This window comes from Theropithecus gelada, chromosome 12 (genome assembly GCF_003255815.1).
Source record: "Theropithecus gelada isolate Dixy chromosome 12, Tgel_1.0, whole genome shotgun sequence".
NCBI classification, from domain to species: domain Eukaryota; kingdom Metazoa; phylum Chordata; class Mammalia; order Primates; family Cercopithecidae; genus Theropithecus; species Theropithecus gelada.
The window spans coordinates 42152507-42261679 of record NC_037680.1 but is presented as its reverse complement, the minus strand read 5'-3'; the positions used below and the strand labels follow the sequence as shown (position 1 = coordinate 42261679).

The 109173-nt window shown below is 36.9% G+C and overlaps 1 protein-coding gene across 1 annotated transcript; it reads left to right on the top strand.

The window, feature by feature from the left end:
• The first annotated feature begins 3457 nt into the window (after nucleotides 1-3457).
• On the top strand, nucleotides 3458-102426 carry GALNT3 (polypeptide N-acetylgalactosaminyltransferase 3). Its single transcript, XM_025405426.1, has 13 exons — nucleotides 3458-3597; nucleotides 54589-55666; nucleotides 79285-79406; nucleotides 79843-80463; nucleotides 85040-85212; nucleotides 88046-88195; nucleotides 90529-90763; nucleotides 91240-91357; nucleotides 92850-93050; nucleotides 95111-95242; nucleotides 95447-95548; nucleotides 100332-100484; nucleotides 101320-102426. Exons 4-13 carry the CDS (start codon nucleotides 79949-79951, stop codon nucleotides 101440-101442), a joined length of 1902 nt encoding a protein of 633 aa, XP_025261211.1. The 5' UTR covers nucleotides 3458-3597; nucleotides 54589-55666; nucleotides 79285-79406; nucleotides 79843-79948; the 3' UTR covers nucleotides 101443-102426.
• Nucleotides 102427-109173: the final 6747 nt, after the last annotated feature.

The following is a 109173-nucleotide window of genomic DNA, read 5'->3' as shown; positions in this document are numbered from 1 at the left end:
CCCATGTCTAAAAAACAAAACAAAACAAAATAGCCAGGCATGTGGTCGGCTTCTGTAATCTCAGCTGCTTGGGAGATTGAGGCAGGAGGATCGCTTGGGCCCAGGAGGTTGAGGCTGCAGTGAAACATGATTGTGTGATGGAGCAAAACTGTCTCAAAAACCAAAAACAAACAAAAAAACAAAAAGTAGAGAACCCAGAAATAAACCCACATTTTTATAGCCAACTGATTTTCAACAAAGCCTCCAAGAACACACATTGGGGAAAAGATATCCACTCCAGTACGTGGCGAAGGTAAAACTGGATATTCATATGCAGAAGAATAAAACTAGATAGCTATCTCTCATCATATAAAAATATCAATTCCAAATGGATTAAAGTCCTAAAAATAAGACCCAAAACTATAAAACTACTAAGAGAAAACATAAGGGAAACACCACAGGATATTGGACTAGGCAAAGATTTTATGGCTACGATCTCAAAAGTGCAGGCAACAAAAACAAGAATAGACTGTGTTAAACTAAAAATCTTCTGCACAGCAAAGGAGATAATCAATAGAGTGAAAAGACAACCTGTTGAATGGGAGAAAATATTTGCAAATTATTCATCTGATAGAGACTAATATCCATAATATGCAAGGAACTCAAACAGCTCAGTCAAAAAACACTAATAATCCTATTAAAATATGGGCAAAGTACATGAATAGACATTTCTCTAAAGAAGACATACAAATGGCCAACAGTCATATTTTTAAAATGCTCAGTGTTTCTAAGCATCAGTGAAATGCAAATCAAAACCACAATGAGATATCATCTTACCCCAGTTAGGACTATTAGTAATTTAAAAAAACAAAAAACCAAAAAAAAACAGATGTTGTTGAGGATGCAGAGAAAAAGGAGCTCTTATACACTGTTGATGGGAATGTAAATTAGTACAGCCACTATGAAAAATAGCATTTAGATTTCTCAAAAATCATACTATCCAGCAATCCCATTGCTGTGTATTTATCCATAAGAAAGGAAATCGTATCACAAGGATACCTGCACTCACATGTTTATTGCAGCACTGTTCACAAAAGCAAAGCTATAGAATCAACCTGAGTGTCTACTATTGGATGATTGGATAAAGAAAATTTGTATATATACACAATGTAATACTATTCACCTTTCGTTAAGAAAGAATGAAATCTGGTCATTTGCAGCAACATGGATGGAACTGGAGGTCACCATATTAAGTGAAATAAACAAAGCACAGAAAGACAAATATTGCATGTTCTCACTTGTATGTGGGAGCTAAAAAAGTGGATCTCATAGGGGTACAGAGTGAAATATTAGATTGGTACAAAAGTAATTGCAGTTTTTGACATTTAAAAGTGACATTAAAAGTAGTAGTTACCAATTGGCAAGAATGTGTGTGGGTGGGTGGGTAGAGGAATGGATGGGCATAAATTGGTACAAACATACAGTTAAGTAGAAGGAATAAGTTCTAATGTTTGATAGCAGAGTAGGATGTCTATAGTTAGCAACAATGTATTGTATATATATCAAAATAACTGGAAGAGAGGACTAGAAATGTTCTCAACACATTGAAATGACAAATACTCAAGGTGCTGGACACCCTAAATACCCTGACTTGATCTTACACATTCTATGCATGTAACAAAATACCACATGTACTGCATAAAAATCTACAAATAGTATGTATCAATTTTATATATATATATATATATATATATATATATATATATATATAAATAACACTATGGCTACCAAAACTCATTATTTCAGGTGCTAGCGAATGTAGTCACAACCAAGACTAGGCTTGAACTCTTCCTTTCAGCTTCCCGACGGCCAAGTAACAGAGTGAAAGGTCAGATAATTTACTTAGACCTCAGGCTGTCATTAATATTGTCAACGAATTGCTTTGATCTCATTAGCTTTGGTTAGAATTGCTAAGCAAATAAGCCGAAGTGAAATTTTATTCTATCCCATGGCCTATCTAGTACCTTAACCCCAGACAACCTTTTTACATGATGATCACAACCAAGCTGGTGGATGGGCATGAACCTTTTATTGCTATCAGAAAAAAAAAATCAAAGTGCAAGCTCTTTCGAATGTGAGTGAGTGAATGCCCATGGTGTATCTAGCATCTATATACTGTGTTCTAGAAGTGTGTTAGTTTGGCTTAAAGAAAAACTATAAATTCTTTGTCTTCATTCGGAAATCAGTAATTCTCAAAAGAGAAAGTAGTTTGTAACCCCTAGGAAGATCAGTGATTCTCAAAAGTGGTTACGGTTTATAACCTCTAGGGGGACACATCAGAATCTCCTGAGGAAAATACTGAACTATGCAATCCCTTCTCAACTTTCCCCTAGAGAGAGATTCTGACAACATTGTCTCCTATCTAAGATTTCATGATGACTGTCATGAATCCCCATTATTGATGGGAGAAAAAGTTTACATCAGGTGTACTGAGATGCAAAAGGAAAAGAATTGTTGTTATAAGCTGAAATTGTTAATAGAAGTGCACACAAAACAAAACAGCAGCAAGATATTATGCAATTAGCTGACATGCGTAGTGACATGTTTGCCACATTATACAGAAAAAAATAACTAGTTTTTTCATGAGCCAAATTTCAATAACAACTATTAAGTGGTACTTTAAATGCACCATTTATAGAAAGAACCTTTTTCAGAAGCACTGGAAAATTTTAACTCATATATACTAGTTGAAAGAAAAAAGGTACTTGCTTATATTTCAATAAGCCCTCTCTGCACTGAGAAAACAACGTTGTTGACTACCTTTTGTTTCTTGCCTCGATACTGGTTCTCTAGCTTTCTCTTTTTTGTGTGTGGTTTTCTTTTGTTTTTTTTTTTTTGTTTTTTTTTTTGTTAGTACACAATTCTTACTATTTCAAACCTCACATTGACTCAGATGAAGGAGGCAACAGAATTTCTGGACACCGTGTACCCTTTAGATAATGTACCTCAACAATGATTCAGTTTCTTTTTCTAATTTTGCAGATCATTTAACAAAGTGTACAGCTGAAAATGGTTTGTGTAAGTGGTTTTTCATCTGTGAGCTTATTATATTTCCTTTGAAAATTGTTCTTTGTGATTTCAACATCTTCTGGGGGTAGGGTGGTGACATTTTATATATATATATGTATTTTTTTTCTCTGTCTCTCTCTGTATGCTTTTTAAATCCAACAGTCACTTCCCTTTCCTCGTGATAATCACTTCTTTTATAGACTGAAAGCACTTTGTGCTTTTTCCTCTGTAATCCTAGTTGATTATACAGTATCTTCATTGTTGCTCGGTGTATAAGTCTTCGAGGTTTCAGCTGCACTCTCCAAATCATGATGAGCTTCAACCATGGCCACTGACGAAACCTCAGGCATTTCAGCTGGTATTTTGAACAAATTTATTTACTGCCTTTATTATAATGTTGTCGGACAGTTGTGCATCTAGATGATCTGATGGAGTTTACACTTCAGAGTCACTGGGAATGCCAAAGATTTATTTGTCTCTCATTCATTAAGAAGGAAAAAAGAAAGAAAATGTAACTAATTGAAGAGTCTGGATGACAATTATCTTTTTGTGAGTATTTTCTCCTCGATCTTCTCCTAATTTAAACCAATATAATGCTTAACCAATGCCCATTCACATTTCACAGGTATTTGTTCTGTTTTTTTAAGACAACTAACTCCTCCTATACATAAAGGGGAAGAAAATAGAAATATTTTTTAAAACCCAGGAAGAACTTTTAAGTCCTAGAATATTAAAGGAAAGTTGCAGATAAGTTAACCTCGCAAGGATACTACTAAAAGGAATTATTATAACATAGATTCACTTCTGACCTTTAAGGTGGAAAGTATAAGAATGATATTCTTAAGTTTCATGAATTGTACATGTTTTAATTATTGTTGTATTATGCTTTAAAAGTATCTTTCCACTGGACATTCTTAAATCAAGGTAAAAATTACATTAAAATTGTAGTTGCCATTATATTTCTTCTAATTTATATGTATATGTATATCAGAAAAAATTGTATGTATGCATATATTTCTTTTTACATTTGCCATCATTGACAAGAAAAGTTTTTAAAATGTCACAGAATACATCAAGAGTAGACTATTTTATTTTCACCACTAATGGTAAACTTGATTATTTTCAATAATTTTCTACATTGAATATTGCCACCTATCACTTGTTGGTGATCTTTCTCTGAATGTTACTGCTCAGAAATATAGCTACAGCTGTGTCACTTTTTAAGGAATGAAATTATTTTGGGGGAAACTATTACATGTAAATTTGTGATATAATGTTATTTGTGGCTTGAGAGTATATTGAAGATGTTAGATTTACACAGAAATATTTTCTTAGTATGACATCAGGGTTGATAGTACATTATTACTTAATAATATTAAAGAAATACAGGCACAAATTACAAGATAATTTTCTCATTTTAAAAATTCTTCTCATGAAAATAACCTGTGAACCCTTGAAAAAAAATTTGTTTTAATGTTGATTTAAGACATTATTGGATTATGTGTGATTATAGAAGCCCAGCATATTGCAATTCATGCTTTTTCGAGCTTTTAAGTGTTGCTATCCTTGTGTGCCCTCTGTGCTTACATGTTGAAAATTTTTCATGTGACATTCAGGCTGTTCTGAGGGTCATTTGATGAAACTGTTTGTGCATCCCATGGTGCAGGGCCCAGACCACCCAATGTTTCTTTAACAGTTGCACTTCTGCAAAGAGGCATGATGGTCGATGCTGGGAGGCTCTTAAATTGAGAAAATACAGACCAATTCAGAAATAGTTTTGCCACTGAGCTTGTGTAACCAGCTTGGATGGCCAGATACATCTTCTTTTATAGTGACCAAATGGGACCAAGAGGTTATTTATTTATTTATTTTTCTTAAAAATGAGATAACAATATTTACTAGTTAAGGTTATTTTAAGGATTAAGGGAAGGGAAACGGTGATCTGCTATTTATAGAGTATCGACTATGAATAGGGCATTTTGTTTGGTGTTTGAAAGGCTTTGTTTGCAGGTCACACTTTAGGTACTGTTGGTTATGTTAATAGCTCAACTTCAGAGAACTTCTAACAAAAAGGTGGTTACTGTAATTTTATTACAATTCCACTGCTAAGTGTGGAGATATAGCCCCATTCACAAGGTTTACTCTTTGCAGCTGGAGAGTAGCATTCTAATGAGAAAAAAGGCTGAGAAGTTATTCATACCTCTTCAGATGAAGTAATGTTTGTACCTTCCAATGCTAAATTTTGTTGTTGCTATAACAAGAACTAAATAAGATTTAGATTTTGTTAGCCTCTGAATATTCTGGAGTTAGCCGAAGAGGAAAAAAAAAATAAACACCTTTTTTTAACTCATTGGTAAAATTCAGGAGCTGCAAAATAAAATAGGTACTACTAAATTCTATCTGTTCCTTTTGGTTGATCACCTTATAGAAAGAAATGAACTACGAACCCTAAATGGAACACATATATCTATTAGTAGGCAGAGAAATCCAAATAAAAACCTTGACAATTTATTTAAAATAATTTTGAACAGAAAGGATTCCCTACTCTGGGTACCACAAAGTTTTTATAACTTCCCCTGGATAATTGAGGTTGGTACATATACCCTAAAGTAAACAGCAAGTAACTTCTCTACATGGTTGTCACAAAACCCATGGACCTTTATATATATATATATATGTATTCATATTATATATATATAAGCATACATTTTAGATAGATTAGATAGGTAGATACATAGAGAGATAGATAGATAGACAGATAGATAAATAGATAGATAGATAGATAGATAGATAGATAGATAGATAGATAGATAGATAGATAGATAGATAGATAGATAGATAGACAGACAGATAGATGCACACACACAAACACAGACACAGGAAAGGATATGACCATGATAGGCATAAGGATGGCCAAGGGAGGGTATAACATCTGAAAAAAAATCATGGTAAAAAGAAGTAAAAGAAAACAGAAAACAGAGAGAAAATGTACCAAGAAAAGGCAAATTGAATTTGTAAACACGTGGAAGTTCAAGACTATTCGCATCAGGCCAAGTCCTAACATTCCAGTGACACTTGCAGACATTACTGTTATAGCACATTAATTGTTATGGGTACTTGGATATTCTATGCTATAAGTCTATAGTTAATTTCTAATCACTGCAAACAATCAATAATTCTACTGAAAACATTTAGATTTTTTTAAAAAGGGAAGTGAACTAACAAAAAGTAGTCATTAGGTTAAGTGATGAATCACATAAAATAAACCGTAATTCTCAAAAAGTGTAGATAAATGAAGTTATTTCTTATTTACCCTATATTTATCCTTCATCTATCTTATCAAAATGGATAAAATCACTTTCAGCCAAATTATAACATTTATTGTAGGGCATATTACCTCAAATTTATAGCCAAGGGTAAATACTGTATTTAAGGTAAGGACTTGTATCTTAGGTTTTCTGTTTTGTTTCACTTGTTTTCATTTTTTGGTTTACTTATTCACTCATTTATTAATGTATCATTTCCAACTTCCTGAAACACTGGATTGAAAATATATTCTTGACCCTATGTCTAAAAATGTTAAAGTTGTGTGATTATTTGGAGAAGGATTATGTTAGCTTTTCCTAGTATTTCCTTCCTTATGAAATCAGGTTGACCAGGACAAAAGAACAATTCCATTGGCGCATTCTGCCTTGCAGAGCAAGTTGTCCACAGGAACCTGTGTGTGCAGGTTCCATAGCCCTTGATTGGTGAGTGAATGAGAGGGACTGACAGTGGAACTCAGGCTGAAAGGCTCTTTTTGCTGTTTATACATAGAGTAATGATCTACCACGAGACTGTTCTGCTCAAAGGCAATGATTTTGTCGAACAGATTCTCTTCCATTAAGATAAGACTAATGAACAAATTCTAACAATGGCCAAAATATTTGCCATCGTGTTTTCTCCAAGTACAAATCTAAGAAATTAATTATTTTATCTTTAGAAAAAATTTTCCTCTGCTCCCCACAGCATTCAAACCACATTTTCCTGATGTGGCTTCCTTTCCCAATAAAATGTTGGGTACATAGTTTTGTAAATTCAAATATCCAAGGTCAGCATAAGCTCTTAGCCAATAACAATAGAGCTTCATTCCACAGCAGTTTTAGTTGTCTTTGGGGATACCTCAACTGCTGAGAGATGAGTTAGTCACACTCTGTAGTTAATAATGTTCAATCATTAGCTGTCTGGTCAGGCCTGTCTCTTTTTTCCCTCCATATTTTTTCAGTTCATTCTTGACCTCATTTCCATTTTCCCTTCCCCCACAAGCAGCCATTCCAATGAGTTTGATATATGTCATTGAGTATATAAATATCTTTGAAAAATACATAAACTCATTATATGCATGCATGTTTTAATTTAAGTAAGTGGTATTGTGCAATAGATTTCATTCTCTGCCATATTTTTTATTCACTCAAACATGCTGTTTTTGAGATGATGCTATAAGTACTCATTCATTGCTACCAACTACTGCATGTTATTCCATAGTGTGCATTGAATATATTTTATTTATCTGTTCCCTAATAATAGAACTTGTTTGACACCAGCTCCTAGCTCCCACAAAATACGTGGGAGACCCTATCATTGGATCTAGGGTACACCCACAAATTTCTTCAAACATTACTAACTGACCTCATCAGTCCTAGATTCCCACTAACCTTGTACAAAGGCTGCAAGTCTCACTGTTCCCTCAACACCTAGTATTATGGAAAATTATAATTTTTACAAACCTGATGGGTATAAAAGGATATCTCATTTTAATTTGTGTTTTTCTGGTTATTAGTGAGGGTGACCATTTTACCAAACATTGTTAGCCATTTGAAGTTCTCTTCTATTAATTGTGTTTTCAAATCTTTCCAAATATTTAAATTTGTCTTACCTTATAGCATATTCACAGTTTTTTAAATGTAAAATGATTGAAAAAAATTAGGATGGCTACCTATCTAGCATCTTTTGGCTTAGAAGATGGCATAGAAGTTGGAAATTAGATTACTTGGGAAATTTTTCAGATCGTGAGGACTATTAAACATGTGTTTGAATCACAGTTTTACAATTAAATTGCTGGGTGAATTAGAGCAAGATACTTTTTCTTCGTGTGTTTCTGGCTGGCTGTGCGTGTGTAAAATGGGGGAAATAATTGTGACTTATTGTATGGATTTGCTATTTTCTGTAAGATGACATATAAAGTTTGCAGTATAGCGCATGGACAACTGCAGGTGTTTCATAAAAATTAGTTTCTTCCTATTCTATATGATATATATATATATATATATATGAGGAACTCAATAAATAAAAGCTCAAAGTACTGATGTCATCATCATCATTATCATTGTTTGGAAGTATTTAGGAAAAGCCTAACCTGAAGATGAGTATAGACCATCTGTCTTCTTAAGATTTTGTCCAGTCCTGTGTATTCATAGAATTCACTCACACAAATTTGCCTTAGTGGTGATAAGTTATCAGATTTCTTATGTTCCCTTGCAGGCCTGGTAAATTGCTGATGTTTGTCATTTTCTTAAAATCTTGTAATTTCTTCAGATGTTTTCTATACTGATTTGAAAATCACCAAATTAAACCTAAAAAAATCCATACAATTTAACTAAGGCCATATTCCTTCCATCTTTTCCTTCTCCCTCCTTCTTTCTTTGTCTCCCTTTCTTCTTTTCTTTTCCTTTCTTTTCTTTGCCTTTCTTTCTTTTCTTTCTTTCTTTCTTTTTCTTTCTTTCTTTCTTTCTTTCCTTTCTTTCTTCCTTTCTTTCTTTCATTCTTTCTTTCTTTCTTTTTCTTTCTTTCTTTTCTCTCTTTCTCTTTCTTTTGGCTATTTTATAGTTTATTTATAACCAAACACCTTATATTACTTACTTTTGCTGTTTAATAAATTACCCCCAAACTTATTATCTTAAAACCAAACACTTTTATTATCTCACACTTTCTGTGAGTCAGGAGACTGGGCATGGCTTAGTTGAGTCCTTTACTTACTGTCTCACCAGTCTTTAAGCAAGGTGTCAACTGGGCTGTATTCTCATCTGGAGGCTTAACTAAGGAGGAATCTGCTTCTAAGCTCATTCACATTGTTGGCAGAATTCACTTCCTTGCAATTGTAGCACTGAGGGCTCTGGCTTCTTGCTGGGTGTTGACTGGAGGTTACCCTCAGCTCCTAGAGGCCACCCTCAGTGCCCAAAGGCCACCTGCAGTTCCTCATCACCCACGCTTTCCTAACATGGCTGCTATTGTAACTTCATCAAGCCAGGAAGGAGAGTCTCTAGAAGAGTCTGCTAGCAAGACAGAATCTTATATAAATGTAACATAATCACAGAGTGACACCTGATGACCTTTGCCATATTTCATTGGTTAGAAGCAAGTCACAGTAGCTTCTGGCCACATTCAGTGGGAAGGAATTATCCAAAGATGTGAACACCAGGAGGCAGAAATCTTGGAGCATTTCTGCCACATGACTCAAACACCACCATCTGCAGGTAGACAAACAAAGACAAAGACCAGAGACTCTGCTGAATAGTGTTATGCTCTGTCCTACTTATTTAGAAATCTTAAAATCTGTGAATTAGGTAACTCTTCAATACTTTACATTTAGTTCTGCTTCTATCTCTTATTCCTTAACGTTCGTTTGCTATTCCATTTTTCATATCAATTTCTGTATGAGTCCCTCTCTCCATCTCTGCTTCCTTCCTTCTTCCTTTTCCTGCAAATGCTTATTTATCCCCCTTTATATTTGCAAACACTATTTTAAGTACTGCGGATACAATGATGAAAAAAATGCCCAGTCAGTCTTAATCTTCACAGAGCTTATAAGTAACTAGGGAATCAAAATTATATAGACAATCCCAAGATACTGTCACAAACAGGATCACAGAGAAAGCCCAAAGTGATGATCGGGCTACCCCACCTGGGAGGGAACCCAACCCATTCTGGAGGGGAAAAAAGACTTCTCAGCAGATGTGACCTCACAAATCTAGTTAAAAACATAGTATAGTAGTGAAGTGGTAGAATGTGGAAATCTATATTGAGGACTAAACATTTTTGATCTAAAGAGCAAGAAGAATTGCCTTTATTTCACATGCTTGAAATTGTAGCTTATACTTCAATCGATAAGTACATATAGTTCTACTGATGCATTAGTAAAAAGAATCTATAAACAAACCCAATGAAGATTATATTTTAATATCATTTAATAAAAATTACGATTATCTAAACTTGGGCAAACTCTTTACTTTTTGTATTACACCATTCTTGTGCTGTTATGAAGAAATATCTGAGAGTGGGTAATTTATAAAATAAGAAGTTTGGCTCACAGTTCTGCAAACTGTGCAAGAAGAGTAGCAGCATCTGCTTCTGGGGTGGCCTCAGGAAGCTTCCAATCATGGCAGAAGGCAAGGCCAGGTGTGGTGGTAGCTCATGCCTGTAATCCCAGCACATCGAGAGGCCAAGTGGGGGCAGATCGCTTGGCACAAAATATAGAGACCAGCCTGGGAAACATGGCAAAACCCCATCTCTACAAAAAAATACAAAAATCACCTGGGCATGGTGGTGCATGCCTATGGTCTCATCTATTTGGGAGGCTAAGGTGAGAGAATTGCTTGAGCCTGGAAGCTTGAGGCTACAGTGAGCTATGATTACACTATTGCATAAAAACCTGAGTGACAGAGTGAGACCCTTTCTCGAAAGAAGTCAAGGGGGAGTACGCACATCATGAGGCAAAAACAGGAGCAAAAGAAAGGAAGTTGGGGTGGGAGGGAGGTGCCACACACTTTTAAACCACGTGATCTCAGTGTTGACTCAGAGCTCACTTATCACCAAGGGGATGGCCCAAGCCATTCATGAGGAATCTGCCCCCATGATCCAAATACCTTCCACCAGGCTTCACCTCTAACACTGGGGATTACAGTTCAACATGAGATTTGGGTAGGGACAAATATTCAAACTACCTCACTTCTCTATGCTTCAGGTCCCTTATCAACAAAATGGGTGGGTACTGGTCATTTCTAAAGCATTTTACTAGTTCAAAACTCCATAAATCTATGAGTGTGTAGGGGGTGAGAATGGCATGTTATGTCAACAAGAATGTTGCTCTTGGAAGACACTTTAGCCGAGATCCAAACTTAGGTCTCTCATCCAGTCAAGGTAAGACCTCCCTCTACTAGCAAAGCCTCCCTCTACTTTGTGTGAATTATCAAAAGGCGCCACCTCCTCGCGGATGCACTGAAAGGCATCCCTTCTGCAAGGCACAGGGCTTTTCAAGAGCTGTGAGGGATGGATTTTAGGCACCCCTGATGCTCCCATGCAGAGCGGAAAAAAAGTACATCATGGTTCTGAGATCAATGTTATTTCTGATCTAGTTGTGACATTTAAAGTTCTGGCTTCATGAGAAATGAGAGACGTTCTGGCAGAGGTGTAGGCAATGATTTGTCCGTGGTCACTACCAACCTTATAATACATATAAATTCCTGAACACTGCAGTTTAGGAAAGGAGGTCCTCTTGGATTTTAACAGTATTTTTCTTGGCACTTAACATTTTTGTAGGCAGAATTGTGTGTTTGCATTTAAAAAAATCTATTTTAGTTTTCTCTTTAGCCAGTCTTTTTTCAGACTTTGGTATAATTATACTTAAGATGTTTTGGGAACAGCAAAATGATCAGCTTTACAATGCACAGCCCACTGTCTATTGAGGTAGATTTACCATTCACCCCTTCTGGGTGAGGGCTCCTGTCGCAGCCCCTCCTCTGCTGCGGAGCTGACAGACTGCATTTCTTGCTCTTCCTGGGATCCCAGACACCCCTCTTCCCTTCTCCGAGGGACTTGCTACTACCCACGGCTCAGCCTGTGACTCATCTCTCCAGAGTAGGCTGCACCACTGGCTGCCTGGTGGCTATTCAAGAGTCATTATTTATACCTGTTTAAATCCCCACTGGTTTCAAAGCCTCAGAGGAGGTGAGTCCCATCCAGCAGATGTCTTTCTTTTAGATAGAATTAACTTAGGCTTGTAAATGCCCTAGAAGCTAAATACCTTCTTTGCTGCCTCACTAGCTGACAGATGGATGGATTGTATTTTTTAATTCAATTTTGGCACTGTACTAGGTCGCCATGGGCTGGGCAGATCCTGAAGAGAACCAACTTGAGTCTGACAGTCCTTCCAGAACATGGCACCCACCTCCACCATATGACACAGCCAAGTACGGCCTTAAAATGAAAATATAAGATGGGAATATTATATACAAATGTACATATTGGGCAATTAAATAAAATAAGCCACTTCTCTGACAACAGAAATTTACTGAGAGTGAGCTTAGAGAGAGAGTCATCTTTAATCCTCACTATCATCAATATCATAATGGCTAATATTTATTCATCAATCATTTACAATCTGCCAAACTTTTGCTAAGCATTTTTCTGAATTACCTTATTTAATCCTAGCTAAGTTGCTATTTTATTTTAAGGGCAGTCTCCTTTATTTTACAAACAACTTTCCAATAATTAATTAGTAAAATGTTTAAATGACTCCGTATATGGTGTTAAATATGGGATTGATGAATATGTATTTACATGGAAAGATGCCCATGAGACATTTTAAGTTGGGAAATGAACAAAACAAAAAAGCTGTTGCAAAAGATTTTCTTTTCAACAACTTTGAACTTTATGCAAAAAAAGGATTTTTTTTTTCGTTTGGAAATAGAAAATGTATATTATACATGTGTATATCCCATTATATAAAAACGATATTTACATACAAGGAATAATTGGTTACATTGTAATATGGTTAATTCCAAAGAATGGGATGGAAGTGAAGGAAGGGGGTGAACTCTCTTCTTTCACTTTACTCACGTCCTTATAATTTATTTTAACTACAAACACTATATTGATTTTTGTAATAGAGAACTTTTTAAGGTAAAAGTAAATGAATGAAAGATGTCATAGACTCATCAAGTTCTAAGCATTTTCTTTATACCACCCAAATGAGTGTTTCATCTAAGTTCTGAAGCATCAATGTAATGGCAAGCCTATAAACATTCACAATTGACTAAAGTTAAGTAAACCTAACAAAAACAAAGAAGTCTGTATCTATTTTTCAATTGACCTAAATAGAGATTGTTCATAGTAGAGCATGCTGGCAGTTAGCCAGTTCCTTGTAATAATTTAATGGCGGTGATGATAATTATAACCAACATTTATACAGTGATTCTCAGATTTACAGATTAAAAAAGCAAGCTCACTTATAGGTTTCATCTGACCCTTATAGTGACGCTTTTAAGGAGATATTTTATGCTAGCAATAAAAGCAGTGCTATATTAAGCACCTGCATTCCCAGGTGCCAAGCACTGTACAAAGTGGACTACATATGCCATCCCATTTAATCCTCAAAAAGATCCTATGGATTAAGCATGTGTTGGGTTCAGCAGCAAGTTAGAGAAAATAAGTAACAACAATGGTTAAAAAAAAAATAGAAATGCATTTCTTTCTTCTCTAAAACCCTGGGCTTTGGTGGTGATTCCATGGTCAGGAGGGATCCAGGGCTCTGCTCTTGTTCTACTGTTCTCAACACAGTTTACATTTCATGGTTCAAGATGACTTCTCTAGCTCCACCCATCATGTCTGAATTCTAGCCATAAGGAAGAAAATGGCATTCTCCCTCCTTTTTAAAACTTTTAAAACTTCTTGGAAGTTACAGCCACCACTTTTATTTAGACCTCCGTGTCCAGAATTTAACCACATAAACACATCTAGCTGCAAGAACGGGCTGACAACATGGACTTCTTTCTGGCATCTGTGTCTAGCTAACTTTTGGGGGTATTTACTGATGAAGAAGGGGAGAATGGATATTGAGGTAAAACTAGCAGTCTCAGACATAATATATTATTATTCTCATTCTACAAGTGAGAAGCTAATGAATATATCCAGTGTTACAAAGCCAGTAAGTGATAGGGTTAAGTTTGTTTGACTGTGAAGTTTATGCTCTTTCCACCACAGTAGACTGTCTCTTATACTCTTAATCTATTTCCTAAGATAGATAAGTTAGAATTCAGCTAATCAGATATAAAACACTTTTTATTTTTTTTTCTTTCTTAAAGTTTCTTTATTATTTATAACTTTTACACTAAATTTGTTCAAAGCTGGATTTATTAGAACAACAAATGTCACCTGTTACATTTGCTTATTTGCACCCATATATTCAGCATAACCAATCACCTCTCACATGAGCAATTAGAAAACTCATTACACTTCTAAAGTCAAGGTTATTAAATTTTTCAATACATTACAATTGTGACTTGCTGGAAGAACAGTGACGACTGTTTCTTTTTTCGTCTCATGTTATGAAATCTCAAGAAATCAATCAGTTTTTTTGATTACAAAAAGGTCCTTTATTTGGACATAATATTGAAATAACTTGTCGGCCGGGCGCGGTGGCTCACGCCTGTAATCCCAGCACTTTGGGAGGCCGAGGCGGGCGGATCACAAGGTCAGGAGATCGAGACCATGGTGAAACCCCGTCTCTACTAAAAATACAAAAAAAATTAGCCGGGCGCGGTGGCAGGTGCCTGTAGTCCCAGCTACTTGGGAGGCTGAGGCAGGAGAATGGCAGGAACCCGGGAGGCGGAGCTTGCAGTGAGCCGAGATCGCGCCACTGCACTCCAGCCAGGGGGACAGAGCAAGACTCCGTCTCAAAAAAAAAAAAAAAAAAAAAAAAGAAATAACTTGTCAGAATGTTAAGAGCTCAATACTCATTTCTCCTAATTGCTTTGAATAGTAGTACAGAATCTCATTACAAACTTTGTTCTCTACTGTAATGTAGTTTGAAAATCATACCCCAGCCAAGTTAATATTTGCTCATTCAATTTTTCTAGTAATTACAGTCGTTTTGGAAAAATGGCATGAGTAGAAACCAACCCAAGGGCATAGATGTGAGACCAATGGAGACATACAGTTAGAACTACAGAACTTGATGAGGTCCTGCTGGCTGTCTCATGTTGAAAACTTAAATGGCCATTTCTGAGACAGTGTAATAATGCATATGAAAACTTCACAGAGTCCACAAAGTCAGTTTTTAAACAAAAGGCCAGCTATCAAAGTTTTGCTTTTGGCCTGGATACCTATTTGCTACATCAGCTAGTGGGCTTACCAGAAATAAGCAGGTACCCCATACATGTGTACTTTTGGTTAATACATAGTTTAAAAATAGAAGTTTCTAGAATAAATTATAATATTCCCATCTAATAGCTGTAAAAGTGACATTCAGTAAAGAATAATAAGGAAATCTTTGGATAAAGAGAAATGACATCTCTATAGCCATCAAGACTGGCTTATATCTCAATACAAGAAACTGTTTCATGTAAGATTGCATTAAATCAGATACGGGGTTGGAATGACACTTGTTTAATGATGATTGCAATAACAATGTAATACAGTTACGTAATTAATTAGATGCTAAACACTATGTGTCTAAGAGTTTTATGCTGTAACAGAAGTAAAGGAGATTCATGTGTGGCTACAACCCTGCTGTCTATTGAGCACTTGAAATGTGGCTGGTCCAAATTGCGATGTGCTCTAAGTGCAAAATACACACAGGATTTTGAAGACATAGTATAAAAATAAGAATGTAGGCCGGGTGCGGTGGCTCATGCCTGTAATCCCAGCACTTTGGGAGGCCAAGGTGGGTGGATCATGAGGTCAGGAGATCGAGACCATCCTGGCTAACACAGTGAAACCCCGTCTCTACTAAAAATACAAAAATTAGCCGGGTGCGGTGGCGGGCACCTGTAGTCCCAGCTACTCCAGAGGCTGAGGCAGGAGAATGACGTGAACCCGGGAGATGCAGCTTGCAGTGAGCTGAGATGGTGCCACTGCACTCCAGCCTGGGCAACAGAGCGAGACTCCATCTCAAAAAAAAAAAAAAAAAAAAAAAAAGAAGAGAGAGAATGTAAAATAACTCTATAGTTTTTATGTTAATTACATGTTGAAGTGATATTTTAGATATATTGGGTTAAATAAAACATAATATTAACTTTATTTTCACCTATTTCTTTTTACTTTTTAAATGTAACTGCTAGAAAAATTTAAACTACATATATGTAGCTTGCATGAGAAGCTCATGTGAGATATACTTTTTGAACAATGATGGTCTACACAAAGAGAAGCAAAGGAGAAAACAAGGACAGAGGGTCTTCACCATTGTTTACGAAGAAAAAAAAGTTCTCACTGTGAAGTGTCTTGAATCTCCCAGTCACTAGAGAGGGGATCTTGTTTCTGGGTTGCAGTACTTCAACAGGATTTCTAAAGATTTATTTCAAGCTCTCTGAAAATTCATCCCATTCCCTTTTAAAGAACTCACCTTCAGGAGGGAAGGGAGGAGTTGAGGCAGAGAAATTTCCAATAACTAATTTGGTTTCCCAGATCTTCCAATAGAGGAAGGAGTGTCTAGGGGAAGCAACTAATGCCTTGTGGTTATTGGAAAGAATATGCCCCACTGGAAGTAAATGCACTGATCTTGAATCAATTATAGCACTTTTCACTGCAAATAATAGAAAAACTGGCTTAAGCAATGAGGAAACATATTGTCTCAACACCAAGTCCAGAGATAAAGCAGGCTTCTGCTCCATTTTTCTGCAGTTTCTCAGGCTCTGCTTTTCTGGGTATGTTGGTTTTCTTTTCAAATTATTTTTAATAACATAATGAATTCGTGGCTTCATTTCTTCTTATTATTCTATTTATTTTTTACCACACTATCATTAAAACTTTCCAAAAATTTTGCAGGCTTTTTTTGGCCTTTATTTATTTATTTATTTATTTATGTAGTGAATATATTTATTGAGCACCTACAATGTGCCAGACATAACACAATTCTTGTTCTTATGGAGTTCGCCATCTCTCTCTTATTAGATAAAACAGACAAGTACACACAAATCATCTCTCAAGTTTGTCAAAACAATAAGGTTCTTCAATAGACTTAAAGTTACCTAAATTCAAGTCCAAAACTGTCTTTGAAATCCAGTGGCCAAATTTGGTGGAAGAACCAGCCTGGTCAGTCCAAGCCATTCCTGAGAAGGGACTTGTATCAGCAGGTTTTTCTGTTCTTCAGTCCGTGCTTTGGATCCATCAATGACTAATGCTTGTGGAACTGTGTGATGAATCTTGCCAAATATCTTTGTCAAAGAAAGAGAGTGAAGCTTTAATTTTCTGTGAAATTCTGTTTTTCTTTTTGCCCAGGTGAAACACTAGGGAGGCTCCGTAAGGCATGACTCTTTGAAGAAGGCCACTATCTTTTACTGCCACGACACCATTTCTCAGAACGCATCACATGGCCCCTGAGTGGTCAGAAGTCCAGAGAAAAACAAAACAAGCCCTCGTTTAATAGTAAAATTGTTGTCTGACCCTCTCAAATGGCTTTTTAGATCTCTTGCAAACTGAACCAGAAGATCTTTGGTTCAAGTTCCTGACTTAGCAATTTTGGATATGTTATCTCACATGCAATGATCAGGTTCTTTGTGGAAGTTCTCTTTAATTCTTTGTGAAATAGGTTGTGCTTTGTTTTATTTTTCAATGCCTATTTGAAATCTGAGGAAACAAAAGCTCGGAAAGTGACTGGGTCCTTGACTTCCCAGCTCTTTGCTACAGTTATTGGGGAACACAGTGACCCCATCCCTAATCGCTTCTTCAAGAGGTGCAAGTGACCCAGGAATTCCCCGGCCATTGCACAATGAACTTTCCATACCTTTATTGGGAATTCAATTGTGGGGAGGAAATCAAAACTTCCAAAAACATTATCAGGAGACAAAAATGAAACCCCATCTGCATTTCAATTTTCCAGTTTCTCAGTGTCAGTCACTTTGTCATGGTTTGGCTCCCACTCGTTTTCTGCTTCAACGCTCAACAAGAAGACACAGAAGTGCAGCACCACCTAGAAGTCACTTGGTAAATCCTGTTGAAAGAAAGAAAGAATGAACGAATGAGCCCAGGTTTTCTCATCCTAGAGATTGCTATGAACTTCTGTCTTTAAAGATTGGTTTAATTTCAGGCCCATCTCAGAAAGAATAACCAGTTGGTGTGATGAAGAGTTTTTACATATGGGGTTTCCTTCTAGAGCTTTTATTACATTTCATTACCATTCTCCAGAGCAGACATTTTTTTTTGTTTTTGTTTTTGTTTGTTTGCTTGTTTTGTTTTGTTGTTTGAGACGGAGTCTCGCTTTGTCGCCCAGGAGTGGAGCGATCTCGGCTCACTGCAAGCTTTGCCTCCCAGGTTCACGCCATTCTCCTGCCTCAGCAGAGCAGCAGAGCAGACAATTTTAACCAAGGATTAGGAGAGCTCAAAATATCTTTAGCACGCCTCGGTTTTCCCACATTTTTGACCAAGATACAGGAAAGAGAACAAAAAGTAGGGAGAATGACTAGCCAACTCTTAATTCTTCAGGTTGGAAAGAAATGCATTTCCTGTGAGTTGGAAAAGTCCTTCCGTTCTTTACAGGTGAGTGGACAGCAGAAGTATTTTTCTTGGTATTCTAAGTAGAAGTGGCCCTGGAAGCTGCTGAATCTTGGTTTTAATCAGTCAACTGAATTTGGCTGTGTTATGGGAAGTGGACCGCTAATCATGAGTGCCTCTTCCGGTATTCCATAAAATCCTCCCACTCCATTTCTTGGCACTATAGGCCCCTTGTTTTGACAGATAGCTCTTACCTAATGATACAGATAGTTGTTCCAATTTATGCATAATGTTTTTAGTGCTAAATTCATAACACACCATGTACTGTTTACAGCAGTGTATTGATAACACACACATACGTATGTGTAGCTAAAGACTAATAACTTTCTATTTTGTCACTTACAACAATTTGCACTTGTTAATGATTTTTTCCCAATACTTACAATCCAGAGGTAGAGTCATTACAAATAAAGTGAGGGACCTATGGCAAGAGAGGGTTTGCTTTTCCCCAAACTACTCTCTACCATACCCCCGACATCCTATCTCTATCTCTCTTCCCTCATCTAAAAAAAAGAAAACCACAAAATCTCTCCTAAGGATGTTTGTCAATGATTAAAATTCTACCTTCAATGGCATATATTCCTTTGATAGACTGCATCTCTTAATGGTATATAAATTACTCTGGAGAAAGGTTAACGTTGTGATTTTGCTATTTAGCCTTTGATGTTGATGGCGAAGAATGCATAGATCATGAAGCTGCTAAATAAATCCTCACAGTGGTATTGGTGGTAGGTGAGATTGCACCAGGCAATTTTGAGTATCAAGGGAAATTTTTGTCTACTGAACACTGTGGGCAGGGTTGGCATTCAGATTGTGCTTCTTTCTTCTTGCTTGTGGCTATAGAAGGCTAGAAAAGTATTATATAATCATGAAAAGCACTTGGAACGACTCCTGGTACTATCAGCTTTGTTGAAATTTGTACTGACTTGAGTTATGTTAACTAAAGTCTAATTGTTAAAACATTTATTATCAGAATGTATTTCTGATAATGTTTATACAATTAAGAAGTGGCAAAGTTGGCCTAAGAAGCCGAATGTATCTGATTCTGGATACAAACCTTACTGTTTTGGAATCATATACATTAGGCTTCTTAGGCCAACTTTGCCACTTCTTGATCATATAAACTTCAACTATCAGAGCCTCATTTTCAGTTAAAGTTTATTTAAGTCAAGAGTAGTCTCCCTTTATCCATGGTTTCAATTTTTGCAGTTTCAGTTAGCCCTGGTCAACCTGAAAATATTAAATGGAAAATTCCAGAATTAAACAATTCTTAAGTTTTAAATTTTGTGCCCTTCTGAGTAGCGTGATGAAATCTCATGCTGTCCCGCTCTGTCCTCCTCGAGACATGAATCCTCACCTGCACGCTGTACACACTACTTGCCTATTAGTCACTTAGTATCCGTCTTGGTTATCAGATTGACTGTCCTGGCAGCCCAGTGCTTGGACTCAAATAACCTTTATTTTACTTACTAATGGCTCCAAAGTGCAAGAGGAGGGATACTAGCAATTTGAATATGCCAAAAAGAAGGCGTCAGTTGCTTCCTTTAAGTGAAAAGATAAAAGTCGTCAATTTTAGGGAGGAAAAAAATCATATGCTGAGATTGCTAAGATGTTCTGTCTGTGAAATTGTGAAGAAGGAAAAGAAATTTCTGCCAGTTTGGTTGTCACATCACAAATTGCAGAAATTACAGCCACAGTGCATGCTAAGTGCTTGGTTAGATGGAAAAGGCATTAAACTTGTGAGTAGAAGACATGAACAGATACGTATTCCAACTGATGGCCATCAGGTGTGGTACTCTTCTAGGTTTCAGCTATCCACTGGGGTCTTGGAACTTATCCCCCATGGATTAGTGGGGGACTGTTGTACTTATTTTATAGTATTAGTATAGTATATTGTATAGTACTTTATAGTATTACATATTAAGTAAGATAATGTGAGGTGGTTATTTAACACAGTGTAGATTTACTTAAATAATAAAGGTAACAATGATGATAATGATGATGATAGATGAGACTTTAACAGATGCATGTCAAGGTTTTACTCTTTTCAGTTGCTATATTAGTATTAAAATAAAACCTCTTAGGTTCCTAAGTAAAGACGTTTTTGACGACATGGTAATAGAATTTTTGAACATTAATGTCTTTTGACATGATAAGTCCAAATCTATACCTATTCCCAAGGCCCAACCTAGATCTATTATTACTAAAGATATTAATACATGCTTTGAGTTCTTTGCAATATAAGTAAGTCAAACGCTACATATCATCTTACCTCTTTCCTTGACAGTCTGTGAGCTCCTTGAGTTCCATCCTGCATACTTTTTAGACCGTGCTTCCGTTTTGACTTCAATCATTTTCATAGAATCAACCTACAGTGATTCCTTACCCTGTATGCATCCATATACCCAACCACCTATGGTTGTCTCCATCTGAATGCCCCTCCCCAGCCCACCCTTACCTTCTTGGAGCCTTTAGAATTTGGTTTAGGTATCACCTCTTCTAGAAACCTTCCCTTTCATATATAGTTCAAGAGTTCCTCTTCTGAATACTTACAAGTTACATTATATACTTTGTGTAACGTGACTAGTTGGCAACACACATGCTTGATATATAATTAGTATATCATGAATAAAGTCACTTGGTCCTTTCAACCACTTCTATTTTCACACACATATGCTTCACTCATTTATATTGCACATGTCTTATAGATTACTAATTTATTTATCTATGCTTAATGCATCTTCTGAGCTTCACGCATCCTGTTTATTTTCTTGCCTTCTACAGCCGAATTGATTACTTGCAAATACGCATTACAGATTATGTATTTTTATCATTCAGTACCACCAATTTGAAATACTATCTCTTCTTGAAATTTACCCTTGACAGTTTACCCTTTGAACCTAATCCAGGTATTAAAGATTACTAATTTAAAGGAAAAACAATTTGTTCCTTTAAGTCTCAAGGTGATTTACAGAAGTCAAGTTAAATGGCACCTTGGTTAACTACTTTAACCTCTCTAAGCTTTAGCTTCCTCTATCATAAAAGTAAGACTTTATATCAGATACATGTGAATGCTGCCATTTCAGCTTCATAGGGGCACGGGGGCATGTTCACTTTTGAATGGTTTAGCAGATCATATAGAGTGAGTATCTCTCAGGTCTAAGGATAGGTGGAGAGGGTTGAATATCTAAATCAGTACAAGGAAAAATACCCTATAAGGCTGGGCATGGCAACTCAGACCTGTAATCCCAGCACTTTGGGAAGGTGAGGAAGCAGGATCGCCTGAGTCCAGGAGTTTGAGATCACCCTGGAAACACAGTGAGACCCCAAATTTTAAAATTTTTTAAATTAAAAATTAAACTAGCCGAGCAAGGTGGCGGGTACCTGTAGTCCCAGCTACTAGGAGGCTGAGGCAGGAGAATGGCATAAACCCAGGAGGTGGAGCTTGCAGTGAGCTGAGATCATGCCACTGCACTGCAGCCTGGGTGACAGAGCGAGACTCCATCTCAAAAAAAAAAAAAAAATAAAATAAAAATAAAATAAAATTTAAAAAAAATTAGCCAGACATGGTGGCAGGCACCTGTCATCCTAGCTACTTGGGAGGCTAAGGTGGGAGGATCCTTTGAGCCCAGGAGTTCGAGGCTGCAGTGAGCTATGGTTGTATCACTGCACTCCAGCCTGGGTGACACAGCAAGGCTCATAACACAGAAAGAAATGCTTGCTGCCATGTGGAGTTGCTTTCAAACCTTTAGTGCAGTAGGCCTACCCATGCCTTTTCCATGACCAGTTAGTAAGTAAGTGGCCTGCTGCTGAATAAGGTGACCAACCATTCTGGTTTGCCCAGGAGTCTCCTGGTGTTAAGAGTGAAAATTCTGCAACCTGGGAAACCTCTCAGTCTCGGGCAAATCAGGATGGTTGTTGAACCTATTGCTTAGTCTCTGTTTCCTCAAATATAGAGGGGGAGATATAGACATATCCATCACAGCAGTTACAAGGGCTAAAAGAGGTAATGAGAGTAGAGTGTTTAACAACAATGCCTTCACTATGAAGGCCATGAACATCATGTTTCTCAACCACCAATCTAGTTTGGGGTTTCATCATCTCTGAGTAAACTTGTGCTTATTTTTATTTTATTTTACTTTATCTCATTTTTCATGAAACACATGTAAACTGTCAGAGAATGGCAGATGGTTCCTCCTAAAAGTGCTGGTTTGTAACAAACTTAAAGGATAGAGTTTCCTCCTCTGCATATTATTATATGCAGCATTTGACTGCTAAGGGTTAAGGTTCCTCCTGTGTGTGGTGTTCATAGTTCAAATCTTTGGTGCAGTAGGCTTAGCCATGCCTTTCCCACAACCAGTTAGTAACTAAGTGACCTATGCAGATCATAGTTTCAGTCAATATCTTCCAGGCAACTGATTAACTTCCCATAGTTCACTGTAAATCAGAATAGGCAAAATTTTCCCTACTAGCCAAATATGATGTTCAACCTAAACTTAGAGTTTCAAAACATTTCAAACAAATGCAGAGTAAAATGTTCGGTAAGTGTAGCCAGATTTGACAATTACATTTTGAATGGCTGATTACATGTTTTACAGCTGTTTAAATTTAAGTGTTTCAATTTGGATGCTTAGTTACCTTCTCCCCTGTGAGAGCACCTTGACTACTCTCAGCTTTTATACCCTTCCTTGTAGCAATGACTTCTTTGGAGGAAGTCAAATCTCATTCTCGGTGGCAGAAATAAAGTGAGCAGTGAAATGTAAACAAGGTCTCTTGACTTGACAAGATGTTCAAAATCCAAAATCCCTCTTCGCAGTGTAATAGCTATTGACAAAGTTTAAACATATATACTCTTAGCAATCAGGTTGCACCTCATTTAACGCTGAATTATCTGCCTCTGTAAATCAAGCTGCAACATTTGTGGGCATCTATTTTCAAAGATTGTTTTAGCTTTGGAGAAGGTTTCACTGGCACTCTCATCTCCCTTTCTTTTCCCTAAATTTGAGACACTTTTGAATTTGCAAAGTAATCTATTTTCTGAAATTCTGTTTCTGGCATAGGAATGTATTTAGATAAGAGAGGGAACTGATGAAATGTGAAGAGAAAAAGAGGATTATTAATCCAGGTAACAGTTATATTGTGTTTGTCATAGGTAATTTATCATTATGTGTCATCTCGACTCTTAGAAAACAAGGGATTGCTATGCCTCAGAGGGGCATCCTCTCCAACACTCCAACTTACCTTCAGCTGGGATTGGATGACCTGTCTTAAACTTCAAGGAAAGATTAACACTTTAAAATGTCTATAGAGAATCAAACAAGGATATTGTCTAGTAGATTTTAAAGGAATAGAGATTGAGAGGCTGTTCCTAGATGGGAAGGGAAACTTACAAGTCACAAGGTCTGATACTAGGTGGGGCTCTTGCTCATTCTAGGGCCTATTCTTCTCTGCATAATTTGTCTATTGTACATGACTTGATGGCACAAATCAACAGCAATCACTTCTTGTTATTATGACGTCTCATGGTTTTGGGTGCTTACTGGACTCAGTGAGGCGGTTCTTATTGGGGTGTCTCATATGGCCGCAGGCAGTGATTGCAACATCTGGTGCTCCTTGATCACCACTCTCTATCATGAGGTCTTTCTAGCATTGCAGCTCTGGGGTGTTAGATTCCCACATGGCTCTTCAGGAGTTCAAAGGCACACAGTTTCCAGTCTACTTCTTAGTTCTTCATTATTAAACATGAACACACAGCCAAGGATCATCAGGCATTTGAGGAAACTGTCTAACACAAATGATAGACTAAAATAAAACAGGAAAAAAAGGAACTTAGAGGAAATGGATATAATAACATATCATATAGGCTTCCTCTTTTCCAGCTACTGTTCTGAGTGCCAGGTACATTTTGCTCTCGTTTGTACCTCACAATAATGCCATGTGTTATTGTGTACTCTTATTGTTTCTATTTTACTGAGACAACTGATGAGCAGAGGTTAGATAACTTGCCCAAAGTCATAGGCACAGTCAATGGCAGTACTGATTGGCATTTAAGCTGGATGCAGAGTCTAAATTTCCAGCCAGTACACTATATACTAGAAACCATTCATGGAGTAACAGGAAAAGTTTCTGTAAGTCATATCCCCAGAAACAAAAGTGATTTTGCACCCATGAAAAAGAACAGAATGCTGTCTAAAAGGAATAAATTTTTTAAAAACTCTTTAAATTTAAAAAAACAATACAGTAACACAAATAAGAACAGAAGAATTTAAACACAAATTTTAAGAAAGTCAGAAACTAAAATAAAAATCAAAGAGATGAAAAACAGTATAGAAAAGACAAGAATCAGAGGTTTCACATCCAATTAACCCATTTATGCAGGAGGTTGCAAATTTCTTTTGTGTGAAAAATCAGACCTTGGCGATGACCTTGAGCAGTAAGATATAAATAACTCTCACAAGCTTAGTGTTCCAATAATGGAACACTAGGCATAAATGGATTAATAGGAGTTCCACAAACAGAGAAGAGATATAACAGAGGGCATAGCATTATCAAGGAAATCATAGAATAAACATTTCTGGTACTGAAGGGCACATTCTCAGATTGAAAACGCTGATTAAGAACCTAACACAATGAATGAAGAAAGACCCACATCCAGCAAGGCTTATCATCAGGAAGCCAGAGATAAAGAAAAGACCTTAAAAGTCTCCCAGAGACAAAAATCAGTTCTCATTACAAGGATTCAGAATCCAGATCAGATTCCACTGAACCTCTCAACAGCAGCATGGGCCCCGTTCCAGTCGGAGCACTGCCTTTAACATTCTGAGGGAAAATGATTTCCAACCTTGAATTTGGTACTGTGCCAAGCCACAATCAAGCATGAGAACAGAATAAAGATATTTTTGACATGCAGTACCTCAATATATTTACCTCTCAAATCCTACTTCTCAAGAGGCTGCTGAACGATTTGCTTCTTCACAATGAGAGGGTCAACAAAAAAAGAGGAGGACATGAAATCTAAACTATACCGGGCTGGTTAAAAATGAGAAAGAATGGGAATACTCAGAAAAAAGCAGATGACATTTCTAGTACCACAGCAGTTCAGGCTACAAAATCATTTTTGGTAAAGACTTGCAAGGGGAATAAAATTAGCCATTTGAGAGTAGGATGAACTAAGGAATCTCTGGAAAAGTTCTTGTAGAGAGACACTCTTGGGAATCTGTGTCTATTTTATAGGCAAAACACAGCAACATTTGCTCTTTCCTGGTTATCCCTCACTCACACAAGAAACCTTATTTGAGACATAGGAAAAATAATCAAAATGAAAATAAAGTTGTATCTTCAGGTCACAGGTCAAGACTGCTCTTCACTAAATATTGAGTTTTATTGTCATTTGAATGAAGAGATACAATTAGGAATAATAGAGTATCTGCCTTGGACCAGAGAAGCAAAAGGACAGACAGCCCCAGGAAGACTGTCTCCATGAAAGGAAAAGTACTACCGATAGTTCACCTAATGTGTCTTAATTTTACTGAGAGTTTAGCAGCAGTATCAGAAGATTTGAGATTGCATGAATGATAGGCACATAGGAAACAAGAAAACAAAACAGTGCATGGCTATTTTAAAGGCTAGGAATAATGGAAATTAATATGAGAAAAGAAATGTAAATTACAAAACATGGCATTTTTCAGCTGTGATTGATAGGCACAGTGACATCAATGGAAATATTAAATATTAATTTAACCCCAAAGTCTGCTATAGAGTAAGAAGATGGAAGGAGGGACATGTATTTGTGGTGTGTGGTGAGAAGCGTGCATCAGACTGCTTAATCTTAATTTCTCATACAGGGAAATCATTCAATAATGATATCTAAAATTGAAAAGTCAGTAAAGTGGGCAGGTAGTTTAGAAATTTGGAAATACATATAAACAAATCAAGTGTTGAAGATTCTGCTTTTGAAGTGAGGCGATGTAGCAGGCAAGCTACTTTTATTAAAAGCTCTCTAAGTGCTATTTTACTTTGTAAAAGCATGCATCTGTATATTACTCTGATAAAATTAAAAATTAAATAGAATTGAAGCGCCAATGAAATAATATTTATCAGTAGCTCCTATCTGTATCTATGATTGTGACTAGAAACTAAGAGCTGTTGCCCCGCTTGGTATGACTATGGATTTAACAGAAAACATCCTGTTGCAAGAAGCCTGAATTCCCTTGATAGAACAGACTTCTTTCCACTCAAGCACTGAAGGACACTTTTAAATTGCTCTTGTTACCTGGAGTAGTAACACACTGGTCTACCGTCAGTCATTAATTTTCAAAATAGTTCATCAGTTAAAAGAGCATCATTTTGGAGTGCCTTGAGGAAACAAAGCCAAAGGCTAAAGCATTCAGAGGGTATAGAGTGAGGTAAATCTGGTCCTTGGGGCCCCACCTAGAAGTTCCGTCTGCAAGGACAGAGCTGAATGAGATGGGGAGAGGCTTCAGGCTGAGGTGTAGCAGTGTCAGCTGAAAAGGTTGGGCACTAGAGAAAGCGTGGGGGAAGATTGGACGGCAGTATTCAAAATAATACATTTTTCTATTTCATAGGTTTGCCGTAGGCTTGTTTTGCAAAATTAAAGACCTCTATGGTTTTATCCATTTAACAGACACATTTGGATTTAAATATCTGTAGAAGTATAAGAATTATTTTTATTCACTTTGGAAAGATTTCAAAACAGTAACTTCTTTTTCTAAATGTAGTGTCTCCTAAAGGTATTTGTTAACCTGATCTAAAAAAGAACGTCCTGGTACAAACAGACGTGTGGGGGGGAAAAGGACAATGCAGTTTTTTAACTCTAGTAAGAAAGGGAGACTGGTTTTTTTTTTAGCCTACTGAAAAAATTATTAACATTATATTTGAAAACAGATTTAAGCAAGGTCTCTTGTTATCTTTCTAACCTCCTGAGTGAAACAGTAACCTTCCAGCTCATTCATACTAAAACTTCTGGGTTTCTCTCCTATAGTTAACTTGTAGGTTCACAAGATTGTTCTCTCAGCAACTTCTTTGGATTGGTGCCCAACTTCATGTAACACATACCTTTTCTATTGTTAGGATATTTCAGCATCTCTAAGCTGTATTCATTTTTCTATAATCTCATAGACTTTTTTCTTAAGAAATATATCCAGTATCATCCTCATCTCTTAATCCTCTATCCCTCCTAATCACTTCCTTTACCCAAAATCTCCTTCCAAATAACCTTTGTGTAAAGTAGAAACTACCTTTAAGGATATTAAAACCATTGGTTTTAACATTGTTGAGGGAGAAGTTAAGAATACATTTCAAACATTTTAAATATCCATAGTCAGTAATCTTTGGGAATAAAACCTAAAGAGATAATTAGAGAAACACACATTGGTATTTGCTATAGTGTTATTTAAAATTGAATTGAAATTACTTAAATATCCATCAATAGTGGATTGGTAAAATATGTAAAATGAAATCTAATATGATGCAGCACTTTAAGTGGTGAGTTGGAGATCTCTCTGTCTAATCATCTACTTATTTTATAAATTTTAAAGAGTATATTGTTACTTTTAAAAGAGTATGGTATTTTAGAGGAAATAAAATGTGTCTTCTACATTCTTGGGGTCTCTGACTAGACCTAAAAGTCAAATTGACGTAAGATAGATGAATAGGAGAAAAGCACATAGGTTTTATTAGAATGGTACATGTACATGGGAATCCTCACAGGAAAATGAAACCATGAAGAAGTGACCAGAGTAGAAAGCACATGTACCTTTTGGACAAAGAAATGATGAATTTGTGAAGAAATGACAAGACAAAGTGGTTTGGGTTATGGGGCAGTTAATTGTGGGGAAGTAACTAAAAGATAAAGTGGGGAAAACTAGTGGACAGTAAGAGTTATTTCAGTAAATGTGTGTATATGGATTTATTTTAGTGTTGATTCCCAGTCTCTGCTGATAAGGATGTTCTTCAATTTTTGATACAAGGAAGGCATCTTTTTCATATGAAATTTTATGGCCTGTTTTTAAATAGAAAGGGGGTGGTCAGAAAGTCCTTCTAATACCTACTGTCTCCTAAATGTCTTTTTTTATTATTATTATTTGAGACAGGATCTCACTCTGTCACCCAGGCTGGAGTGCAGAGGTGTAATCTTAGCTCACTGGAGCCTCCACTTCCTGAGTTCAAGCAATTCTCCAGCCTCAGCCTCCTGAGTAGCTGGGACTACAGGTGAGTACCACCACTTCCAGCTAATTTTTGTATTTTTTTGGTAGAGATGGGGTTTTGCCATGTTAGACAGACTGGTCTCAAACTCCTGACCTCAAGTCATCACCTATGTTGGCCTCCCAGAGTGCTGAGATTAAAGGCGTGAGCCACCATGCCCAACCCCAAGTGTCTTTAAATCAAAATAATCAGTACGCCAAAGGGACATATTTTGGGGTGGCAGGTCCTGAACTCCTCCAGTATTATCCCATTTGTTTTAAAAAATGTGTATGCCTAATGTCTATCCATATAAATATCTGAAAGAATGTTCATGAACATTTTCATAGTGATATTCTTTGGGTACCTAGAAATATAGGTGAGTTGCATTGGGTTTAAACAATTTTTTAATGAATTCCCCTATATTGTTTTGCTATAAGTAGGCATTATTTTTAATCAGAAAGAAAGAATAAGTTATTTTCATTTAAAAATACATATGGAAAATGAATTACTCTTTAGTTTAAGTTCTCTACAAATCATTTCAATAAAGAGTTTATCCTATTCTTTATATATCTGAATTAATTATTTGGTAAAAATAGCTAAACAGCTTTCAAATCATAAAGCAATGGTCTTGGAAGCAGCTCCAAGATATTGCCCTGATCTTTGAGCAAGATAATAATTAAGTTAAATACTTTCATATATTTTTCCATGGGAATATATTTAGGGGCAGTGTTGGGAGTATAATTAAAAGGCCAACCATAAATCTTAAATGGAACGAGCAATGCCTTTTGGGCCGAGGCAGTAACTGCTTTCATATACTGAGTGAATATCACTAATGAGAACATTTTATTACATGTGCACAATGGAAGTCAAAATCTCACTGTTCCATGAACACATTGTAAAACAAAGTATGCCGACTTGTCAGAAACCCTAGGAATACAAATGTGAGTTTTAAGTTTCTTAAGTAAGACAAAAGTGCAAAAGTTTTGACTGTACCATACACATACTTTCTGCTCACCAGCAGAAATTAGCACAACTTGATTAGAAAAATTGACCAGAGAGAAACTGGAATATCTAGAACCTAAAGAAAGGTTGTATTCACCTGCAAGGCTCAAACTCATTGAAATAGAAATGAAGTGGATTTCTCAGAGCTTTCAGAGTCCCTCATGTTAGTTCCTAGTTTTATCCAATTTCCTTGCCCGACAGTAAATATGGATTGCTTTTGTAAAATTTTTTACTTTTATACTAATTGCTATTGCTCTTATTAGTGAGGACAAGTAGCTTGGATTAGGTCCAATTTAAGGTCTGTGGAAATTAGTTTGGCTTCCTTCCAGACTAAGCCAATGAAAATAACTGGTTCCATTCATTTATTAGCCCAGATAAACAGAGCCAGTTTTATTCTGGGCATAATGCTTATCTGTGTGACTGACCTGCACTGAAGCAGAGGGGAAGACAGAAACCATGAAAGGCAGAAACTGAAAAGTTGGCCTCTTTTCCCAAGAGCTAATTGTGTTCCAGAGCAAAGAGAAATATTACGCAGAGGAGCTGATGTTAAGAGCAATAGGCTCTCTGGTGTTTTGACCTTTGATAGGGAAAGGTCAAATTAATTACTGATTAAAGTAATTTTACAGTGTATTCTGCAAGAACAGTTTTTCTTAGTTTGTACTCAGCTTAAAGATACACAGGAATGCAAATGAAATTACTCACTAAGGTACCGCTCCCTATTTGAAAACAATACTTCTCTCTTCCCAAACTGTGTGAAACATATTTCCTTTCAAAATTAGATTACCACTTACTTTTTATTTTGAGATCTTTAAAATAATTCTACAAGTTCTTGAACTATTCAGAAATGATCTTGTAATAAAACCAGGACTGGGAAATACTGGTTTATTAATTTGGGCATTAATTTCATGATTGCATATCACATAGCCTCTAACTAGCCACTATGGAACTGACCAAAAATGGCTTATCTCCAGTAGTTATTCTTTCTTTAATTAAATAATTTTTAATAAAAATATATTAGCATGGTAAAAATCACATAATACAAAGGACAGACAATGAAAAGTGTGCCTGCTGCTTTGTCCAGATTCCCATCCAGAAATAATCACTATATGTACTTTCTTGCTGATCTTTTCAGAAATGTTCCATGCATACATAGCATTCACGTGTACTAAATGAATATATAAAGCACAGAAAAATATTTATGTCTCACCAATGGAAATCTTCCTTGTACCTATTCTGTACTTTTCTTTCTCTCTTTATTTTGTTTGTATTTGTGTTTTAATTTAAAAACATGTCCTGGAGATCATTCCAAATAAGCTCATATAGATCTATATTATTCTTTTTAATGACTGAATAATATTAATTATATGGATATATCATAATTTAACTAGTTCTCTACTGAAGGATAGTTCGGCTGTTATCTGCTTTTTTTCCCTGCAAACAATGCTTCAAAAAACAATAAACATTCAGATATATAAGTCTTTGCACATATGTATAAGTATGCACACATAGAATAAAATTCTAGAAGTGAAATTGCTCAGTCAAAGTTTCTCTGCTTCATTTTAAAAGCTCCCTGCGTAATAAACTTTACAAAATTTTGTCTTCATTGGAATAACTTCACAATGAAAACATTAAAAAGCCAAAAAGCTAACTATATAAGATAGAAACAGTGATGGGCATTGATTTAAGGTCAATAATATACTCATTTTTGCATATTCGGTGTATTTTTAAAAATCAGCATATTGATGCAGCTAAACCAAAGAGAAAGGCTCTCCACAAGCTTATGCCCCTTTAAAACATGTGCAACTTTCAGTTCCTGAAAGAATTTGCCACCAAGTTGTGAAGAAGATACCTTCTAGAGCATTTAAAATTAAATTCTCTAGTAATTCAGTTGAGATCTGCAAGTCTCTATTGCCTGCCCACTCTTTACTAAGCCCACATAAACTGAAAAAAAAAAAAAAAAAGGATTCTCTACTATTCATGTATTGTAGGGACATGGGAGTGAGAGAAAGCAACTCAACAAAGAGTTTAATGAAAGAACCCTATTTGGGGCCTATTTTCACTGTAACTTGGAAAATTATTTATCATATTTCTCATATAACATAATTTTGATATGAGGTGATTTCTATTATATCACTTATCATGGGACAAAGCTACGTTATATAACAGGTGATATAAGGAAAGTCATATTTTTCTAGCACATTGTAGATATCAACAAATGTATTTTGAAGGAAAAAAGGAAGGAGAAAGGTAAGGACAAAACGACACTAAAAACAAAAACAGTCTCTAGCACGCATCATCCAAAAATATTTCCTTCATGTCTTATTCATTTTTGTGTCTCCATTGCTCATGTGATGTACCCAAGTACACATCTTATAATCCCATCTCTCTTGACTTCTTTGTCTTTTTCTGTAACATGTACACACACAGACACACACAGAAACACAGACACACACACACACACCTTTTGCCTTTTCACCCTTCTATGCCTTTGCAACCATTGTTGGTTTCATCAGGAATGCCTTCCCTGCACTAATCCACCTAGCAATAGTCTACCTAATCTTGCATTGCTGACTCAAGGATCATTACCTCTCCTTTGAATCTGGAAGGTACACCCATGTCTTCCTCTAGGATCACATGCTCCTGGGGGATATCTCTTCATTTTTTTAAGAGATGGGGTCTTGCTATCATGCCCAGGCCATGATGAGGAGGCCATGTCTCAATTATAGCTTTTTTTTTCTTCCTGATCCCTTATTCTTCTGAACTATCAATTGGACATATCTGATCTTTCTTGCAATATTTATTACATACCATCTTTATTATGATCACTTGTGAATGTCACTTATGACTAGGCTATAATTTCTTTCATGTCTTCCCTAAAAATACAAGGAACATTCATATTTCTTACATTGTTTAACACAGTGCACTATAATTAAAAGAATGGCATCTACTATCCGGGTAATATGGCAATGTAATGGCTTATATTGCATCACTAAACACTTGGTAATAATAGCAAATGGTTATAGGGCTTACCATGTGTAGTCACTTATTAAAGTACTTTATATCATTAACCTATCTGTTTAACTTACAACTACTGAGAGGTCAGTTTGCTATTATCATTTCTATTTTCAGATGTGGAAACTGAGGCACTGATAAATTCAATAATTTGCCTAAGTTTAATAGCTAAGTGTTAGCACCAGTCTTCAAACTGAGGCAGTTTGGCTTCAGAGTCCATGCTCTAAGTTGTTATACAAGACTGCCTTGAGGCTTGAGGAGATGTATACCTCAACGCTTTGGGCTAAACATCACAATTCCTATTTTAGAGTGGAGGCTTAGAGAAGCAAAATAACTTATTCACAGTCACCACAGCTCATTGGTGAAGATGGGTTCAAAATTATTTTTAACTCTCAAATCCATACATTTTCTACTGCCTATGCTTCAACTGGAATCAAAGTTCTACTTCTCCCTCGGGCATGACTCACGTCTCAATTTGTATTTTTCAGCAGAAGTTTTTGCCTGCCCAGCATGTTTCCCCCAGACACACTGTTATTTCTTCAAGGATCTATCCCCTCTCACTCTCAGTCCACAGAGGCAGCACAAGATTTCTATTGCCCTTATGTTTACATGTCTTCTCCCTGGCAGGATTTGAAGCTCCTGAGAACAAGGATTCCTCCCAAATTCTTCCTTGTCCTCCTTCCTTCCTTCTCCTCCTCCTTCTTCTCCTTCATTAAGTTGAATCTTATGCATGACACATAGTAGGAGTTGAAAATATTCATTGAATGAATTGCTTGCATATGGTACTTGCTTACTCAATGTTTGTGGGATCGAGCTATTTGTCAAATTCCATAGCAAATAAAATGGGGTTCACCAAAATGTTAGAATGTCAGTAGGCAGAGAGAGATTAAGTATCATAGATGCCCCAGGAATCCTCTACTTCTTTGTACCGTTCAAGGACAAGAGTATTTGAGGCACTGGAGATTTCCGAGGCAGTTTTTATGGGAGGGACCATGTAGAATACTTAAGCATAATTAACCTGTTAGTCATAAGGGAGTGACCATACTGACAGATTCCACTTCTTAAAAGGGGGAAAAACACAACATTCTCCGGATAGGGCAGTAAAGGGATTATGATACCTACAAAATGGCAAAAGTCAAGTAATTCCTATGCAGTCTTGGACTAAATCAGATTAAGACATTTAGAGTTTCTAAATAGTAAAGAAGATTACAATGTCCATCCACCTTCTATTCTTCCAAAAATATAGTTAAAAACAAACAAACAAACCAAACAAAATGAACTCTAAGTCAAAAATAAATATAACAAAGTCCTGTGAAATTCCAAATTTTTCCACTGATAACTGTTTAAAGAAGCATCAAATATCTATTTTTTCCCCCAAAAAAATGTTTATAGGAACCTTCCCTGCTGTGTCCTAAATATGTTCTTGATTTTTCTTTTGCATAGTTTTGTGCTGACTCTAAGATGAAAAGCAATGGTGATGTAAGTGCTGACACAGTCGTGAAAGGTGGCCTCTCAGATTATGTCCTCTGTTGCTGCACAGAGACCCCGACTTCAGACTTACTGGTCTACATGGATTCTCTGTTTCTAGAATTCTATTCTATTCTATTCTATTCTATTCTATTCTATTCTATTCTATTCTATTCTATTCTATTCTATTCTATAACAGACATTCACTTTCCTTGTTCGAAAACCACCATTTATTTCCCATTATCCACAACAATATTGCCCTGAGTATTTTCTGAAGAAAGCAGTCGTAATCTTCCTAATATTCCTAATTTTACACTGCATCTGCAGTACAGAAAAAGTGCTTTGAGGTCACTCATATATGGGCCACTCTATCTCATTAATTGGGGATATCAGATTACACTTATTATCATATAAAGGCCCTAATGGGTAAAGAAGGTGAACACAATGATAATATTGGAGTCCCAATCATTTGGCTTTGAGATACCATATTTATCAGGGAATGAGACAGAAATGAAGAAGGGCAGTGTAAATGAGGAAGTTAGAAAAGATGCAAATAATTATATTACCATTCTTCTTAGTACCACACTCTAGTTCCTGCTTCTAATTAAAGAACCTGATATTTCAATCAGTTACTGTCTACACTGCTGAGCCTAGTTTAGGATGATTATATTTTTGACTCTGCATAACATAAAATTGTAGGAGTGGAGGTGAAAAAGTTCAAGGGAGAGGGGTATGAAAAAGGAAGTGTTTACCAAGAGAAGATTTAGCGTAGGTCTACATTACTTCCTTGCGCAGCCATTGATACTTCTCGTTTTGCTGGTTTTAGTCTAAGTTTTCCACTTTATGTCTCTATTTGCTGAAAGACAACAAGAGGAAAGCTGCGCCTGGAAAGGAATTGGCCCACAAGATAGTTTTAATAGTGGCTAATATTTTGAGTGCTTACAATTTGCAATCACAGTGCTAAGACTTTGATGATCTGACTAAACCCGGTGCCCATGATATAGGTACTATTGTTAACCTAAGTTTACAAATGAGGAAATGGAAGCTTAGATTGGTTAAGAAAAAATAAAACTTACTAAGGCACAGTTGTGCTTTAATCACTACTCTAAAATGACGAATGATGTGAGTATAATAACCTGAGATGAGACAATGGCTGAGTAAAAAGGGTTTTGGTCTAGGAATAAAAGGACTGTTTTTCAAATGCCTCGATTATGGGGTTATTGTGAAAAATCAGCTAAGATACTGTCTCTTTTAAGGCCTCTGTAAATGTATGCAAAAACAAACACAATGCGTTACTCTATTACACATAAGACAGAATGGTTTGAGAGTTAGCAAATTCCCATCGAAGAACTAAAATTGAGGGAGTTCACACTTGATATTAGAGGGAGAAAGATGGCTATATGACTATGTGATTAGGTATTCTGATGCTTGGGAAGTTGGGGCAGACAGAGGAGGATGGGCCCAAGATTCTTTCTAGGAAAGCAAAAGAGGAAATACCAAATGATGAGTAGGTGTTGGCTAGCATGGCATGGAGATGTTTACATCAAAATAATAATAATAATAATAGTAATAATAATAAAGAAGCAGAAGGAGACAGAGACATCCAAAGCCCAATTCCAAACTAGAGTAACAAGGAAGTGGATTTTTCTCTGGCTGTTGGATTATCTATGTTTGCTACTGTGGCTGCTGAAACAAATGCTAACCTGCTCTGAAGAAGAGGAAACTGGGTCCTTGGTCTTCTGCATATTTGTTCTGTGGATGCATGGGCCATCTAGGTTCTGTCTACGGGCTTCGCTTGCTTTGCTTTTTCCTTCCTTCCTTCCTTCCTTCCTTCCTTCCTTCCTTCCTTCCTTCCTTCCTTCCTTCCTTCCTTCCTTTTCTTCCTCTCCTCCCCTTCCTCCCTCCTTCTCTCCTTGCCCCCTCCTTTCCCTCCCTCCCTCTGCCTCCCTCCCTCCATCCCTCCCTTCTTTTCCTCCCTCCCTCCTTCCCTCCTTCCCTCCTTGGAAGCTCATGAAGTTGAATTTGAGATTTTTGCCAAATATCTTAAACTAGTGGTCTTCAAATTTAGTAAGCATTGGAATCCCAGGGATCTGCTTGCCAGATTTAGCAATTAAAAGTACAGGATACTCCATTTAATTTGAATTTCAGATAAACAATAAATAATTTTTTAGTATATGTATGTTCCCAATATTGCATGGGACAGACATACTTATACTAAAAATTATTCATTGTTTATCTGAATTTCAAATTTAACTGGATGTCCTATAATTTATCTGGCTCCCCCAGCTAGGGGGAGCTTGTTATATGCAGACTTACTAGTTTCATTTTCTAACTCTGTCAGTCTGAAATGGGGACACATGGGCCTCCAGGTGATTCCAGTGCAGCTTGTTCTTGGACAACACCTTGAAAGATATTGGTCAAGCTTGGATGATGCTGACTCGAGGATGAAACATTTCAGGAGGAGAGAAGGACATCTGGGAGCAAGGAGGGAGCTATGCATAACCATGGTAAACCCAGGGATGCTAGAGGACCTAGTCCTTGAGTAAGACCAGAAATAGCTCTGAGTGCTAGGACCCCAGTATGGTAACAAAAGAAGACATTGATTGAGTCCCACTGTTGTCATTTAGTCCTCTCAACAACCACATGAGAAAGATAACTATTATTATCTGTATCTCATTAGATGAGGAAATAAGAGCTCAGGATTAATTAACTTGTCAAACGTCCTATAGGTAGTACTGAGTGGAATCAGGGTTTGATCCTAGACTGGTTATTTCCAAAGTCCACATTCTGAGCCAGTCCTATGAAAAAATAGTAGGTTTGAGGAGTTTTGTCAATACAACTATGTATGTATATTGCTAAGTTACCTAAAGAATAGTCAGGGATGTGACATTTGCCCTCTGGAAGTGCTCAAACATCTCTACATTCTAATATATAACAGGCAAAGTGCCTGCGCATTTGTGAAAAGCCTAACGATTTAAGCTACTAAAAAATTTGGAGACTGATTAGATGAGATATTGTTTAAGGAAAGCTTTTTTTTTTTGTCTAGAAGGCTCAGCCACATACCCAAACCCATCATCCTAAAGAAAAGTATGTCAAGGGACCACTTCCTTTGGAGAATAGACCAACAATTCTCTCACCAGTTGACTCAAGACAGCTTAAAAGGCTCTGAAGAGAATGTCATGTAAGATCACTAGATACAGGGAACAGGTCAGTGGAGGAATTGGAGCCAATTAGACTAGAAGAAAGACAGCTTGAAGAAAACATGGCTAAGGATTCCTAACATTTGTGGAGCTGGTAAAGAGAAAAGGCAATGGGGAAGGAGGGATATTAGTTGAAAAAGGATTTGACTCAATAACTATGTGGTACATTGCACTGTTATTCCAGATATTTACTGCTGTTCTCTGGGTTGTCTTGCTCTTGTCCTTCTCTCTAATGGGCAGTAAACGATTCTCCAGGACCTCTTTTCCTCTGCCATGAGATCAGAAATGTCCCAGAGAGGGGCTTCTCCCTCAGCCAGGATCCCATATGGATATCAATATATACCGGAGCCAAGCTGATTTGATAGGCACATATTAGCAAAAAAAAAAAAAAAAAGCCTCTGTTGTATTAGAGTTGACATTTTAGGGCTATTTGTTACTGCAGAACAGCTTAGCTATCCTGACTGGTGAAATAAGAAAGCATGCTCTAAAGTCGCAGTTGTTTAAGCATGGAAAGGACTACTTGAGGAAGTATTAGGTTCCATGGACTGGAAGTATTCGATATAGCTATATGACCAGTTTGAATGGAGAATGTTAAAAGAAAGGACAAAAAAAAAAAAAAAAAAAACCGTCCTGGAGAGAGGTGGATTGAAATCTTGCGGGGAGTAGTTGGATCTTAATCTATTTTCCATACCTGAGAGTCTATACTATGTTAATGGAAGATAAAAGTAGATACAAACTGAACAAGACAAATTGTGTGGATCCATGCTTTCAACTCACTTGAAGAAGAGGAACACAGAGACATTAGGGTAGATTAATATCAATTTGTGGTTACTGAAACATATCATTGTTTGAGAACAGGCTTCTGCAATGTAACTAAAAGGAGAGTTAAATATTTATATGGTTTGAGATTAACCATAAAAGACCTTCAGTGGAGGATTAGAACACAAGAATAGCTAGGGAAAGTGCAATCTGGTCACTACCATGATGAGTCTCTCCTCAGAACGCTGCTGTTAGTTGTGCAGTGCCAAGCCACACGCTTCGCCAGAGATCAGAGAAGACAGGGTCACGGGGTGGGATACCACTATTCCATCACATCCACAGTGCCCAGAGAAATATCTGGGTAGTGTTCACTCTTCTTCTCTCTCCTCTTTCCTATTTATTGCCTTCATAATCCTGAGCTTTCACCCCTTCTTCCCTTTTATTCACCTCTCACTCTTAACTTCATCTCTCTTAATAATCTAATGTCTCATTATTTTCTCATCTGTCAATGATCTGACCTTATTTCCATCGATTCATCTACATAAGTCACCAGTGAGAAAGCTAGGAATGAAAAAGCGTAAAAACAAAGCAGAATTATAAAAGAAGGGAAGATTTTATTCACAAAATGAATTAATCAGCATGTAGTGGTATGTGTACTATGTGCCAGCATGACTTGGGGAGAAAAAGAGATCTTGTCCAAACTTCAGCTCCACTGCTTATGCCCTGGGTGGCCTTGAATGAATTACTTAGCCTCTAAATGTTCACAGTTTTCTAACACTTAAGATGAGGCTAATAACTACCTAGCAGCGTTGTTGTGAAGATTAAAGTATGTTATACCATTATTACATAATAGGCACCAGATAAAAGGTTTCTATTATAGATTATATAACATTTTAGTTCAATTTGATCTGTATTCACCACTTCTTATTTCAGTTTAAATGCATTAAAAGCTGAGACCATTTTCTGTTGTTTTTTTTCAGTGTCTACAATTTTGCGGGGCATAGGAAGGTTTAATACGTATTCTAATACATGGAGCAAAAATTGACTTCTGGGAATATTCTATATTATTTTTAACATAGAAATAAATAATGGTCTAAACGTTTATGTTCCCCCAAATTTATATGTTGAAGCCCTAACCTCTAGTGTGATGGTATTTGAATGTGGAACCTTTGCGGGGGGTGCTCAGGTTTAGATCAGGACATGAGGATGAAGTCCCCATGATGGGATTAGTGTCCTTATAAGAGAAGAGAGGCCAGAGAACTCTCTCTCCACCATGCAAGGACACTAAGAGGAGATCATTTAAACCACCTAGTTCATCATATTTTGCTATAGTAGCCTAAGATGAGCATGAATATGTATATTTATCATCTCTCTCTAGTTTTGTGCTCAAATAGCACCCCTCATATTAAAAAAATTGAGTGAAATTTGGGGATACTGCCTTAGTGTATAGAATTTGTAGTGTCGAATATTTTTCTTAAGGTCTGAGTTCTATATACAAAGAAGAGAACAGGCACAATCCCAGCCTTTAAGAATTTTACAGTCAAATGAACTAGGGCATTTAGGCAGATCCTTTCTGTCCCCTACCAAATATTCATTCCTCTGTGTCCTTTGCTACTAGAATTTAAGATTTTGTTTGAATTGTCAATATGCCTTTTCCTAGGCAATGTCTCACAATGGTGCCAAAAATGAAAATCTTGTTTTCTGCTTTTCTACTCTTTGAAATTTGTGGCCTTGAGATGTAAGGAGGAGTCGCTAAGAGAGCTTCTGGGAAAGCTTTTGCTTTTCTGACAAAAGAGACAAAGATAGAGCTGGCAGCCCCTCCCTCCAACCTGCCCTCGCTCGAGCACTCAAGTATTAGTGGGCAATAGCAGCCATTTTGTGACCCTGATATTACACCTACCAGGAAGGAAACCCAACATGTTGAAGATAGTGAACAGAAATATAAAAAGACAAGACAGTTATTGATTATATTGTTGAATAGCTGAAAGAAAGGCAGCAACCACCTACTTCTTGACTTGTTACATGAGAAAATAAACCTATATTTAAGTCACTATGTTATATATTTAAAATCATAACCAAATACATTTTCAATAAATACCAGATAAAAGGAAAATGTATAGCAGAATTTCTGCTGCTGTGAATTCAGGACAAGTAAACAATAGGGCGAAATATCATTTGCATGGAACTAATGAAAAAGGGGAACATTTTTCTGAGATGCTTTTTCTTTTGTTGTTGTTTGCTTGTTTTTGAGATGCAGCCTCACTGTGCCACCCAGTTTAGAGTGCAGTGGTGCCATCTTGGTTCACTGCAGTCTCCACCTCTCAGGTTCAAGCAATTCTCCTGCCTCAGCCTCCAAAGTAGCTGGGATTACAGGCATGCACTACCATGCTTGTCTAATTTTTGTATTTTTAGTGGAGACAGGGTTTCACTATGTTGGCCAGGCTGGTCTAGAACTCCTGACCTCAAGTGATGGTGCTTGCCTCCTCCTCCCAAAGTGCTGGGATTACAGGAATGAGCCACCGCACCAGCCCTGAGAAGCTTTTTATATTATAAAGACCCCATTTATGTGAGCAAATATAATCTTCACCGTGCTAAGAAATGATAAGTAGAGAACAGCTGTCAGTGGTATTTTATTTAAAAAAAAATTGATTTTCAATATTTAGAATATTCTTAAAGTAGATATATTAGGGAACATAAAACTTTATATTTTAATCTTAAAAGGAGAAGAAAAAATATGTATAATACATACATTTCAAAACATAAATAGGGAATGCTAGATGGATATGGCTATCTGATGATGAAAGAAAGTTATTTTAGGGAAACTTTTTATAGTAAATATTAGTTATGTGATGTTGGCAATTAACACAGTTTTTACCAGCTGTCGCCACATTTGTCAATATCATGTGATGCAATGCTTAAAGGAAACTAAGCATCAATATATTATATTTAAATTTTTTTAAAATTTGGCTGTAGTCTGATTTCTTATTTCTAACTAGTCACCCCCTTACCCTCATATCAGTTTATGTCCCCATGTGAATTTGATTGTTTTGGAGTGCTTACCTTACTGCTAATTTCTACTGGGACATTATTTACCTCAGGATTAATTCAGTAATCTTCCATACTTTTTTAGTTTCATACATCTCTGAGTTTTATGTTTCTGTGAAAAACCTTTAATACAAGCAGGTCTTACCTACAATTTTTTTTTTTAATGCAAGTGTTTGATTATAGTTGGGCAGTTTGTATACCTTTCTTGTTGACTTCTTTTAAAATTGGCCTTCCTATATTCATAATACTTCTTTGGTCATTACAAAGTTTTCCAACTCAACACTTTGTGACTTGCTATGCTCAGAGGGATCAGAGCCAAGTACAGATGTACCAAAGACATTTCTTTAACATGTTTATCTAGTTACAGTAGCAGTTTAGATTGTGCAACTAACTGATGTTTAGAGTTGCATAGTATAGTAAGCACATCACCTTATTAGAGTTGCATAGTATAGTAAGCACATCACCTTATTAGAGTTGCATAGTATAGTAAGCACATAGCTTCTACATCAGCTGGCATGAGCTGAATCCTCACTTTGCTGCTCACTAGCTTTGTTGCATTGGTTAATGCACACAAATCTTCTAAAACTCAGTCTCCTCATCTGCAACATGATAGTAATATTACCTACCTGAAAAAACTTTTGTACAAAATAGAGTACGTAAAGTTATTGGTACATATAATATCATTAATATTCCATTGATATTTTTATTATTATTTGATGTATGATTTTTGATTTTTTTAAGGGTGGATGCTTGCTTTGTGATATTGGATTGAAGATTAGAAAAGCATCTCTGTGCTGAGTATTTCTCCACCAACAAAGCAATAACAATAGCCAAATAATTTAGGGCCCAATGTATTTTGCTTAGAAAATTTTTGCAGTTCTCTATTTAATTTGCAATATAAACCTATGATGTTTCTTATCATAGTACTTAGTGTCCAATAATTTCTCATTATTAATATCAATGATTGCTCATACATACACTGGATTACTCATTTAGTACTGATAAAGCATATTAGTGAGTGCACTACACCACTGAAATGAACACATAATGAAGTACCTAAACCACTTTATCTTAACTGCAAGATAGAGTCTTACAGATTTCTGGTTCTCATCGAAGAGACTATCAGGGGCCCACACATTAAAAACAGCAGAGTGCAAGAGCTGGGAGGGTACCAGTCTACGAACATTTTAAAATAATATTACCATTTGCTTGATTCTAATTTAATTAATTTGGAATTCTTATAACATTGGGAAATTTTGAAAAGTAGGATATTTACACAAAGAGAGTATAAAAGAAATAATTTTTTGGAATTGCGCAATGCATTTCTTTTAAGAGATATCACATTCTAATAGGCCTTCACTGATTAAATTTATTAGATATAAATTTATCTCATTTATTAGATATATATGAGAAGCATGTGCTTCTGGTAGTATTGTACCCAGAGGATTTTAGTTAAGTCAAGTCTGTACTTTTACAGCATTTGAAATATACTTAGTTGGGCAATTAATGGATCCTCTTCAACTTAAAGTAGATGATTGTTATAAGAGAAAAAATGTACAAAAAGAGTTACAGAGTAGACAAAAATAAATTCTTTTCCAGTGTTCCAATTCTGATGATTTTTAGGAGTTATAGCTGAGGAAGTATCCTCCATCCCTAAAATTGGTTTCCTGCATAACACATTATTTTGAATGTTACCAGTTAGCCCTTGGGCTTCTTTAAAAGACCGAATAGTAAGATTGAAAATAAAGTGAATGCATATTTTGGTCCTATAAATGAAGACATCAGAAGTGTAACAGAAGGCAAATGAAAGATAAATACATTTGTTTTTCCATCTGTTAAGATACAAGTGGCAGGGCGCGGTGGCTCACGCCTGTAATCTCAGCACTTTGGGAGGCCGAGAAGGGCGGATCACGAGGTCAGGAGATTGAGACCATCCTGGCTAACATGGTGAAACCCCGTCTCTACTAAAAATACAAAAAACTTAGCCGGGCGTGGTGGTGGGCGCCTGTAGTCCCAGCTACTCAGGAGGCTGAGGCAGGAGAATGGCGTGAACCGGGGAGGGTGAGCGGAGATCACGCCACTACACTCCAGCCTGGGCGACAGAGCGAGACTGTCTCAAAAAAAAAAAAAAAAAAAAAGAAGATACAACTAAAACATTCTTCCCATTTTTTCCTTAATATTTTGTTTCCTGGCAACAAATGACAAAAATTCCCAATCAACCACATCTTTCAAAATTCTAGGTTTTCTGAAATGCCAGCACTAACATTATTATTTAGATTTTTAGTATATAAAATCATTTTCAGAAAAGGTGAGTGCACTACATTAAAATGATATATTGTGTATGTGTGTGTGCCTGTGTGTGTGTGAGAAAGAGAGATAAATTAATAACGAAGCATGCCATTAAAACCATAAGTGTGTTATATAAGCACCTTGGAAAATAATTGGCATTATCTGGTAAATTTGCTACTACCCAGCAATTTTACTCTTAGTTATTTTTCCAAAAGAAGCTCTTTCACATGCTCTTTAACCAGAAGGAGAGTATAAAAATGTTCTTAGCAGCACTATTTGTAATCTCTCTCACACATACACATGCAGCTGGAGATTTTTCAAATGTTCATCAAGAGCAGAATGGATTAACGTAATACAGTGTGAAGGTTAATTAATTACAGCTACATGCAACAACATGTACAAATCTCATGTATCCAATTTTGGGCAAAAAAAATCAGGTAGCAAAATAATATCTATACACTTCATTAATATACAAAGCTGTAAAAAGTGTGAAATTAACCAGTATTTTGTTTAGGCATATGCAGTGAACCTCTAAAGAAAAACAAGGAAGTGATTGAAAAAATTCAGAATTAGGAGGGGACAGGATCTGAGAGGGTTCCATGATAGATACAAAAATATTTTTCTTTAAGTAAGTAGTAGGTACATAGTTGTTTATTGTATTATGATTCCTTATGCATTGCATGTATTTAGTAAGTGTTCCTTTGAAACTACTCAATATTTTGTAAAAGTATAAAACAAAGGGTGCTAATATTTATTGCCATTATTCTATCTAAGCAAAATATTTTAAAAGTAATATAATCCTTCAGTCCTTCATAACTCATCCACTTGTGTGTGGTCTGGAACATTATTTCATGATTTTGTGGCAGTGTTTAATTGCTGTTTTAAAAAAAAAGATAAGATGGCAAAACGGGTAATACCAGTTCATCGTGGTTTGTGAGGCTGCAAAAAGTCAAATTCCATAAAGCAAATTGACAGGCTGTCTCAGGTCTATTGTGCTTCACAATATGTAGAAAGGAAAAGTTACTGTGGAATAATGGTTATAATCGAGATATTATAAAATATTTTTATTTATGAGTATTCTCTTCTTATTTTGGTCGACCTTTTCATGAAATAATTTCATATACATTTGGAATGACTCTTTAAATGCCTCTGAAATTCCACATATCTAGGGCTTTGTATGTATTTCAATAAAATTAAATGATAAAACTTACAGTTCTAGTTTTGATGTTAAATTCATTGTATCTTCTCATTTCACATTTTTGCTTCTGTCAAGAAATTGCTTTAGTTAAGAATTATTGGTCCAAAAGTCTTTCACTCTCAACTAAAGTTTATGGAGAGACCTAAAGGAGAGACCCTTATTTTTACATCAGGATATCAATTTGGAAGAATTTTATTTATTTTTTTCTAGTTATAATTTAATGGACCAAATTATACTATTAAATATTATAAAGTATTACTTTGGATCATTTTATGTTTTAAAAATAACACATACAGCTGGGTTTGATAAGCTCAAGCATGTAATTCCAGCACTTTGGGAGGCCAAGGCCAGCAGATTGCTTGAGGTCAGGAGTTTGAGACCAGCTTGGGCAACATTTAGTAGAAACACTGTCTGTATTAAAAATACAAAAATTAACTGGGCATGGTGGCCACTTAGGAGGCAGGAGAATTGCTTGAACCCAGAAGGCAGAGGTTGCTATGAGCCAAGATCACACCACTGCACTCCAGCCTGGGCAACAGAGTGAGACTCTATCTCAAAATTACTAACTAACTAACTAAATAAATAAAAATAAAAATACCACATACCAAGTTATTATACAATTATACCAAAATTGTTACAATCAATTTTTTAAAGAAACCTCATTATACTTAAAGTTATACAGTACCCAAATGAACAATGTTCTTATTCTTAAATAAAGCATTGTGTCAACCCAATTTTGTACTCCCTTTTCCCTCTGAGTTATCTAGAGTTTCCTGTGTTCCTCAATGTTTTGATTATAGAATTAAGTGTGTTTGCTTTTTGGTATGACCCTGTTTCATAGCATCTTATATTTGAAGGAATCTCTATGTGAAGTGAAATTAACAATTTTGGCTTTATTACATTTGAAAATGTTGTAAAATTTATACATGAAAACAAAGCCTTCTATTGCTTAATATTTCCACATATTACTCCTGTATGAATGGAACAAAAACTGGGAAAGTAGAAATTGTTTATGAATGCCAAAGGGCAAGCTAATGATGACAAATTATTTACCCTTGGATTCCAGGTAAAATTATTTTACAACTTCTATGATATAGTTTATAGAGCATGGGTTTTGAGTCTGGCAGACCTGCTTTTACATTTCAGCTCTTTAGCTATACATCTTTGAGTTTGTCACTGAGGTCTTCTCACCTGTTACGTAGGGTTTTCTGGAGACTGAATGAGATAATGTAGGAATAATTCCTGGCACAGAGTTAATACTCAGTAAATGAACTCCCAGCTCCCACATCCCAGCTCAAAGTGGGGAGTAAGATTTTTCTCAGTGTAAGAATGTCAGGCCATTGCAAAGGACAACAAGCTACTTCCTTATCATCCAAAGCACTTTCCAGTGTTTTATGTGCAATAAATCACAGACCTCTGGAACCCTGCCCTGTTGTCTCCTCCCACACACTTCATAGATGTTTTCCTATGCACCTCTTGTATCCTTGGGGCTTAGGGCAAGGGAGAGAAATAGTTGTCTCAGGGAATAGAAAAACTTACAATAAAGGAAGGAGATGAAAATTAACAAGCATCATCATCATCATCAGAAAAAGATTTTATAATACATAAGTTGTGAATAACATGCTTCCTACGTGCAATGGCAAAATAATAGAAAAATGATAGAAAAATGCTATCATGCAGTTTTCTAAGGTAAAAGACCAAGGGAAAATCTACTGAGGCAGAACATTCAGCAGGCATTTCCTTTTTATCGATTTTCTGTGATAATTATCACTATGGAAGGCTTTATAGTGCGTGCCAGTTTCTGAAGACAGAACCAGGTATATAAGAAACTTAATCTAACATTATTTTCCTATGTCTATGCCTAAGGTTATTTTTTTCTCTTAAATCTCTATTACACCATGTGACAATAGCTAAATCTCAGTAAAATTGGGGACTTCTCCTGTTTCACTAGAGATGCAGCTAACTCCATGGATCCTATCTAGCATAAGATATATAGGATGGGAGTGGTAGGATGCATTTGTATAAGAAAATTAGGCCATCGCAGGTATCAGGCTTTCATGCTCTGACACTACACCCTGGTCCCAATGTCAGCAGCTGAAGACAATGGGCCTTTCGATTATGGTTTATTTGTGTTTTGTATTATTACACAAGGCTTAAGTTTTACCAGTTCTTTGTGTTTCATCTAATATAAGGACTTTTTAAAAATAAAGGACCAGATAGTAAATGTTTTAGGCTTTGTGTACCATATGATCTCTGTCACAACTACCTAACTCTGCTATTGTAGTGTCAAAGCAGTCATAGGCAACAGGTAATGTATGGGTTTGCCTCTCTTCCAATAAAAACTAATTTACAAAAACATGTGGATCTAAACCATTCTCATCTGCACTGAAAAACCACTTTTGGGCTCTCTGCATCTTCCTGGGACATATGAGGGCTGTGGGACTGCCTAAGGCCTGTCTGCCTCAGGATCCTCTTTAGAAATGTTTTCTGTTCTTACTTAACATTGGGCAAGGAATAACTCTGGGGTCTTACCAATCTCCATCGTAGGGGCTATGAGCCTAGCTTCACTTTCATTGGTGAGCCCTCTCACCAGTCTGGTTTCAAAGGTCAAGATGCATTACTAAACATCTTACTCTATCTAAATGGCAGTCCATGAGGTTGTGCAATATGGTATTCTAGCATGGTGAGAGGCTACAGGGCTTTTTCTCAGGTGCATTGTCAATATCCACCTCTGACCCACCATCTTACCCCCGACTCTCTTCTTTCTCCAGTCTGCACCAATATAATCAAGATTTGAGGTGGAAATAGAAAACTGGCTCAGACTGAGAACATATTCTTCAAAATATATGTTTTTTTGGCATGGTTTTGTACAGAGTCCTTCAACGCTTAGACTTCTAAATTCCAATACATTCAAGCTTTTGCATCTCAAAAGCTTTATCTGTATGAACAGGAAGAGTACAAAGGATGTACAAATGCAAAAAGAAAGTGCTTATGTTCATGTTAAGAGACCGAACTTAGGTGAAACAGTTAAAACACTCTCTCAAAACTTACTGGCTTAAGACAACAACAATTTAATATTTCTCATGATTCTGTGGGTTGACCAGGTGATTCTTCTGCTGGTATTTGCCTGGGGTCCATCACCAGGTTGCATTGAGCTGGCAGGTGGCTGGGGGCTGTGCTCAGTGAGAGCATCTGGGAAGCTGAGCCTCTCACTCCACATGGCCTTTCACCCCAGACTTCATGGTGTGGTGATCTCAGGGCAACATTCCAAGGGAGTGAAAGCAGAAAGTGAAAAATCTCTTTTAAGACTTAGACCTGAAAGTCATGCAACATGACTTTCACCATATTTGATTGGTCAAATAAAGTTGCACAGCTACTCTAGATTAAAAGGTGAAGAAACGGACTTTACCCTTGATAAGAAGAGCAGCAAGACACGTTCCAAAATAACATGCCTATTGGAGAGGGAGAAATTCATAGCCGTGTTTTACAATTCAATACCAACTTTCTGTGAATCAAATACATAATGGATCTTCATGAAGGCTATGATTTTTATGAGAAAGTTCAGGTAATTATGCCAAATCTGTACAGAGTTTGCAGTGGGAAGAGAAGGAGAGACAAAGAAATTGGATGTTGCTCCTGGTTTAGCTTCTGTGCTCCCTGTACATTCTTCTCAGGAGTGAAGTTACTTCCTTAAATCTTGGGGGGAATGTATCCCCAAAGATTCTCCTTGGGTGTTCAGAAGATGTCCCACATGGGTGACTTTTTCTTTGCCTTCTACTCTTCCCCTGTCCACCTTTAAAAAAACCATTTTCTAAGCCCTTTAAACCTTTCCATACTACAATATCCCCATCCTCACTCCCTTTTTATATGTTATACACTAACTCTTCCAATAGAAACAAACTTCCTTCTCTTGCAGTGACTTGACTTTTTTGTATGCAACCCCAAATGTCAGCTGCCTGTCAGGGACTCCTGTCCTTGAAGTTTTGCAGAGGGGAGAAAGGGAATGTGATCTCAGGGTCTGTTGACTTACTTGGGAATGGAGAATTGGCACATTCTGATTTTGTGATTAGATGTAGGAAAGGACTATGGTGATGGGATTCTACCTTGGGCAGCAAATGCCTTTTCTTCTGGTAAATAAAAAGTAAAATATGTAAGTATACAGAAAAAGTATAATTTCCTTCAAAATTCCCCTTCTAATATGCATAAAAATTATTTCTCTTTTGAATTTAATAACAATAATGCTATTTCTTTTGACCTGTTACTTCAAACCTAACATGCTAAAACAGCATCCTCATCCTCTATGGCTTGAATTCCTTAACAAATTATTATAATTTACCTGGCAACAAATTACATTAAACCCAGGTAGCATCTCTCTGCAACTCTCCCTTTGTGTTACTGGAATCAAGAGAGAGGTGAGGGCCAAGGGAGGAAGGAAATTTACTTTATGCCAATGCATTGCAATTACAAAATATCAAGGTGATTTGAACTGATCCAGGAGGCTTGTATTAGTCTTGTTCTTATGCTGCTAATAAAGACATACCCAAGACTGGCTAACTTATAAAGGAAAGAGGTTTGACTCACAGTTCCACATGCCTGGGGAGGCCTCACAATCATGGCAGAAGGCAAATGAGCAAAGTCACATCTTACATGGTGGCAGGTCAGACGAGCTTGTGCAGGGGAACTCCCATTTATAAAACCATCAGATCTCATGAGACTTACTCACTACCACAAGAGCAGTATGAGGGAAAGCACCCCAATGATTCAGTTATCTCCACCTGGTCCAGTCTCTGAGATGTGGGGACTATTATAATTCAAGGTGAGATTTGGATGGGGACACAGCCAAACCATGTCAAGGCTCCATGGGAGACTAGGGTCTTCAGTTGGGCTGGAGGGGATTTGGAAAGGGGGAAGACAATCATATTAGAAGATACAAAGATTTTCACAGGTGGGAAACTGACTGTGGTATGATCAGAGGAAAATAAGAGATCTGAGTTTTTAAAAATAAGTGGGGTATTCTATTTCCTTATTTCTAAAATTATAAGGTTTTCATTGAAAAGAACATTCTGTATGAAGGTCTGGTAGCTAGAATTAATATTCTTATTATTTTTCATACCAATAGAAAATGGTAAATTGTTAATATGTATTCTACCTCTTGTTTTTGTGATATGATGCCTCTAATAATATTGTCATGGTTTAGGATCTGGATAATTGACACAAAGTGGCTTAATAAAAGTCAGGGCTGGGCATGGTGACTCCTGCCTATAAGCCCAGCACTACAGGAGGCTGAAGAGGGATGACTGCTTGAGTCTAGGAGTTCAAGAACAGCCTGGGCAACACAGTAAGACCTCATCTCTCCAAAAAAAAAAAAAAAAAAAGCCAGACATGAGGTAACATGCCTGTAGTCCCAGCTATTCAGGAGGCTGAGGTGGGAGGATCACTTGAGCCTGGGAGGTTGAGGATGCAGTGAGCCATGATTACACCACTGTGATCCAGCCTGGGCAACAGAAGAAGACCCTGTCTCAAAAGACAAAAATATCCCTGGCCTGGTGGCTCATGCGTGTAATCCCAGCACTTTGGGAGGCCAAAACAGGAGGATTGCTTGAGTTCAGGAGTTCAATTGCAGCCTGGGCAACACAGTGAGACCCCATCTCTGTATAAAACAAAAACAAGGCCGGGCGCGGTGGCTCAAGCCTGTAATCCCAGCACTTTGGGAGGCTGAGACGGGCAGATCACGAGGTCAGGAGATCGAGACCATCCTGGCTAACATGGTGAAACCCCGTCTCTACTAAAAAATACAAAAAACTAGCCGGGCGAGGTGGCGGGCGCCTGTAGTCCCAGCTACTCGGGAGGCTGAGGCAGGAGAATGGCGTGAACCCAGGAGGCGGAGCTTGCAGTGAGCTGAGATCCAGCCACCGCACTCCAGCCTGGGCAAGAGAGCCAGACTCCGCCTCAAAAAAAAAAAAACAAAAAAACAAAAACAAAAACAAAATAAAAGTCAATTACAAGAAAATCATCATAAATGTTTCAACAGATGAAGCATATGACCATTATAGCACTGCTTGCAATAGCAAAATTTGGGAGCAATCTTCATTGTCCAACAGTAAGTGACAGATTAAATAAATCCTTACAAAGGGATATCAGGCAGTCATTAAAATAACACTGTAAAATAAATTTGTTGACATTTAATTATATGTTAAGTAGAAAACTTTGGCTACAAAACAAGTCCCCAGAATGATCTATTCTGGTTTATTCTACAAACCTGTCTCTGTATCCCTCTATGTTCCCCATTCCATGCCGCACCTCTGGCTAATTTTTTCAATAAAAAAAATCTGGAAAGATACATGATAGAAAGGGTCTGAGAGCACTGATTCATCTCAGTATAAGGAATTCTGAGTATTTCAAAGCTAATTTCTTTGCATTATGTGTATTTTCTGATTTTTCTGTAAAGAATATTAATTTCTTTTCAATTTAAAGAAGCATGTTACAGAAAAAGAGAAATCAATTTAGGAAAGGAGTCAGTGAGGGATACCCGAGTACATCACTGAGGTCAACATCATGCAAGACTATCACCATGGTTTCCCACAAAATATTCTTTCTTGCCACTGTCAGAATTTAGAGCCAGTTAGATTGAATATTATTCTGACTCAGCATGACATTTCTTTTTGCTCTTAGGCTAATGCTTAAAAGCTTGAAACAATGCACTCTATTCAATACATTTCATCAAATATTTACTGAGTGCCTACTATGTGCCAAGTACTAAGAATACAAGATTAGCAAGACATAGTTTTGTTGTAATCTAAGTCAACCCCTCATAATATGTGTACCACTTTGAAAATCTGAGATGATTGTTCTGAGATTCTTCAGGGGGAAGGATCATAGAAAACAATGTCCAAAAAAGTTCATACTAAAATAACCTATTTATATTTTCACTGTTTTAACTCTTGCAATATTTTAAACACAATGTAGAATTATGTTGCATCATTATTTTAAAAATACCCACATATTTGTGGCTCTTCACTGTGATACTACCTCTACTCTCTGCTTGAAACAGTAACATTTCTATGCTTATTACTGCTTTGAGAAGAAATTATTCCAATCTGTTCAGTCTTCGAGCAAAATCTCTCAGTCTGACTTTGAGATCCTCTCTAAAAACTCTAGTTCCCTCATGAGGCAAAACTCTTTCTACAGTATGTTTCAAAGCAAAGTTGTGTAACCAACAATTAAACAATTAACAAACTGAAATAGTTTAAAGTTGGGCTTAGTAACTTTACACATTTACTTATTACATTATATATTACAACTATTATTTATGAATTAAAATTTTGATCTCAGTTAAATAATTTCAGTTTCTTCATCTTTGTTGTCCCATTAATTATTATTGCTATATCCAGAAGGTTTTATTTATTTGTTTATTTATTTGCCCAATTCTCTTGGCATGGAGTTTATTTGAATCAGAATGTAAAGAAGCCTGGAGATCATCTTCTACCACTATTTTGTTTTGTGGAAGAGAATATTGAAGCCAGACATAAAGTAACTTGTAGGAGTGTAAATTGTTTTGCATAGTATCTTTTGAAATGTAGATACGTGAAAGCTGGTATCTATTGTTCTTAGAATTTTGTAATTCAGATTACCAGTCTAGTGTTCTCACCCCGCCTTGGATTATTTCTCCTTACTGTTGGGTAAAACCATTCTTTAGACCTGTAAATTGCTCAAGACACTAGGTATATTTTTTTATGGTACTTGATGGGTCAATTTATTCATTTAACACATATTTATTAAGTACCTACTAAGTGCCAGGTGCTGATGATCTTGGCATTAAATGTTAACAGAAAGTATTAAGGAGTAAGTATTGTTTCAAATCCATACAAATGACCATTTTGTGGCTAGTCGTGTGTGTGTGTGTGTGTGTGTGTGTGTGTGTGTGTGTAATAAGTGTGTGTGTGTGTGAGAGAGATAGAGAATGTTTGTTTCCTTCCTGTGTAAAATCTGCCCAATTTTCTATCTTAACTGTCATTATATGTCAAACATATGCTATTAAAATTAGCTTATTTCTGAGAAGCATGTCTACATTAAGGTTCCTGGGTTTTATTTTATGATGAAATGCTAACTTCTGTTTATGAAATAAATTATTTATTTCATAATTTTGAATAGGATGGTACTTTCAAAAACCTGCCTCTGATTAGATTTGGGGCATTAAACATTTCAATATGATAATTTTTTTTCTTGGGCCTGTGGCATCATTTTATTGTGACAGAAAAATTTTTATTAATAATAAGGCTTTGCTTTCAGAATGCTATGAAATAGTACAAGTAATGTTGTGTAAAATAGTACAGATGCAGCATCCCTAATCCACAGATCCAAAATCTGAAATGTTTCAAAATTCAAAACTTTTTGAGCACCAACATGACACCACAAGTTGAAAATTCCACACATAAGTATTTTACACAAACTTTGTTTCGTGCATCAAACTATTTACAATGTTTTATAAAATTACCTTAAGGCTATGTGTATAAGGTGTATATGAAACATAAATGAATTTTGTGTTTAGACTTGGGTCTCATCCCCAAGATCTCTCTCTCTCTCTCTCTCTCTATATATATATATATATGTATATATATGTGACACTCAACATGCACAAGTAATGCCACACTCAGAAAAACTGCTTCCTTCTTTAAATTGTTCGTCTCCATTGTAAAACTGACAGTCAAATTTTAGTAACTCCTGATCATTTTTATGTTTCTTCTGTTCTTTTTATACTCCTCATCCAGCATTTTGGTCCTGTTTGTTGGCTCTCTCTTTTTATAGGTCTGCCCTATCTTCTCTTTTCAGTTGTTATTTGACGTTACTAGTCTTGCTGTCAATGCGTCTCAGTCTTTGGATTCCAGATTGCTATTTTATATCCATCTGCTCTGTCCTGATTGTCAGTGAAAAGTGTTGCTCTTCGTTTGGTGGGACATCAAAACTCTCACAATCTTTGACTCCTGCTTCATTCAGAGATGGGTGGTGTGTGAAAAAGGATACAGGTTTCTTGGTTATACATTTAGGATACCTTACAAATTTTCCCAAGACTGACATTAACCACCAGTTAGGGGTAAACGACAAAGTGGCACGAAGAAGAAGAAGAAGGAGAAGGAGAATTTCAGTAGTTAGTATTTTCAGTTCTGGACCTGGACCTAAGGAAAAACACTACCAAGTTAGTATATCAATACACACAAGTATCTCCTGAACTATTTTTTGTTTGTTTTTGGAGGGAAAGGGAGCTTGGCAACTGCTTGTAGGTACTGATACTAAAATGTTGCAAATAGATGAAGGTTCCTTGGTGCTTGCAAAATAAGCACAACATGTAAAACAAGCATAGAACTACCTAGTTTACTAATGTCTTAAACCTAACTCATAGTATAAAATAGTACTATGGATGCTAAAACCAATGTCTCAGACTAGTCAAGTACTAAAGATACACTTGTTGATATTACACTAACCTGTATTTTAAACCTTATTTTTAGGTCACGCGTAGCACTAATAAAACAGTAAATAAGCACCATAAGAGCATGTCAAAATGTAGGAGGAAGACCACAACTAAACTTCATAGTAAAACCTGCCACCATATGATTAAACATGCCACCAAAGAGTTTTTAGCTAGTTTTCGATTTATATCCCTACATATCTTTGGGATAGAGCCAAAGAAATGAGTTCACGGAAAGGTATAAAGGTCATTTTAAGTCCTGGTTTTGGGAGTGTCAATGTTTGTTACAGCAGCAGAAGGAAGGCTGAAACAGAAAGTTGTGTCATAAACGGAACAAACACTGTTTAACAATTTTTTTTTTTTTTTTGTCTTAAAAACAGCAAACCCCACCATCTTCCTGGAGTCTGCGTTGTCCCCTTCCAGAATAGATGTGGAGTTTTTAAACGAACCTACAATAGAAGCAAGCCTTCTCCAGGAAATCCCAATCTTTTTCCAAACAGGAACAGCAAGGGTTCTCTCTGTTGTGGCTGTTTTTCCCTCTGGGAATTGGTTTGCCTTCTGAGAGCATCCCAGGGAGGGGAGGTGCGCCCCAAATTGGCGAGGCTCTGCCAAATACCAAAGGCTCTTCTTTGGGAGGACACTCCTCCTTTGGACGTGAGGCGCCCCTACCAGAGCGCCCGCGTACAGAAACGGAAACCACTAGCTGCGCTGAAGTGAGTCAAGTGATGAAATCAAGACTACACGGGAAGGAAGCTCACGAAACCTAACTGGTGACAGAAGCTGCTGAACCCTGCCCGAGGAAACCACATGAGCCAGCAGTTGCTGCCCTCCCGAAGTGGTCCTCGGAGGCAGCGCACCCCTTCATTTTGGCGAACCGAGGAGGAAGGGAGGAAGCGTGTGGGGGAAATCTAGAACTTCTGTTTCCCCAAGGACCCAGCAGACTGCTCTGGCTACAAGGTGATCACTGCCACCAGGTCAGTGCAGGATTCCTTCAATGTAGACGGGCCGGAAGCCACAACTTGCGCGGAGCAGCAGCCTCGCCGACCGCGCAGAGAGAAGCCGCGCAACAGCCAGGCTTGGCTCGGACGGCGCCCCCACCCCGCGCGCGCGGTCAACGGTTCTCACCTGGAGCGCTCAGGTAGTGCTGGGGCGGGGCGGGAGGCTGGCGCGCAGGCGCGGGAGCGGGGCCTCGCCCCTGCCGACGTCGCAGACCGGAGCTCACCTGGGAGACTCCAAGAGGAAGCCGAGCCGCGGTTCTGCCTCTCCAGGCAACGCGGGAGGCCCAGCGGAAAGGCAGGAGGCGGCGGCGGAGGAGGAGCTCTACTTAGCCGCAACTGTAGCGACAGCAACCGGAGTCGCAGCGGCAGCCACCTGCACCTGGAGCCCAGCCCACGTCCAGCGCCCGCCCGGCCGCCGCTTCCCGCCGCCCTGCCCTGCCCTGCCCAGCCCACCCGTCAGGTAAGGCGGCGACAGGCGGAGGGAGATGCGGTACCCTCTCCCGCATCTGCGTTACAGCAGGCGGGAGGACAGCCGCGGGGGTTCACGTGTTGGGGACAGGGCTACGGTCCAGGTGGTCGGTTGGAGTCGGTCTCGAGAGCAGTGTTTCGGTTGCCCGTGGAGAGACCCCGAAAGGGGCTCCCCGGGCCAAGGGGCAGGTGGCGCCCCGGGGGGAGCCCAGTCACACCCTCTCGCCCACGGTGCCCCGCCAGTCCTTATGGGGCGGCCCCAGAGGAGCTGGACCGAGATCAAAGACCTAGTGGCCCCGGACTTGCCCCTGGGAGGGTCGCAGCGTGGGGACCCTGAGAGGGAGGGCCCGGCGGGAGGCGGGCGCGCTTCCACTGCGGCTAACAGGTTGCCTGTCTCCTCCAGCCTCTCTGCCCGAGAGGGCATCCCGCGACGGCGAAGGGCATGGCTTTGCCAGGCAACTTTCCCAGCCGGGGACCCCAAACGTTCTAGGCAGCAAACCGTGGCCGCCGAGCCATTTAAATGGTTTCCGAGTGGTTTGGAAAGGGCTCTGTGGCCGGGACGCAGACACCCCTCTCTCTCTGTTTCGACTCTGCACTTTTCCGGGTGCGCTCTCCAAGCCAGAGTTGGGCCCACTTTCCTGTCCAATGGAGAAGAGTTCTTTTCTTCCGTGGCGGGAGGAAATCCAACTGCCACGCACCAACCACACACCATCTCTTTAGAGGACCTGTTGACTTAAGGACCTGTATATCGCGGTTATGGTTTGCCTGTGGCATATGACTCAAAGGTTCAAAAAAAAATTGTTTCAGGATCCTGCCACGTCTAAGCTTGGGTGTGCCAGGCCCAAATTCCTTTCCCTGCCTAATTAGGCTTTTCTGAAGCCTAAGAATTGAGGGTGAAACTGGCGCTTACCTTAGACTTTTATTTCCTTCTCTTTCCAACACATCAAAGAAACTATTTCTGTTTTAAGAATCCCATCGAGTTACCAATATTTCCGATTCTGAAAACGTTATTAAGTTAACATAACTTGCTAGAGAAGTTACAGTACATAATGAAGACATTTACACTCAAATTCTATAGCTAAAAAATATTAAAGTGACAGCATTTTAATTAGAAAAATCTCTGCTTGTGGGAAAATCTGTTGCTTCTTTTATTGTATATATTTTTTCTTTGAGTTTGTGGCTAAAATCCATGAGGTTAAAGTCACACCCTGCCATCAGATTTTTTTAAATGTAACTTTTAATATTTGAAGTCTAGCGCATGTTAAACTTTCCGAGCAGTTTGTACCGAGAATCTTTCTTTATGTATTGCTTTAGCCAATATTTTTACAGAGGAGTTTCTAATAATAATAACAATTCCACTAGATTTGTTTTGTTCTATCTCTGCATATTTTAAAAATATATTTTAAGTTGCACGTTTATCTTAAAATGCCTTATGCAACATATAGTGGGTTTTTTCTTCTTTTTAAGATTAGATGGAAAGCTAAAAAGCCAACCACAGCATAACAGGACGTAATTATTAATTCAACCAGGAATTTTCTACATTTCTTGAAAGACTGTCACCTGATCTCTTAATCTCGTCTCCATACAGAGAAATAAATGTGCTAAATACTGTTTAAATATTAGATATAGGAGTTGTTCCCTGAATTTTGAATATTAATCTTCATTACTTACTGGGCAGATGTTATCAGACTGTCTTTCCTCTTAACCTCTAGTGAGAAATGTAACATGTTTTCATTAGCCAGAGTAACCGTGTGACTTAATCTATCTGTTAAATAGGAAAAATAATACTTTCCTAGATTAAGATAACAAAGCCTTAAAAACAATCAGGAATATCTTCCAGCCCTAGCCTTCTCGGGATCCCTTTCTCACTTTGGAGATTCACTAGTGAAACCATTCATTTGTGAAAAATTGAAGGCAAGAGAGGTATTCTAACTTCATTTCACCCAGAGATGGCATGATCATTCCAGTGGCTTGACTCATGACTCCTGTATCTTACTTTTCACCACCCACATCCTCACTTATCATAAGATGTTTATCTTTTTTCTTTCATATACTTTGTAAGGCCTTTGTAATTACAGAATAGTCTATTGCTTTTTCTTCGGCTCTGATTTACCCTCATTTCTACTTTTTCCAAATGATGCCTGACTTCATGGAGACTACCCAGTGAAGGCATCATGCTCCTCTCATTGTGAAATAGCATGCATATTGACGATGCTATGTCAATTGAGATTTTTTGTTCCTTCTTGGTATTTCCAAGCCACAGTTAATTTTTTAAGTCAATGTGGATAACATTATTTAGTCTTCTGATCTTTTTATTATATTGGCTTAAAATATATTTTATGAGGCAGCTACCCAGTGCCTTTCATCCGTTTGCAACACTCCAGATTTTTGGTTTCAAGCACACATCCTTAACACTAAGTTTCTTTAAACTTTTTTTTCTTTTACTGCAATCCTCAATAACTAATTTATTCTCTGCCTCAACTCCATAAACTCCAGTGTGAGTGTATATAAATGAAACAAGTTTTATTAATATAAAACAGTGCTTAACCTTACAACTTGGACGTTCTTTATTATTTTATTTTTAAAAATATTGGTTTAAACACATTAGACCTCTTTATGACCACGAATGTGCTGGAGCCTACAATGTGAAAATAGCACTATTCTGTTGAATTTTTGTTTTTTTAAAGGCTGATTTTTCTACCAGCTTTCTTTTTCTCTGTGTCATACATGCACATGCACACACACATACACACACACATACACACAGGCACATCCCCACTCACATGAAAGAAAATAAATTATTTCTTAAAAACTGTGCTGTAACCCTAATTAAACATGTATTGTAGGGCTTGAGGCTCCAGGACCTTGGTGCTAGATTAAGCCTTTAAAATCTTAAGAACGTATGAAGCCTTGTTCATTATACATATTTTGTGTTGAATGGGTTCTTATCATGCTGTAGTGTATTTGAGAACAGGAAAAACTAGAAATATTTTTTTCTGAGGGGATTTTGATGGTAAGAATTAAGTGAAATTTTGAGGGAGAAACATTCTGTCCAGCTCTATTCTGAACTCTTAAAGTTTTATGACTGAGTTAGAGTCCTGGGTGGAGTCTAAAAAATTTATTAGAGAAAACATAGCCAGTTTATTATTTGGTTTATATTCTGTTAATATTTAATACTTTTCTCTTTTACTATGAAACAAGTATAAGAGACAAATTATAGGAATTATACTTCCCCTCTCCACCAAAAGACTACATTGGGAGATTAAAATAGATCCCTAAATGATTTGTAGGAATGTAGTCTTGGAAGCTCTGATTGGATAATTAAGCCTTCTGTAGACACTTTCAATTTTAACCTGCCTTTACATTCTTGGTGAGTGAAATATTTCTCCTAAGGAAAATATTATCATATTTAGGATTTTGGAAACGATCAGTGCCAGAATCATCTTCACATGTATTCAGTTCTCTAGTCCATCAAGTGTAAAAATACATTTGGAATGATGGATACTTTATGGATATAAAATACTATTGAATAGGAAGGTATTTTCAATTACCTGTTCAATTATGCATCTAGTTAGTATCAAAATAATTCATACTATGTAATTTGGGTAAAATTTAACACAACTCATGTACACTCAGGGGGAAAACTGAATTCAAATCAATTCCAGCAGTGGCAGGAGACGAAAGTACATTCACTTATTGAAAAGCAAAGACAAGTAGGACTCTGAATTCTAGGTCATTAGAGACTGCTGACAATTATATGACATTTCCTTGGGTCATTCTCAGAGTTGGGCTCTTATTTTTGGCACTGAATAGAGAATATTCCCCCAAGTAAACCTTTTCCCTATAATTGTTTCAGTTTCAAACTATCCAAACTAATTTTCTTTTCTATATGATTGTCTCTTGGACATCTTTAACATTTCTTCATCACCAGAGATTATATATGTTCAAACCAGAACCTTCATCTCATCAAAAAACAAACAAATGAACAAACAACCTGCTCACTTTCTGTATTCTATCTATAGATAGCAGTACATTGTACCATTTCTTATCTGTAATTCCAAAATCAGCCTCTGAAAACAAAGCAAAACAAAATTTACCTCATTTGTTAGCAAAACCTGAACTCAATTGGGGCAAAGCCTGAGTGAACTGTCAGGAGGCTATTGTGATTGTGTATCCAACTTAGTGGATTATGTCCAGCTGCAGAAATAGTGCTGTTTGATTACATAATACTTCCCCAGGCCCTGCTGCGGTACACTCTTACATTGGGTATGGAAACCATATCACCTTTCTAATATCCAAAAAAATCTGATTTTTTAATGAGACAAAGTTTCACTATGTTGCCCAGGCTGATCTTGAACTCCTGGGCTCAAGTGATCCTTCCATGTCAGCCTTCCAAGTAGCTGAGACTACAGGCTGTCAAATCCTGAATTTTGAAACACATTTTGCTGCAGGGATTTGGGGGAGTGAATCATAGATGTGTACCACCATCCAGGTGCCATACCAAAAATCCAGAGGTAATTTTAAACTCTTTTTCTTAGCCTCTACAACTGCTATGGTCTGAATGTTTGTGTTTTCCAAAATTCATATGTTGAAATCAAATCCAGTGTATTGGTATTAGGAGTAGGGTCTTCGGGAGGTGATTAGGTCATGAGGGCCTTGGCCCCTTTTGTTTTTATAAAAGATAATGTTCTTATAAAAGAGGACTGAGAAAGCTTGTTAGCCTTTTGCCCTTCCTCCATGTGAAGTGACATAGGAGGCCATCTATGAGGGATGTGCCCTCGCCAGAAATTGAATCTGCGAGCAGCTTGATCTTGGACTTCCCAGCTTTCAGGCTGTGAGTGGTATATTTGTGTTGTTTAAATTACCCAGTCTAAGGTATTTTGTTATAGCATGAACTAAGACAACAACCATTAGAACACTGAATCCACTTAGCATTTACACCTTTCTCCAAGCCATAAATTCTTCTTTTACTTCTACTGCTCTAGTTAAGGGTCTTAACATCTCTTAACTAGGGTATCATAGCTGCTTCCTACCTGGTATCTCAGCAGATAGTGTTGTCATCCTTAAGTCCATCATCTGGAGGATGAGGATGATCTTTTTAGAAATGTAAATTCTCCCTGTCACTTAAAATCCTTCAACAATTTTCTGTTGCTTACAGGATATCCCTTAAAATGGTCCCATGGGACCTGACACTTGCTTAACTCTGGATTGATACTCCATAAGCTGAAATTTTATTTCCCAGCAATAGACTTCTTGTTTGTGTGTGTGTGTGTGTGTGTGTGCGCTTTTCTTTTGCACTTCTCACTGCAGAGAGTGTCTTTCCTTCTACCTTTACCTCTATCTATAGCTCTTAATGACTCTTAAGACTCAAGAAGGTCTTGCCTCATTTGGGAAACTGTGTCCCCTCACCCACGTCTCCACATATACCTGAGCAGTGTGAGGTGTCCTGTGTATACTTCTATTATTTGCTTGACATGATATAAATATACTCTGCTTTTGCTCTTGTCTGTGACACACACACACACACACACACACACACACACACACACACACCCCTTTTGGATTATTTGCAAAACATGCAAAATTTCCCTTTCCATTAAGACTTTTGTGGAATAAAAATTTTGGAGTAGCAGTGTCACAGAGAGGGGAGAGGCATCAGCAGGCAGTATAAGTCAATCCGCTTTTTTTTTTTTTTTTTGAGATGAAGTCTCGCTCTGTCGCCCAGGCTGGAGTGCAGTGGCATGATCTCGGCTCACTGCAAGCTCCACCTCCTGGGTTCAGGCCATTCTTCTGCCTCAATCTCCCAAGTAGCTGAGACTACAGGCGCCCGCCACCACACCCGGCTAATTTTTTTGTATTTTTAGTAGAAACGGGGTTTCACCATGTTAGCCAGGATGGTCTTGATCTCCTGACCTCATGAATTGCCTGCTTCGGCCTCCCAAAGTGTTGGGATTATAGGCGTGAGCCACCGCGCCCAACCCAATCTGCCTTTTTAATGGGAAGTAACCAAAGAAACTGGGGAGTAGCGAACTTGTTTCACTGACTTAATTAGTCTTTAATTTGGTTTGCTGTTACTTCCATCTCATTACTTTGAATTCTATTTTATTTTGGGGCCTTTTGGTTCTGTTCCAAGATCTGGGGGTTTTATCATTTAAAAGTGAAAAGTTAACTTTGTAATTGAAATGTCTTGCAGCTTTTGCTTATACATATTCCACAATTGAGTATATTATTATTGTTGAGGAGCTTAAAGGGAGCAGCCTTTACTTAAAAAATATAATTGAGTTAGACTAGACTGAAACCCTCTCCCAAACAAAGAAAAATAAAAATGAGGCAAAAGATTTCTTGGAATTAGCAGTCCTCCTTTCATCTCTTCCTAGCTAGTCCTATGCCAAGTTCTGTCAGTTTTACTTTCTAAATGTTTCTCAAATCCATCTACTTTTATTCATTCCTATCTCTATCATCATCTCTTGCCTGGACTTTTGCCATGGCCTCCCTGTTTGTCTATCTGAGCTAATTCTGGCTTCTTGCTTCTTGGTTCCTCACCTTGCACCCAGAGTGATCTTTTCAAAATATGTGGTTATGTTATATCCTGCATAAAGCCCTTCATGGCCCTTAAGATAAGGCAAACTCCTTAACATGCCCAAAGGCCTGGCATGATTTGGCTCCCATCAAACACATAGCACACTCATCATTGTTCCAGCTCCACCACTCTTTTTATATTGCTATGTTCCTTTTGCCTCTAGGTCTTTGCAAGTGGTCTTCGCTGCCTGGAAGGCTCTTCCTCCCCTTTTGGCCTAACTACTTAACGTGCAGTCTTCAAATTCCAGTTTGAGCTCCCACTTTTTCATCCCTAACTGTACCTTGGAATTTTTCAACAATCTCACCACATCCTTCCCCCTAACTATGGGTTAGAGGGAAGACTGTAGCCTAAAGAAATAAAGTCCTATTTAGTACCTGAGAACATTAACTTATAAAAACAAAAGTTTCCCCACAAAGGAGGCAGACATTAATATATGGCCCATATTTTTAAAAATAGATTTTAGTTGTTAATGCCTTTATATTTTTATCAAGTAATAATAGTTTGTATTTATTCTCATAATAAGTATTGGTCCTTATTTACTATTGAACACTTACATGGCAGGCATATTTTAAGCAATTTACATGAGTTTACTTATTTAATCTTCAAAGCAACCCTATGAGGTGCATGCTATTTTCCTCCCTATTTTAAAGATAGGAAAATTGAGAGATTAAGTAGTTTGCCTCTATTTACAAGGTTAGTGAAAGATTAGAGCCAAGACTCAAGTCCAAGCAATACAATTCCAAATCCTGCACAGTTCGCCTTCTATTTCCATGAATTCTGTGTCTATAGATTCAAACAACCTTAGATTGAAAATATTCAGGAAAAAAGTAATACAGCAATAAAAAATAATATAAAAAAGCACAGTATAACAACTATTTACGCAATATTTACATTGAATTAGGCATTATAAGTAATCTAGAGATGATTTAATGTAATTGGGATGATGTGCTTAGGTTAAATCCAAATACTACATCATTTTATAAAAGCGACTTAAACATCTGCAGATGCTGGTATCCACAGGGGTTATGGAACCAATCTCCTGCAGATACCAGGACATGACTGTACATTTGTCCTACTTACATGTAAATAAAATAAAATAGGGTTATTAAAAGACTTCCAACAACAATAAAAATCCAGTCAACTCTGCCCCTCCTTTCTCATCTCCCCAGTCCTGTTGCCTAAAAGCAACTACTTTCATTTATTTAAATGTTTCTTCCAGCACTTACCTTTTCAAATAATATACTTATACTGCTGTTTCTTAATGTATCAATATTTGGCAATATCTACTGACTTCCCATTATGGTAGATAAATATTTAGATCTTTCATACACAGCCACCTCTACTCTCCCTCCTTGACCTCCCAATATAATTCTCACATTGTTTTGTTTGCATTTTAGTATTTATTTAGTGTGATTACATAGATATTGTTTACTACTGAGTCAAGCAAGCATATTACGAGTAGGATTCTTTACTTGTAGAATTTTTTTTTTAAATCCTAGGAGTAATAATGAACTCATTTAAGAAAACACTTGGCTTAGTGTTTCCATATGTCAGTTAGAGTGCAATTTCTGTGTACTCTAACATCTTTTCAGCTTGGTTTTACATGTAGTCTAACGTAACAGATTTATTGGTCCCTTACTGGAGCAATCTGTGCTCTTGTCCCCGTTTTGACTGTTGCTCTCTAGGCCTGTTCCATGGTGGTTGTTTGGAATTTCTTTTTGTTGACATCTCTGATAGAGCCTCTATTCCTTAGGTACTATGACTTTTGTTTTTTATTCACACCCTCATTTGGATGAAACACATATCCACCACTAGCTTCCTGAAAAATGGTGCATGGAATTAAGAAATGTGAGATATTGCATGCCTAAAACTCTTTATTCTACCTTTACACATTTTCCTTTCTGTTTTATTTAATTCTTAAACATGTGTTAGTAGTTGCAGTTGTTTGTGAACTCCAGTTGTTTGAAGTTCGCAATTTTCAAAAGTTAGGAAGGGTATATGATAAATCTTCCTTTCACTGTTGTCCTCTGACACCAGTTTTCTTCTCCAGAGGTAACCAATGCTATTTTTTAAAAATATAAAAACAATACATATGTATTTTCCTTCTTTTTAAAATACAAATCTTGCTTTTTTTTGTTCCCATTTAACTACATTGTGGGGATCATTTCATATGAGGATATAAATTAGCTTTGCTTTTTATTTTGCATAATATTTAATCATATTACTCCATCATAATTTATCTCTTTCCCTATTGGTAGAGTTCTAGGTTGTTTCAACCCTTTGTTATTAGAACAGTGCTTTAATGTGCAAGTTACAGGTGTGCCATTTCACTAGTGCATTAGCATATCTATGGGATTTCTAGAAGTCATCCTCACATCTGATTTATGCTTTGATAGAGACTAGAGTAGTAAGCAGCCCTGCAAGTTTGATAATTCTAAGTCAAATGAGATAAGAAGAAAGGGGGAAAAACATCTGATAGTAAATACTTAATGGCAGAGTGGGCTTATTTCTAGAGGACAATTAATAAAGCAGACAGGGTTTCTAATAGAAATTATTGTTTTCTTTGAGCTTTTTGAACATGACCTTTGTTTTTTCAGATGTGACCCATCATTTTGAACTGGATAAAACTTATTTCTATTGTGACCTCAGTCTCCTTCTTGTACTCTACCCTCTATCATTGCCTCCGTTAGTTTCACTGGCCTCTGGTCTCATATTTTTGAGTTCTAGGTCTACCACTGAAGATAATGCAGAAGAGAAAGCACTCCATTAGCTAGCACCTTTCTTTTTTGGGATGGGATCTTGATGTGTTTCCTAGGCTGGTCTTGATCTCGGGGGCTCAAGCAATCCTCTTGCCTCAGCCTCCCGAGTAGCTGGGATTACAAGCACCTAGCTAGCTAGCACCTTTCAACAAGTCCAGAACACATCTTTTTTTTTTTTTTTTTTTTGAGACGGAGTCTCGCTTTGTCGCCCTTGCTGGAGTGCAATGGGGCGATCTCGGCTCACTGCAAGCTCCGCCTCCCAGGTTCACACCATTCTCCTGCCTCAGCCTCCGAGTAGCTGGGACTACAGGCGCGCACCACGACGCCCGTCTAATTTTTTGTATTTTTAGTAGAGACGGGGTTTCACCGTGTTAGCCAGGATGGTCTCGATCTCCTGACCTCGTGATCCGCCTGCCTCGGCCTCCCAAAGTGCTGGGATTACAGGCGTGAGCCACCGTGCCTGGCCCAGAACACATCTTTAACACCCATCACAACTTAACAACCTCCGTAGCCTCCACATTGACTCATTTGCTGAGTTCAGCTAACTCTACTTCCAAAATCTGTTTCCAAGCTTCCATGCCCCTTATATTTATCTCTTGCCTGGATTGCTTTTAAGGGTATCCTAAATGCCTTTAGCCTCCTATCAGGTTTTTCTGCCTCCCCAAAAACTCCATGTTTAGCGCAACTTCAAGGATAATCATTCTAAATTTCAGTTCTCATTAGGTCATGACCTTGCTTAAAACTCATCAGGGGCTCTCCCTTTGCCTAAATAATTAAGTATGAATCCCGTGGAATTAAGCACCCCACCCTCCCTTATTTGGAACTTGGCATTCAGTGTGTGTTTAGTAGGCCTCACTGTATACGGTAATTGACTATGCATGGTTCTGGGTAAAATTACCCTACTTGAGGCCATCTGTTGATAGAAGAATTAAAGTTTAGGCTGAGACTGGTTTATTTCCAACCCAAATTTTATATTAAAGGAATTTTTCTTGTACCTTAACCATGAAGAGTGGATAATGCAGGAATTTCAGATGGTAGTTGGAGAAGTGGAAGGATATTGTTTACTTCAAATTAGGCACATATATAGCGTAATCTTATAGGTAGACACAGATTTTATGTATAATAAAAAATGATGTTATGGAAGACTTGAAAAGAATTCTGTTTTACATCTGGGGAGGTGGCAGCTAATGGGGAAGCGGTAAATGTGGGGAGACTTATAAATATTGAGATTGAAGTCTTTTAGAATTTCTACAGCAGGGGTTAGCAAACTATAGTTCTTAGATCAAATTTGACGCACTACCTGTTTTTGAAAACAAGTTTAATTGGAATGCAGCTATGCTCATTCATCTACAAACTGTCTTTTTTGTACTACAACGGAATTGAATAGTTGCAGTAGAGACAATATGGCCAGCAAAGCAAAAAAAATGTCTGTTATCTAGTCCTTTACAAAAAGTTTGTTGACACTTTTTCTATAGGGTAATGGAAGCTGAGAGGTGGAGGAGGAGTCTCTATCACATCAGCATTGGTAAACCTGTAGAAAGTTAAATGCAAAATGATAACAATTGAGCAAGCAATCTTCTTTATTCCTTCACTCCCTACTCCTTAATATTCTTGGGGCCTCAAAGGAAGAATGAATGGAGAGAAATTGCCTACTGCTTGTATGTGTTTGGACTCCTTCAGAATAGGAATGTTTGGTTGAATTAATTGAATGCAATCTATCCATCCTCCAAACACATGCCATAAAAAGGCCCAGTACTTCTTTCACTAAAGTATTAAGTAGTACATTAGTGAAGGGATTCCCTTTTTCCATGAAAAAAATCTGTGGCTGCTCTCCTTTGTAGACCATTGAAATTGGCTCTCTGATTTCACTGGAGATGATGAAATTCCATAGCAGCAAAAGCCAAGTGGCAGTAAGCCCTTATCCACCAAATATATGTACATCCACAAGTATATACATATTATCCACCAAGTATGTACATCTCCCACAATGAAAAGCTGGGAAGTAGAGGTATCAGAAAACATTGGCTTGCAGATGTTTTTGAGAGCTGAGATACTGTCTTTGGTATATGCCTAGTGGTAGCTAATGAATGATTTACGTAAGTAGTACTATAGCATCCCTTCACTATATAATAGGAAAAACTCTAGCTCTGGTAGCAAAAAAATTAACTTTAGTTGCTACAATCAAGAGTCACAGTATCTTACTCAGTTTTCAGGCCTAAGTCAATTCACCCTCCCAGAGCTTTTCCCCAAAGGGAACTGTAGCCATTTACCAGAGAGTATGCTTTGGGGAAAAGGAAATAACCAGACCTTTCATACTAATTCCTAGGGGGGCCCAAAAGTGTTGTGGCCAGCTGTTCAAAGTGGAGACTTACAGTGCTCAGGTAACACATGGAGTCTTAGCTCCAGCTGTACTCATAGTGGGTCCAGGGGGTCAGCAGATCTAGCCTGTGCTTATTTCCCCAGTTCTTTAGTGAATAATTGGAGTAGACACACTGGGTACCTGGCAGAATCTCCATATTGACTCTCTAAACCAAGCTTGTTTAACCTGTGGCCCATGGGCCACATGCCACCCTGGATGGCTTTGAATGTGGCCTAATACAAATTTGTAAACTTTCTTAAAACATTATGAGATTTTTTTTTTTGTAATTCTTGTTTTTTTTTTCCCCTCCAGCTCATCAGCTATTGTGTTAGTGTGTTTTATGTGTGGCCCAAGACAATCCTTCTTCTAATGTGGCCCAGGGAAACCAAAAGATTGGACACCCCTGCTAACCCATAGAGGGAGGACCATGTGATAGGAGAGCTAAGTAGAAGACTTTAGAATTTCCCTTTTCTTCAAAGATAGTAAATCAAAAGTAATAACATATCCCTGAGGAAACTGTCAAGATTGATATCACTATCAAAGATTTAAAATAAGACTTGTGATATCTATCACATCCCCATTTAGCTCACTTATTTTGCCTAGGCAGAAGTTAAATGGATCTTAGAGAATGGCTGTAGACTACCCTCAACTTAATTATTGGGTGACTCCAAATGTAGTTGCTGACCCAGATGTAATATCCTTATCAAACCACATAGCCCCTGGCATTTGGTATGTAGCTATTGACTTAGTTAGTATCTTTTTCTGCCAATTTACAAGGACCACCAAAAACAATTTGTTTTTATCTAGCAGGGCCAACAATATGGCTTCACAGTCTTGCCTCAGGGCTAGATCAATTCTTAATCTTAGTCATCGTAATATTTCACAAGACATCACACTGATCCACTGCATTGATGATATTACGCTGATTGTCTCTGATGAGAAGAAAGTAGCAAATACTTTAGATATCCTTGTAGAGCATATAAGAATTAGAGGGTGACAAATCAGCCCAGAGAAATTCAGCAAAATTTCTGGGCATTCAGTAGCCACTATGCTCGATAGACTTTTTTTTTTTTTTTCTTTTTTGAGAGGGAGTCTCATTCTGTTGCCCAGGTTGGAATGCAGTGGTGGGATCTGGGGTCACTGCAACCTCCGCCTCCTGGGCTCAAGCAATCCTCTCACCTCAGCCTCTTGAGTAGCTGGGACCATAGGTGAGCAGCACACCCAGCTAATTTTTGTGTTTTTTTGTAGAGATGCGGTTTTGCCATATTACCCAGACTGGTCTTGCACTCCTGGGCTCAAGCAATTTGCCTACCTCAGCCTCCCAAAGTTCTGTAATTACAGGCATGAGCCACTGCACCCAGCCTCAATAGTCATTTTGGAATTTAGGGGCAACATTTACAACATTTGAATATGCTACCTCAACCTGTTTACAGAGTAACTCATAAGGCTACCAGTTTTTAATGATGATCAAAGTAGAAGATGGCTCTGCAGCAAGCCCAGCGGTACAGGCTATGCTACCACTTCAGCTTTATGATCTAGCAAACTCAATGACTCTCTTAGTATCTGTGCCAAAGAGAAATGCTCTATGGAGCCTCTGGAAAGTGCCGATGGCAAAATCACAATGCAGACATCTAGGATTTTGAAATAAATATTTTCTTCAGATAACTGTTTACTTTTTGGTAAACAGCTTCTAACTTGCTACTAGGTAGATATTGAATGTATAATTATGGGTTACCATGTGGACCAAGTTTCCCATCATTAGGTAGAATCTGACCTATCGTGCCATAAGGTTGGCAATATACAACAGCAATATATCACTGAGTGGAAATAGTACATGAGACAGAACTAGAGCAGATCTGGATAGTACAAATAAGTTGTATGAACCAGGGACTCAGACTTCTTTGGTAGCAACTCTAATGGCATTGCCTTGTCCCCTTCAACTCATGCCTGTGGCTTCTTGGCGATTCCCTTAGTCCAGTTGTTAGAAGAAAAAAAAAAAAAAAAGCACCTCAAATCTGATTTACAGATGAATCTGAATCTGAACAATACACTAGGACTACCCAAGATTAGACTGTATAGCACTACAGCTCTACCCATGAGTAACTGTGAATAATACTCGATAAGGGACATTCTTTCTGTAGGCAGAAATTTGAACAGTCAATATGGTTGTCCACTATGTTGGGAATGAGACATACCTACAAATACAGATCTATATTGGTCGTCGATAGGTAGTCGTTAAGGGTGTGTATGGTCAGAGTTGGAAGGAACAGGATTGGAAGATTGGTGACAAGGTCATTAGTTTGAGGAAGAAGTATGTGAACGAATCTTTCAAAATGAAAAGACCCTGAAAAAATGTGTATCCCATCTGAGTGCCCACAAAAGCACATCCATTGCAGAGGAGGTTGTTAATAATCAAGTGGACAAAATGACACATTTTGCACATCAGTCAGCCTCTCTCTCCAGCTGTCTCAGTGCTTGTTCAGTGGGCCCATAAACAGGGTCTTTGTGGCAGGACTGGAGCTGTGTATGCATGGGCTCAGCAACATGGCTTCCCCTTTCTAAAGTTGACTGGGATAGCACTGCTGCTGAGTTCCTAATCTGCAGAGACCAACATTGAGCCCCTGCGGGGATCAGCCAGCCTCTGGGTGGCAGGTTCATTGTACTGGATTTCTTCCTTCATTAAGGGGGCAGAGACTTCTTCCCACTAGAAGAGACAAATATTCTAGATACGGATTTGCCCTTCCTTGACATCACCAACATCTGTGGACTCCTAGAATGCTTAAGGGCATGGTGAATACAGAGTAGTAGTTAGTGTAAGAAAGAAGCCATAGATACTCATTGTGACTTCGCAGCCAATTAGGTAAGTGAGGATTATCGTAGGTTTGCATATTTTTTTAAAAAAATTTTTTCCATCAGCTTTCCCAGGTTCAATGCGCATTTTTTCTTTGCTTCTTATATCTAGGTTTTTTTTTTTTTATATATTAACAATTTTATTCTCTCTCATTTTCATTTTAAAAAAAGTTAAATAGAAGCCGTTGGAGATCAACTTTACAAAATAGTAAAATATTAGGTAACAGAATATTTAGTGAGACTGTGATACAATTTAAGGAGTAACTTAGAGTCACAGCAGTGGCTACAATGGCTGTTAGGACTCTATGTCTCTCATTTTTGAGGCAATAGAACATCTTCACTTATAAAGAACGACAGTTAGACTTTGTTAGGTGAAATATAGAATTGCGTTGTTATTGTACAGGAGTTTAAGTGTGTGGAAGAGGGTGCATGTGGAAGCTGAGTAGTCAAAAGTTCAGACTTTGCTGCTTATCAGTTTATTGTCTCTTAGTTCCAAATTTACTGTATTAGCCTGCTCTGTAATAATGGAGCTGGGCCTTGTAAATATTTCTTTTTTGCTGGCTCGTTCAATGTTAAGCCTTGTCAGTAGAGGGCACTGGAGGGACACTGAAGTGGCTGAGGCTTCTCTTTCTGGTTTCTGTGATGCTCACTGGCTAAGCTCCTTTGGAGCATGGTTTTCCTCTACTGCTCACTCCCCAATATGATTTTCTCCAGTACTAGGTACCTGCAGAACACAGCTTTTTCTAGAGTTGGTGTCCCCCACACACTCCACTTTCTTTAGAGCTTGATTTGGGCAGCAGTGGTGTACCCTTGAGCCACAGACACCATGGACCTGCTCTGTCACCCAAGTCACTGCTCCCCAAACTCTCACCTCAGATCCACACATGCCAACTGGGAGACCACAAGACTGGGTGTCTAGGGAGCCGGCTGCCCACCTTTGTCCCAGGCAGCCAGCCCAGAGCTGTTGTTGCCTGTGTGGCACATGAAAGTGCACTAAACTCCTGCAGGGGACAACCTCTGTGATTCCAGATTCCCTCAGCAGCCGGCAGTTTTCCTCAGCACTTAGCTAGTTCTAGGGTTCTGTCCCCAGCTGTGAACAGCCTCTTCTGGAACTTCAGGGGCAGATTTCTGGTAAGTCCCATGAATGAAGTACTTCTGTGACTTTTCTAGCAGGTAGTCAAAACTAGGGCATCTCCATAGACATCTCTGGATCTCAGCCCTGGTGAGAGGAGAGCTCTTCCTTGAACACTTATTTCAGCCTTAGGGGGAATGGTTGCCCCTTATACTGTATTTACAACTCCTATATTCTTTAGAATTCTCCTTAACTCCCACTAGGCAATTTCCTGTTACTCCAAACCTCTTTTAATACTAGATTGTATTAAACTCTCTCTGTTCAAATTACTATGTGGTTTCTATCTCCTTACTAATCCAAAAGCCACCAACTATGTTTACAAGGTAAATAGATGGACAAATGTTTTGTTTTGTTTTGTTTTGTTTTCTTGAGACGGAGTCTCGCTGTGTCACCCAGGCTGGAGTGCTGTGGCACAATCTCGGCTCACTGCAAACTCCGCCTTCTGGGTTCACGCCATTCTCCTGCCTTAGCTTCCTGAGTAGCTGGGACTACAGGCACCCGCCACCACGCCCGGCTAATTTTTTGTATTTTTAGTAGAGACAGGGTTTCACCATGTTAGCCAGGATGGTCTTGGTCTCCTGACCTCGTGATCCTCCTGCCTCAGCCTCCCAAACTGCTGGGATTATAGGCGTGAGCCACCGCGCCCGGCTGATGGACAATGTTTTAAAATGCAGTGCCTCTGCCTGAGGGGGAGGGAATACCAGTTACATGAATAATCTCTGGATCCACCTAAATCACTCCTCAAAATTCCTCTACTCCGTAGTATGCCATAAGTAATCAATGCATATCTTTCATCCGTAATGTAAAAGTCATTCACAGGTGCAGATGTGGCATGAAAGAGCATGTGAGACCCTGAGTTTGTGATTCCCTTGGCAGGTAATGTAGTATCATAATTACTGGTTTGTGTCAAACTGTCGAGGTAGAGAGTTGACTATCTCACAAATCCATATTCTATCAGCAACCTTTCACATTCAGAGATGACGACAAGGGAGATGTCTAGGGGTAGCTGAGAAGTTGGATGTCTCACCCTGTCCTTGTCAGTATTGAAACCTGTGCCTCACAGTTGCTGATGGTTAACTCTGTCACTCAGCTTTTTGTCTCACAACCTGCAGATATCTTTGTTCAGAAAGCTGTTCTTAGTTTACAAAAATTGCATGTAGTTTAGTTATCCGCTGGTGGCGTTGTCCAGCCACCCAGTGTAACTCTACTTTGCCTTTAGCTGAGATCTTTGAGGTGTGTCTACTGCTACCCGCTCTGAGACAGAATGTGGCTGTCTCCATGCAGTTTGATTTGCATTAGTGTTTGTCTCTTGTCATACATCCACATGCCACTTCCTGCTCAGAAGAAATGCTGCCAAGGGTGTAAACATGAACTTAAACATAATCAAAACTAACAAACTACAGCAGCAAAACACCATGAGATTTGATCCACCAATAAATGCAAGCAGAAATGACTTTCTGCCACTCCTCTGTTTCGTAACACTTTAACCAGTAGATGAGGGGCACATAATACAACTTCTACTCAAGCACTTAAAGGTTTGTTATCAGGGCAAGATCTTTAAATTTTGTTTTTCTTTGTTTTGTTTTGAATTCAGTTAGGAAATACAGATGATAGGTAATGTGTGGCAAAGATCCAGTGAGTTTTACAATAATTCACAATAGTGTACTTTTCTTAATCTATAATCTGTATTAGGATATTGGGATGTAATTTTGTGTTTTTTTCCTGCTTAGTGTGGTTACCCCTAACTCGTTACAGCATGCTTTAACTCAGTAGTAAGGAAGTTTTATATACCAAATTAGACATCATGGCAGTTAAATTCATCAGGAACCAGACTTTAAACCTCTGGAGTTGTAATGGTTTACTTTAAACCTCTGGAGTTGTAAGGGTCACAAACATGGAAACAAGAAGTGAAAGGAAACACTATCTTATTTCATTAAATGTTACTTTCATGTAAAATTATAATGTTCTGCTTTCCACCACTTCAGAAAATTGCTTCAGTTGGAATTTTTAGGTTAAATGAACAACTAGTATTTCTGCAACCTATGCTTCTCCATCTAGAGGGACAATCATGATGGATATTACCTTGATATTTTCCCTTCTCAATTTGTGTTTAAACAAGATCCCCAGGTAATTCATAGTCACTTTAACGTTTGAGAAGCTGTAGTCTATCTAACTGGAAGCCACCACTTTTTAATTAGGTTATTTTAAATTTGTAAGATTTCAGATGGAAGCATATTTTTACCCCTGAGAATAATCCATTGATTTTAACACAGTGTCACAACCAGTTAAAATTGTGTGTATTGCTTTAGCTTTTCACTTTATGAATATTTTTATTAATGACTTTTTTAAATGTCTACATATATACCAGGATACAGATTAATACTTTTTAAAACCAGGTCTCTGAATTTGACTCTTAGAAATTCATAAGAATTTAGAATTTAGAAGATCTCTGAAATTTTTTTTTTTTAATTTTTAAAAACTATTTTATGATTTTTGACTTCTCTTCCTCTGTGAATCTGATCTTTGGTAATTAGCAAATAGCCGTATTGGACATAGCATTTAAAGGTTTTAGAAAGTGTACAAGAAGAACAAACCCTTTATCTGCTAATCATTTCTAATGTGCAAATATGACACGTTATATCCTGAGTTTGCTGTTGTGCTGGTTTTTTTCTTATCAATTCTCAAACTTCGGAGTCCAACTGGAAGTTGACTGTAGGAGAGATTTGTTTTGTTTCATGAGCTGTTTTTACATAGGTCTTCCAATTTGGCAGGTAGTACTGACAAGGAACATGGCATTATTCCCAGAAAAAGGAATTAAGAATCCTGGTTTCATTTTACTCATTCATTTATTGTGTGTCTTTTGGCTTATGCCTTTCATTGTTCAGGTATCAATTTTCCCATTTTTATGATTGGAATAAGATATTTATAAAATGATTTTACAGAATCATAATTTGCAATAAAACCTCAGTGCCTCATGTATATCAGCATAAGTCCCTGTGTCCTTTTGGAAAACTGTGGGTCATTCCTGCTTTGGATTTTATCATATATCTCCAAGTCTAAATAACTTCTATTCATTTACATCAAGAGTCTATTTTGAAACACTCATCTTTGGCATATTAGAAATTAGTAATGCGATTGCCTTTGGACAGATATAACCCTTATCAGATGCTAGTTTTGATTTGCCCAAATCTTGTGATCTAGACAAGTAATTCTTAACCTTCGCTGCTTGTTAGAATTATCTGGAGAGCTTAAAGTAACAACAAAAGCAGAGTATATGCCCTGCTCCCACACCGATTAAATCAGAGGTGAAGTCTAAGGCACTTTATTTTTTAAGAGCTTTCCACTAATGTATATCCAGAATTGAAGACAACTGATAGAGATGCTTAGTGTTGAGTGGCATTCAGCATTAATGGAAGCCTGATATTGCACATTAACAGCAAAGTACAGAAAAGTCATAATGGAAATCCCATCGATGTTGGAATCTTTAAGTGATCAGGGTTGATAAGAGAAGATTCAGAAATAGTCTGAAAAGATCAAAACATCATCTTCCTATTTCTAGGCTCTGCCTCTGTAAGGTTCTCAACTTCTTAATCTTCCATTTTAAGATCTACAACCTTATTTTCAATCTTTATTTCTGAAAAGGTGCTTTGAAAAGTTTTAAAATCATTTATTTGTAAAACATTACCCAATGATAGGAAGCTATTTATAGTTTTTATGGTTTTTCCTCAGTTTTTTTTTCTTATCCCTTCTATTTAGGATATTAGTTCTTGACTCTCAAACATTTTATTTTAGATAATTTCAGTTAAAAACTCAGGATTTTACATTGAACCTGAGTTTGAACACAGTTAGAAAAATGCTGGTCTTAAACTGAACTGGCATGGCCAAGCCACCTAATCTCTTTGACTCTCCATATCAGTCAGTAAAATTGGAATAACAAGGGCTAGATGCAGTAGCTCATGCCTGTAATCCCAGCACTTTGGGAGGCTGAGATAGGAGGATTGGGGAGGTCAAGATCAGTCTGCCTGGGCAACATAGCAAGGTCTTATCTCTACAAAAAAAAAAAAAAAAATAGTAATAATACTTCACAATATTGCTGAAACAGTGAGAACTTATGTATTAAATGTCATTTAATACCAGGGACCTAGTCAACATTTAACACAAGTTAAGAATTGTTTTTGTTGTTGTTTCTGATAAAATCTTGGTCCTCTTTCTTCCTTTTTCCAGTGAACAAATTTTTCTGGGTGCCTACTGTATTACCAACATTGTGGTTAAGTGCCAGAAAAACAACCATGAATAGGATGCTATCCATGTCTTTCGTAAGCTTTCCTCGACGACTCTGTTAGAAGCATCCCAAACTAAAACCTACTGAGTGGGTCCTTACATAGATACACATGCACTCACAATGATACGATTATTGTCCTTCTGATGAAGAATTCCTCTACTTTATGTTTTATTCCTAAAAAGAACTCTCTTCTATCTGCATCATTAATTCTATCCTTCTTTTCAATTCCCACCCTACCCACAGATATGATTTCTGACATAAAATGTTTTGGGAAAACTATCACTACTGTGGAAGAATCTAGTTCTGTCATATCCTCCTATTCTGTGCTTTCTCTGAACTCTTTTTTCCATGTTCTGTCAAAATATCTCAGGGAAACCAGCTCAATTCTTCTCAAATTCCTAATTTAGCCTACCTCTAGCTACAGAAAAATTGAGTATCACTAGATAGCCCTGGGGAAGGCTATCTATTTTTGCCTTTTTTTTTTTTTTTTTTTGGCGGGGCGGGGAGGGGTAGTCCTCTCAGGAACAGAAAGGAGGTGAACACAGGTTGATGAATGTCTACCTTTCATCAAGATACAGTTAGAGGGGATGAGGTTGTAGTTCATCAACTGGGAACCACTTTCCTGTGAGACCCCAACATTTTGCCCATTCTTACCTTCCTGGAACCCCATAGATGAGGTTACTGCCCTATGATTCTGGAAGTGCCCTGAATCCTAAGCCTTAGGATCTTGAAGGCATGACTACAACTACTCTCTCTGCCAAGGTTCTCTTCTCATTTTTCACTAAAGCCCATTAGACCAGGTCTAATGAAGTTCAGTTTTAAAGGTCAACCAACTGTTACACATTTAACATCTCTCAAGTGTGAAATAAGATTGTAAAATTACCTCCACTTGACATGGATAATTTATCTGTGTTTTCATTTGTGTTTTTTATTTTTTTGCCCGCCCCTCACTCTTCATAGGATTGGAAAAATTGGACTTTCTTTCCAGTCAGTCTCTTTTTTTCTACCCTTAAATGTAGGTATTTCTCTGTCCTATTTGTTTTACATTACATTTACCCCAAGACTGACTCAAATTTTCATCTCTACTGCAGAGCTTTTTCATAATTTCCTGTCCCATATATCTTTTTGCTCATCCAAACTCACTTTGGAAGTTCCATTAGCATATTACATTTGCTACGTCCAAAACTGAACAAAGTATCTTGTTAATTCCTACCCTGAATCTGTGCTGCTTCCTGTATTTCTTGTCTTTGTTAATGTTATCACTTTACTTATTTGTATTAGTTTGTTCTCATGCTGCTAATAAAGACTTACCAGAGACTGGATAATTTACAAAGAAAAAAAGGTTTAATGGTCTCACAATTTGACATGGCTGGGGAGACCTCACAATAATGGCAGAAGGTGAAAGAGGAGCAAAGGCACGTCTTACATGATGGCAGGCAAGACAGCATGTTCAGGGGAACTCCTTTTTATAAAACCATCAGGTCTCGTGAGACTTATCCATGACCACGAAAACAGTATGGGGGAAACCACTCCCATGATTCATTTATCTCCATCTGCCCTGCTCTTGACACATGGGGATTTTTACAATTTAAGGTGAGAGTTGGGTGGGGACACAGCCAAACCATATCACCATTCATCTCCCATTCTTCCCTTTCTCTCACCAAGACTGTTGTTTGATTCCACTTCCTGGACTTTCTTGAAATCATTTCACTCCATCCTTTGGCTCCCCTCATCTCATTAACATCCATCACCTTTACGGGGGCTTAAAAACTTGTAATTTTTCTAAAACAGAAATTTGATTATGATCTTTCCTTTTTTCTTGTTTTTGTTTGAGACAGAGTCTCGCTCTGTGGCCCAGGCTGGAGTGCAGTGGCTCAATCTCACCTCACTGCAAGCTCTGCCTACTGGGTTCACGCCATTCTCCTGCCTCAGTCTCCCAAGTAGCTGGGACTACAGGCACCTGCCACCACACCCGGCTAATTTTTTGTATTTTTAGTAGAGACCGGGTTTCACCATGTTAGCCAGGATGATCTTGATCTCCTGACCTCGTGATCCTCCTGCCTCAGCCTCCCAAAGTGCTGGGATTACAGGCGTGAGGATTATGATCTTTTCTTAAAAACAGTTTTCTCCATTCCATCTATTTTGGAAAAAAATTGATAATTTCCAAATTCACTGAAAGATGTACAAGACTTCATGAACTGATCTTTAACTGACCTTCGAGTCACATCAGTTGTCATTCTCTCCCTGTGCCTTCCGCTTATGCTGTACTGAAGGACTGATCATGCTTTTTCTTACTTTTATGGTTTTGCATCTGACATTCCCTCTCTGTTTTCCCTCCTGTCTACCTGCCTAAAATGTACTTGTATTTCAAGATTTTGCTCAACAGTGTCATCTCTAAGAAAATTTCCCTAACATTTCTCCTGACCCTCTACGCTGTTTACTTTTTCTTTTTTTTCGAGACAGAGTATTGTCCTGCTACCCAGGCTGGAGTGCAGTGGCACAATCACAGCCCAGTGCAGCCTTAACCTCTTGAGCTCAAGCCATCCTCCCACCTCAGCCACCTGAGTAGCTGGGACTACAGGCGTGTGCCACCACATTTGACTAATTTTTGTATTTTTTTGTAGGATGGGGTCTTGCTATGTTGCCCAGGTTGGTCTCAAACTCCTGGTCTCAAGTCATCCTCTGGCCTCAGCTTCCTAAAGTGCTGGGATTATAGGCATGAGCCACTGTTCCAAGCCTGTGTAGCTTTCTTTGTCTCCTGTCATAACACATATCACACTGCTTTGTGACTGGCCTCTGACTTCTTATATTTCAATTTTACTTCTTGAAGGTAAGGGCTATCTTTAATTTTGTAACCACAGCCTAGCACAACATTTGACACATAATTAATTACACAACTGTCATTGTGTGGTTCTGTAACTTCTTATATTCTTTTCAAAAGCTTAAGCGGTCATTTCGTTTTTTACATGAAGTTCTTAAAGCAACCAAAGCTCAGAAATATTGGAATCTCACTTTTATGAGCAATATATGCCAGAATTGGGGTTATCTTTTGGAGCAGAAGTGTCCACTCCATACTGAAAAGAATATAGAATTAGAAATAGTATATAGAACTAAGTTCTGCCTATTTTGTTTATTCCGCTTAAAATTTCCTGCCAAAAACCAGAGAATCCATCTTGGAACCTGGTTTTCTTATTTTAAATTTGGTGAGAACTTTGGAAGAGAAGTTAAAGAAAGTGTCAAAAGTTAATTTTCATTGCTATAAATGATATTTTCTTTAAAATGTATTTAGACCATAGGAGGAACAGGCATTTTTCCTCCCCTTTGTCCTTGCAAATTTCTTGACTGGCTATCATGGCTCATAGTATGTAATCGTTTCCTGAAAAGTCCTATTTTTCTTTTCCTTTGTTCCTGTTGTCCTATATTAGGATTTAATAAACTTGCTGTCCCTTCTTAGGGTCAATTGCAAGCAATATTTTATCAAACCAAATTCTGCATTTTTAACTTAATGACCTCTATAGGCTCCCTAGAGACACTGCAAGTAAAGCTAATGAATTCTCTTTTTACTATTAGATCTTGTATTTCTGTGAGCTATTAAAACTAGCTGTTATAAAACAACAAATTAAATGCCACCGATTTTCTTGTTTTTAGGGGTTCCTTCAGGATTCACAAGTACTATTGGGTCAGAAAATCTGGGAGAATGATAGTTTACTTACTGATGAAACTGCTATATTACCATCATTGGTTAAGCTGGAGTACACCTTAGTTTGAGAGTAAACTATATAAAATGAAGGCCACTATTTTAGGTGGATGCCTGGTAGTACCTATCAGTATACCCTTGCTTCCTTATGGAGCTCTCCTTTTTGTAATTCATTTAATGAGGTTCTTTGATTCCTTGGTTATCAAGTGAAGATATTCTTTTTTAACTCAAAATATATTTATAAAATTAATTTTATAAATAGTGGATATTAGAGTTTAAAAAGAATGTATTTTTGAATGGAGACGAATATCAATATTTTGCAACAATTAAATCGTAACAATTATTTTCTTCTAAAAGTGTAATTTTCTTGAGGATGAGATACCTTTGTTTTCTTGTTAACCATAAGAGTACATTGGTAGCTTGTGTTCGGTTGTTGGTTAAATGAATGAGTTGAGCCATGCCTGTAGGACTGAATAACTGCTAATACCATCTACCATTTCTGTTTATAGGTACTACCATTTAAAGATACCTTCTTCTCAGCAAATCTATGATAAAAAATATAAGTAACAGAAGAAATAACTGTTATTTGTCAAGTGACAAGCTTTTAATGTCAGAATGGCTCACCTAAAGCGACTAGTCAAATTACACATTAAAAGACATTACCATAAAAAGTTCTGGAAGCTTGGTGCAGTAGTTTTTTTCTTTATTATAGTTTTGGTGTTAATGCAAAGAGAAGTAAGTGTTCAATATTCCAAAGAGGAATCAAGGATGGAAAGAAACATGAAAAACAAAAACAAGATGTTAGATTTAATGCTAGAAGCTGTAAACAATATTAAGGATGCAATGCCAAAAATGCAAATAGGAGCACCTGTCAGGCAAAACATTGATGTTGGTGAGAGACCTTGTTTGCAAGGATATTATACAGCAGCAGAATTGAAGCCTGTTCTTGACCGTCCACCTCAGGATTCAAATGCACCTGGTGCTTCTGGTAAAGCATTCAAGACAACCAATTTAAGTGTTGAAGAGCAAAAGGAAAAGGAACGTGGGGAAGCTAAACACTGTTTTAATGCTTTCGCAAGTGACAGGATTTCTTTGCACCGAGATCTTGGACCAGACACTCGACCTCCTGAGTATGTTGAAGAATATTTATTGTTTATTCTTTATCATCAGGCTTTGCAGGGGACAGAGGGGTGAGCTAAGGAAGTTGCCTGTTCTTTAGCTACTCTAAGGTAGAAAATCAGCAAATACTGTTTATTTAACCTGTTGTATTTATTTTTTGCTTATAATGATTGAGGCTACATATCCCTATTTATGCTTGGTGAGGCAGTACAGATATGAAAATTATTAGCTTGGAAATTAGAAAACTGAATTCTAGATCTGACTGCTATCCACAAGGAAATCCTTTATTCCTAAATACTGTAGCTTTCTCATCTATTTAGGGGGAATTATTGGACAATTTTTATGGGAAATATAGAAGGTAGAGGAATTGTTTCCATTTCTCTGTGTATTTCTTTAGAATAAAAATGTTTAAAAATATGCCAAGATTTTGGAACTGATGGATAATATTTTATAGATTTGTAAACCAATTCACAGTCTTTGTGATTACTTTGACTCAAAGTCTTTGAGTACCTAATTATATTTCAGAATGCCCTATTTTTTGTGAACAATCCCGAGTAGCTGGGATTACAGGCACTTGCCACCGCAGCTGGCTAATTTTTTGTATTTTTAGTAGAAACGGGGTTTCACCATGTTGCCCAGGGTGGTCTTGAACTCCTGACCTCAGGTGATCCGCCTGCCTCGGCCTCCCAAAGTGCTGGAAATACAGGCGTGAGCCACTGCGCCCGGCCCACCCTCAGCAGATTATTCATTATTATTATTATTATTGCTATCATTATTTTGAGATGGAGTCTTTCTCTGTCACTGAGGCTGGAGTGCAGTGGTGTGATCTCGGCTCACTGCAACCTCTGCCTCCCGGGTTCAAGCGATTCTCCAGTGTCAGCTCCCAAGTAGCTAGGACTACAGGCATGCGGCACCACTTCTGGCTAATTTTTGTATTTTTAATAGAGATGGGGTTTCACCATGTTGGCCAGGCTGGAGTGCAATGGCACGGGTCTCCGCTCACTGCAACCTCTGCCTCCCAGGTTCAAGCAATTCTCCAGTGTCAGGCTCCCGAGTAGCTGGGACCACAGGCACACAGCACCCTGTCCGGCTAATTTTTATATTTTTGAAAGAGACAGGGTTTCACCATGTTGGCCAGGCTGGTCTCGAACTCCTGACCTCAAGTGATCCTCCCACCTCAGCCTCCCGAAGTGCTGGGATTATAGGCGTGAGCCACTGCACCCAGCCCCTCAGTAGATTTTTAATTGTACAAGATAGGCCAGGTTTGGTGGCTCACACCTGTAATCCCAGCACTTTGGGAGGTCGAGGAGGGCAGATCACCTGAGGTCAGGAGTTCAAAACCAGCCTGGCCAACATGGTGAAACCCCGTCTCTTTTAAAAATACAAAAATTAGCCGGACAGGGTGCCATGTGCCTGTGGTCCCAGCTACTCAAGAGCCTGATGCTGGAGAATTGCTTGAACCTGGGAGGCGGAGGTTGCCGTGAGCGGAGATCCGTGCCATTGCACTCCAGCCTGGGCGACAAGAACGAAACTCCATCTCCAAAATAAAAAAAAAAAAAAGTACAAGATAAACTGGAAGCAAACAATGCCTATGTATTTAGCTTTGCTTTCTGGATATTAGAGAATTACATTTGGCGGTGAACTTGAAGATAACTTTTGGTCTATTGTTTCACTCAGGTTTTTCTAGATTTAGGATTATCAATACCGGATCCAACTATATGAGTCCCTTAACGTTGAAACTGTGTAACTTAGATTTCTGTTGAGCTATTCTAGTCTGATTGATTCAAGTTTAAGTTGCTTATAATTTTTAGATGAATGTGTAAAGAAACTAATATCTATAAAATATTCTAGCTGTTATAACAAGGCACATTATAGTTCCTTTTATATAGTAATAGATTAGAATGCAGTAGTGCACTTTACTGATTTGAGGAGAGTTTTTGACTGAAAGTCATCTACATTAAAAATCAATAATCATGATTTTTATTCTTTTGACATGACAATCAGTGACAGTGACAGCTCAAAATGAACTTTTTTCTCCCAATATAGCATTAAGAAGCTGCAATAATTTTCAATAGTGTTAGTCACTAAGTAAGTGAAAAACAAGTAAGCACATTAACAACATTTTTTGGTTGGAGTTGAAGATTTAATTATTTCTTACTTTGGACAGGGTTTGTACAGGTGGTAAAGATTTGTTTTTTGACTTCATGATCCACCCGCCTTGGCCTCCTGAAGTGCTGGGATTAAAGGCATGAGCTACCGCGCCTGGCCTGGCCAACATGGTGAAACCTCATCTCTACTAAAAATACATAAATTAGCTGGGCGTGGTGATGCGCGCCTGTAGTCCCAGCTACTTGGGAGGCTGAGGCAGGAGAATCGCTTGAACCCGGGAGGCGGAGGTTGCAGTGAGGCAAGCTTGCACCATTGTACTCCAGCCTGGTGACAGAGCAAGACTCTGTCTCAAAAAAAAAAAAATTTTGTTTTGTACTTCGAATGTAGCCAGTATCAGCAAATAACACGTTTTCTGAAGAACTGCTAATGTTTTCCATGCTCATTAGAAATATAGATCTAGTTTCTTCCAAAGCCAGATGGTCATGTGACTGATAATTTAGGCATGTTTCTATGTGCCAGGTTTTTCAAATGGTTTGACTGGGATGATACAGTTGCTTTGGCAAGTTATTTTAATTGCACTATTTTAAATGTGTAAAACAATTTTCAAAGCATACATTTAACATGTTAATTGTTTCAAAAGGAATGGAGTTTATGAAAGTATATTGTGAAATTTTATTAATTATGTTAATGATATAACATGACATTTTTACTTGATATTGGTAATTATCAGTTAAGCAAATAAATCCTAGTTTAAACTGATGGAAAATTTTGCAAGATTAAAGTGATAACATTTTACTAGTATGAATTTTTGTGAAATTTTATACTTTAAATCTTCAAAATCATTTTATAATTATCGATTAATACTATATTAATTAACCACACAGCAAATAAAGGTAGGAAAAAAATCTTAAACTAGAATTTCACTTTCTCCTCAAAATGCTTATAACAAATCATGAGTTTCCTCTTTTTTTCTTTAAAAATAAAATACCATAGTATGGAATTTTTCGTAATTTTTCCTTCTAGTTTATGTTGGTTATAAACTTCTATGGGTTCAAAATATAAGCTTATATTTAGTTATTTATTTCTGTGTAATTGTGGTTCAAGTGTGTATATGAATAGTTTGTGTTTGAGCTTTTTTTTAATTGGCAGTTTATCCAAAATTCAATTTAGAATAAATAATTTTATTTATGAATGATGAAGGTGCCCGTGCACCTGTATCACGCTTTGAAATCATGAAGAAACTGAAGAGCAGTGCCACTTTCACTCAGAACCCATCCTCTCCTTTTTCTAATCTGTTGTTGACATCTTCTCTTGATATTTTGCTCCAATCCAACTCCTTTTTTATCACTACAAATACTCCATTTGAAAGACTTGCTGTTAGAAAAGGGTATCAGAGACATTCCTATTGAGGTATGACTAAGAAAGTAATTAATGGGATAATTTGTGTATCTTTTTTTAGGATGGTTTTCTCAGGCCCCTAGTATCACACTGGAAGCTACAGTTTCCCCATTGGCCCTGGCAGAGCAACTGAAGGGTGTTGGGCTCTTATCTCCATGAGTAAATTTAAATAATATTAAGAAGAACATAGGTTTTACAGTAAAGCTATTTTTTCCCCTTTTGATTCTGTATACAGATTAAGTAAATTGATTCAATAAGTCTAGGAAATAAGAAACCTATATTACATACTTAGGTAAATATGTAATTAAAGATGATCTTTATAAAAATGATTTAATAGGCTGGGCACAGTGGCTCACGCCTGTAATCCCAGCACTTTAGGAGGCCGAGGCGGGCAGATCACAAGGTCAGGAGATTGAGACCATCCTGGCTAACATGATAAAACCCCATCTCTACTAAAAATACAAAAAATTAATTGGGTGTGGTAGTGGGCGCCTGTAGTCCCAGCTACTTGGGAGGCTGAGGCAGGAGAATTGCGTGAACCTGGGAGGTGAAGCTTGCAGTGAGCTGAGATCACACCGCTGCACTCCAGCCTGGGCAACAGAGCAAGGCTCCATTAAAAAAAAAAAAAAAAAAAAAAAATTTAATAAGGTGGTACAATTTTTAAAGTTGCAAATATGAAAAATGGATGATTTCTGCATGAAATAAGAAAAATTTGGTTTTTATTTGAGCAATTATAAGGATTTGTCATTTTTACATGCTGTCTCATCGTAGGTTATTTTCATTATTTAAGATGTTATTTGTATTTTAAATTATATTGTTGAGAATGCTATAATAACGTGTTGTAATTCTTGACATGTTGCCATCTCTGTTGGTGGACATCATCTCTGGGTGAGTGATTTGCTTGTAAAAAATTTGTTTTGATTTATTTACATTTTATATAGCATTGAGATTATATTACATAGAAGAAAACTATCATTTTTCAGTGATAAATATTCAGTAATGATAATGTTAGCAATGGTATAGCTGTGAAATAAAATAATAAAATTTATAACTGTTTTCTACTTCTGTGACTTCTTCTAGATGTATTGAACAAAAATTTAAGCGCTGCCCTCCCCTGCCCACCACCAGTGTCATAATAGTTTTTCATAATGAAGCGTGGTCCACGTTGCTTAGAACTGTCCACAGTGTGCTCTATTCTTCACCTGCAATACTGCTGAAGGAAATCATTTTGGTGGATGATGCTAGTGTAGATGGTAAGAAAGCACATGCAAATTAAATTGTTTCCCAAATCCATATGGTGGTATCCCAAGTCTACTTGATTTTATGGTGCTCTCTCTATGCCATCTCAGAGCTTGAATATAATAGTTTGGATAGTGGGTATGCTGAATGAAATTAGAATCCAAGGATGGACATATTCAAATATTTTCAAATGCAGAAATATATGAAACACCATTATTCATAACTGTATAGTCCTCAATGCGAGACTGTTATTGTAAGACATAGAGGTTAAGAGCACAGACTTGAGCCTTTGAGTCAGGCTGCCTTGATTTGAATCCCAGCTCTTTTCCTAACCAACTATATGACTTGGGCAAGTTACTAAACCTCTCTGCCGTGATTTATCAGTAAAATGGGAATAATGCCATATTTCATCAAATGTATTATATATCATTAATTTATAAATTACTAGAGAAAACCCACAGCTAATTAAACTTAGCATGCCATTGATTATAAGAAATTGATTATAAGAAGAATCCAATTATGTAGCTTAAAATTGAGGAAATACAGAACTGGTACATAACTTCTAGAGTTGTTTTAAAGTCTAAATGAGTTAATATAAATAATATATCAATAAATAATATAAATGAATAGTTAAAAATCACTAAAGAGTCACCGTGTTCTATTTTATTTCATTGTTCTTAAATATTCCAATATTACTTACCAGGTTAGCCAAATTCTTTAGTACATTTACACTTAAAATTGGAAGTCAAATACTAAATTACACATTTTAAATTGGAATCACAAGGTGAATTTAACAAATACTCTAACTTGTAAATTTTCAAACATCACAAGTATTTTAAATATTGTATCAAACAGATACATATTATTTCAATGATTACAAAATTTATTCCTTAATAAATCCAAGTTTGGAATCAGATTCCTGAAGGTCAGATGTCTCATTTTATCCTTCCAGCAATGTCTTGTGATGGTAAGTCCTACTATCCTCATCTTAAATAAACTGAGATGCAGAAAAGGTAAAATTCCTTGCCCGAGATCACATAGCTAAAAGTAATTGTGCTATAAAGTGAAATCAGGGCATCTGATTTCATGTAGCTTTCTGTTCTCAACCTCCCAAATAAAGGGTGTGCATGGGAGCTAAATTTAGGGTGCAGATATAAATTTACAGGAAGTTCTTGTGTTGTGGGTAAAAGTTTTTTTTTAAACAAATTCCAACAGTGAGAAGGTATATTGAAGGAATCTGTAGTAACTCCATTTAAAATAATTCTAATCAAGAATGTTGAAATTTTTACAAGTCTCTTAAAACAGAAAATGTTTATGATTATGTATTTAAGATGAGTTAAAATTCTGCTTGTCTTTCTGAGAATTATATCCGAGGTAGTTAGAAGGTGTTAAAAGCTTAATCTGAGAATTATTTTGAGGTAGTTAGAAGGTGTTAAAAAGTTAATCTATCACTCTGAGACAACAGTGTTTAGATAGATTTATTTTTCCACAAGGGTTGTTCCTGCACTTACTCTCTTATGAATGTTTAAGGTTTAAATAAGCAGCTCTCTTAACTGAACTACTGGAGAATTGAAAAAAAGGTTATATTATCACAGATAAAGTCAAAGTCATCTGCATTTGCTTCTAAAATCTGGCAGAAGAAAACTTTTACCCCAGGATATTTATTGATTTTCTTAACATTCCCAAATCTTTTTGAGGCTATGTTTTGGGCCCATGAAGGCTGCTTGAAGAACTGCATTTTGTACTCAATAAGAAATCAAAAATGTAATTGTGAAAAGCAGGCTTAAGAAGTTGTTTCAGAATACGAACAGCTCGGCGAGTGGCTCAACCTATAATCCGAGCATTTTGGGAGGCTGAGGCTTGCAGATAGCTTGAGTTCAGGAGTTCCAGACCGGCCTGGGCAACATGATGAAACCCCGTCTCCAAAAAAAAAAAAGAAAAGAAAAATTAGCTGGGCGTGTTGGCACATGCCTGTGGTCCCAGCTACTTGGGAAGCTGAGGAGAACTGCTTGCGGCCCAGAGGCAGAGGTTGCAGTGAGTTGTGCCACTGCACTCCACCCTGGACGACAGAGCACGACCTTGTCTCAAAACCAAACCAAACAAACAAAAAACAACACTTGATTGACATTTATTAATAACTTTTAAAAAACCTATTATCTCAATTTTTGCTTATTACAAACCTTATCCAATTTGGGATATTGAATATCTTAAAGTATATACCCAATACTAAAATTTGTCTGGTTCATATTTTACTAAATAAAACTCCGTCAGGAGACTCCAAAGCTTTCGCAAATTTTTCTGCTGATTCTGTGTAGGAGTCGTCCGAAAATGCTGTAGCCGTGGACTTTCTGACTTGTCTCAACATTTTGATCTTAAATTATGTTGATCCTTAGTTAAATATGAGAGGTCTTTTGATATTTGACATTTTTCTTTAAGATTTCTAGATTTAAATACTAACGTCAAAGCATTGAATATCTTTTTGACCAAATTCCATATCTTTCACTCTGATAGTCTTCTCAGACCTCTAAATGAGTCTTCTGAACAGCTAGGGTTGACTCCATTTGAACGTTCTCACTTCCCTCCCAACACATTATATTTATTGATAGGAAGTGTACAGAATAAGTATGTGTTACAGTGTTATGTGTTACAGTAGTGATCATTTGCATAGCTAGCCTTTTTCCCCAGTAAGGAGTTAAAGATAAAATTTTCATTTTACTGGAAGGACACATGCAACTGTTAAGATTATGAATTTGGAAGGATCATTACTCTGTGGTTTCATTAGCTTTCATAAGCTATATATGAAAATAAATTTAGAAAGAATTAATCCTGATTTGTTTTTCCTTACAGAGTACTTACATGATAAACTAGATGAATATGTAAAACAATTTTCTATAGTAAAAATAGTCAGACAAAGAGAAAGAAAAGGTCTGATCACTGCTCGGTTGCTAGGAGCAACAGTCGCAACAGCTGAAACGCTCACATTTTTAGATGCTCACTGTAAGTATATATGTATGGATATGGTTGTAACATTTTCCCTCCCTCTGTCTCTAATTTAAAAAGTAAGGAAGGCTTTTCTTTTCTAAATGCCTAATTGCATTTTCTTTAACAGCGTTTTCAACTGGTGATTATAGCAATGACAGCCCAAGCAGATAACAGCTCAGCGGAGAAAATTCCTTTCACTTATGCAGAATTCTTACCTCCTTTGTGTTTAAGTTTCCTCAACTTTAATGTTCTCCAGTTACTAGCTGTTCCAGCCAGTTATCCATGCCTAATTTTTTTTTTCATGTTTCTTTTCTGTTTAAAAAAAAAAAAAAGTTGTTTTTTTTTCTTTGTTGTTGTTTTTTTTGATTCCCACACTTTGAGTGAAAGCTTATTTACTACTTAAATGTGGCGGGGCACAGTGGCTCATGCTTGTAATCCTGGCACTTTGGGAGGCCGCAATGGGTGAATCACTTGAGGTCAGGAGTTCATGACGAGCCTCGCCAGTAAGGTAGAACTCCATCTCTACTAAAAATACAAAAATTAGCCAGGCATGGTGACGTGTGCCTATAATTCCAGCTCTTAGGGAGACTGAGGAATGGGAATCACTTGAACCTGGGAGGCAGAGGTTGCATTGAGCTGAGATTGTGCCACTGCTCTCTAGCCTGAGCGGCAGAGTGACACTCCATTTCAAAATGAATGAATGAATGAATGGATGGATGAGTGAATGAATGAATGTAATCCACCCTATCATTAAACTTTGTCCTAGTACTGCTGCTTTTTTATATTTTAGTTTTTTTTTTTTTTTATTTGCAGACTCCTTGGCATAAAAAGGAGTCTGCGAATTTTCAAAAAAACCCACAAAACCAAAATATATTTATATATATAGTTTTTATGCCGGGTTAGGGGTGCCCCATCCCATCTTCTTTGGTATCCCTTACATAAACATTGTCAATTTTTGTTTGACTTTGTTGCTGTTGGTTTTTCTTTGTCCTTTAATTTTTTTCAGAGTCAAATTTTTTAAAGTATTTAGAAAGCATTTTTAGAGTCAATGTGTCATATGCATGCTAGTTATTACTAAAATGTCATTTAGTCCCTTGAGCTTTGAGTTTAGTGGGCTGTACTCTATGAATGTCTAGCTTTGAATTGGCCAGTGCTTAGGTTATGTTTCACCCAATTACTGGTTTTGAGCACACACTGATTATTACAGAAGGGCTTTTGCATGTGCTTGGGTTGCTTAGAGCCATCACATTCAATTCTCTTTTAATACCAGACATTTAGAAAATGAAGAGAAGACTAAAGGTAATCCTAGAGAGGTGTTTTAAAAAGGAAAATACCATCCTCTGGTATTTCTTCTCGTTGTTCAAAATTACAATAAGATCATACTGGACATTCTTACCCACTACCCACTGGGTGAATGTGTCTGATGGTCCTCCTGGACCATGACTGCCAAATACTGCTTTGTGGGGAGCCCAGAATAGGACAGCACTTCATTGGCTGAACTTGCTGTGTGTTATCTAAAACAACCTAGCCTGTGAGCAGGGCCCAGACCTATCTCAGCATGAAATTCCTTGGCCCTCCCTTTATATTAGGTCTGGGGCAGCTTTGAATGGTCCTTCTCTAGTTGCTAAAATCGGAATTTATACTGACTCCTTATTTTCTCCTAAGACCCAGTCAGATAAATGAAAATTTCAATTACTGTACCTTACTCAGGGAGACACAAGTTTAAATAAATCAGAACACGTTTAGGGCCAGGTGACGTGGAACAGCAAAAAGCTACCTTTGATTCATAGGTCATTTTAACACATCATCTAAACTTTAAATACACTAATGTTATTTTGCATCTTTTGTAGAAGAAAGAAGGTCATCATCTGTAGGGGAGTTTTTCTAACTGTACTGAATCTTGTTTCACCTTTTTCATCCTACCTTAATCTCATCACAAGAAACCTTTAAGAAATCTCACCTTCTGGGGATCAATTGTACAATGTGGTGATTGTAATTCATAATAATGTAGTGTCTACTCAAAAATTGCTAAGAGTAGATCTTAAATGTTCCTAACCACCCACTCCATAAGCCAATAAGGTGATGGATATGTTAATTAGCTTGATTGTAATAATCATTTTACAATGTATACATATATAAACACTATGATACACACTGTAAATATGTAGAATTTTTATTTTGTCTGTTATATCTCAATAAATCTGAGGGAGAAAGAAGTCTCTATTATATACATGTTCAAAACACAAATTGACTCTGTTATTCTCATTTCTCTGTAAACCTTCACCTAAATAACTAAATAACAAACTTCATTGTTTTTATTGAATTAGTTAAAATTCTGTTCCCTCCAGGTGAGTGTTTCTATGGTTGGTTAGAACCTCTGTTGGCCAGAATAGCTGAGAACTACACAGCTGTCGTGAGTCCAGATATTGCATCCATAGATCTGAACACGTTTGAATTCAACAAACCTTCTCCTTATGGAAGTAACCATAACCGTGGAAATTTTGACTGGAGTCTTTCATTTGGCTGGGAGTCACTTCCTGATCATGAGAAGCAAAGAAGGAAAGATGAAACCTACCCAATTAAGTAAGATGATTGCTCTCAGAGTTTTATATTTACACCCTGTACCATACATTGAATACGTACACACTGTTTGCTTTATAGCGATTGCCTCTGAGGTAATTGATAAAGAACACACATATTCTATATAAAGAGAATCTAAAAGTCATGAATTTGTGTACTCACTTACTCATAATGTTGCTGAGTAAGAGGTAGCAGTAAGTGAGCTCTTATGTCCTCCTCATCAATCATTACTTAAAAATCTTAAAGCATGATTAGGATAAGACATTTAAGTTTGTTCCAATGGGAGCAGACACGAGGTACTCCCCCCAACCCCAAAAATCTTGACTTTGAAGATAGCATTTCTAGTTTTTATTAATCTGAATAAAAGCTTTGAAAACGTGATATGGCTTTAATTTTTTAAATTTGATTCAGTTCTTAAAATATGCTGTTTTATCTTGTTTAGTTTTTATAACAAAATTTGACAATGGATTATTTTTCAGAACACCCACTTTTGCAGGAGGACTTTTTTCCATATCAAAAGAATATTTTGAGTATATTGGAAGTTACGATGAAGAAATGGAAATCTGGGGAGGTGAAAATATAGAAATGTCTTTCAGAGTAAGTTTATGGGAATTAAATATTGCAGATATATTAAACAATGAAATATATTGTGTTCTAATTGGCTGGTACAGATGATTACAGATGTGCGCACTCTACTTTTTGTGCTTTCTAAAACTTAATTGCTGGAAATTTTGGAATAAGAATATTTTCTTTTAATATGTAACTTAATATATTTGTTCATTGTTGCCAATGCAACAAGAGGAATCAGTTAAACTCCTGTGTCCAGGCAATAACACCAATTAATGCACTTGTAGCTACTGAATTCCAGCCAAGATAAATATAATTAAATCTAGTGCTTCAGGAAATGAGTTGATCATCAAGGGAGTTAGAATGGAAAAACATTTATGAATAATTTTAAAGGACATTGGACTTAACTGTTTGGATTGAATGAGCTGGATTTTTTCTATACATAAGTTAATATAAAAAAAGGCTTTGGGTAGACTCCGTATGTACCTTATGTATTTGATTTCATGAGTTTCATTTTCTGCAGTAACTTTATCATTCATTTTTCATCTCTTAGGCTGGAATGTAGTGGAAAAAGAACTGAACTAGGAGTTAGAAGATTTAAGTTTTGGCTCTGGCTCCATCACATACTGGCAGTGATGATCTCAGCCAAGTTTGAACTGCTTATGGCGGGGTCTTGTTTATTTATTTCAGTATTTCCAACCCCTAGCACATGTTGGGTCACAAGCACAGTTTGTTGAATTGAACGTATCACTGAGTCTTCTCATTTGTTCAAGAAAGAAAGGAGAGAAAGAGATTGTAATCACTTGCTCTACTACTAGCACATAGTATTAAATATGACTTATTTTCTGATTCTTTGCTTGGTAACTATGGCAGAGTCAATTATTAAGATATTTAAGTGAAAAGGCATTGATTTCATGATTTGCCATTTTATTTAACATTAATGCAAATCAGGGTTTTTTTTGACATTTTATCTCTAAATTGGCATGAATTTTTAAATAATCATCCACTACTTTGCAAGTTCAATAGAATGGTCATTGGTAATAATAGCCATCTGGAATTGTTTTCTTAGTTACAAAATTGAATATACAAGAGGTAAATAGGGTCTGAGTCCACTTCTACCCAAGCTTAGAAGAGAAACTCTAGTTTAAGTGAAGGGACTATGTTGGTAGTTCAGACGAAGTCAAATGCGTAAGAGCCTTTAGTTTTCTGTGCATATTAGAGAACTTACATAATTATTTGCAAAAACAAAAGCCTGGAATTCATTTTTATGAAAAATCTGAAATCACCATTTTGTTAACTTACTGAAAATGCACTTCTGTTGTCTTTAGTGTCTATGCCATTTAATGAAATAATTCCTTACATTTAAGAACTTAAGTTGAAATGGCAGGGGACAGAGACTATTTGTAATATTGTAATCTCTTCTTTAATTTTGTTTTTCATAATATCTTAAAGGTGAACTTAAAAGCAACAATTTGATTTTTCTAAAATACTGTAAATTTAAACAAATATCATTAATTATCAGGTATGGCAATGTGGTGGGCAGTTGGAGATTATGCCTTGCTCTGTTGTTGGACATGTTTTTCGCAGCAAAAGCCCTCATAGCTTTCCAAAAGGCACTCAGGTGATTGCTAGAAACCAAGTTCGCCTTGCAGAAGTCTGGATGGATGAATACAAGGAAATATTTTATAGGAGAAATACAGATGCAGCAAAAATTGTTAAACAAGTAAGTTAAAGCTAAGTAGTTAAACTGCAATAAAACCTATAACAAGTTCACATATCCTTTTGCTTCAATTCATCTCAAGTACAAAACATCAAAAAATTTGAAAGTAGATTTTTAATTTTAACTCTTAAAGTACATAACTTAGGAATCCGAGTTTCCATTTTTAAGAAAAAAGCTAAATAAACTGCTTTTTAAAAATCAGGAATTCTACTTGATGTTTTTAATATGAAAGATATTTCTTTTCTTTTCTTTTTTTTTTTTTTTTTTACTCAAAGAAAATTAAGTGGAACTGTTTTTACTGGTTTTAGGAGATATAACACCTAAATAAAAACACCTAAATAAAGGTTCTAAGTGACTTTTTGCACTGGAGATATAGTGTCTTAATGTGGCGTGAGAATAAACCAGGAGTGCCAAGCCTTTTTTTTTTTTTTTTTTCCAAGCTCTAGTTTCACTACTTACTGGAGATGTTACTTTGGCAAAGTCTTTGAGAATGTAAAATAGGGAAGACACTTCATAGAGTGGCTGCAAGGTGGCTGGACATGGAGTGCATGCTTAACATGTTTCTTTTCTCTCCTGTGTTTTAAGAGATGAAATACACATCCTGCCTCTCTCCCAGAGTAGCTGTGAAATAAGAAAGTGATAAGTGCTAACAAATATATGGTACTCTTGTTATTAACCTACCATAAATAGATTCTGTTCTGCAGAATCATGAAACTTAATATGTGCTAACAAATATATGGTACTCTTGTTATTAACCTGCCATAAATAGATTCTTTTCTGCAGAATCATGAAACTTAATATATTAGAAGTAAGTTCTAATAGTCTTACTAATACTAGATACGGTAAATTAACTAGATAGTTTAAGACCATGCTTCAGTGAATAGTACTCGTCTCTTTATAGGAAATAGTGCTAATTTGCAGGGCGAGGGAAGGTGGAGTATTTATTGGGAGTCAAGGGTATCAATATTTTGGCTGTTGTGGTAAAGAACGATTTGGTTACCTCTTTCGCCTTTTCTTTGGTCTCCAGTATCTCCCTGTTAGGATGCAAATTCAGAGCACTATTGAGTTAGATTGCTATCTTTTTACCCAAGGCGGTGAAGACAAAGTGATAGCACTTGGCTAAGCAGGCAAGGGGCACTAAATGAAGCTTCTGCTCTGCTTGTCCCCCACAAAGGGGCACACGAGTCAGCAAATACCTGTTTGTTACCACAGGACACATAGATCTACATGGTAAATGTAATAAGCTAGCCAGAAGTCCTAAAGACTCATACTTTTTGCTGAAATGCCTGGGTTCAAGACATCGAAGTTGGCATAAGAAAATATTTTCTTTAGTTGAACTGATAAGGTTGAGTATTTACTTTTGCATACATTTAGATATTACATGTACTTTTTCTCTAATATTTTGCCTGTAGGTCAGATACCTTGAAGTTTAATAATAGTTTTTTTTTTTTTAATTATTTTCTTAGTCCCTTAAAATAAAGGAAAATAAAATTCATTTAACTTGAAAATTGCCTTTTTATACTAAAGGTTCAGTTGGGGATATTGTTAACAACAAGCAACATCCTGAAACTAGAAAAGTTACTCCCAGTGGGTTATTTCTTGCTGGTGGTTTTCTGTGATCTCGATGGAGAAGAGATAGAAGTTGCATTGTGTATTGGCACAGTTTGTCTTTACCTGATTTCTCACACCTCACTTTGCAGATCACTTTTAGGTATAAAGTTGGGACCAATTTTGGATGCGCCTACCACCATTACTTTGCCCACAACATTTTACTAGAAATCTTTGTCTTGTAGGGAATGTTTGTGGCACAAATGAAGAATAAAATAGCATCGTTTTAGTATTTTAATCAGCACTGAAGTGGTCTTGACTGTCTGTTAAAGCCAGAAATGAACAGGCAGACATACTTTTTACTTGAATGAATGATGAAGGCTGTTGAATTGCCTCTTGAATTTTTAGCATGGATTTTTTTAAATACCTAAATAGAAATAAAAATAGTAGCATTTTAAGTACTTTCTCAATGTTGTTTTAATTAAGCATTCCCTTCATTTCTCATCTTTCTACAGAAAGCATTTGGTGATCTTTCAAAAAGATTTGAAATAAAACACCGCCTTCAGTGTAAAAATTTTACATGGTATCTGAACAATATTTATCCAGAGGTGTATGTGCCAGACCTTAATCCTGTTATATCTGGATATGTGAGTATTTTCCTGTTCCTTTTTTACTTAATATACTCTTTGCCACTAACCTTTATGGTTCTAAGAAAATTGCTGAAATACTTTCTGGTTTATTGCTTTTGAGATTTTACATTATAATCATTAACATTACTTTCTAAGTTATTTTAAAAATATATAAACCACATGGATTAAAAAACTTTTCATAACTTGAAAATTTTCCTTTAGATTAAAAGCGTTGGTCAGCCTCTATGTCTGGATGTTGGAGAAAACAATCAAGGAGGCAAACCATTAATTATGTATACATGTCATGGACTTGGGGGAAACCAGGTGAGCACTCACTGCATTAAAAATCCTTCACTTGTAAAGCATTTACCAGCACAAGTGAGATGTTGCCTATATTTCAGAAGTCCCAAAGCAGCTTTACACTTGGGTAAGCTGGTGTGTGAAATGTTTTTGGACTGAGTTTGGCAATTGATATTGATGAGTATTTTTTTGGTTTTTATTCTGGCTCTGAAAACAATTTGAGTAGCTTAACCATTCTAAGAAAAAAAAAAAAAAAAAAAAGGAGGCTGGGCAGAGTGGCTCACACCTGTAATCCCAGCAGTTTGGGAGGCTGAGGTGGGTGGATCACTTGAGGCCAGGAGTTCGAGACCAGCCTGGAGAATATGGTGAAACCTCATCTCTACTAAAAGTACAAAAATTAGCCAGGTGTGGTGGTGCATGCCTGTGTTCCCAGCTACTCAGGAGGCTGAGGCTGGAGAATTGCTTGAACCACGGAGGTGGAGGTTGCAGTGAGCCAAGATCACGCAATTGCACACCAGCCTGGGTGACAGAGTGAGACTCTGTCTCAAAAACAAACAAACACACAAACCAAAAAAAAAAAAAAAAAAGAAGAAAAACGAAAATGAGAAAATAATAGAATAAGCCATTTGAATTTTTTTAAAAAAGAAACTTCTATTTAGCTCTTTGGTGCTTTGACTTTTGCATGACTATTGGCATGATAATTTTGCAAGTTTACACATAAAGGCCACATATAACTGTATTGAATCACAAATTACTTCAAGTGTTAATAACAAAATAGAGCATTATAAATTAATTTTGTGGGCCACAATATTATTTCAATATGTTCCTCCTTCTCCCACAAAAGAGGACGATTCTCCTTGATTAGTGACATCCCTGCTTTACTACCTTTTGACGATTTTACTGATTAAGATTCAAATGTCAAATATTACTATTTAACGTGCCTATGGGTAGAGAACATGTTATATACAAAGTTTCTGTTTTTTTAAGCTTCCTTTCCTTACCTTTTGCAAATTAACTCCTGGAAAGATTAGACTATTTCTCTCATTTGTTCATTCAACAAATTAATTGAGTGAGCCCTGTATGCCAGATACTCTGAGGAGTTCAAGCTATTTAGACTCTAACTCCTTTAGGAAACCGGTAAACTAGCAGTTCCTGAGGATAAAGCATTCAGAGTGTTCTCGGGGTATAGAAAAGGGCATCTGAATGAGAGTGGGTGCCACACATTTTCCTGAGAAAGATGACATTTGAAAACATTAAAAAAAAAAAAAAAGTAGGTAGGAGCTAGTGAAGTGGCTGTTGGGAATGGCAACAGAATAAGAAGAGTGTGAAGGAAAGTGAACTGAAGAGAAGAGCCTGGAGTATCTCTTATGGGCATTGCAGTTATTTTGATGTAGAGTCCAAGATGTATGTGGAGGAGTTTTGCAATAATTAATATCCATGATGTCCTATTTTAATGGGATGAAACTTTGAGATGTCAGTTTTAGGAAAAAAGAACCAGTTTATCTCCTGGTCCATCCTCTTCTGTATTTCTTCCTACCCATTAGGCTCAGCTTAATCTAGTTCTAATCCTTATTCACCTAAACCAATCTTTCTACTGAGGGCAGACGATACAGATGCCCAGAAACCAGAGCTGGTGAACTGGATCTATTGCTGGATGGTTAAGGTGTAATTCTGAAATAGGATGGAGATATATATGGACACATATAGACATACATACATCTATACCTATATCTATATACATATATCTGTACATATATGTGTATGTGCATAAATCTATATGCATCTTTTTAAGAATGTTGTTACCCTTCATATATTAGAAGAAAAATAGTTACATAAATAATTGCATTCTATGGAAATAGCACTGATCTATGCTTGTAAAAATTAAGATTTTGAGCAAAAGGAAATATCTCTGCATTTGTAAAAATCTTATCACTAAATGTAAATCCTTATAAATTTCTCTTAGGCTTCTTCTAGCATTACATTTATTTCATCTTAAAAGCTGAGGATATATTGTACACATTGCTTTTTTCCATTTTTCTGTTATTGTCATAAAGATAATAACAGCTTTATGATAGCTCTGTATCAAAAATATGTTTATATTTTAAGTAGAATATAGCTATCTTTTAGAAATTGGGGGATGGGAAAAATTCACATATTCTTTCAATAAATATTTGTTTAGAACCTATAAAGTAGCTTGTAATGACTGTTACCATAGTGAAAAGACAAAGCTCCTGATCTTGTGGAGCTTATGTTCCACAGGAACAAAGAAAAAAATATGTAGTTTTGGGCATGAAGAAAAATATAGCAGGTAAGAGAATAGTGTGTTTTGGGGTGAGGTGGTTATTTTAAGAGGTGAAGGAAGACCTTTTTGGAAAAGCGACCTTGGAGTGGAGGCCTGAATACTTTGAGAGAGTGTTCCAGGAAAAGATGCTCATCTTGGAGGAAGGATTTCCAAGGGTGGAGGCCCAGAGGCAGATACATGGAGAAAGCAGACAGCCAGTGTGCCTAGAACAGAGTGGTCTAGCAAAGAGGAGTAGGAAATGAGGTCAGGGACATTGATAAGGACCTGATCATGTAGGGCTTAACAGGCCCCATTAAGAAACTTGGACTTAATTCTGAGTTTGACAGAAATGGTTGAAGAGTTTTGAACAGGAGGATAAATATTATCTGGTGTACATATTAAATAGAAAAATTTGGCTTTTGTTACCCTAACACAGCTATTGATTTTATTTTGGTTCATTTCCTTGACATTTTATTTTTAATCAAGCATTGCACTTAAACCGTTTTGTAAATTTCAGTTCCCTGAGTGCCAAAATTTCGTGACATTATATAACTTGATCATTTTTCATGTTTCCTTTTACTTTTGATCAGATAATGTCTTTATAGCATAAAACTTCATTGTAACAGTATTCATGTATGCCAAGTAAAAATAAATATTTTGGTTATGTGACTAAGTTAGCCAATATTACTAGAGCAATGCAGTTTGAGTCATTATAACTTGATTATGTTTACTGCTTTGCCTCTTCCACTTTCTCTACTCGTTCTAAGTAATGGGCCTCTCCAACATTCTTAGCTATTCAATTATGTGCTCTTTTTTGTTACCAAAGTACTGTCAATATTTTCAATTTTTTATCATTTTTATTTTAATGACTTTTTAATAATGGGTAAAATACTTCACAGCCTTTGTTACCATCTTCGAGATCTTAAGGCTTCTCTTTCTTAGCCAAGTATAGCTAGAATGCTATTTTCATCATCTTCCAGTATTTCTGGAAGATGATTTTCTTCCAGTGTTTCCATCTGAAGAACTACTAGTTATAAAAATGACTGATGTTTTGCTTGTGGGCGGAGATAAATTAAGCATGAGACTAAGAGTAGGGAAACTCAAGATATGTGGCTCTGTGAATTCAGCAAATGTTTGTAGAGTGCCTGCTCTAATATACATAAGGAGTTTAACACAGTGCCTGCCTTGCATGTAATAAGGACTTAACAAATACTAATGCTCCTACTAATTATTTCATTATTGAAAATCAATTATGTTAACTTATTTTATCTTTATAATGTCAATATTATGAAATATTGGATTTGTAATGGGTTTTATGACTCCATAAATTACCTGACTTCAGTCTATGGGGAAGCCAGCTCTATATACCACACACAATTCTAATACAGTGCTAGAAAAGTTATGTCTGATGTACTATGGGAACCTTGAAAAGAGTGTAATTTTGTGCAGCAGGGCAAAATCAGGCAAAGCCAAAGAAGGAAGGTAATATTTGAGTTGGCTCTTGAAGGATTAAAAAGGAGTTAGCCAGGCAGAAAAGGGTCAAAAATATATTCCAGGCAGAGGACAGACTGTAAAGCAAAATCTTAGAATTATAGATACACATGTTCTGATTGGTGGAATTGTGTGAAAGAAGCATAATATATAACTGGGGCAATGGTTGATGCAAGATCAAAAATGATAGATTTCATGTACCAATTAAAGAGTGTGGACTTTTAGCTCAGCAACAGTAGTGATTCACTTAAGCAAGGGCAGTCAGGGATCAAACCAATGTTATAAAAGACTATCTGGCAGCAGATTGGATTACTGGATGATAGGAACAGAAACTGGAGGTAGCTCTAGGTGTTTCAGTAAAATTCTGAGAGTCTGAGTAAAAGAAGTGAGTAGACGGAAGTAAGAATGGATGGGATGTTAACATCTGAGAGAAATAGTACAGCTAAGGGACGAATTATTTGGATATGTGGAGAAAGAGAAGCGTCAATAGTAACAATAGCTAAAATGTATGAAAAGTCACCATGTGCCAGTCATTGTTCTAAGTATATTATACATATTAACCCACTTATCTTCATAACCCTATGGGGTAGGAACTAGTAAATTATCCATTTTCAAGTGAGAAAACTGAGGCATGGTGAACACCCTGAAGTCCCTAGTTTAGTGAAAACACTTTTAATTGAGATGAAGAAGAGCAATGGAACACTTGTGGGAGAGAGGCAATTAAAGTGCTTGTTAGCTCTTCATTCCCTTTTCTGAGGAATGCCTGGGGTAGTCTCCATTCTCCTTGATAACTTCCAACTTGTGGTATGGGAGGAAGACAGTACCTTCTTAATGAAGTAACCAACTGTTGATGAAGGAAGGCTATTGTATCGTCTATCATAAAAACTCAGTGTATGTTTCTGATAACTATTTTTATTGTATTATTTTGTTGAAATAGAAATGACTTCATTATTTAATGAGGTGCTGATTTATTTATTTATTTTGCAACTGAGCACATGGGTTGCTTTTGTCAATAACAGTGTATTCCTTCCATAGTACTTTGAATACTCTGCTCAACATGAAATCCGGCACAACATCCAGAAGGAATTATGTCTTCATGCTGCCCAAGGCCTCGTTCAGCTGAAGGCATGTACCTACAAAGGTCACAAGACAGTTGTCACTGGAGAGCAGATATGGGAGATCCAGAAGGTACCTCAGTGCAATTAATTCGTCTCTTTAACTGTTTTTCTTAGCTCTACTTGCTTATCTGGGAAAATGAGTGGAACATGGTACATTAATATTATCTATCAGAATTTCTCTCTTTATTAACTTTGTGGTTATGTGTTTCTACCCATGTGATAAGAGAATATATCTATGAATTAAGTACTCTTAGTAACAAAAAATTAAGTTGCTTGGTTGAACCATGATATATGCAGATGAGCACTTCTGTGAATTATTATTAGTCGCTTGCTTTTTACTATTTAGGGTTTCTTATAATGCTTTTGGCAACAGTCATATTTTTTTTTCTGGCAGAGAGAAGAAAAATTATTATATCTTCTCGCTTGAAGAGATTAATTTTTTTCTACCCTGTTTTAGCACTTTTTCATGAACCTAGAATTGAGAGAATACATAACAGGTCTATTCTGTTTTTAAACATGTTTAAGGCTTAGCTGTATTGTAGCAATTCTTACCCGAACATTGTTTTGTGCAATACTAGAAAACCTTAACACTGGCTTTTATGATTTATGATGTTTTTAAGAGTTTGTCACTTACGAATATATCAAGGGAATACTTCTTGTTTGAAAATGTGATTCAAACCTTGTTCTGTCTGCCTCTCTTCATTATGTAATACCTTACTAATTGAACAGTAGTAGCTTAAAAAGGTGGCATTTTCACTAGAAGTCAAAAAGAGTTTATCAGACATGGCTCACCTTAGAAAGATTTACTATTAGGTTTGCTTCAATGAAGCCATAAAATCTTTTTCATATTTATCACTTAACTATGAGTCTTGAAATTTAATGTCTGTTGTTTCCTTTCATTCTAGGATCAACTTCTATACAATCCATTCTTAAAAATGTGCCTTTCAGCAAATGGAGAGCATCCAAGTTTAGTGTCATGCAACCCATCAGATCCACTCCAAAAATGGATATTTAGCCAAAATGATTAAGTGTTCCTTAAAATTAAGTTGAAAAAGGAGACATTCTTTCTCATAAAACTGTGACTAGGCATACACTGTAGGTTTTGAAAATTATGCAAAAGCAGCTAAATGTAACTTATTCCAAGTGCATTTTTCTTATTTATATCTTAAAATATCTATGTAGCACTACTACAGAAATTCTGCAAGTTTCTGTTTCAAAGCACAGTAACTAGTAATACCAAAGACTATTTCAAAATGTCCAGATGTAGGGGAAGAGATGTTTACAGTATGATGAAAATAATTTTCGAAGTAAAGTGATGTTTGTGTGTTTTGTACACTTAGGGATATATATAGCTACATTCACACACTCACAATTTAAAATATTTTCCCTAGTTTTTTGGGGGGATAGGAAGAAAGATTTGTTACTGTATTTTTTTAACTATATAGAAATAGATCAATGAAGGTCAGCACTGGCCTCTGTGTACAAACCAAGAGCTTTTACAGATCCAGAATTTATTATTTTAAAATGCAGGTGAATTTTTTTTTTTGCCTTTGGTTTACTTGTCTGCTAAATGTTTCTTTAAACATGAAACTGAATAAGGAGAGGAGTATTTTTAACACTTAAATTTCTTGGAAATTTTTAAACCATTTTTTAGTCTGCAACCCACTCCACTTGAAGCACTTAAGTCTTCCTTAAATGACTTTTCTTAAGTAACGATACTGTGTGTTTTCCCAAAGCACTTTTAAAAACACTTTTATAAATTACTATCTGTTGAAAAGGTGTCCTTTTCCTTTCTGCTAGTGTTTTTTTTCTTACCAAAATTCACTAATCTTGAATGTTTGTGATATTAAATTTCAAATGCAGAATACTTGACTCATTTAAAGCTAAATTTTGTTACTGATTTAATTATAATTGTAATGGATTTTTGACTTTGTAATGGATTCTTTTCATCAAAAAGCCTTATTTTTTATCTATATAGAAAACACAATAAAAAGTCCTCAACACTATTGTAATTATTTGATTAAGTGTTTTTCCTCTTTTGGGTAAAATCTATAATTGATAATAGGTGGGGGAAAATGAATTTTATATGCTGAATTTCTAAGCACCTATCATTTGTAAAGCCATCAGATATTTCTTGAGGCACAAAAAATGAGGAATAGCAAAATTTCTGTGTTCAATATTTAGAAAATTTTGTGTTAATTTCTGATACTTTTCCTTGAGCATCTGATAGATGACTTTTTTTAAAAAAAAATTGATGCTTGCTTAGGAGATTTAATACTTTTTATTTTGGTTTTGGTCATTTTATATTTAGATCTACTGTATTCTTGTTCCAGAAGTAAAGTATGATTGGTTTCATATTTTAAATCTGGCAAAGCCTCAGCTGTACAAAAAAGAGCATATGTTGGTTATTGACCCCATCTTCTCATTGTTTGTTTGTAGGTTTGAATTTGTATTAAAAAGCCTGCATTCCGAGCTGGACATGGTGGCTCAGCCTCTAATCCCAGCACTTTTTTAGAAAAGGTGGGAGGATCATTTCAGCTCAGGAGTTCCAGACCAGCCTGGGCAACATAGCAAAATCTCATCTCTACAAAACATAAAAATAAAAAAATGAAATTAAAAATAAAATTAGATAGGTGTGATGGCACATATCTGTAATTCCAGCTATACAGGAAGGTGAGGCAGAAGCATTGCTTGAGCTTGGGAGATTGAGGCTACAGTTAGCTATGATTACACCACTGCATTTCAGTTTGTGTGACTGAGCAAGACTCTTTCCAAAAAAAAAAAAAAAAACACAAAGCCTACATTCTCCAATTGATTATTTCAACTAATGTGTATTATGTGCCTAATTTTCTACCAGAAGTTGTATTAGTCCGTTTTCACACTGCTGTTAAAGACATACCTGAGACTGGGTAATTTATAAAGAAAAATGGGTTCGATGGACTCACAGGTCCGTGTGGCTGGGGAGGCTTCACAATCATGGCGGAAGGTGAAAGGCATGTCTTACATGTTGGGAGACAAGACAGAATGAGAACCAAGTGAAAGGGATTTTCCCTTATAAAACCATCAGGTCTCGTGAGACTTACTATCACAAGAACAGTGTGGGGGAAACCACCCCCATTATTCAATTATCTACTACTGGACCCCTCTCACAACATGTGGGAATTATGGGAGCTACAATTCAAGATGACATTTGGGTAGGAACACAGCCAAACCATATCAGAAGTGCTGGTAGGCAGAGTAAGACTTGTTACTGCTTTTGAGCTATGTCTCATGGGTCAGAAAGAAAGGCAAATAATTTTAAAGTAGATAGTACCAGTAGGCATGAATATCCATGAGCATATATTTCTCTTAGAGCTTATATCTCTAAACACAAAATTATTTCTCAAATATATTTTATAAATGAACTTAAGAATGTTTTTAAAAAAACCAAAGTGAGTGCCCTGCATGTATCACTCATATGTTGTCATATCATGATCCAACTGAAATGTACTTAGATTAGGTTGATATTATTATGGGAAAGTCCTTCTTACCTGATTTGGCAGCCTCAGGCTATTGCTCAAGTTTCATACAAATCATGTCATTAAGGACTGGACCTTCAGGGTAGGCAGTGCCTTTTAAAAGTCTGAGTTTTGGAACAATGATAACAGGGAGTTATTTATGGAGCCTGGCTGCCATCCACCTGAGACTTAACTGCACTCAAGTGTGAAATTGTGGAATTCTTGCTCAATTTGAAGCTGCCATGGCAAATGGTCTGGTTGCTACAGAAGACCTGGCATGCTGCCTTCATTCCAGAGGACCAAGTCCTAAGAATTCTAGGTTGGTAAGCTGCACTGCCAAATCCACTAGGGTTAACCTGATGGGCAAGTCCACTGAAATCTGAGAGGGGATCACATAGTTAACTATAGGAGAAAATAAGCAACACACTAAAATTGCCTATTACTATAACCAATGATGATGGATTTTTTTAAGCCCTTATATTACCAGAGACTAGTCTTGGACAATTTAGTTAAGTACTTTATATACCATCAAAATATAAGTGCAAAAAGGACAAGGTTGACTTTATAAGAAAGGCTAGAAAAAAGTCAAATCATTTTTAAAATGCTGTTATGTGTAGATGAGAATTTTAGAAGATAGGGAAAACAAAAATCTAGGAAGATTCTGTACTCAGATTGCTTCACAATTCACTTTAAAGACAGCAGAAATAAATACCTTTAGACAATGCATTTTTAGTACGCTTTGTGCAGGAAAGATGTTTGCAGAACTCTCAGAAACCAGTTCATACTCCAATAAAAGGCCTTGACTCTACAATAGAATATCTGTGAAGGAATTAATGTACATACAAATGTAGCGGAGTGTGTGTGTGTGTGTGTGTGTGTGTGTGTGTGTATTTGAAATTAAAATATTTGACATCTTTTTTATGAATTTATATTTTAATTACCTTTCCAAATTATCAACCTACCCAATCTTCCCTTTTGCAATCCTACAGTCCTACCTTCTCCATATCACCAGCCCAGCTGCTAAAGAGATTCCTCCTGTACACATAGTCCCTCTTGCTCTCCCGGCTTCCACAATATCTAGGAAATTTTTTGTGTCTGCTTTAGGGATTTTATTAGGCACCAGGCACTAATAATATACAAAATAGTCCCCATCTGAAGGCAGAGAAAGTTATAGTTTAGTAATGTGCTCATCAATGTGGTCTCATAATGATGTTTTAAAGAGAAATAGTCCCATGATGAATTCAACATATTCACCTTCTGGTGAGTCCACTGACAAGAGCTAGAGGAGAAAACAGGCATCCCATATTTTGGAGGTAAATAATTAAAGTAATGCTTCTTAAACCTTATTGTACACACAATAGTAAGATTCTGATTGATTAAGAATCAATCAGATTGAGTAAGATTCTGATTGATTAAGCCTGGGGTAGAGCTTGTAATTTTGTATTTCTGACAAACTTTCAGGTGATACCAAAGCAGCTGGCCCTGGTACCACACTTTGAATAGAAAGGCTACCCAGTGAACTAATGCCCAGGGTTCTCTGAGACTACCATGATGATTCTGACCATGCTTGACATCCATAATTACTTCGAGTACCACCAGAAGTCAATGCCTCTCTATCAACCATTATCATAATTATTCTTCCCTGGTAGCTCCTACATCCTTTGTATATCTCTAAGTTGATAAATCCCCCACCTTCTGATTACCTTCTACTCGGTAAACTTCTTTGATTAGAAAACTCTTTAATATCAGCAATTTTGTCTCTGAAAATTCTACGTATTTTCTTGCCCTAACTGAAACTGGACATTAATTAAGGATACATCTTCCAATTCTAGTGAGGGTTATTGGTTTTTGTTTTTGTTTTCTATCATTCCTCTTGTACTTCAAGGCTAGGATTTGGGATAGGTGTGTCCTTCTTCAAAAATGCCTCAGCTTATTTGAAGCCATGTCATGTGGATATATTATGCCCTGCCCCTTCGTGGTACTGTCAACCATGAATCTATAGGTCATTTATCTTAATTCATTCCCTACATTAATTGAATACTTTAGTTCCTGTTGGTCTGTCTTTCTTTATACCTCTACTTGTATCACCCTATGGGTGACTTCATTATCGGTGCAGATAACTCCAGCATTCTGAGCTCTCAGTATTTGACCCACATTTCCTTCCCTCAACCACACATTCGCTAGTCATCACTAGAAACCATATCTTCTCTAACATCTTGATCACCTTAACCTCTCTGACTACCACCTCCTTTCCTAGCTCATTTATGCTAGTTCTTGCTCTCTAGAAATTTTTTTATATCTCTTCAGGACTTCTAAACAATTGATTTTGCTACTTGTTCACTATCATTCTCCTCTAGTCTATACTTTTATTCTTATCCAGAATGGTTTTAATATTTCATCATTGTAACAACTCTCTTTCACTGTCAATTCATGTGTCTGTTTTCCATCGTGCTTACCTAGAAAACCCCAAACCCTGGATAAACCAAAATATTTGCAACCACTACTTCTGCATCCAAACAATTGTCATGCTGGGCACATTCACCATCTTTCTGGGGATATCCTGTTTCCTCTCTCTCTTTCATATGTTAGGTCTCCTGTTTTGTGTATACTTATAACTTCCTCTTTCTTGGTTAACTTCCTCATTTTGGAGGAGTACATTACACAGTAATGTTCTGGGGAATGGTTTAGGATGCATACAGTTTTTGAGACCTTTATATCCAAAATACCTGTGTTCTACCCTCACAATTAGAAGGTTAGCTGAGTATAGATTTCTTGGATGGAATTTCTTTTTTCAGTATTTTAAAAGTTTTGTTTTTTTGTTTGTTTCTTTTTTTTCTAAATTTCAGTATTGAAAACTCCAGTCTATTTTTGATTCTTGATTCTTTGTTAGTATTTTATTATTTTCACTCCAAATACTTATAGATATCCTATTTGCCCCAATGTGTTAAATTTCACTGTAAGTCTTATATTACAGTATGCTTTACTGTGCTCTTTAAATACTCATGTATTTAAATTATGACAATCTTTTCCAAATATTTATTAATTTTATCCTTTGTAGTCTCAATTTCTTTCTGGGAATCTTATTATATCAGACCCTTAACATATTGATTCTCTAGTCTATATAGGAGGGAAGATTTCTGACCTATATTTCATCTCTTTGCATACTCCAGGATGTATTTTTAATGTACTCCTTTAAGCCTTCTGTTGAGTTTTTCTTTTCTGTCATTTGTAATTTCCAAGAGCACATTCTTGTTCTCTGAATTTTTCTTGTATACCACTATTATTTTGTGAATGTGATTTTTTTTCTTTTGTCTTTCTGAGATTATCAATAAAAATATTAATGGTAGTTCTTTTTTTAAAGGTTTCATCTACTTGCATAGTCTATTTCCTCCAAGCTGCTTTTTCCCCCCTATTTACTCTCTGCATTTCATAACAGATGCTTTCCTCTAATGTCTGGTGATTTATAATTGTTTATATTGAACAGAGGATTGAATACGTACTAAAAGCTCTTTTGTCTGAGGAGGGCTTATTGACTATAGTCTTTCCTGTAGGCTGACCCAACTGCAGCCATTGTGCTGGAAAACAAAATGACAAGTTAGATCCCCAGAGAAAAATCTTCCAATCACCCTGGAAGGTGTAAACCCGAGTATCATTGGGCGAAGAGGACTGGGGATACATTTTCAACATAAGATTCTTGTCCTCAACTGTGCTGGTAGCCCCTGTTCTACAGATACTCTATTTTATCCTATCCAGTGAATGAATGTCTAAGCTTCCATTTGGGTGTGGGAGAGGAATGAGGAGTCTAACTGATTCGTAAATGGAGCATCAACTCCTTTTCCTCCCCAACTGTATCTTTCTTATTTTTGGAGGCTCCTGGTTCCACTAGTTCTTGATTCTTTCTGTGGTTCTGTAGTATGAAATGCATTACTACCCTGCTTTCTCCAATGATAGCTTTGGACTAACTACTAATTAATTTGCTTTCCAGCCTTCAAAACGGTGTTGTCATTAAATTTCTCCTACTATTCTCCCCATGGATATATATTTTTTTCCTATATCTTTACTGTCATTTTAATGGGATTTTGGAAGAGAGCAGAAGAAAATGAGATAGAATCTGATATTCTTGACAAGAAATCCCCATTAATTCTTCCATGACTTCCAATATATCTTCTGCCACAAACAACTTGCAAGTTGCTACATTCAATACCCCTTTTCCTGCCGTCATTTTCTTAATCTCTGCAGCATTTGAAACAATTGATTGTGCTACCACTTCTGAAATTTCTGAAACTCTTTCCCCTCTGGGATTCTATGGCACCACAAGCTTCTATCTTCACCTCTGCTTCAAACTATCATTCAATCTCACATGGACTAAAATGATGTCTTAACTAATTGCTCTATTTTTGGGTCATTCCTCTAGTTGATTTTTTCACAGCAACTTAACTTTTTAAATAAGAAACAACATTGCTCCTCTGCTTTGTAACCTTCCAATGGCTCTCAAATTGTTCTTGGAGTAAAATTCTTGCTTCTGGTTATAGCCTGCAAGGACCTATATGACCCGCTCCTTGCCAATTTCTCCTGCCTCATCTAGGACCACCTTATCTGTGCTGAGTGTGCTTCAGACAGAGTAGTTGCCTCCTGGATTTGTCTTATGTATCAAACTGATTCTTGCTTTAGAGACTATGTTTTCTTTGTCTGGATGCCCCTAGTAACAGTATCTTTTACATGTTTCTGTTCTCTGCTCAAATAAAACACTCTGAGAAGAGACCATCTTCTTCTATAAAGTAACCCAATCGCTACTGAATCACCATGTTTATTTCCTTGTTACATTTACCACTACCTGAAATTTTATGTGTGAACTTATCTTTTGTTTCCATAAATGTCATCTTCACAAAAGCAAGATAAGAAATAATGAAATCCATATCATGTTCAAATTTAGGTAACTTCAGCATATCCTCAAAATAAAACAACACTATTTTTCAAGGATGTTTACAATAAACACAGAAGGTGCCAGTGAGGATGGGCCATGAGCATAGGAATGGAGGATGAAGAGAAAAATATGGGCAAAAATAAAAAAGGACAAAAAAGACAGATTTTTCTTAGACTGATGAAGAGCAACAACAAAAATTCTTGATAGGAAAAGTTTTCTGAGAGGATGCATTATTTCTTCAAAAGATATGTTACAGAAAACATAGGTTTATTTACAATATCCTATAGTACAAGAATAATGGAACCAAGAAATAGATGTACTAGTTCGCATAGCACACA

Excerpts from the sequence above, each read along its gene's own strand:
- GALNT3 (XM_025405426.1), top strand. The coding sequence starts at position 79,949 with ATGGCTCACCTAAAGCGACTAGTCAAATTACACATTAAAAGACATTAC. Across the intron at positions 91,358-92,849 it reads ATATAGAAATGTCTTTCAGA|GTATGGCAATGTGGTGGGCA; the intron begins GTAAGTTTATGG and ends ATTAATTATCAG. Across the intron at positions 100,485-101,319 it reads AGATATGGGAGATCCAGAAG|GATCAACTTCTATACAATCC; the intron begins GTACCTCAGTGC and ends CTTTCATTCTAG.